At 41.5% G+C, this 144,179-nt stretch overlaps 1 protein-coding gene across 1 annotated transcript; it reads right to left on the minus strand.

Annotated features, from left to right (window-relative positions):
* Positions 1–114,428: 114,428 nt before the first annotated feature.
* On the minus strand, positions 114,429–115,829 carry LOC308592595 (tigger transposable element-derived protein 1-like). The gene is made up of 2 exons (XM_081204143.1): positions 115,169–115,829; positions 114,429–115,069 (listed from the first exon to the last, which is right to left on the minus strand). The coding sequence occupies exons 1-2, from the start codon at positions 115,790–115,792 to the stop codon at positions 114,656–114,658; spliced, it is 1,038 nt and encodes a 345-aa protein (XP_081060269.1). The 5' UTR covers positions 115,793–115,829; the 3' UTR covers positions 114,429–114,655.
* Between the last annotated feature and the right edge of the window lie 28,350 nt (positions 115,830–144,179).

Consider the following 144,179-nt stretch of genomic DNA (forward strand, 5'->3'; position numbering starts at 1 on the left):
AGGCAAATATTATAGTGTTACAACTGAAAATGACTTGTTCAGGATGCATTTTACGCATTGCTTCTGTAACTATCATCTTGCCGTACATTAACTTTTCAACCTTGTTACTGCAAAACATTTAAGTGTGTTCTTAAAAACAGGAATTATGAGCAGTAATGTTGGCTTCGGTGAGATTTGGTTATTTAAATACTTTGTGCAGCATTTACTGCCTTACTTTGCACAGTTGAAGGTGGCTAAGATAAGAATTGGAAAAAGGAACACCAACCACCCAAAAACCTACCAACAAAAGAAAACCGGCTAGTAAGTAAAAACAATTAAGATCAGCAAGAATAGGTATAGGTATAGCTATAGGTATATTTTAGAGATTCATGAGAGAGATTCACATTTCCAGAAGTACTATATGCTAAGGCCAAGCTGTACAGTCAAACATTTAAAAGTCAAAAAAATGTCCTGAAAAGGAAGGTCTTGATGTTCCAGCCAGAGAACAACAGAAAGAGGCTGTTCCTAAGCAGGAATTCTGCAATGGTTTGTTGCTCCTGCTTGCATTATAAGGGGGAGAGGGCAGGGAAGCAAAGAAGCAGCCATCTTTTGTACATGGCTATTAACTGTGGTTTTACTATGGTGTGCAAACAGAGCCAGTGTCTAGCACAAATCAGTTCTGTCTCATGGAGTGTCTGAGAGGAACCTGGGTTAAGGACAACAGATACACAGCCCAAAGTGAAAACCTGAAGTGAATGATAGTGGGTTTATTTATTTACTTATTTAAAAATCCTATGACCCTTCGCTTCAGTGTCCAATGCCTAAATTTTTTATTTATTTATTTAGGAGATTTAGAAACCACTTTTCAGCTTAGGCTCACAAAGCAGTGACTTTGGGGCTCTTCTTTTGCCTGCCTGCCTGCCAGCATCCCCCACATAGCATCACTTGATACCATGATGGAGTTAAGAAATAAATTATATTCCTGAATCACACAGTAAGTCTGCCACTTATGCTATACGTTTCTTAGCCGGCTTTGAGAAGACACAGGTCTGATCCCTTTGAGAATAGTAGTCAACTTCAATTCGCATTAGCAAGAAAGATTTACTTGTGGTTACAGCTAAAATGAAAACAAACAAACCTTTTGTGGCGTATTTCCCGCTCCCCCAATCTAGAGACCACACATGGTCCCATCAGGGATGTCTTTGCCTTGAGGTGGGTAACAAACAAAGGAGCAACCGATAATGTTCCCTGACAGCCTTATGATGGGAAAGCAGTTCCCTGCAGATAGTGTAGATCTCTCATAGATATGTCAGAGCTTGACAGCCTTTTTAGAAAGTATCCAGTCTCCTCGGGGAACAAATGCAGAGTGCACCATCATACCGTTAAAGTAAGCGTATCACAGTTATGAAATTAAGTTTCTGTTTCTCTTATAATTTAAATGAAAAAAAAATCCTATTCAGGAGCTCTATTTCCATGTTAAATCAACATAAAAAAGGAGACCATGCAAGATAGCCATGTTCAATGTCAGCCCATGTAGCATATGCAGAGTAGCCCCTGCCCTGATCTGATGTTGGCATGTACAGCATCCACATCTGCAAGGAGGGGTCTGTTGAGTGTACAGGTGTTTGTGTGAAGGCTTCCATGCACAAAGATCCTCTCCATGCAGAATTTGCACTGCTCACAAGAAGAAGGGACTTCTCGGCACAGCCACTCTTTCCTCTCACCTGTTGATTTAGCACACAAGAAGAATGTGTGAAAAATGGTGCTAAGAAATCCTTGTTGGTTTAAATATAGCCAGAATTGTGCCCACAGCTTATGCAGTTGTTTTAATGTAAAGATCACCAACCTTTTTTGGGTCGGGGTGGGGGGCATTTGTAATTTTGAGAAAAGGCCAGCCACAAAATGGCTGCTGCATCTGCTGCACGTTGTCTGGCATATCACAAAATGGCTGCTGCCACATTTAAAAGAGCAGAAGAAGAGACAGCACCACGGCATAGTGTGGGAATGCTTCCCCCGTGAATGAGGGGGAGGCACAGCTATCTCAGCCTCTGCCATGCTTGCTTCCAGAGAATAGCACAGAGGTTCTCAAACTGTGGTCTGCAGACCACCCATGGTCTATAAGATCCATTCAGGTGGTCTGCTGAAAGGTTGTGGAAAAGTCAACTGTAATAATGTGTTTACTTGACTCTGCACTTGATTGTTTTTTTCTGATAAGATAGATTTAGACCACTGTGATAACGGCAAGGTTTATTGAATAGGCTAACAAGCATTTAATAATAACAATTTCCTCATTTTTAGTGGATATCCCATGTTATATATTTGAATATCTCTAAGATTTGTAAGTTATGTGCCTTTTAGTTGCAGAGGAATTTGCCATTCTATCTGTTACGAAGCTCCTTTTTTTTTTTTGGGTGGACCACAGATTTTGCATTGTCAAAACTAGTACTGAATTATGACAATTGTGGGCACCAGGCAAGGCCATTCAGATGTCCTTTTGAGTAGTAATGAGTAGACTGCACCAAGGCTGTATTATGAAAACTGTTCTCCATTTTAGATTTTGTGTGTGTGCAGACACACTTGTGCCCAATCCCACCTAAAGTAGATAGTTTATTTCTCCATTGATGCAGTTCCTCTACTGTCCCTGTAGATATTTTAAAAATAGCTTCACAGTGGAAACCTGAAAATGACTAGTTACATGGTTCTTTCTGCTCTTTAGATATATCTAAGGTTCGTTTTTTGCCGTCCTGTATCACTGCTACTCCATTCTATTCCCCTCTCCCACCTATTTGCTGGTTTTTCTTCTCTGACTCTTACACTAAACATTCTGTGACATTGAGTTGCTCCTTTCAAGGTAATTAATAGAACATTGCATGGGGCTGTTTTGGGGGGTCCCATCCTTTGGTTTCTCTCCCTACAGGCACACAAAGAAGGGCCTCAGATGATGATTGCAGGGCCCAGGTCAGTTTATATACCATTTAATAAAGATAAATCTCTAGATAGTTTATGTAAAACAATATAAATTATCCATAATAAAATACCAATACATTCAAACTTTAAAAACAAGTAGGTATAAATTTTATCAAAATACTGCAGTTTTAAAACACATATGCATAATAAAGTTACATGTCTGGGTAGGCTTACATGAAGTTTTTAGCAGGCACTGAAAACAGTGCAATGAAGATGTGTGTGCAAAATTAATGGACAATGTTATGTCCACATAACAAACAAAATAGGAGACCAGCTCTGTCATCTGATTCGAAACACCTGTTTCTTCCTACTGAGAAGTTGCCAGGAAGACCGGTAGTGCTAATGATCTTCTAGCACATTTTGGAGTTTAATTTCTGCGTAATTATCACCAATTCAATCTATTTTAATTTCAATAACAGAAGATGTTTGACTTGCGGCACGGTTTGTGGTAGTTCCTAAAGACAACAAAAGCACTAGAGACGCCTAGGAAAAACTGAAAGATTGACAATCTAATCACAGCATACAGAAGTGTCAGTCTAACACTAAGGGCAGTTGACAGCACAGCCAGGGTCATGCTGTCTCAAAACAACTGCAGAATATCTTTGCTCTGCAGATCAAGAGTTCCATGAATCACTGGGGGATTTTAACTAGGAGGTTTTCTTATGATGGGCTTGGCTCCTGTTACTTTTGGAAATTATTTATGACAATGAGCGATGGACTCGGTGGCTGAGTCATGATGGGGAATCAATAGACATGCTTGTAAAAACTCAGGCCACAATCAATTTGTTGGCGACACCGAATGTGCATAAAATCTGAATAAAACCAAAGGTGTAAAGAAAAACTGCAGGCCAGTTACAAAGGCAACCAGGATGGCGACTGAAATAGAATGGCTGCACGTTCCTGTTAATACTGAATTAACCAATTTGCTTAATTGCAAGTCCCTTACTCTCATATAACATTCAGTGGTCCAAGTTGTGCTGGGTCATAATTATACACTTTACCCTGGAAAACTGTTTGCGCAGTGCTTACTCACTGGCAAGGAAAATGCAATGTTTAGCCCCCTTCATGGGTTAGAGCCATTAAGGAGGTGCCATGTGTTGATGCAGCAATGTATAGATGGGGAGTACATTGCTGACCCCATTTTCTATGTAAGCTGGATCCCTGCATAATTAAAGTTCAATCTCATACAGAAAGTTGACAGGCATGTAGGCATGAAAGTTGATATGCTGAAAGGGACTGCAGAAATACAGACCAGGAATGTAAAAACCAGGCAGCAAAGTTTCTTAAAGAAAAAGTTTTTTATTTGGATTTTGTCAGACAAAAAGCAAATAGAATAGAATAGAATAGAATAGAATAGATTCTTTATTGTCATTACACAAGTGCAACATTGTACAAAGTGCAACGAAATTGGATGCCATCCCTTAAAACATCAAAAGCAAAACAACAACAACCAAACAAACCGCATTCCAGCCACACCCACACCACACCCATCAAACTCCCAGGTCACACTATCGAGTTACAGCATTCAAAAAGGCCTGTTTTTTTTTTTACAGCTGATAGAGCGTTGGGAGCACTGTTTTAAGTTCAACATGGTTGAAGTCTCCCGCAATGATGTGCACAGCTTCAGGATACTTGTCTTGCTGGCTGCTGATAAGGTCCTGCAGGCATCCCAAAGCCAAGTTGGCATTGGCATCTGGTGGCACGTACACACCAGTTAACATAACAGCTGTGAACTCCCTAGGGAGATAGGCTGGTCTACATTTAACAGCCACATATTCCAAATCCGGTGAACAGTGACTGCCCACAGTCTTCGAATTATTGGACCAGCATTTGTTCACATATACACACAGCCCCCCTCCTTTGGTTTTTCCGAAGTCCATGCCTCGGTCATGACGATGTACCGCACAGCCTTCCAACTGAATAGCTGTGTCTGGTATGGACGGTTGAAGCCATGTCTCAATGACAAATAAAACGCAGCAATCTTTTACAAGGCTGTTCTTTGCTGCCTGCAGCCTCAATTCATCCATCTAAATGTGGGTGCATTTAGGAAAATGAGAAATGCCCACCCCTCCTTAGGGGCAGCTAACTTATATACCTTTTTGCAAAGCACAGTTCAGCCCCTTGGCATCCCTTTAGCCAATGATTGACAATTTCCTATGGTCTTTGATGCATATTCATTAAAGCTCAACCAATCAGATTGGTGGCTGCCATGTTTGGCTCCAAGCTTGCCCTATCCACTAGATGGCGCCAGAAGCTTATAAACTACTCAACCTCTTTACTAGTTCCAGGAAATACCCCTGAACCCCCTGCTTCCTAGAAATGTACCGAAGCGAGTCGTGTGGTTTAGCACCTTCTCACTTAAGAGTTATATCTGGAGCCCGGTGGTCAGCAAACATCCTGCTACTTGCCTTTGTCAGGGGTCGTTTCTCAGAAATGGCTTAACCTCAACTGGCAAACTTCCTGCAGGTGCAAGCTACCCTTAACCACATCCTTGCAAGCTAGCTGCACCTGCAAAATATCCTAACCACACTTGCTCTTTGCAAACAGTTGCAAACAGGAGAGAGGCTTTGCTCTCAGAAAATGACTTCAGGCTTTTAGCTTCTAGTTTGCTCTCTAAAATGGTGTCAGAGGTTCTTAAATGGCTTTAGAGGTCCTTAGCCTGGCTCTCCATTGGTCATCCTGACCTTCACCCCTTCAATGCATGTAGGCTTGCTTGCTCAGACATCCATGATCCCCATGTAGATGATGAGTGAAGGGCAGTGAGCTGTATGACATCAGGTAAAAAGGTAAAGGGACCCCTGACCATTAGGTCCAGTCGTGGACGACTCTGGGGTTGTGGCGCTCATCTCGGTTTGTTGGCTGAGGGAGCCAGCGTACAGCTTCCGGGTCATGTTGCCAGCATGACTAAGCCACTTCTGGCGAACCAGAGCAGTGCACGGAAACACTGTTTACCTTCCCGCCAGAGCGGTACCTATTTATCTACTTGCACTTCGATATGCTTTCGAACTGCTAGGTTGACATCACGGCAGGACCTCAAACACAGCCCCACTGGACTGTCTGGGCATGGAGCTCCCTTTACATGTATAACGCATGGAAGGGGTTTTGTTACATGAACTTACATATTCCACAAGTGGAATGGCTGTTGCAGGTTGGGAACAATGAAGGTGCCCAATCCAAGGCTCAAATTATGGAGGAAAGGTAGCAGGTTATAATGAAATGCGCAGTCCCCCTTATAGCTAAACCAGCTGAGAATAACTAATGTTCTGGGATTTGACTAGGAAACAACTGGATGACACTAGGATTAGCTGGTTGGAGTTTGCTACTTAATTTAGACTGCAGTACTTGTTTCAAGTAATCTGCATGTTGATTCGACTCTCAGGTGTTCAGTGTTCAAAGAGGCACTTGATGACCCACCTGTGAAAGTGTGATTAGGTTATGTTGAAAAGCACAGAACTTGAGATAATTCAAAAGTTCTACAGGCAGGTGTCGGATGGATGATGATATTTGCATATGCAAATGATCAGGGCATACATGTTTGCAAACTTGCCCTAAGTTTAAATGTTACAGTGTGTCTCTGGAGATAATATGATGTGGGGCTTATTTGCCAGAACACAATGAAATAAAAACAGAATGATAGAATGTGGATTAAAATCGCTAGAGCGTTACTGTTTGCAATACTAAAAAAAGGCAATATAAAGCACAGGATGGAATCAGAAATACTTAAAAGCTATGCTTTATTCTAACAAGGATGATGCCCTTCATCACAAGACAGCATATAAAAATTTGTGCACCTTTTGCTTTTTTAAACCAAGTTTATTTATAACCTGACCTCACTAGATAAAAGGAGATACCTACCTCTTTACTGGAAAGTCATGGATGGTTATGATATTTTGGAGGTGAGAGTAGACAGTTGGGAAACTTTTTTCGCTTTCTTTCTTTCTTTCTTTCTTTCTTTCTTTCTTTCTTTCTTTCTTTCTTTCCAACCTGTTTAGGTTACTGCATCAGTGAAACAGTATAATTCTTTATGCATGATGGTGCCTAGAGATGTTTTGACAGACAGTGTTTCATAAATTATTTTCACAGTGCCTTCAAAGGAATAACAATAAATATTATTCTCTTCACTGGCAAATGTAAGCATGGAAATAATAAGTGGGCCTTGTGATTGGTTAATGAAGAAATTGCATAACATTGTTTTCTTATAAAAGGAAGGTTCATTTGCCAGTGACATTACATTTTTGGATCCCTGCCAAGCTGCTGCTAATGAGATGCGTCTAATTACCTTCTGCCATCTTCAACATTTAAGAGTTTTTCTGCACAACCAGTTTTTGTATGTGCCATAAAAATGCACACTTGTTGAATAGCTTTTCTAGAGAGTTGCATGTATTTTGCAGAAATCTCCAACTGAAGTACAAGACTTTGTACCTACAGGAAAACAGTCTTTCCCACAGATGATACACACAGGTATTGCAAAGAGCAGTAATGTTTAGATTTTGCCCTCCCCAAATTTTGTGAATCATTTTTTTAGTTTTTTATCTCATCAGGCCTGCCTAAGTAGTGACAAATCACAGTGAGCATAGCTGACCAGCTACAGACTGTGGTCAGCATTCTGCCTGTTCCTTGAGATCTGGGAAGGTGGAAAATAAAACTAGTTTGCTTAGCTTCCGGTGGGCTGTGTTCAGCTTTGTGGATCACAAGGAGGTCTTTCTTATTTATTTATTTATTTATTTATTTATTTATTTATTTATTTATTTATTTAGAGACTGCGCACTTCTGTCTACATGTGCTTATTCACATTTTTTAAAAAATAAAAAATAAGATCTCACAGCTCCATGCATCTCATCCATTATGTGGCATGGAGATATTCATATATTTTCAATGGGTCAGAGGATTATGGAACTAAGAACGCAGCATGACATGGAGTTGGGGTAATATTCTTGTGAGAAAATGAGATGCAAATCATCTGACTAGTCTAGTGTGATTTTGTGAAATAACCAATAATAAATAAAATCCAGGAAATGTTTACAGTAGACCTGTCTGTACATATCTGCAGTGGGCCAAATGCCAGGAAGTTGGAACTCTGAGCAATTAGGGCTACATCTCAGAGCTGACCCATTAAAATGAATGAACATGGTCCATTAAGACAAATGTAAAACGTAGTTGAATGCTACCCACTGGGACAGCTTATGTGCAATTGACACCCTTCTCTGTAGCAGAGATGCTCTGAACACTCAGAGAGCATTTGGAGGGGCTGGTATGGAGAACGGATGCAGAGCAAATGGACATGCCCCCACTCCATTAGGAATACTGTGTTCCCTGGCATTCATATGCTAGTTCGGCTTTCCCCAACCTGCTGAGACTCCCATCAGCCCCAGCCAGAATGGCCAATGACCAGGGCTGATGGCAGTTGTAGTCCAAAATATCTGGAGGGTACCATGTTCAGAAAGGCTGTCCTAAGTATTATTGCAGCATGACAGAGTCTTGTGAAACTAAAGAAATGGAAGGGAAGTTATGTAAGAGTTGATTTGGTATAATGGAAAGCTAGAAAGCCAGGAACAATTAAACACCGAAAACTGAAGAATAACTTTGAAAGGTCAAACGTGTGTACATTCAATCCCTTTGCTTGATTTCCAATATGACATTTGTGAAACAAAAATTAAAGCACATTTGGGAAACATTCTGCATTAATCAAAAATGGATAAGGAGCTATTAAGATACCTAAATTAGTTACTTGTCCTACAGCATTCTGCCATTCTGTACATGTTTGCACCTATGTCCAGAATAATGAACTGAGAAATGTTTCATTGGGTTAAGTAAGGGCACTTCTTCATTTAACTTCTGGCATAGCAAGAACTGGAAAAAAAAATATAATGATACAGTTATACAGGATACTGCTAATAATGTAGGAGCTGCCTTGTGACTATTCCTGTTTGAGTTACAGTGAGCCTGAGCCAATTGTGAGTTGAGACAGGATGACACTGGCTGTGCTGTCAATTGTCCTTAGTGTTAGGCAGCCTGAGCCCATACAACTCTACAGTGCTCTGTTTCTATGACCTGTGGCCTATTTACATCTCCTGACTGCACCACCAGCTACAAAGCAGAGACAGGGCCAGTGCAGTGTGGGTCCAGGAACCAAGGGACAAGGACAATGAGGCAAGGAGGTGAACAGAGGAGAGGGTAAGATCAGTGGCGTAGCGTGGGTTGTCAGCATCCGGGGCAAGGGAAGTAATTTGCGCCCCCTAACCCATGGATTTGCGCCCCCTAACCCGTGGATTTGCGCCCCCTAACCCGTGGATTTGCACCCCCTAACCCTAACCCCCAGATGTTGCGCCCGGTGCGGCCGGCCCCCCCCTGCACCCCCACGCTACGCCACTGGGTAAGATGAGAGACCTCAGTCCTCTCACCTTCTGCAACTGCCCCCTCCCTCCTGCTCGTCTTGCATCAGCCCCAGCATCCCACAAGCCCCAGCCGAGAAGAGTGCTCCCTGCTTGAGGAATAATCTCCCCAGGGATGCTCGTCTGGCACCCACATCACATATCTTTAGTTGCCAGTCCAAAACACTCTCCTCCTCCCAGAATTAAACATGGAATTAAACAACCGATGCCCTTTTAAACAGGGGGTATTGTTTTTCTACGTATTTTTGTGTTTTTCTATATTGTCAGCCGCCATCCAATTTAATGTCTATCTCATCATCTTGCACAGTAGCAAATTCCACATTTTATTGATGCATTGTGTGAAGAAGTACTTCCTTTTGTCTGTCCGGAATCTTCCAACATTCAGCTTCGTTATATGCAGGGCCGTCTTTAGCAGATGAGGCGCAGAGGTCAAATATCCGCCCAGCGCCCCCAAATTACCACGGATAGTGTTGGGGTGGCCAAAGCTGCGCACTGCCAGCCATGGGGGGGGGGGGGCGCAACTCTCTCCCATTCCACTGTGGGAGAGCGATCCCCACAGAGGCTTGGGAGTGAAGTTGTGTCCCTCCCAAACTTCCGTGGGAGAAGAGCGCAGCTTCCCTCCCAAGCCTCCTTGGAAGGAGAGCAATCCCCGCAGAAGCTTGGCAGGGAAGCTGCAAGTCCGCCAGCCTTATGGTTGGCAGGCCGCAGCTGGAAGGCGTGCAGGGAAAAAGGAGGCCACCGGCAAAGCTGCGCAGCTCCTCCACTTGCGGGGGCGCCCCTAAAGGCCCAGCGCCCTGGTGCAATGTACCACTAAGCCCTATGGGAAAGACGGCTCTGGCTATATGATACTGAGGTGCAGCATTGCACAGGAGAGGGAGAAATATCTGTCTAGCCTCTTTCTCTGCTCTGGCAGTAATCCTGCACCAGTGTTACTCATATGGCACAAGTCATATTAAGTTAGCACCATCAGATGGCAGGGGTGCACCTTAACCATGTGTTCTAGTGCTCTGTTTCAATTCTTATAATCTCTCCTGTTGTCACAATATTTCCTCCTTCATCTCTGTCTCCATCTTTCTTTCCTGTTCCTAGTGTTTGGCTTTTTAAAATGCTGTTTTATATTTATTGCTGCTTTCTAGATACAGAAGCCTGTATCTTATCAATATATGTGAGATAAAAGGTTTGATAAGGCATCTCAACGATCACAAAAAAACAGTCATAATAGGCCATTTATATTTCTTCCCTTTTGAAATTGCAGATTTAGGTATAGAATCCTAGAAGTGCAGAGTTGGGAGGGACCCCGAGGGTCATGTAGTCCAACCCCTGCAATCTTGCTTTGAGATTAGTCAACTCACCAATGCAAACAATGAAATAGTGCTAACAGATTTCTTGGATCCAAGCAACACTATCACTGTACACAGTGTATGTCTTAGAATCACATCCATGGACTTTTTCCTGAAAAATCAGATTGAAGAATAATCACTCTTGAAGAAATTCACATCTGGTACCGTAATTCAGTCTTACTGGCAAATATTGTTGATAAAATTAATATCATGTTTTATACATGTTTTATTCCAAGGGATTTCAGAAGCCTTTCCTCTTGGTTTCTTTGATGCACTTTTAATTACCTTTCAAAGTTATGTAATAACAGGTAAGCTCTTTGTAGGAACTATGCTGTCCTATCTATCTAGAGCAAGCTCAGACATTTTGTCTGGCACGTAGCCCATGTAACTGCCAGCCTGCCTACCTACCTGGACAACGGATCATTCTTAATGTATCAGTGTGACAGAGCTATTAGGCTCAACAAGAGTTCCAACACCTGAAGAGCACTTGGTAATTATAGGAGAAGGCTGGTTCTTTCGCCTTTCTCAAAATAATGGTTTCAGTCTGTTTTTTCTTACAAGAAAAGAGTTCTGCTCAAATGTGAATGCTTCTCAGTTCTCCTTCCTTGCACCCTAACCTGTCCCCCCACCAGGGAATGGTTCTGCCTGTTTTAGTAATTATTCTTACTCTGGGTGACATCTATGAGATCCAGGAATCCACTGAGTACTAGGAATTCTAAGACTGAGGATGTTATTCTGCTCTTTATCTAAATACATGTGCATCACACTTCTGCCATTTATCATTTTCCTTCCCAGATGCCAAACATATCAAAAGGGTATTTAAAGATACCATGTGATGGCACTGTCTGATTAGCTCATATGCAGACTTCTTCAGGTACCCCTGCTCTTACAGATATGGGAGTTTTTAGTGGTGACACTCCAATTAAGGAACGGCTTTCCTAAGGAGTCTCACCTGATGCCTGCTTAGATAATCAAGGGGTGGAGTGAGAGTCCCCTATGAAGAAAGCTAGAAGCATTTGGGACATTACAAGCTTAGCGAAAAGGCAAGTAAGTGATGACATGATAGATGCTGAATGTTGGAAGACTTCTTCATGCAGCACATAGTCAGGGCCAGCCCAACCATGAGGCAAGGTGAAGCAACCACCTCAGGCAGCAGAATCCACAAGGGCAGCAGATCCAGCCTCCAAAGAAGTTGCTGTGACAGCTGCTGAGTGAAAATCTCTCTCCCTACTCCGGTGGGCATTTCAGCTGTCTGGTTTTTGTTTTTTTTTATGTTGCTTTTTATTGTCTTTCTGATGTCACTGTTGCTGCCACTTTATTTTATTTTGGGTTGTTTTTGGTGTACTATGATGTGTTTACATTTTATTTTACTATAAGCTGTCCCATGAACAAATAAGATGGGGTACACAAAAATAAATAAACCAAATGTCTGCATTAAACTCAGACATCTCAGCCTGTCCTGTGCACTGATCAGGGGTGAGCCACAGGTCGCAGTCTGTGGTGAGCTGGGAACCAGGAGGCAAGGAAAAGGCAGTTGTCAGGATCAAAGAGCGAGTCAGGACTGATGGAAGAAACCAGGAAGCAGGATCAAGGAGAATCCCAGGAGCTTGCAAGGTCATGTTCTGTATGTTCCTGTTCTCTTTATTTATTTAAAAGTAATCTAACACATTCTGATCCGGATAGATTTTGCGCCAATATATCTCACCTCATGTTGTTGCCTTGGACTCCTCAGGAGAGGCATGTGTTAACCCTTAAAGAGAGTTGGGTGGGCAGAGAAGGGGAATTGGTAGGTTGGTGACTCAATACCCCAGTCAGATCTCTCTTACCCCTCCCTCCTACAAAATATGTATGAGCCCTACTGTTAATTCTGTAGGTGGAACTGTTCAATAGGTATTTATCTGAGGGACTAATTCTGCCCATACCAACTTGCCCATGACTTTAGATATACTGGAGAGGCCCTGCTGGTGAGCCTAGCTTTAAGGTAGGTCCAGAGTGTCTATGACCTGTCAGGGGGCTATTTCTTTATTTAATTTCTATGCCTTGTTTCTGCCAAGTTACCCAAGGTGGTTTACAATTTTAAAACAAATACAGTATATAAAATGAAGAGTGACGGAGTGCTCTCAGGACAGCTGGGAGCTGATGGATTGTGTGCTCCCTGGCTTGGGCTCCCTCACTTTTGTCTTTCTTCAGGGCATACAGGTCTTTATACTTGGGTTATAGATCACATTCCCTGAGGGGTTTTGATAGTGCCAAAGCTGTACCTGCTGAAGAGCTGCCTACATGTCAGGAAACAAATCGTGTATTTCATTGTATTGTGGATATTGTAGTTTTGTTTTAATGTTTATTGTTTTTTTAATTTATTGCTGGGGTCTTAGGACTAAGGACAGGACAGAAGAAGAAGAAGAAGAAGAAGAAGAAGAAGAAGAAGAAGAAGAAGAAGAAGTTGTTTGCAGGGTATGTGACCAAATCTTGTCCTCAACTTTTGAATTGGCTCAGGGAAGAAAATACTGAGGGAATCCAGCTTGCCAACTTCATTAGTCAGAACCTTGCACATTTCCACCCATGCTAGTTGCACTCTGTTTCATTTGTTAGTGTTTTTCCTAGCAATAACTTGCACCATATGGTCTTCCAAAATGTTACTGTGTCTTCTGAAAAGGCCAATTAAAATCATGAAGAGAAAGGAAATTCTGTTGTTAACTGCAGGGTGATAAAAATCATTAATAAGTTATTCTTGATGTATCCTTAATCCTGAGTGGTAGTTACTCTGATTCATTGATGCTGAGAAAATAGGGAATTGCAATGTAATTATAGCTGAACATTGGCCTGCAATTTAAAACTGATTCACAAATGGATATTATGCTTACATCACCTTCCCTTTGTCACCTTTCCCACATGCTCCTTGCCACTAGAGTTTGCTGTGGCGCAAGCAAATAGAATCTCTTCTGTAATATAGAGGATAAACACTGAAGAGTGTCTATTTTCTTTCTATCCTAGGCATGAATAAGCAGGCACAGGAGAACCACACAGATAGGTCAAGGTGTATTGCAAGGAGCACATCAATCTTCTCCCACAGCTATGCAATACATAAGGGAAACAAGATTGGTCAGAAGGAGAAATGGTGAGTACACAAAAGGGAGACAAGTGAGAGTGGTAACTAGGGAATACAGTGCACCACGCACAAAGACTCTGAAGTAGCCCATGGAAGCTTACACCATAATAACGCACTTGACTTTGACGTGCAACAAAACTTTTCAAGGATAGCCACGCCAAACTCATTAGGAAACGCTCACAGAAATGACGGAACACACTTTCCTCAGGGATAGCAGACTTAAACCAGCTCAAATAAACTTTTTCTTTTTTTCCGTAAAATTAACATGAGCAGTTCTAGCCTACCCTGGATTTATGCTGCCGTAGAGTAATGTAATATGTGGGTTACTAGATTGTCTAGGGATAGGAATACCTATTATTGCCTTTAGGAATGCATATACAGGGACAGTTGCATACAAAAATCCATATATTTGGAGAAATTCACGCAGGAAGAAGTCAGACATTGTCAAGTGCTCTCCAGGTCTTTTCCCAGTGGAAATGATGCACATAGTGTCAGCCCCCCCCCCCCCCGGTTTCTGAGACCACAGTCCCAGTTTCATCTCAAGTGGGAAAAGATGCTCCCTTAGGGCCTGGGAAGCACCCACCGCTGCCTTCCTGCCTCCTTCTTGTGCCCCAAGGTAAGTAACTAAGCTTTGGGTGAGGAGAGATGGGAACTTCATTTCCCCTTCCCCTTCCTCTGTCCCACCATGGGAGAGGAGACATTAGCTCTTTGCATCCCCAGTTTAGTTACACAGAACAGGGAACTTGTTCCTATTCAACTTGTAGTTGCTATAATAAACTTAGTTTTCTTATTTTTCATACTCAGTCTCAGTGTGATTGCTTCCAAGGGTAAAAGAGTCCTCCTGAGGGATTTCAGTACATAGTTCAAGCTTCTGCTGATGTATACAGATTCCATGTGCTATCGAGAATGGTATCTGACATCTAGCTCTGACCACACTGATGACCTGTGTTTGTTTTGTGGGTCATAAGATACTGCAATCCGAGCTCTACACATTCTCCAACTCCATCTCAGCCTGGCATCTAAGAGAAAAGAATACTAACTAGTCTGCTGAGAGCTGATCACACCAGTAACTTTTGTTTGTGTTTTATTGTATTAGTAGTCCAAAAGCCCCGGTATAAGTAAGCCTACAAAAGTCACTAGCCTGCAAATAAATATATAAATTACTAGCCTGGTGTGAACTGGCAAAGCAAAGACACAGAGTTCTTTCCCTCTCACAGCAGCCCTCAGTGTATATTTGCCTGGCCTAGAGGACACAGTGTGCTGTCCTTCCTGTGCCAACCTGCTCACTTGCCTGCACTGAGTTCCTTGCCACCTATTGCTCTAAGACATAGGCGCCGACTCCATGGGGCCTGAGGGGGCCCGAGCCCCCTCAAAAATTCGTTTGGGGGGGCTCTGCCCCCCCAATAATCTCGGGCGCCCCTCCAGCAGAGCGCCACCGCCGCCCCTCCCCCAGCCCAAAATGCACAGGGTCGGGCTGCATGCCTCCTGCCCTCCCTCCCGAGCAAAAGCTCCACCCAATTTCCTTCGGAGCTGATTAATAGGCGCAGCACGCTCTCCCCTATTCGCTCACGAGGAGGCGGCGCCACTTTATCTGCATATTCATGAGCTTATTTATTATTCATGAGCTTTCGCGGGCTCCCCCAATATTTTTTATAAGTCGGCGCCCCTGCTCTAAGACTAGTGCTTAAATACAAGACTGATTTAGAACACTAGACTAGAGTATCACAGCAGCCCTGATGGATCAGGTCAAAGGCGCATCTGGTCCAGCACCCTTTTCTTACAGTTGGATCTGCCTAGATATATTATGGGAAGGGATTTAGAGTTAGAGGCCAGTTGTCACAGAGGCTGTATACACTTACCTATTCGGAGCACAAAAATGTAGTTTTTTGCAATACATAATTGTAATGAGTGTGGGGTTGCTCGTGCGTAAGTTACCGCCACTCCTGGCTGTGATGCCTTGTTAAACCTTTCTGTCTGGACAGCCCTTCACTTCGTGGCTGCCTCAGTCGCTAGCAGAATCCGTCAGTGGGCGTTTCTTAAACCTTTTCCAACATAAAAGTTGTTTGACGCCAAGTCTCCTCCTACTCTCCCTGCGCAGAAGTCTTCTGCGCAGGGAGGGCGTGGGTAGCGGAGGACCCGTGCTCTCCCCGCTGGTGTCCGGTGAAGAGTCCTGGAGCCCTCTCTCCGATTCCCCCATCTGCCCCCCTTTCTCCCTGGTGTTGCGCTGATTTGCTTCCCCATTGGCTGAGCTGTTTCTCTCCCTGCTGCTGGGTCCTTCTCCAGCATCATTTGAGAGCCTTCCCTCCGCCTCTAGCTCCGATGTCAGTTCCCTGACAATAATCTTTCGCCCTCATTCTCAACAAGCTGCTTTCCATCTAGATTGATTGTAGGCCTTGCTGTCTATATCAGAGTGTGCGGTTACTTGATAGGTATTTAAAAACATCATTGGGTAGGCGTGGATGCCCCTCCCCCAATTGCTGGGACAAACCTACATCTGTTTTAAAGTGTACACACAGTGGCGTAATGCAGAATCAATCTGCAATGAGCTTTTATTTTCAGAATGAAACTAGATTGCCAAGAAGTGCTTTTCAGGACCGGAAATATATTCAATCTGTGGACTAGGTTAAAAAACCAAGAAATTGGTTTTCATGTATTCTACCGTGCATAGTCTCAGTGGCAAATGGAACTTGCAGGCTATGTCTCCACCTATTCTGTGTGGAGGAGAGGAAAGGGAGCAGCTCTCATCTGGTTGTGTGTGCTACCAAAACAAACTACAGGTGAGAATGCTGAAAGGTTTGCTGACCAAAACCTTTTCCACAACCTCGGGATTCTAGTTTGTGGCAGTGTAGAAAGCAAGTCCGTCCCATGTGTGAAAGTGAGCCTTTTCTAATTATGGCTATGGAAGAGAAAAGATCCCTTGTGATTTGCAGGGCTCTATGTTTCATGGATGGCAATGGAAGAGCCCTTTGATAAACCTTCTGTCCCTTCACTTCACATATCCAGGCATATCCTTTCTAGAATGCAACAAGTTAAATGAAGTTGTGTTGATGCACAAACAGGAGGACCACGCTGACACATTTTCCTCACAATTTAAACATCACATGCTACCCATGCTATTTTTGACTTACCAAGGATATACAGAAAAAGATGCCAATGGGACTTGTAAATTAATGTACATACCATTTTACTTAAAATAATTTGTTACCTTTTTTTGCTTTATTTATGCACATGACAAGTTTATAAAAGGAAACAAAGGCTAGAGGACAGGATGTGTTAGTGAAACACGTGGCTTTCCTTATGCATGTCATGTGGTGATGACAATGTGTTTACTCTCTGTTTTTAGAGTGCACACCCAACTGTTCACACAACCAATGCCATGATTTATCTGCTATACTCTGAGGGGTACCTAAAGGAGTTAATGTTCTAGAGCTTCAAAATATTGAATGCTCCTCCATGCCCCCCAACACAGAAAACTAGATGACAAAGAGAAGGCTTCTAATCTAGCTTTCTCCATGATATGCTGGTGCTCTGTATGCAGGATTTTAATTTTGTTTTTTTACAGAGGAGCATTCCATAATCTGATTCATCCCTTTCAGTCTGATTTGGCACAGGGTTGTCTCCTCGTCTGCCATTTGTGAGAGCAGGGCCTCAGGCAGATAGTAGCTGCATTCCCCACTGTGCATTTTTATCTTCTTGAGGTTATGCTAGCATGAACCTGGATGAGCAGGACCTCAGAGGGTCCCTTGAAACAATCCAGAGCAACTTGTTATGGCCTCAGACTCTGGTAGCTACACAGAGTTTCCTCCGCACAGGCGCAAGGCACCAACTCTGCTCAGTTTTGCCATTAGAAGGGAAGTAGGAGGAAAAGAAGGATATCCACAGCCTACTCAGCAAGCTACTTCGCCACCTTGACTGGGACCATCCTTGTGCTGGTATAGTGGTGTGCACCAAACAGGAAGGAAAGACAAATGAAAAACAAAACCCTGTTCTCAAAACTTCTGATGTGGAAGATGTATTAACAGCACAGCATGTCTGTTCAGGAAGTAGGCCCTATTGAATTCAGCGGGGTAATTTTAATTGGGGACACAGTTTACCCTTAATGCTTGAAAAGACTCATGCTTAGGGTGCAAGGGTTCTTGAATATCACCAATTTTAAATTAAAAGTTTCGTTTAATTAACATGTTTGGATTTGCTAAATTTGAGAGAGAGAGAGAGAGAGAGAGAGAGAGAGAGAGAGAGAGAGAGAGAGAGAGAGAGAAGCACCTTTCCACATATCTCAGGCCTGATTCAAAAACAGCTTGTATAATTCAAAGAAGGGAAGGAGACTCATCATTAAAACAATGACCAAAGCACCGTACAGTAGGTGAGAGTAGGCAGTTTAATTTTGATAGATCATTTAGTCACTCCTAATACATTCCTCCTACCCCCAAAATCACCTGCTGTCAGAGCAGTTTACAGGGTAGTTTACATAAGGCACATCAAGAGTCTCACTGAAGTGTCAAGTTACTTATTATATTTTTATGGTACATACATAACAACTCTTGCAAGTCCCGCTCGTGGGAGATAAACAAGCAGCTTTTCAACACTAGTCCCCATCAGAAACACTGCAAGTACTCTCCTCGTGAGTCTGGGCAGAAACTTCCATGGGGAGGCCTTCACTTCTCAGCTACAACTGGTGTACAAAGGAAAAGCACCTCACACAGGTACAGAATGATTCCTTCTCTCCTCTTTTTGTGCATCATCCTGCAAGGTAAACATGTTTTGGAATCCTCCGTAAAATATAAAGCTGATAAAGTAATGAGCAGTGTCGCTTCAGCTGAAAGGGTATGAGAGTTCTGCCATGGTGGGCCATGCATTTAAAGCACTATGATACTACTTTGAACAGTCATGACTTCCCCCAAAGTATTATGGGAGCTGTAGTTTGTTAAGGGTATTGAGAAGTGTTAGAAGATCCCTATTTCACCCAGAGTTAACCCTGGAAATAGTAGCTCTGGGAAGGTAATAGGGGTCTCTTAAGAACTCTCAGTATCCATAACAAACTATGATTCTCAGGATTCTTTGAGGGCAGCCATGCCTATTTACAGTGGTATCATGCTTTAAATATATGGTGTGAAAGTGGCCATATTCCACAGCCTGCCCATAACGAATCTGGTAAACCATTGAAACTAGGTTGATATCTCTTCTTATGCCACTGTACCTACAAACTTTGCTCAGCGAGGTGACAATTTTTAGAATACTGCATTCTTAAAAGGGTGTACATTTCTGCACCAGCTGAGCAATGTCAAATATTTAAGAAAGAAATAGCCTTACCTAGTTTATATTCCAGAAGATCATCTTTCAGCATGAACAGCTGATCTCAACTCACACTTTATCTTCCTTCTGCTTCGGCAAGCACTGAAGATGCTGCCAGGGCCAATTATCGCTATGAACTTAAGGCCTAGGTCTCAGTTTCTGCCACCCAGAGGGAATTTTTGCCTTTAAGCATGTGCTACCCGTGGGCCTAAAATAACCTGATGAATACTTCATAAAATATAACATCAGAATTTCGTGTTTCAGTTTCCTCTGACATATGCAAGTGGCACTTCGAATAGTTCTGCTTTTCATATCTCCTTCACATTTATCGGCAGTGACTGTAAAAAAATCCATCCTCCTCTTCACAGTGAAATCATTAACACACATACCCTCCAAGTTTCCCGATTTCCCATGGACAGTCCCAGCTTCTGATTTGATTCCAGAATGTCCCTATTTCACCTGCCAGTGCTGCCACGACTGAAGGAGAAGGATAAGCTGGCGCTTTTCCCGAGCAGTGGTAGCAGTGAGGGAGTGTTCCATTGCGTCTCCATGGCCGCTGCTGCCAATCTCTTTCCTTGGGCTACCGCTGAAGCCCAGCCCTGTGTGACATGTTGGCTCTGAGGGGCAGGCAGAGGGCAGGGCTGCCCTGGGTGGGAATAAAAGAGGAGCAGAGCACAAGGAGTCTTGACTAAAAAATAAATAAAATACTTTGTGCCCCCACATCTAATCTTGCCCCTTTCTAAAATTTATTTATTGGTGTGTGTTTGTGTTATTCTTTGGTAGATTTACAAAAACATCAGAATTAAAGGGTTTTCTCAGGACAGTGGAGGGCAGATGTGCTGTGTCCCATTGGTGAAGTGGTGGTGGCACTTGCCCTTCTTCTGATAGGAAATGCCTGGGAGAGAATGGGGAAAAAGGAGGGTTGAGAAGGGCCAGTTGAGGGGAGTGAGAAATGTCTCCTTTTTCATCTGAAGAATGTTGGAGGGTATGCACACATGCCTCTTTAACATTTTTAAAGGAATTTTAAAAAAACAACTTTGCATAAGACAGCTGCAATGTCAGAAGTTGTTGCTGTAACTATGTATCAGGTATAATTCAAAGAAGCATGTGGTAGTCCAGAAAACAGAATGTAGAATTTCTTACAGAAATGAAAATCTGTAAAACCTGTACAAAATGCTGCAGAGTGATGGAAAATAAAAGAATAGGTCTAAAGATGTACGCTAGCAGGGCATGGTTTCAGTGCCTCCCTTATCTGTTGTAACATGAGCCCCTTGATTCAGAGCCACTTTGACCCAACATAGGATGATCTGAGGCCAAACTTGTCCTGGATCCAGAACCCAGAACTGATTTTGGAACTTTGCACAATCATGCAGTAAGAAGGGGAATGGAGAGGCATGTTCAGTCGGGGTTTTAAAACCTATTCAAGCATGCAGTCAGGAAGGGGAGGGACATGGAGGCATGTATCTCCTACCCTGCATATTTAATGGGGGGGAGAAAGAGGCACATGCAGCTGCTTGCATGTTTTTGGCACCCTGTTTTTGACACCCTCGATAGCTGATCTGGGCTGATACAGGGCTGCATCAACCCAATCCAGCCCAATCTTGAGTTGGCCCAGTTTGGTTTGTGATCTGGGATTTGGCCAGATCCAGCACACAGCCAGACCATACTTAGTTGGGAAAGGACACCATTCCTGAAAAATAACAGTTAGAACCTGAGGCAAATGTAAGAACCTAGGAAGAACCCTGCTGGATTGAACTAACGTTCTTTATAGCTTAGGATTCTGTTCTCCACAGAGGCCTTGGGAAGCCCACAGGGTCACAGGCAGGAAATCAGGGAAACAGAAAAAAACCCTGCAGCTTAATATGTTGTCTTAAGGACCTTCTTTAGTGATATGATATAGTATCCCATCCTGTGATTATTATCAGTTTGGAGTTGGAGGGATATCAGTGGCAGAGTGGTGGACTAAAGTCCCAGATTTGTCACTAGAAAAGACAGATGGAATCTATACAGCTAAAGCTATCATGCAGTGGAAGCTACCATTCCACATTGCAAGTACCCAAATGGCAACCAACACCACACACAGTGAACCATTTTTACTGAACCATTTGCCCAAAGAATCATTTTCTAAAGTATCAGTGGTAGAACCTATCCTCTCTGTTTTTGGCAGCATGAAATTCAGCCAACTCACCCTGAACCTACAGCCCCATTGTGGCCATATAATTCAGTCATGTGACCTCTGACCTTGGATAAAGTATAGTCATTCTGACTAGTTGCCACCAATAGCCTTATCCTCTTTGAATTTGTCTAATCTCCTTTTAAAGCAAAGTTAACAGCCATCTAATGGTAGCAAATTCCAGGTGGTTTGTTTTGTTCTTCAGAAAGACGAAAATAATTTTTAATTATCACCCTTCCTTAGAAGCTATTTTTAATGAGCTGTTTATGATTAATTCTTTTGTTTCCTTTCAGAATAGCCCATAGTTCTATCTCCCATTTCTCTTAGGAGAGGAGATGGTTTTTAATTATCTATGTTTAGGGTTCCTCATACCTAAGTTGTGGCTATTTTTCCCCATCTTGAGAGGAATTCCTCCAAATTAAACCTGACACTGAAGCCATTTGTCATGACAAAAAGTAAAGTCTGTCGTCTTTTAAAATAAAGGATTGGCCCAGAGAACATTTGCCATTTAGATTTTATAGGCGAGCTGCAACATATGTGCCATTAATTGGCTGCTTTTTGTAAAGAGAAGAATACTTAATTATAAAGGTAAAAGGCTTTTGTTCTCTGTAGGGAACAAGTGTGATTAAATGAATCTACCCACTCTATTACCACCATACATCAGTGTATGATGTGACCTTCCTTATTATCAGATCGGTAATTAATGTTGCTCTGAGATTAATGTTATTCACAATTGGAAAAAAGCTGCTCTTATATACCTTCAATTTCGCCATCACGCATCAAGGCTCTTTGCTTTTGCTTCCATCTACATGGTTTGCCTATTGTTCACTTTAGCAAAGCAATGTTTTTGCAGCTCTTGTTGCAGTTTTCTCTTGGGTTTCATCTCTTCCCCAGGCACAGCAATGAGAACCTGTGGCTTTCCAGAAGCTGTTGGGCTCCCATCAGCCCCGGCCAACTCCTACTGAGAGTTGTAGTCCAGTAACATCTGGAGGGCCACAGGTGCCCCATCCTTGCTGTGGTAGAAGTTTTCCATAATTCTTAATTCCCCTATAGAGTATATGGTTGGCATGCAGAAACCTCCAGATTCTGAGTTTCTTAAGGGAAGATTTTGTGGAATTTTATGGGAGGACCAACTTCACACCTGTAAAAACTCAGAATTCATTTTCTAGAGTGAGGGGCCTGAAAACTGATGTTCATAGAATCACAGAAGAGTAGAGTTGGAATGGACCCCAAGGGCCATCTAGTCCAACCCCTTGCAATGCTGGAATTTCAACTAGATTATTCATGACAGATTACTACCCAAAACCTCTTTAGAAACCTCCAAGGAAGTAGAGTCCATTACCTCTCATGGGAGTCCTCTCCACAAGAATATCCTGGGAGAGTTTGTCTAAAGCCTTACTGAAATCAAGATACAGCACATCCACAGCATTCCCTTGATCCACCAAGTCTGTAACTTTCTCTATATATAAAAGAAATGATGTTCATCTGGCATGACTTGTTTTTGAGGAAACTATACTGGGTCTTAGTAATCACAACATCCTTTTCTAAGTGCTCACAGATGAACCATTTAATTATCTGTTCTTGGTCCTTTAGTAACCTTGGGTGTAGTTCATCAGGCCCTGGAGATTCAAATTCATTTAAAGTAGCTAGGTATTTCCTTACCACCTCTTTTCTTATCTTTTGCTTCAGTTCCCTCCTTGCATCCTTTATACTTTAATCACCAGGTTGGGCAGTGCTTTCCTTTTGGTTGAAGGTAGACGCAAAGTAGCACCATCTTCTGTCTGTCACCCAATTGCATTTCTCCATCTTCTCCACCCAAAGGACCTACTTGCTTGTTCTTCCCCTTGTTTCAAACATAGCCAGAGAAACCTTTTAGTTATTATTTTTAATCTCTCTTACAAAAGTTCATGACTTTTTTTACAAGCTATTTTTATTAAAACTGAAAGACAAACAAATAAAAAATAATATGCAGAAGTCAACATCAAATACTAAGCATTTTTAACATGAAAACTAAAAGAGAGAAAATAAAGAAGAAGAAGAAGAAGAAGAAGAAGAAGAAGAAGAAGAAGGAGAAGGAAAAGACTTCTGATTCTCCATCTATCAGGTTTAAAAACTTACACAAAACTCTTACTGCATAATAACATTCAACTCTTCTGTTTTCCATAAACCAACATTTTTCCTTTTGGATCAATGTGGAATATAAATATCACCAAACAACTTTTCATCTTCTTCTTCCTTTTCCTCCCATAGAGCTACCTCATTTTGACCTCCCATTAGCAGTAGCAGAAGCAACAACAACAATTTTTATTATACAGTCACATACCCAGTAAAAACAAATTAAAACACGGAAAACATACAATTTCTAACATATACCAAACTGCAATATTAAATCCCACCAGAGTTAAGAGATTGTGGCATGCAAGATAAAAAAGCATTTCCTCATTCTAGCCCTTAATGAAAAATAAATCCAAATAAACGGAACAATAAATCTGAGCAAGGCTAACACCCACAGCCTCCCAGGCCAATCTGTCATTATCCTATGCTTGCGGTTCCTGCCAAGATGTCAAACTAAACCTCACAGCTGTTTTTCAGGAAGCTGAATAAAGATTTGTACAGGTAAAGCCATTTCTTCCTTCCTCTTTTCATTAATTTCAAAGTAAAGATCAATATTTTTCTTTCCCGTGACGGAGGCCTATGCATCACACGGAGAGAAATTAAAATGCCATGAACAGTTTTCTAAGTTACCGATCAAAACAGACAACAAATATGGAACAGTATCACAAACTTAGTCAAATGTTCACCATTTTTCTATCGCTACCAGATTAGCCATCATCCCACCAAGAAAAGACGGCAGGTGCCTCTCTGGAAAGAGTTATAGAATACTAGCATTTCTTGGGTATAGTTCTGAAATGGTTGGAAGTAAGATAAATAATTATAATTAATGCAGCACGTGGGTGGCGCTGTGGGTTAAATCACAGAGCCTAGCACTTGCCGATCAGAAGGTCGGCGGTTCGAATCCCCACGACGGGGTGAGCTCCCGTTGCTCGGTCCCTGCTCCTGCCAACCTAGCAGTTCAAAAGCACATAAAAGTGCAAGTAGATAAATAGGTACTGCTCTGGTGGGAAGGTAAACGGCATTTCCGTGCGCTGCTCTGCTTCGCCAGAAGTGGCTTGTCATGCTGGCCACATGACCAGGAAGCTGTACGCCGGCTCCCTCGGCCAAAAAAGCGAGATGAGCGCTGCAAACCCAGAGTCGGTCATGACTGGACTTAATGGTCAGGGTCCTTTAAATTACACTACAATTCATCTTATCCAAAATGCTGAGCTGCGATAGCCAGCTATGAAAATAACCAGTCGGGTCCAGAGGATAGGACCTGAAGTTGGGCCCCTGCCCATTTCCAGTTTTGATGAGGAACTCAGGTCTCATTCAGATAGTTCACTTTTAGTTTGCCAGTTGCTTCCTCACAGTTATACTTCTCTTTCCCAGACAATTCTCAGGTGCAAAGAAGACGCATGCAGCGAATGCTAATAAAGGTCTCTGCTTCCCTTTAGGTCTTTAACTTTTGCATCCCCACCTCCCTTCCAACAAGCTCAGAGTAACTTTCTGAAGCTGTTTGCTACAAATAAAATAATGCTTAAAAGTACAGGTGATTTGCAAATTGTGGATTTGGAAAAAAATTATAGCTCCATAAATGTCCATAGATTCTTTTGGCTGACATTTTGACTGCAGTCATACCTTGGTTTTTGAACAGAATGCGTTCCGGAAGTCCGTCCGACTTCCGAAACGTTTGGAAACCAAAGTGCAGCTTCCGATTGGCTGCAGGAGTGTTCTGCAGCAAATTGGAAGCTGCAGAAGATGCGCTGGATGCAAGGCAAAGTTCACAAACCGGAACCCCTACTTGCGGGTTTGCGGCATTCGAGTTCCAAGTTGTTTGTGAACTAAGCTGTTCGAAAACCAAGGTATGACTGTATATGCATTTGTGCCCAGTGTGACACTTTCCCTCTCTCCTATTGGAATTACATCACATCCACATCATATACTTAAAGCATAGGTAAAGGTAAAGGGTAAAGGGACCCCTGATCATTAGGTCCAGTCGTGACCGACTCTGGGGTTGCGTCGCTCATCTCGCTTTATTGGCAGACGGAGCTGGCGTACAACTTCTGGGTCATGTGGCCAGCATGACTAAGCCGCTTCTGGCAAACCAGAGCAGCGCGCGGAAACACCATTTACCTTGCCGCCAACTATTTTTCTACTTGCACTTGGATGTGCTTTCAAACTGCTAGGTTGCCAGGAACTGGGACCAAACAACGGGAGCTCACCCCATCGCGAGGATTCAAACCACTGACCTTCTGATCGCAAGTCCTAGGCTCTGAGGCCCCCACAAATCCTGGGAAATAGAGTTTAAGGGTGCTTGGTATTGTAGTTTTGTGAGGTGTAAACTACCATAGGATTCTTCAGGGCAAGCCACAGGCTTTAAATGTATGGTGTGTATGTGTATGACCTAGGCTTCAACAGTAACTCTCACATTACAGTGGTACCTCGGGTTACATACACTTCAGGTTACATACGCTTCAGGTTACAGACTCCACTAACCCAGAAATAGTACCTCGGGTTAAGAACTTGGCTTCAGGATGAGAACAGAAATCGTGTTCCAGCAGCATGGCGGCAGCAGGATGCCCAATTAGATAAAGTGGTGCTTCAGGTTAAGAACAGTTTCAGGTTAAGAACGGACCTCCGGAACGAATTAAGTACTTAACCCGAGGTACCACTGTATATACATTTGAAAGCTTGTGCAAACTTGTCCAAGATTTGATAATATGGAAACTCGATAACATTTTTATTAAATGGAGTCTCAGATGCCCTTGTATAATTCCGTGGGGGAGTTAATGGCACTAATTTTGTCCTGCCTTTCAACATCTGTATTTCAAAGCTCTCTGAGCTCTGCTTACTTGACTTTCCCTCACCATCTATTAATGCCACTCCGAGATAATGAGCACACCGAATGTCTGGTTTTTGGTTTTTTTTAAATGCTAACAAAACCGAAGAGGAACTAAAGTTATAAGAACATTTTGGACTGATTACAGGTTTGAGGATGCTCTTGCCATACAGCTCTCTGCTAGACCATCTCCCATGTTGATAACAACAGGGGGTGGGTTTTGGTTGGTTCCACAATCTGGAGCAAACCTGCCTGGCATCCAATGGATCAAGCTTGGTTTGGAACATAGACTTGCAGATTAGATTTCATGTCTATTAATTTTTCCAAGTTTTTTGCTTTAAAACAGGGGTCAACAACCTAAGGCCCATGGGCTTGTGCGCGGCGCTAAACCAGTGCAGCGCGGCTCAGGGACTCACTTCCGTGGCGCTGAAAATCGTGGGCGCAGGCGCAATCTGGCCCATGGAGAGATCTCTGTGGGACTGATCCAGCCCAGGCAAGATAAACCTTGCTGACCCCTGCTTTAAAATGAAGTGGTCCACAGACTTCTTTTTTATTTTTTAAAAATTCTGACTGTTTTGAGCAGCAAGAAAACAACAACGCTTGCCATGTTCATTGAAAACTTTAAAGAAAAGTTTATATATTATGACAGGGCATTCCTTCCTGGATAGCAGTATAGGCTACTAGGTACATTGTATGGGGAGGGGGGAGAGAAAAGATGGCTGTCTCCACTTGCCATTCATTTAAATTTGGGTTGGAGTCTGTCACCTCATTGGCTTGTAGCTATAACCCAATACGGTCCGCTGACTAGCCAATTAGGAGTTATCAACTTCTCTTTGCTCTTGTATGTAAAGAGATAAACCTTTTCTCACTTAAGCATTTCTTGTTGTAAACAGTGACAGGACCTTTTTTCTGAGCCGCCATCTGTGTTATACTACATTTAAAGTTGTATCATACAGTCCAAGAATCCTGAGAACTATTGTTTGTTAAGGGTGCTGAAATGTGTTAGGACACCCATATTTCCTGCACAGAGCTACTATTTGCAGAGTTCCCTGGGAAGAATGATTGATTGTTAAACCACTCTGGGAATTGTAGTTTTGCAAAGGAAATTTTGTTGCACTGATACTTTATGCCACCCTGAAATCCATTTTTGAATGGAGAGCAATTTAGAAATTGTAACATATATATGTATAAAGAAAGAAATAATATCTCTTGCAAATACAGGTCTCATCTGACTAACACAGATCTCCCAGCATATTGTGAGCACTGACTCTTAAGACAAATTTGAAAATTCCTGAAGTAGAGAACAACACATTAGGAAAAGGCAGAACAGGCACCCTGACAAAATAGAATGAGATTTTTCATTTATTCAGAAAACCTTAGAAGAGCGTGTTTTGCTTCTTTGACAAGAAAGAAAGATGAGTTTTGTCCAATGAATTATAAAGTGAAGGGACATAAACAGAACTGGTTCTTTAGCAACAGAACAATAAGAACATAGGGAAGCATAGAGAGCAAGCAAGCATGAAATAGTACATCCAGTATTAGTCATGAACAGAAAATCAAAGAACACAGGAAACCGTGGAAAGAATAGTCACATCTCTACAAAATGCAACAATGTTTTAAAGAATGTCTGTAAAGTAATACATGGTGTATCACAAAACTCATTTTCAGCAAAAGATGGTAGAACTTGGCTTGGAGAAATGGCAGCAGGCCGCGGTTGTGTCCTGGAATGGCCACAAACAGGCCTGGGTCCCTCCTTCCTGCCTCCGTGGCCATTGGAGGATGTCACCCTCCTTCCCTGGTCATGTGGGCTGCTGGGTACCCAGCCGTTTGAATGAACCATCTGTGGCTGGGCAAGCAGGCATGGTCTATGCAGCGAACCTGGGTGAAGAGCTGACCCTTTGGACTTCACTGTGTCCAGCCAACTCTGATATGTTAGGGTTGCAGCACAAAGACCAATGAACAAGCCTATGCTGCACATGGTGGTGCAGCTGTGTGTGTGTGTGTGTGTGTGTGTGTGTGTGTGTGTGTGTGTGTGGTGATTCACCATCCTGGCATTCTATATACCAATGGGACCCTGCTCAGGCCAGATGGAGTGCACCTGTCTATTGCCAGAAGGCAATGAGGTTTGGATGCTGGATGTTTCCATGGGCCTTCGTGATAGGTTGCAGACGAGAATGGTTTGGTGGTGAGTTGATGGGGAGGGCTTGGCTCAAGTGGCGGATAAGGCATTGGGTTGGATCCTTAGTCTTGGTGGGTTGGAGATGGGAGCCCACTCCCTTCCATAACAGGAAACGGGGGTACTCTTGTCCAGGACTCTTGTTCCTTTTCTGAGCCCCTGCTAGCTGCAGGCTCCCTGCACCTGGGCACACAACTCAGCTTTTTTTCACTAGCCAGATGTTCAGGTGGCCCTGGTGGTCACCATAAACTCAAGCTGTTGCAGCCAACCAATGGCTACATTTCCTTCCCCAACTGGCTGGCAGAGAAGGAGAGCATAGCTGCTGATCTGCTGCAGCAGCTTGAGCTTATGGTGACTTTCAGGGCCATCTTGAGTGTGAGGTTGGTGCTTGTGTCTGCTACCGGTGTTGACTGGTAATTAATCAGGAGTGAGGTTGTGTAGTACCATAAAAGTGATTCTAAATCCCCCAGGGTGACAGCGTTCTCTGGTATAGAACTGGGCCCTCCCATGTGATGGATAGGAGAGGGTTATTAGATAGTCCAGTGGGTGTGGAACACCAACCATTTAGTGCTTCAGAAATGGGGAGAGTATCTTACATTTGTACGCTTGGCAGCTATCATTTGTGGGTGGGCTGCAATATTGTTGCATAAGGTTGGTTTGTGTCTGAGTGACTGGTTGATTGAGATCAGCGGCGGAGCTCATGCCTGGGCTGTCTGGGGTGGGTGTGTGGGGCGTGCCCCCAAGGGGTGCAGAGGGTGCTCTCCTGGGCACCACAGTCCAGGTGAGAAGAGGGGTGGTGAAGCTGCCACCCACTTTCCCCCTGCTCTCCGCCGCCGGGTCAGGCCTGACTTGGCAGCAGAGCTGCAGTGGCTGGCCATGAGGCATGTCACAGCTGAGGAGGGTGGGCAGCAGCATTGCCACCCATTCTCCTGCTCTCCTTTCCTGGGTCAGATCTGACCTGGGGGCGGAGCTTCAGCCAGGCACGAGCGCCGCAGCCAAGGCGCAGCTCCTTCTGTCTCGGAGCCAGGCTCTGATGAAGGAGTCTGCTGTGGGGGCACCTGTTTTTGCCCCCTTACAAAAGATTGGGGGAGTTGTATGAATAACACATCTTATAGTGGTTGAAATCTTACATTATAGTGCCTCTTAATGCTCTCCAGCTTTATTTATATTGCTATTGCATTTATGTGCATGGATGTTGTTTATGTATTTGTTTTTAATGTAAATTATTTTACATTGTTTTATTGTACTTGTGTTTATATGCATTTATGTGTTTTTATCTATTACAAACTTGCTTTGAGGTCTTTAGATATTAAGCAGTTCATAGAGGGGAATAGGAAATAATTAATACAAGGAATGCTCAATCCCAGCCTACTTGTGTTCATTAGAACATCTGTAGGGAACCCCTGTGGATACATGTGTACACAAATGTTTTCTGTTCTGATGAATGCATTAGATGTTCTAATGAATGCACAGTGGTCGCAGGCGGAGCCAATGCACATGTTCATTATAGTCCTCTTGAACATCTGTAAGGGACTCAGGTTTTGTTTTTAAGAGTGGTTCCCAGGAACCAAAGATAATGCTCTTATCTCTGGTGAAGTTATGTGATTGAGCTTGTCTGTTTCTCATCCAGAATCTCTTGCCAAGTTACATGTTGATTTTCCCTCCAATTCCTCTCCTCTTTCTTCCTTACTGAGGGGCCCAATATGCACACATAGATGGTACCTTTCCTTCTACTCCCAGTTGGTAATCTCTAGACACATCCAGAACTGTCCCCTCCCCTTGCATGAGATTGAAAGTGGTGATTTTATATTTTTACCACTCTTTTAAAAAGTCTCTAGCATAATAGCTTCGGAGTGTCCCTTGGCACTTGATTGCTACATAGATTGTCTAAAATCTGGACAGTCATTACAATCTCTTTTGAGCCTGCTAATTATTTGCACTGCTTATGACAAGTGTGCTCTATTGGGTGCAATTATGAATGTTTATTGAATAATTGCTGTCCTTGTCAAATGTTTGATTGAATATTTGCCCACTCTCAGTAATGCTTTTACTGAGTAATTGTCTGCAGTGGATAATATATTCACTCAGTAATTGCCTACTCTGAATAATATTTTCATTGAATCATTTCCCATTTAATTCAATATTTTGCACTGAATGGCTGTTTGTTGTGACTCATTGTACGTTTGCTGCAATGTGGTTGCTATACTGCATTTGTTTAAATCTGTCTAAACACCAAATCCATACTTGAGTAAAAAAAAAATTGGGTGGTGGTTGTTTTGTTTTGCTAATTCTTCTTTAAATGCATAATGATGTTTCAGCTTTCTCTGCTGATTAGAATAGGATATTAGTTGGAAATAACAGTTGGGAATGTGACTTGTTGATGGAAATGAATATTGATTAAAGAGTACTAAATGGGACCAGTATTGCTCTGGAAAGGAAAATACTGTACAAAAGCAGCTGAAGGAAAGGAAACTGGGGGTGTGAAGTAAAATTGTAATGGCTGTGTCCTGGCTCCCACTCTCAGACACTATACTTGGACTCTCTGCTCAACAAAATCTGGAGTTTGCACACAGTCTATAAGGATTGGCCCAGAGTACAGGAATCACAATTCATAAGTCTATGACAGAATTCTAAGATACATAACTAAGAAGTAGCTAAGATGTCGTCCTAACATCTACTTTGGTCATTTGTGTGGTTCTCATGCCAAGCAAGAAGATTGTGTTTCAAAATCTCTTACAGGGTGGCAGCAGCAGGGTCTGCTCACATCGGACAGTCACCAGCACATTTGTGGCCTGAGCCCAACTCTCCAATTCTCCCTCTGCCTCCGATTCGGCTGGCCCTGCTGGCTTGTCAGCCACCTCCGTGGTTACCATGGAAACCTCGCTCTCAGGGGGCAGAGTGGAGACTGACTCAGGTGGCTCCCCCCCCTTCTGCGTTGTCCATCAACAACATGACAGACCCTCTCCCAAGTCACTGCTTGAGCTCTCCCCAGACCCAGTTTCTGGTTTCTCCTCCACTTCTGAGAAACCAAGCCATTTCTGTCCCATCCCAGTATACGCCACTGGACCTTTGACAAACTGGGACCCAATGAACAATTGAACAAGTTTGCATGCAAAGTCCATGATTTCTGGCACAAGCACTGATGCCTGTACAAGACTTCCTTAGAGATAATCATTTGGAAAGTGCATCAAGTGTTTAAACTATGTATACTACATATATCATGAGTGGGAATCTATTTTGAGTCAAGGGCCACATTGTGCTGCCAGGACTGCATTCCAATTTTTCACCCAAGGCAAAGACACCATTAGGTATAACTGTACAGTGGTACCTCAGGTTACATACGCTTCAGGTTACAGACTCCGCTAACCCATAAATAGTGCTTCAGGTTAAGAACTTCGCTTCAGGATGAGAACAGAAATCGTGCTCCGGCGGTGCAGCAGCAGCGGGAGGCCCCATTAGCTAAAGTGGTGCTTCAGGTTAAGAACAGTTTCAGGTTAAGTACGGACCTCCGGAATGAATTAAGTACTTAACCAGAGGTACCACTGTATATCCTTAAAATCCTTTGATCACACTACTTTCAATTCGCTTTTTGCTCTGTGGCTTTAAAAAAATGGATATAGGGTGATTCATAAGCATTTGCACAGTGCTGATCTAACACCACAAACTAGGCCTTTTGTGCTAGTAGTCCATCATGCCAGTTAGTCAGGTTGTGAATGAAACACTGGTTTCATCCTAAGAGGCAAGAACACCTTGGGATACAAAAGGAGAGGCTCAATTACAACTCAAGCAAAAAAACAACAACAAGAGAAACCTGTGTCGTCGTCATCATCATCATCATTAATTTATACTCCACCTTTTCCCCTGATGGAATTCAAGGCAGCTTACAGATAAAAGCAAGACCAGCTAAAAACACAGACAAGTTACTCCCTTTTTACCCATCTCCCCTCCATGCTGCAACCTCCAGCCATTATTCTGTTGTCAGTCTCTCAACCCTCAGGAGCCACTTTTTGGAGGGGGCAGAGGCTGAACTGGATAGTGGAGATGGGCAAAAATCAGGTATCTCATCAATGGATACAACCCATATTCTGTCAGAATACAATGATGAAGTTCAGAATTTGAATTGCCTCATTTCTAAGTTTAGCAGTGAGTGAGTCACAAAAGAATGTTTGCTGCTCAGGCAGGGTGTGCTTTTCCACAATGAGACAGATGAGTGAAAAGTGCCTGGTGTTCTTTATTTTTATTTTCTGCCATTGTGGGCTTTTTGTTGTTGTTCAAGAGGTTCTCAGAATGTCAGCATACCTGAATATTTCGTAAGGAGAAACATTCATTGTGTGGTGGCAATGAGGAGATATCTATATTGCTTATTAAAACTGTTCAGGCATAGAGAAACCTTGAAGCCAGGATAAGCTTTTCAAACTTGATTTTGATTTAAGCTATAAGGGGGTGGCAAACTCGCTCCAAGGCTGGATGTAGATACATAAAAAAAAAAAAGTGTTTCAGGAAAACACATTGTAAACTTCATTATGGGAAATCACGTTGGCGAAAGATGGGACTCCACAGTGCCACCTGGTGTCACAGTGTTATAACACATATAAAACACTTTTTCTGTTTATATAATATAGCTGAGTCCCAAGTGTGTTGGCCACAACAGTGAAACATTATATTAAAGGGGAATGTGGTGGTACTGCTATGACAAGTTTGGGCAATTTTTCCAGGCTGTGCCTGGAAACCCATAGTGAACCCTCCTGAGGACTGTAGGCCAGTAGTGGGTGGGGCCAAACCAAAGTGTGTGGGTTAAACTGGAGTCGGCAGGACCAGTGATAGTAGCAAGTGAGGTCACGTCACATACTCTCTTACACATGTGCAAATGCTGGCTGAAGTCCTACTGCGTAGCTAATTTCAAATTAGCTGGACAGTGTATTCATATCAGAAGCTCCTCATGAAAATGAGTGAAGATGAAAAATCATGCATGGAGATTCTCTCCCCAAAAAACATTTCGCATACTCGGAGTTTAGACAGAATGCATATTAATGACCCTTGTGGAAACCAGTGATAAATGTAGTTGCAATCAATGAAGTTCATCGGCTGAGTCCTTCCATGTGAGAGGCTTCACAGAGGGAGTTAAGTGTGCTCATTTTTCAATAATAATAAATAGCAAAATTTTATTTATATCCCACCCTCCCCGGCCAAACTGGGCTCAGGGCAGCTAACATCAAAGTATATAATACATTAAAACATAAAATCCAGCAATTGACTGAAATACAGCTTAAAAGCAGATTAAAATCAGAATAAATCAGATCATAGAATCTTAGAATCATAGAGTTGTAGAGTTGGAAGGGACCCTAAGGATCAACTAGTCCAACCCCCTGAAATAGAGGAATATGCAGCTCTCCCATAAGGGGATTGAACCTGCAACCTTGGTGCTATCAGCACCATGCATGCCCTCTGTTTGTAATAATTCAGGAAAATTGAGACAGTCACTGTATGGAAGAAGTAAAGTGTGTGGAGAAATAAAACCTTTTAATCTAATTCTTTTCAATTTCTGTATCTGTTTGAAGAAGTAGACAAGACAAGACAGGGATGCAATAGCATACAGGTATGGTCCATGAAAACAGTCAGGAATGTTGCTTTACTGTTGGATCCTTTAAGGAGATATAGGTCTGTGCAACAACTGACTCGCCCGAATCATCTCTGCAATGGGCCCTTGTTACTGAACCAGTTTCATGTGATACATGTGAAAATATCCCAAGTATGAACCTGCACATCATTTTCACTGCTTGCATGCATCAGTAGAATTCATGCTTCACCTAGACATACAGTCCTTTTCAATGGAGTAATTTATCAGTTTCATTTGTCACTTTTATTTAGCATATAGTAATCAAAGTGGAAGAAAGCAAGCCATTACGGTGAAAATATATTTTATTGAAATGGCTCACAAGTGCTCACACTAATACTTAAAGCCCTAAACAACTTAGGCTGTAAATATCTGAGACACCCCCTCCTTCCCTGGTGGCAGTCCAGGAGAGTACATTCTCTGTAGTAGCCCCTACATTGTGGGATTCTCCCACAATGCATCTGGCACCTTCACTGTACAGCTTTTGGAGATTGCTGAAAATCCCCCCCTCTCTACCCTGGCTTTTGGTACCTGAGATATGTGTTTTCAGGACCCATCCTATGCTTCTGGCTGTAATTTGTTTTAATTGTTTTTAATAATGAAGTTTAAATTGTTGTAACCTGTTCTGGGAACTACTGGTGAAGGGTGGGTAACAAATTTACTATTAAAAATAAAATACTATTATTGTCAACAATATTAATGATGCCGTCATTCTGACTTTTCCTCTTGAATCTCAGTGGAAGCAATATTTAGTTCTGCAAGTTGATGTCTTTCCCACTAATTCCTGCTCCCAGTACTTTCAGGTCCAAAGGGCATCACTATTGGTATAATGATTCCGACACCTTACCCAATCCAGCAGGCTTTCAGAAGAAAACGATCTATTTTAATTTGCACAGACTCGTCTTAAGAAGGGGGAACAACTCCTTTAGCAAGTTTGAGATAAAATATCTCATTTACAATCATATCAGGTGTCTGCCTAATGAATTCTTTTAGGGAAATTCTTTCTAAGTCACCTATGTACACACCAGAAATTGGACATGCTTGAAATTAGCTGCATGCCAGCTGCTATCTGCAGGGGTTGCAATCCTTGTTATGAGTACTGGGGTTACAAACAAATAATAAGCCCCCCAATATTCATTCCAATTCATAGCAAAATTAATTTTAAGTATTGAGATGGTTCACAGGTTCCAAATCTTGTTGCCTATATTATGTTAGAATCAGACCTGACTAAACAACTAAACAAATACAGTGGTACCTCGGGTTACATACGCTTCAGGTTACAGACGCTTCAGGTTACAGACGCTTCAGGTTACAGACTCCACTAACCCAGAAATAGTACCTCAGGTTAAGAACTTTGCTTCAGGATGAGAACAGAAATCGTGCTCCTGCGGCGCGACAGCAGTGGGAGGCCTCATTAGCTAAAGTGGTGCTTCAGGTTAAGAACAGTTTCAGGTTAAGTACGGACCTCCGGAACGAATTAAGTACTTAACCTGAGGTACCACTATATTATGATATGAACTGCTGCAAGTATTACAAAAGGCAATTGCATATTTATCCTTTTTTTTTTAACTTCAGAGCAAAAGAGGGTGGAGAGAACTGTTTGTTCTTGAAGATGGTTGTAAACATTCTAATTTATAATCGTGTCTGAAGTGAAAATAGTTTTTTAACACTTCCTGTTACTGATTATTTTGATTTGGGTTTGGATTTTTTTTGGAGGGTGTATGTGTAAACAGTGGCAGAGATCCAAGTAATCAGACATGGAGCTTCCATACATGAGCTGGTGCTTTTTGTACATATTCCAAGGCTCCTCACAGCACCTCAATGCATCATGTTTCTCCAAAGGTAACCTGAAAGTTGGAACCCCTTGGAAACAATCTCTGATGTAGCAGTTCAAATGAAGAATACTCCTGTTCACAGATGCATTGCACACGTATACTGTGTGAGCAGAAGAGCAGTTTAGGACTGAATTTAGGAAGTAAAGAAAATTGCCCTTAAAATCAATCCATAAAACTTCAGGAGCCTTTTTCATCATCATCATCATCACCATCATCATCATCACCATCATCATCATCATCATCATCATCATCATCATCATGAACTTAGGTGAATTTAAAAACAGAACTCAAAATTATGAAATTTTCCTGAATTTTGAAGGTATGGAATGTGATTCAAAGTCTCATACAAAAATTTCAAGAATGATGTGTAGTGCTTGGGAAAATTTGAATAATAAAATTCGATTTCCATTCAAGTGCCTGAAAATTCAGGGCAACTCCAAATCCTGCCAATCATTTGCTGCCAATCAAGTTTTACAGAGCTTAATCAAAACAATGAATATATTTGTACAATGAATTTGTACAATGAATACTTCCTTTGCCCCCTCCTTTCCTTTTTATGTTCTGCTACTAATGATCAAAAGGAAATAACTTGAAACTGCCAGAAAGGTACTTTGCAACTACTTTTCATACAGTGAGTCTAGCATGAAATGCAGTCACGTATTGTTTTCAGATTATTATGCCTCATCTTAACTCATCCCCTCTGGATGCTCACATTGCTCCTCCTTTTGCAAGCAAGCAAACCAGACAATATGTCTTACTAAACTATAACAATGAGCCTTGTTGGGCCTTTAAAAAAAGTAACAGATTTATTATAAAACAAGCTTTCATGGGCTACAGTCCACTTTGTCAGGGGTGTGAAGTACTGTGTTTAGTAAACTCAGAAGGACTTTGAACAACCAAGTTGTAAAAAATGGAAATGCAGAAAGTACAGGCAGTGAAAACTACATTATCAAACAGTTGTTGGTGATAACACACATGTCTGGCATTAACTTACTTAATACATATAGTGTGATTTTATTTAAACTTGATCCCAATTCAAGCTGCAGCTGATAGGCTTGAACTTCTTGCATTGATGAATTTTCATTCAAAGTTTCACATTGCAGTCTCTTGAAGATTCCTTTATTCAGGAATTACCATTTTAATGTCAGTTACAGATAGGAATGGAGTAGGAATATGTTGAAAATGGACTATCGAGTGTATTTCCTTTCATTCACCCATTTTGATGCCCATATCACAGCACAAACTCTTGCTATGAGTGCCTTTTGCCTTGGTTCTTTACAATGAATGTTTTTGGGTTTTTAAAAAATGCACACATTATGCACGAATAGATATATAAATTGTTTTGCAACTTATGTCATTTGTCTATTTATTGAAGTATAATTGCTGCTTACCTATGACAGGGGCCTCATTGCTAGGCTTTTTTCTGAAGTGTTGTTTGTTGACTTTGTGTGTTTATACACGTTTGTTGCTAGAGGCAGCCTATAGGCACTTGTGTTGAAATCTTAACCATGTCTGCTCAGAAGTAAGACCCATTGACTTCAATAAGACTTACTTCCAGGTAAGTGTATAGTTATGACTGCAGCCTTGAATGCGCTTTCTGTTGTGAATTTTAAAAACATGTTTACTTTATCTGTGCTCCTCAGTTAAAGTCTCAGGATTTAAAACACAATATTAGGTTTATTGTAAACATTTAAAACATAAATGAGCATTATGTTTTAAAAATGCACACCCATGGCCATTTTCTGTATAAAACAGGCATTTATGGAATAAAAACACATGTTGTATTGCAAAAGGGACTTATATAAGTGGTGTTAGAGTGCTATAAAATGTTAAAGATGCCTCTGTGAATTAATACAATCCAGGGCACACAAACAACAAAATGTCAACAAGGTGTTAAACTACCCTTCTCTGATGTCTGAGTGAGGGAAATGAGATAGGACTGGATTCATACTGAACTGTAAAATCATATGACAGTTCTACCAGATGATGGCATGTGCCACCTTGGAAGATGAACGGATGAAATCCTGATGTTGTGGCTGGCATTATTAGGTCTACAGCAGTGTTCCCAGATTAGGTGATCATCTTGCTCTTTGCTTTTCTGGATGATATGCAAAACAAAAGCAGCACCTACCCACCCCAATTATCAGGCCATTTTTCTTTCTCTGGGAGTTTGGCAGTGCTACCTTCCACTGAAGGATGATGCCTTCTGAACTTTGCAATAAGTGTGCAGGTTAATCTGTCGAGGTCATTCAAATCAACAACAGACCACTTAATCATACCCCTAGAGTAAGTCGGAATTGTGGCTGTTAATTACTCTATAATCATTCCCTACTGCTTATATATCCGAAATGGCACAACACACATACACACCGGGTGGGGCAGATCCATAGCTGTCAACTTCCCCCCCTTTTTAAGGGAAATTCCCTTATTCCGAATAGGATTCCTCACAAGAAAAGGGAAAAGTTGACGACAGCTATGGGCAGATCTGCAGTCTCAGGAAAACCCCAAGGTTTACAGAAGTACCAAAATAAAAAAATCTGGAAGGGGAAGTTGTACATGGAGAAACCCTCAAACCATAGAAGACTTGGCATGCTTAGTGGTCACTGAACTCTGACTTTTTGGGGGAAAACAAATGGTATTGGAAATAGATTGAAATATGCTGGAAGAGGGTACTGTTTGCTAAAATCCTGTTGCGGGTCCAACTTATGAATAACTGTCCTTTGAGAACAATCTATTTTGGAGGGGATGCCATCCTGGCCATTTACATCAACTGAAGTATTGCATGGACATTGCCATATATGTTGATGAACAACCGAAAGACGCCTTTGCCTATTGCAACCTACACTTTAAATGATATCTGAAGATATAATATTGCTGGTGGTTAAAGGAAATGGAAAGGAGCTGGTTTACAGTAATTGTGCTGATAGGAAAAACCTTGGAAAACGAGCTGAGTCGGGAACAAAGAACAGGAGCACTCTACAGTACAGCGTTTTGCAGCAAGTTGCTATTATTATTATAAACCTGCCTGGACCCTAAGATCATCCTCTGGGGCCCTTTCCCCATGGGCCTCCTCCACAGAAGATCCAGAGGGTGGCAACAGAAGAACAGGCCTTTTCTCCAGTGGCTCCCCATTTGTAGAATGCATTCCTCAGGGAGGCCTGTATGGCGCCTTCATCACATATCTTTAGGCGATGGGCAAAAATGTTTCTCTTTAATCAAGCCATTGGCTGATTAACATTCCAAAGCTTTTTAATTGTGTCTGTGGGTGGGTGGGGGGTATTGGTTTGTTTTGTTTTACTATGTATTTTGTGATGTGAACCAAACTAAATCCGTCTCTGATTGCAGTGAAGAAAAAGGGGTGTGGGAGGGAGAGACAATAACACGGGATTGATCAAATCTGTATATAGTTGAAATCAGCCTTACATAAACTTTGTTCCACTGAGCAGAGCATAGCCATATATAATGCACCACCAGGAATCTAATGCCCCCCTTTTTTCTGCCTGTCTGGCGCAATAAAACGGGGCTGGGGGGGGGAATGAGGAATGGTTCACAGTTCATGGCCAGGCTGCTGCATATAGCTTGGCTGGTAGCAATTTTTAAACAGTTTGAAACAGTTCACTTCCTTTGTGTGATTACCAAATCTCAGAAGACTGGTCATGAACAAATGTGCACAAACACATGTTTCCCATGAACACCATGATGACGTCCTATGAGCTGATAAGTAAATATTTTTTAAAAAAGAAAATTCTGCCTGGATTATGGAATTAATTCAGGTGCAACTCTATTGAACTGAAAGGTCAGTGATGTTGCAAGCCTAATGAAAACTGTGTGGTAATAAATAAAGCTTATGTAAGAACTGTCATGCTGGTAGCAGTCCTATGTCTGCAATTTACACAGAGGACACATCCACATGGGACTTGCCTGGAAGATTGGACGTGATTAATCAGTACATCCAATCTCTGCAAGCCATGCATCTATTTGACCAAGTTCTTTTCTTTGGACCTATGACACCAATATTCATCCCTCCCAACCATCCATTTGATTCTGTAGAATAAAAGCTTCTGAAAATCCATGATTGTGTTAACGGAGTGATCGCTCTAGCAAGGCAATCAGAAATGACCCTACCTTAAAAATATTGATAAAGTCACAAGGCTTATGTTTTAAGTTCTTCTGATAATATGGCCCTATTATTTTTAATGATGTCTTTATGCTATGTCTCTTCCCAGTTTCTTCTTTCCACAAAGTGTAATAATGTTGTGCAAGTGGGGGGGGGGAATCAACATAGGACAAAAATTGCCCTATAATTTCAAAATATATTTTATAGACAAGTGCTCCTCTTTCCTTGCTTGAGTTCAGAAAAGAAATGTCAATGGCATTCTAAGGAGGCTGTGAATTTCAAGGGGAAATCCCAAACATATGGTAAATGAATTGCTGGATCAGATCAGGGGTATAACTCCCTGAATATTTGGTGAGTTAATGCTTTGGTGCTAATTTCTAGTCAAGATATGGCAGTAGCTCTGTTTTCAAACTTTCCATTTTCAAATCTTGATGGATATGGTGGGGACTTAGGAGTGGTGCTGGGCAAAGGTCATTGTGCTAAGGGCAGATGTGAACCACTTTGTCATGATCCCACAAATTGACTGCATGTTGAAGCTATTGATGTGGATGAGGGAGGAGAGGGGGGAAGGAGATATAGGAGAGGAAGGGCTGCAACTCAATGGCAGAGCACCTGTTTTGCCGTTAGAAGTCTCAGGTTGAGTCCCTGGCATCTCCAGGTAGAGCTGGGAGAGAACTTTGTCTGAAATCCTGGACAGTTGCTGCCAATCGGTGTGGACAGTACTGAGCTAAATGGATCAGTGACAGCCACCTATTTTCCAAAGTCCTTGTGGGCTCCTCTTGGCAGTACGCATGAACTACTTCAGAACAGATGGCCAGCCACCTCAAGCTTGGTAGTGTGAATCAGATGTTGGGGGGAACCGAGTCTGACATTCCATGCTCCCCAGCTCCCCTCTACCCCCCCCCCCACAAAATATGAGGACTGCATCAGAGCTAACAGTGCTGGTGGTCCCTTTGGCAGAACTCCATGACATCTTCTGGATTTGAGATGTGGTTTGCTGCAGTGTTTGAAGGACCAAGGCTACTGAGCTGGGATCAGCACCATTATTGAGATGTGCATTTACTGTTTTCAGTAGAAGTATTGAGGAATACCGTTTCTCCACAAGGTGGTAGAAGTGAGCAATTAATTATAATATACCATCTACAAAGCTCACAGAGTTTTTATTGGAATTTAAATGCCATCATTAGGTCTTACCTAAATTCTGGAATATGAAAAGAAGTTCTAGCATGCTTTGTATGAAATAGAAATATTTCTATTTCTGTTTGAAATAGAAATAGAAATTGAAATACCTATCTTCCATGTGTAGTGGTCCACCACAGAGCAGTGATTACTTTTTTGTTTATTCAGAGATAAAAGCAAAATGGAAGCATCTTTCCCCACTCTCTGCCTATACTGGGCCTATACCAGCCCTACAGATGTTGTTGGACTTCAACCCCCATAAGCCTCAGCCAGCCTGGCCAATGGGCAGGTATTATGGGAGTTGCAGTTCAGCAACCCCAGAGTCGTTCGCGACTAGACTGAACTGTCAGGGGTCCTTTACCTTTACCTTTAACATCTCTGGGACACGGGTGGTGCTGTGGTCTAAACCACTGAGCCTCTTGGGCTTGCTGATCAGAAGGTTGGCGGTTCGAATCCCCGCGATGGGGTGAGCTCCCATTGCTCGGTCCCAGGTCCTGCCAACCTAGCAGTTTGAAAGCACACCAAAAAAGTGCAAGTAGATAAATAGGTACCACTCCGACGGGAAGGTAAACGCCGTTTCCATGCGCTGCTCTGGTTTCGCCAGAAGCCGCTTAGTTATGCCGGCCACATGACTCAGAAAAACTGTCTGCGGACAAATGTCGGCTCCCTCAGCCAGTAAAGCGAAATGAGCGTCACAACCCCAGAGTCATTCACGACAGGACTTAACTGTCAGGGGTCCTTTACCTTTAACATCTCTATTCCTGGTATGTGGGCACATGTATATATAGAGAGAGAATTTTAAAGCACCAGATAGCACTTCAGACAAGCTTGCTCTGGATTATGGAAATATGCAGTTAATCACTAGAATCACTTATTTATTACTTTGTCCAACAAAAACTAGAAACTGAAGAAAGCAGAAACTATAAGATTTTTTGCTATAAGAATTTAATATTTGTGTTTTGTTTGTCACTGTAACACATAATGATATATGTGTATCTGTATTGGGGGGGGGCTCAATATGTCCATAAATGTTTTGGAAAAGATCAAAAACTCTGCGTGTGAAGACCCCCCAAACCACCCCCAAAATAAAGACACAATAGACACAGAATTTAGTTTAAGTTTTTTGGCATTAGTTTTGGCCACAACTTTATTGATTACAGCATGTGAGTGGTTGCTTAGGTTCCAGACTTCCTGAACCTGCACAGTGGCAGGAACAGGACTGACACTGGGCACCACCATATGTCAGTAAGGGAAAGCATCCTGGGGGAGCGAGAAGCTGGCTTTGATCTCACAGCTCACCCCAGATGCTCCCAGGGGCTCTGGCGTGGCCCTGGCCCCTTGACAGGGTTTGGACGAGCCCCTGGATTCCTTTAACGGAATTCTCTAGCAGCAGTGATGGAGGGGCAGGCACAGCCAACCACTTCCCCTCCACAAAACATTGAACCAATGCCTAACCACCAACCTTACAAAGTTGTGATGATTTGCTTCACAGTAGGCAAAAACCAAATGGCAACAGCCAATCGGCCAAATGGCAAAATTCCTACTGGGCCCCTGCTCCAAAACAGACGACCACTAGACAGGCATAGCAAGGCCAAAGAACAGCCCTAAATATATGGTGGGAGGGTGGGAGATCCGATGCATGTCGCAGGAAAGAGAAAGCTCCCAGCAACGTGCAGCAGCTTAAATAGCCCCTTGGTAGCCAATAGACGACCCAACTTGCCAAATTTCTACCCCAGCAACCGAGGGGCAACCGATGGGGTGTTGTGGCTATCCAAACGGTCCTGCCCCACAACAGGGAGGCAGTTCAGGTGATCTCACCATAACACGTGCCCTCCATGATGGAGGACACGATTATTGAAAAATCAGAATATAAATGTGCAGTGTTTTTTTCTTAAAAAATTTAAATGTTTAGGAGTACTCTCATTTTCCTACTCATATTGAAATACTGTCCCTCAATGAGGCCAAGCTTAGATTTACAAAATGTTTAAGGGTATGCGTGCCCCCGCATACCCCCAGAAAAAAGCTCTGTAAATGTGTTTGTGTTCTACATTTCATTTAGTATACCACATGCTTCTTCACAATCTTTGCCAGAGACTGCCATCTGCAACTCAGTTGTGCAGGTGAGCCAGAAACCATACCCTCTCATCCAGATGCTGTCATCTTACAGCAAATTAAACTATTTTTCCTTTTCCTTTTTTTATAAGCAAAGGGATTATTGTACAGTGAAGTTCCGAGAGTCAATGGGGACAAAAAAACTTTCCATAAGGATGACTCATCTGCTTCATAAGCATTGCCCATAATGTTCCAGAAAAGTGCTTTTGGTTGCTTCCTCCACATTGCTTGGGTATTTAAAGAGCTGTTGAATTTAACTGTGGGGAAAGCTCTCTGTCAGTCCACTTCCTGCTTTTATAGTTAAGTACCTTCCAAATTATTTTCTTCCTTATTTCCTTAGTTTCAGCTCCAGACTTCCAGTATGCACCTTTGCATTTCCTATCTCCTAAAGAAAAAGAAGAAACTAGCAAGAATTATGCTTCCACCCCCTAAAATGACATTCTTTAGCCCCACATCGCCTTGTCAGCATTTGGTGGCACCTACATATTTAAGCCTTCAATCCTAATAATCCTAACCTGGATGCAAGTTCCATTGACATTGGTTCCTCTTATTCCTGATAAAGCATATTTAGGATTGGGTGCTAATTATGAATACTACATTTTTTGGCAGACCAGATATTTGAGAGTTGTAAGTTAATGGTCGTGTAACCTTCTCTAATGTCTTTAGTAGCTTTATTTGTTTGATAGTGTATTTTTATTTCCTGTTTTGCACCCTGTCCTGGTATCTGTATTGATAAAGAACAGGTTATAAATATTTTAATAAAATAATAATAACTATACTATTTACATAACTTCCATGTTTGCTAAAAGGAATTCTTTGTTTCTGATTAAAATAGGAAGTGACTGGCAGATTCAAAAACTCAGTCAAGAAATATATTACAGTTTCACAATTTCCCCCAGCTGGATTTCCTCTGTTCCCTCAGGCCTTTTTCAAACCAGGGTACCTGAATCTAGAGTGGCACAGAATATTTTTAACTTCAGTAATGAAAGAAATGTATGAGAAATCTAAATAAAGTTGCCACTCATTTTCACAATAGACTTTTCTTTGTCATTCACTTGTCCAATACTGCCTTGTGTGACTAGCAATAAACTATAACATAGAAAAAAAGTTGTCAAGCGTGGTTCAACAAAATGAACCCTGGAAATGCAAGAACCTAAAGAAATAGGCTGTTCTTTAAAATGTCACACAGCTAGGCCTCTCAGGGGCTCTCTTGCCTCAGTTTCCCATCAATCAATCTCTTGTTGAAGAGGAGATCTATCAGTCAAAGCTGTTGTCTCATCACAGAAGGCAATTAAGGTTAATGTGCCCAGAACAGAGACTGAGGCTCTTATTACATGTTAGAGACCTCGCGTGGAAATGAAACCCTCCGTCACACCAAAAGACATATCTTGCAATTTTACTTCAGCCTGCAGGAGATATGCACACACATATGCATAAGTTGAATGGACAGTTTCCAAATAAGCTAGCTGGGGATGTTGGGAGTAAAGCAACACCACTTGTAATAAGTTAGCTGAATCAGTGTGGAGCAATAGACAACCCAGTCTTCCCTGGCTGATTCCTTCTTGAGATTGTTGTCATTTAGAGCGTTTCCGCTGGCCCTGCTTCCTTCCTCCTTTCCTTCCTTCTGTTAGTATTAGTGCTGGACCTTTTTTGTTACTTTCATGATTATAATGGCCATATTTGAGCTTGTACTCAGAATGGCTTTGTTCTGTCATGAGTAATAAACCTTAAATTTATTTATTCTATCAATCAGCAGACTTACCAGATTATTTCTGCACTCTGGTGCTATATATACCCACAAGTTATGTGTGGGTTATGTTCCAGAGATCATGCCTAAAGCCAAAGTCGCATATAGATAAAACACATGTGGTGCTGCCCCCTTTCTGCCCCATCAGGAAAAACATCTGCACATCTTTGTGTTTCTATAGAAATAATTTAGAAACTTTTTATCACTTTTTGAAATCAAGTTGTACTGCCTGTATTTTCTTGCTGCTGTATGGAAAACCACATGAATCTGACCTTTGAAGGGTTTGTAAGTAAACCATTTTAATTTTCCAGATATGTGGTCTCTTTCTATGCTAAAGTTTCTATGCTTTGCAAGAAACTTAGAAGGGGATATTTTAAAGGTCTAAGAGCCTCTATTGCTATGCATTACCGGTTGCATGTTTTGTGATTTTAAATCCCTGCTGTGGATCGCTCATCAAAGAATATTTGCTCCAAATCTGGAGCTAGGCCTCCAGAGAAACCTCCTTTTATTCTTAACCAAATTACTAAAATACCAACACAATACACCCTGGGGTTTTACATGTTGGCCAAGACCTTGCCACATGAGCAAGTGCTGATTGTGGAATCTCACTTTTATTCTAAATGCTGCTGAATATGCCATCATTCTACGTAAGTGCCTCGTGCCAAAGCAAAAATGGAATTATTAGTTACACTGAATAAAAATAGCACTGTGGGGAACTCATTAGTATTCCTTACCTTGAAGGCCTGCTTCCAAAGGAGTCTTGGGTTAATGAGAACAGCCCATTCTACCCCACAGCTCCTATTATCAATGATAAATGTGTTTGAAAGGAAAGTGTTAGCAATCTTTTAAGCAGCAACCTTTACTAAGGTAAAAAAAAAAGTTTGTCTCCTCCTGCTCCTTTAAGTACTGGTGTGCTTGGTAAAACTTGGACTCTGTGTCTACAAGGAGCAGCATTCATTCATTCTAAATATTTGTATCCTAGCCCTGAGGTGGTCCCAAAGCAGCTTGAAAAGATTCTTGAAATAAAATCATACATCTAACACAGGAACAAAAATTATGCAGTGAGACTGAAATAGCCATGTTATTGGTTGTTGGCATCTGTCTGTCTCAGGAGACAATGGAAGAGTGTGCATTTGGGGGTAAGGTCAAACCATTGGTGTGTTACAGTGCCTGCTGTGGCCGTAGAGACCAATATAGGAGAGAGATATTTTATTGCAGGTGGGGTGTTACAGTGCCTGCTGTGGCTGTGGAGACCAATATAGGAGAGAGATGTTTTATTGCAGGTGGGGTGGATGAAGGTATCCGGTTGTGCTGCTGCAGATGCACCATGGTGTTTCTTCTCTCTGCACTCCTCCCTGTGGTCATTCATCCTCTGGTCACTGTGTGGATACATGACCGGACCATCTCTAAGGGCTGCAGTCATATGCAAGGGATTTTCACAGGGCAGGGTTACTGTCGTCAGCCTTCATGTCATGTCTGTAGAAATCTTTGTAACAGAGTTAGTCTGCCAACAGGCCTTATACCCGAAGCCAGTTCCTAGCAGAGCATGTCCTTGGGATCCTGCAATCTTCCATTCTGTGGACATGACCAAGCCAGCATAGACGTCACTGAGACAGAAGTGTGGACATGCTGGAAAGGTGGGCTTGGGAGAGCACCTCTTTGTTTGAGACTCTGTCCTGCCATAGGATGCCCAAAATCTTCCTGACGCAGTGCAAATGGAAGGCATTGAGACAGCACCCCTGGTGGGTGCAAGTTCCCCACGACTCATAACATAACAGCCACCTGGTTTAGCAGGACCATACAAATTTATAACGACAGCTGAAGAATCAAGTGCTAATTCGACAACATTAATAGAAAGTTCCACAGACATCTCTGGCAGTGCTAATCACATAACATTGCACACTGATGACTTCACCTCAGTATCCAGGCATGTGTTCCCTGGCGTGTACAGTGTTCCCTGCATGACTACATGATTTCACCTAGCCTGGTAACACCCCCTCAACACACACACACACACACACACACACACACACAATCCACATACAGTATACAGTTCAACCAGAAAGAGATAACAGTGCCCATTGTTCCAGGCAGACCACTATGATGCAATGAGGAGGAGCACAGCAACCAGCACCTGTATCTAAACTGACTCCTTCCATCATGGGCTAACTGAGAACCAGCAACTTAGTCCTAGTCCCTTGCCGCCCTCAGATGATATCAGAGGGAGCTGCTGCCTCCCAGCAGACGCTTTCCATCATGAGCTGAGTGAGATCCAGCTTCTCACCTCCACTCCTGAACACACTGCCTGGCATTGCTATCATGGGAAGACTACTTCCATCACAATTCTGTAAACTTTGCCTATTGGTTGGGAGATCCAAGCTATGGTGATCTACGCTTGAACAAATGAATAGCATGTCTTACACTATAAACTACACTCTGAATTGATTTCAAAGAAAGGTCACACTGTGAAGATTTCAGCCTTAGTTGAAATATCACACTCAGCTCCCACCCAGAGAAAAGTCTGCTTAAATTCTAGAATGTTTAATAAGACTTAAGCATATTTAATTTGGGCTGGGTGGAGGCCTTTGTCTGTGTTTGTTATGTGTTGTGGTTATGATGGTAACATCTCACATAGTAATGCCTGGAATGCAGACAACAAAATACTGCAAATAAATTGAGAGTTTTGATTCCTCTTCCTGGATGAGGTTGTCTATATTTAGACGGAGAAAACTTTCAAAGATCCTTTTGAATGTAGGAGTGAGTTGTTGGCTGCTGGTGGTAAAGTGGCAGAGGCATTATTATCTTGCCTGCCAGTGTGCCCTCGCATGGCACCACTAAACTCATGATTGTAGGAGCAGAAAAATGAGAAAACTATTAACAGAAGAGCATGAACCTGTCACTCAAGAACCCAGAAGAATTTAATTTTGTCAAGGGGAAAATGGAATCTTGAAAAGTCTATAGGTACCATACACTTCTTTTGCTTCAATTAGATATCATGTTAGTTTCCTTTTACTTCAGTTATAGTATATCACGTTATTCTAACACATTAAATAAGATAGTACATTGCTTAACAACTATTATTGTAGCTTTGTTCTTTATTTTTTGAAACACTCAAGGCAGGAAAATATGAACAGAAAGTACAGTGTGGAAATATAATCCACCATTATATCCTTTGAGGACCACTAACATTCTTTAACAATCAAAGGCTTCAAACAATTTCTATTAACTTCACGGGAGTGGAGAATTCCAAGCAGCCTTCACAAAATAAAAAACAATGAATGAACCTGTCTCCCAGCTGGATGAAATGCTGGTAGAGAGAAGGACTGTGAATGCCAACATTCTCATTCTCTGCTGGAGCAATGTTCTCCAGAATATGAAACATCAGGCTTTGAGAATTAGGGTTCTTGAATGAATGAGTTTTCTTCTTTCACTCCTTCATTGATCAAGATGCAGCTGAGATGACTCAGATGTCAGGCTTGGTGGTGGTGGTGGAGGAGGAGGTGATGATGATGAATGGGGCTGTTGCTGCTCATTATTCCTGAAAGGCAGCACCTGAAAACTTTGTTGTTGTTTTTTTTAAATTTTTATTGGTTTTACAAAATTTTAAAAAAACAAACAAACACTTAAATAGACAAACATACACGTATAATTTCATAACATATTTTCATAAACCTCTTTTCTGGGACTTCCCCATACCCCCCCTTTCTGCATCCCAATGTCCATAATTTTATAGCAACTCCCAATTGTTACTTTCCAGCCTCTGTCATCTTAGTCATCTCTATATTCTGACCTTATCTCACTGTATCCCTTTGTTCCTGAAAACCACAACACTCTAACATTCATTAAGTTTATAATAGTCCTTAAGATAACTTTTAAATTTTCTCCATTCTTCATCCGCCGTCTCTTTTCCTTGGTCACGGATTCTGCCTGTCATCTCGGCCAGTATCATATAGTCCATCACTTTCATCTGCCATTCTTCCAGAGTGGGTAGATCTTGTGTCTTCCAATATTTTGCGATGAGTATTCTTGCTGCTGTTGTAGCGTACATAAAGAAAATTCTGTCCCTCTTTGGCACCAATTGGCCGACAATGCTCAAGAGAAAGGCCTCTGGTTTTTTAGGAAAAGTACATTTAAGTACCTTTTTCATTTCATTATAGATCATTTCCCAGAAAGCCTTAATCTTCGGGCATGTCCACCAAAGGTGATAGAAGGTACCTTCAGTCTCTTTACATTTCCAACATTTGTTGTCGGGCAGATGATAAATTTTTGCCAGCTTGACTGGGGTCATGTACCACCTGTATACCATTTTCATAATATTTTCCTTTAAGGCATTACATGCCGTAAATTTGATACCGGTGTTCCATAACCATTCCCAGTCATCTGACATGATGTTGTGACCGACATCCTGTGCCCACTTAATCATAGCTGATTTGACTGTTTCATCCTGTGTATTCCATTTCAGCAACAAGTTATACATTCTAGATAAATTCTTAGTACTGGGTTCTAACAATTCAGTTTCTAGTTTTGATTTTTCCATCTGGAAGCCAATTTTCCTGTCCTGTTTGAAAAATTCCATTATTTGATGGTATTGAAACCAATTTTGTACCTTATGCTTCAGTTTCTCATAACTTTGCAATTTGAAATTATCTCCATCTTGTTCCAAGATTTCCCAATACTTCGGCCATCCGACCTCCATATTGAGTTTCTTCACTGCCTTGGCCTCCACTGGTGAGACCCATCTAGGGGTTTTGTTTTCCAACAGATCTTTGTATCTTATCCAAACATTAAACAATGCTTTTCTAACAATGTGATTCTTAAAGGCACTATTGACTTTATCATACCATAGATATGCATGCCAACCAAAAGCATTATTGAAACCTTCCAGATCTAAGATGTCTGTATTTTCGAGGAGCATCCATTCTTTCAGCCAGCAAAATGCTGCTGCCTCATAGTACAATTTCAAGTCCGGCAGGGCAAAACCCCCTCTTTCTTTAGCATCTGTCAATATTTTAAATTTGATTCTGGGCTTTTTGCCCTGCCAGACAAATTTCGAAATATCTTTCTGCCACCTCTTAAAACATTCCATCTTATCCAGAATCTGCAGGGTCTGGAACAAAAATAACATTCTAGGCAATACATTCATTTTAATCACAGCAATTCGGCCTAACATTGACAATTTCAAATTTGACCATATTTCTAGATCTTTTTTGATTTCTGACCAACATTTTTCGTAATTGTCTTTATACAAATTCACATTTTTAGATGTCAAATAGACCCCTAGGTATTTCACCTTCTTAACCAGTGTCAACCCTGTCTCCTCTTGAAACTTCTCCTTTTCTGTATCTGTTAAATTTTTTCCTAAGACTTTGGTTTTTTGTTTATTCAACTTAAATCCAGCTACCTGGCCAAACTGTTGTATTATTTCTAAAACCTTTTTCGTACTAGTGTTTGGCTCTTGCAAAGTCAATACTAGGTCATCTGCAAACGCTCTTAACTTGTAATGTTTAGCTCCGACCTGCACTCCTTTAACCTGCTGGTCTTCCCTTATCATGTTCAGCAACACCTCCAGAACTGAAATAAAAAGTAATGGGGAAATTGGGCACCCCTGTCGTGTTCCTTTTTCTATCTTAAGTTCCTCCGTCACTACATTATTTACAATCAATTTAGCTTTTTGTTCAGAGTATATTGCAGCCATACCATTCTCAAAACCTTGACCTACCCCCATCCCATGAAGATTCTTTATCATAAAACTCCAAGAAATATTGTCAAAGGCTTTCTCCGCGTCCACAAAGATCAATACTGCTTTAGTGTTTATGTTCACCTCTAGCTTTTCCAAAATGTCTATCACATTCCTTACATTGTCTGCTAGGTGTCTTTTAGGGAGAAAGCCTGCTTGGTCCCTATGAATCTTCTCCATCAACACTTTTTTAAATCTTTTTGCCAAAATGTCTGCAAAAATTTTGTAATCCACATTAAGTAGTGATATTGGGCGGTAGTTCTTCAGTTGAGTCTTTTCAGTCTCTGTCTTTGGTATGAGTGAAATATATGCTTCTTTCCACGATTCAGGTGTCTTTTTTCCCTCAAGGATCTCATTGCAGACTTCTTTTAGTGGTTGAATCAGCCATTCCTTCAGCGATTTGTAGTATCTTGAAGTCAATCCATCTGGTCCTGGAGATTTGCCCAGTTGCATATTCTGAATGGCAGCCTCTATCTCTTGTTCTGTTATTCTCTGGTTCAGATCCATCTTACTTTGATGAGAGATTTTTTGTAATCCATATTTATCAAGGAATTTATCTATATCTTCTTCATTTTGCGGGCCTTGAGTATAAAGTTTTTTAAAATAACTCAGGAAGCAATTTCTAATTTCATTAGGTTTAGATATATTCTTTCCATCCACTTCTAGGCTTGTAACTGTATTTAGTTTCTGCCTTTTCTTCAGTTGCCATGCCAGAAGTTTGCCACATTTATTTGCTGATTCAAATGTCTTTTGCTTCATCTGCTTTATCTTCCATTCAATCTCTAGGTTCATCAATTCCATATATTGTGTTTGATATAACTTGATCTCTCTTAAAATCTCCTGGGACTTTGGTTTTACTCTTAATTTTTTCTCTCCTTAGGCAGCACCTGAAAACTTTGCTAATCAAGTCATTGATAGCCTTATACAACCATTTCCTTCTGAAGTTTGTAAGTGCTTTAAAATCTGGCTACGTAGCTTTGTCTATTTGTTCAAATAAACCTTACAGGAATCATCCTGGGAGTATACATTAGACATACTACCATTTTTATTTTTAATTGAAATTTACTTTGCAGCCTAATAATGCATACTTCCCTGCATAATGTAGATCTCTGTTCTGGAATATACCGTATTTTTCGCCCTATAGGACGTACTTTTTCCCCTCCAAAAATGAAGGGGAAATGTGTGTGCGTCCTATGAGGCGAATACAGGCTTTCGCTGAAGCCTGGAGAGTGAGAGGGGTCGGTGCGCATCGACCCCTCTTTCTCTCCAGGCTTCGCGCAGCTCTCCACAAGGCGCGGGAGCCTGGCGCCGGGCTCCCGCGGCTTGCAAAGAGTTGCCTGCATGCCAAAGCCTGGGTGCGCTGAGCTCAGCACGCCCGGCGTTGGGCTCTCACGGCTTGCGGAGAGTTGCCTGTTCTGGGGGCTGGGGTCGGGGGAAGCTCGGGCTTCCCCCGCCACAGCCCCGTGCCTGGGGAAGAAATAATTTTCCCCCTTTATTTCCCCCCCAAAAAACTAGGTGTGCCTTATGGGGCGGTTCATCCTATAGGGTGAAAAATACGGTACTATGTGTCTCTTTGTTTCCTATTATTTAGAATCTTAGAATTTGGAGTTTTGGTTTGAAACTCTAGTTCCCATACTATTCACTCCAGTCAAATAAACTTTTTATTAGAGCAAGAGACATTGGACTTTAAAAGTAGTTTACCAAATATTAATGGTTGACAGTAAAGGCAGTGGCTGGAGGACACAGTATATGAAATAGTCAAGGGCGCTGCTGGGGTGTGGCCCAGGGGTCTTATGCCCCATGTCTTTTGGCCAGGAGTCAGATCTCCTGCCCTCTTCCTGCCCTGGCTACTGCACTCAAATGAAAGACTCAGACTTTCAGCAAAATGGCAAAAAAGTAATTCATACTGCCTTGAGATTCACTCAAAATACCAGTCTCCAAATCAGGCAGATCCTGCTAGATATCCTGGTACCAAGCTGTTTAGGACTTTGTAAGACGTAAGAAGATTCCACCTAAACATTAGGAAGAACTTCCTGACAGTAAGAGCTGTTCGACAGTGGAATTTGCTGCCAAGGAGTGTGGTGGAGTCTCCTTCTTTGGAGGTCTTTAAGCAGAGGCTTGACAACCATATGTCAGGAGTGCTCTGATGGTGTTTCCTGCTTGGCAGGGGGTTGGACTCGATGGCCCTTGTGGTCTCTTCCAACTCTATGATTCTATGATTCTATGACACCAGGACAACCTTCAACTAGGCCCAGAAGCATATCTCTTTATATAATACAATTGTAAGGATGCCATCACACTGCAGTTTGTGTGGAAGTGTGGCAACAGAATTACAGGCAGCTGACTCAGGCAGGCAGATGATAAAAGGAACAGCCAGTTTCAGCCTCAGCAGCATTGCAGGAGGGAAACAGCAGCAGAACAGGGTTGTTGCTGGGCCTTTCCCAGCCATTCCTCTGTGGCAGGAGTCCCCAAACTAAGGCCCACGGGCCGGATAAGGCCTGAGGGATTCGTTTGTCTGGCCCATGGCAACCCCTCTGCCCACTGCTGCACCCTGCTCTTACTGGTACTGCGCTGCACGGCTGCCCACTTCCGGGTCGGAGGAGCACCGGAAATAGCTTGTGCGGGTGTGCAGGTGTTATTTGCGCATGTGCAAGTGTTATTTCCGGTGCACATCCGGGTCGGAGGAGGCACATGCACACAAGCTATTTTCAGTGCTCCTCCGACCTGGAAGTGCGCTGGAAATAGCATGTGTGCACGCGTATGGGCATGAGCTCCCTCGCCCTCTGGCCCGCCGCGCGATCGGTGCTGGAGACACTGGCCCAAGGCATGGTAAGTTTGCTGACCCCTGCTCTGCAGTTTGTGTGGAGTGCAGTTCGGATGACAGAGGTGGGGTGCAGTTTTTAAGCAAGCTGTAAAGTAAGGGTGCGTGGTTTATGTGAGCTGCAAGGTGGTGTGTTTGGTTTGAGCAAGTTTTAAGGTGAAGGAAGTGCATTGGGGTGAGATGAAAGGCACGGAGGTGCTTTTGGAGTGAGCTGTAAGGATGCGTTTAGCAAAGCTGAAAGGAGAGGGAGTTGACAAGGGGTTGGTCTAAAGTTATGGGGGGAGGGGGTTGGCAAGGCGTAAAAGGCGGTGGGAAGCAGGGCTACAGCCCCTAGTAGAATAGTAGAAGAGCCTGCTGAACAACCAGCCCAGCATCCTATTCTTTGCATCCAGTGGCCTTTGCAAAGTCAACAGCACTGTCCTTCCTTGTGTTTCCCAGCAACTGCTTTACTGCCTCTGACAGTGGAGGCAGAACATTGCCATCTTGACAGGTTGCCATTGACAGGCCGCCAGTGCAGATCCTTAAGCAATGATATCATATGTGCATGGCTGGATGTACCCCTCAGCACTCTAGCTGCAGCATTCTGCACTAGCTGATGCTTCTAAACCAAGCCCTCATAGAGCCCATTGCAGTAATCTAGATAGTCAGATTATCTCTGTTGCTGTGCTCCTGTACGGATTCTTTTCTTTTTCTTTTAAAACAAGAACTGATGTTAATCAAATGTGGTAAATTGAACAGATGCTGCTTTCGCCTCATTTTATTTTCAAAAAAAGAATATGAAAGTGGGTATGGCAAAGCAGCACCTGAATGCTTGTGAGACCTAAGAGGGTCCTACAAAAAGAAAACATTGTTTTAATATTGACAGTTCAGCTCTCATCTTCCAACGCTCCTTTACAGGTCCTGCCAATTTTTCACGATTAAAATTTGCTTCTCCTTTTGGTCATTTAAAACCCAAATAAACACACACACCCTCCTCGTCTGCAACTGTCATACATGAATCCCCAGTGAAGGGCTGGGCACTCAGTACATTTGCTCGCAAACAAGGCTTGCTGTGGCATTGACATAACACCTGCTGTGCCATGTGCTTGAGGGCATATTGAATTAAGCAGTGGAAAATTCAAATTGTAAAAAGTATGCAGAATCCAAAGCAAGAGGGTATTCAGCACTGAGATTAAATTTTTAGAGAAGGAAATGATGGTTGCCAAATATATAAGAAGTACAGAATTCTAATGGGTGGATAGTTAGAACATGCCAAAGTAGCAAAATGTTTTTGGGTTGACAGATGCATTCAACTTGCATTGGTCAAGTAGCAGTATAAGCATCAAAAGGATATATTTTTTAATGTTCTCAAGCAATTCATTCTGAAATACAAGGGGAAATTCAGGTTAGCATTGGGGTCAGCTTTGGCTAACTCTTGAGTCTTCAAAGACATGTTCATACGTAGCAGAATGGAGAACTTAGTATTTGCTTCAAAGTAATTACAATGCCTTGTTTATTAAATTCATAAAATCCAAGTTGGGTGGGTGTTCCAAATGCGTGAGCCAAAAGAGGAAGCTCTGGGTTACGTGCATGGGTATAAATAGGTCCCTCGATCAGTTTAGACTGTGTCCCATTGGCCAGATTGAACCCAGCATCGAGGGACCTACCAATCAGGTGTTGTGGCTAACCAATCCAACCCACCCACAATACAGGAGGTCACTCTCCAGGTCTCACTGCAACACGTGCTCTCTTTTAGGGAGGACACAATAAACTGGAAAATAATAATAATAATAATAATAATAATAATAATAATAATAATAATATATTTATTTATTTATTTATACCCCACCCTCCCCGGCCAGAGCCAGGCTCAGGGCGGCTAACACCAATAAAATTTCAGTAAAAACATCATAATAAAAAAGGAAAAGAATTTTTTTAAAAAAATACAGGTTAAAATGCAATTTTAAAGATCTGTGTTTAACACTGAGATTTTCAGAAAATCTATCATATATATAGCTGCATGCTACCTAATAAACAAACATTGGATTGGGCCCTATATAAATGAGAGAGATCAGGATACATTCCTTAAAATATATTCTACTTTAAACTCTTTTATTGCTGATCTTTCCAGTGTCTATCAATCGTTTAGACTCTGAGAAAGAGAATTTCATGAAAAGTGACATCTTAATGAACAAAAGCTTTGCTGTAAGATTTTGCTGCCCATGATGCAAACGCAGCAGCTAATTAGAGTCTAGTCTACTCTAAATTAACTTGGGAGTACCTATAGTGATGGAAATTACATCCTTAACAGTACAATTGACTGACAAAGTAGGTGATGACCTGCTTGTATCTTCAGAACCAGTTCATTAGTTTGTTCTAATGGTGATTGCAGGTAAACAATTATATTTCATTATCCTCCTGCCAGCCGAATGCTGAGGTGGGGGGGGGGGCTTGTTAACTAGAGTCTTGTAGGGTCAGTATGACTCATTCTTCCTCAATAGATATACATCTGACAGCTCTCATTAATAACCATTAGAGCTCTGTTCAGCCCCAGGATCAAACATCTGTATCCTTCAAGTTCAAAAATAAGAGCCTTTCAAGCTACAAGATGATCTTCTGCACAGTGCTAAATGTTCTGTGCTGTCATGTCACCTTTTTATTACTTGCTATCCTGACAGAGAAATGGCGCTATCAGGACTAATATTTCTATATAATGTATTGAGCAGGTAGCTCTGAAAATGAGCATCTTTTACAGATCCTCTCCAGAGGTCAAACATAAATCTTAAGTAAACAAACCCATAAATGTGTCTCCTGGTGGAAATTTCTCCTGCAGGAAAAGAAAGAGTTTCGATTCCTCTATCAAGAAGGAGTAAACGAACAAAATTGAGTGTTTGGAAGGCCAAAGTTGTCAGGAATTTTCTTTGTCATGGATGAATACAACGGTTTAAGTAATGCCATTTTGAAAGCACACATTTAAACTAAGGGGGAGATCCTATGGCAAGATCTGCTGGGATGAGTAGCCTAGGACGCAGCAGATCTCTGACTCTGCCAGCATTAAATCCTCAACCCTAAGCGCAGCTGGTGTAACTTGTTCATCTTGCCTCAGCTGGGGTTTAGCTGCCCTGAAGGGGGCAGTCCAGCTGCAAAACGAAAGACGCAGGGCATGGGGGGCTTAGGCTGGATCCTAAGCCCATCCAGTTCTGTCAGCAACCTGGCATAGAACATTATTTTAAAGGTTCATTTCCCCCTCTGCTGTGTGTAGGCAGAACAGCAGCAGCCCTGCTGTTTCATGGGATTTACGGTAGATCTCTATGCCAGCTTAATTTACATCAATTTACTTTACACCAGCTTCTTGTGCATAGGATAGCTCCCTTAGACTGCAAGCCTACAACAGTGGGACTTACTTCTGAGTAGATATGCAGAGGATTGCACTTCAACAGTGAACACATTTGTACTTTTTTTTTTTTAGTGCGGAGAAGATTTGAAAGGTCTGATAACACTAAGGTTACAGAGTTAGTAGCTATATAAGTTCTATTTATTATACTCTTACTAGTATAAAATCAAATGAAACAAAATTTAAAAGCAATTAGGCAGTGATGGGGGGGTTTCACCTGATCATTTTTTACTGAAGGCATAAAAGCAGTGATGGCAGTGGGAGGGGGGAGGCAAATGAGGGGAATCATTACTGGGGACCTTGTAACATAAGCCAGAATTTGTTCAGGGGTTGAGGGAGATGCCAGAGATGCACCATAATGCTCTAGCAGGAGTGAGTGTGCTTGATTTAATCCAAGCAGGCGAGGCATCAAAAAATACTAAATAAATAAATAGATATTTATTATAGAAAGTGGCACTGTATCCACTCTTTCTTTCTTTCTTTCTTTCTTTCTTTCTTTCTTTCTTTCTTTCTTTCTTTCCCTCCCTCTCTCCCTCTTTCAAACACATGGTCACAAAAAACTAAACAAAAGGATAAAACCCCTCAAAGTATGAAACACTCAACACACTCTCTGTGTTTACCAGAAGGTGCTAAGAGCTATAAGGAGGTGTGGCCTTCAAGGAAACATCTCTGAGCATGCTCAGAACAAATATCTATGGTTCATATTGTTTTTATCAGGCAGACCTGCTAATGCTGTACTATGGCTGTGTGTGCTTGTCATGGCTGTATGCAAATTTTTTGTGTTCTAACTGACTGCATTGACCAGTTGACAACAGGAGGGGGTGAGAACTTGTGGAACTGCTAGGGCTAATGCTAGTAAAATGCTGGCTATAACAATAGTTTTAGATTAGGATTGGATGAGCAGTGCAGAGAGCTGATAGGCCAGAAAATTGGAGATAGACAAAAATACCTAACAAGGTCTCTCTAAATTGAAATGGAAGGATATGATGAGGCAGGGGCATAAAGAGTATGGGGGAAACTTTTTAATATTTTTTTTACTTCTACCCATTTATTGAGGCAAAGCTCAGACCCTCCAAGTGTCCCTATTTTCCAGGGACATCCCTGATTCAGAGAAGCTGTCCCTGTTTCTGATTTGATCCCGGAACGTCCCACTTTTCCTTATGATGTCCCTATTTTCATTGGAGAAATGTTGGAGTTATCTAACCCCCAATCCGTCTGAAGGCAATCCTGTACAGGAAAGTTTTTTAAAAAATGTTTAATGTTTTATTATGTTTTTATATATGTTGGAAGCTGCCCAGAGTGGCTGGGGCAACCCAGTAAGATGTGTGGGGTATAAATAGTAACATTATCATTATGGAATAGGAGTTCCTTATTTTCATCAGAGAAATGTTGGAGGGTATGAAAGCCTAATACACAAGCCTCCACTGACTTGGAGGGCATGTTTTGGCACAGCACTATTGAATGCTGGATTTGCACTTACTTTGCCCAGGTCAGTATTTTAGCCATTTTGAGGCATTTGTTTTCCAGGCAGCAATTCAAATGTGTGCTCAGAACCTCTTCCACCACAGTTAGAAGGTACATCTGGCTTCACATTTTATTGCTTTAGAACCACCTGGAATATAAGCAGCCGTGAGGGGCTAAGTAATGCCTAGTACTGCCTCATCTCTAACACAGCAGCTGATAGAATTAGAGAACATAATGTTCTTCTGTAAAATGAACAGCACATCAAAACACATTTACCTTAATTTGGTTGGTCTTAAACTTTTGAGAATAGTATGTCAAAATAACAGAAGGGGTAAGGGCAGATCCACCTTCTGTGCTTCTAGGTTGGCACAGAATCCTTCTGGGTAGGTGAACTGAGTAACAGGTACAAATATGATTTTCTTCAAATTGACGGGCAACCATCTGCAAGGAAGGTGGCCAACTTAGCCTATGGTGGGAGTGCAAAAAGCAGACAAGTAAGTTTACTTTTGCCAAGAGGTGATATTAATGATAGCCATGACTGAATGTTCATCCCACTGTTGGAAACTTTGCTGCAAGTTTGTGACTGTCTGTTTCAGAGTCTTATAGCTACAGCTATAAGGAACATGCATTCTCCATAATGGACGATATTGGGACAAAGTATCAACATATGCTCTACGTTGATGCATTAAAGATAGAGCATCAGTACACATTAAATGCTGACATGTCTTGCAGTGACTTCCAGGACTATGTAATGATATATATTTTTTTAAATCTGGATTATTTAAAGGAAGTTAATATAATTTAAAGAATGTTATATCAGTGGCAGAAAAAAGAAAGGAAAAGGAAAAAAGAAACCTAAACCTCGATCCAAAGGCATCTTCATGAACAGAAAGGCAATTTCACTTACACAAGGAAGACCTACCACAGCTTTCCTATTTCTTTGTGCGCTGCAGGTGTGCATGACTCATCTCTTACAAGCCTGGGTTTATTCTGAGCTTTGGCCCACCTGACCTTCTCCCTGCAACTGCTGGCTACTTGCATAGACTCTTCCTTCATGATATCTCCTTTCTTCCATTTCTTATACATGCCATTCTTACATGTCAGCTTACCTGTAAGTTCTTTACACAGCCACAATGATTTCTTTTAGAGGCCTCCCACTTTTCTTTCTTGTTGGAGTTGTCTACATTTGTGCCTTCAACATTTCACCTTTTTTTTAAGGTCTCACTCCAGAGACCTGAAAGAACTCAGATGAACTCTCCTGTATCTATGGGAACTGAGGCTGATTAACACTGGCCGTGTTAAAAATTAACTGCTTGGGGGGGGGAGGAATTTAATGGTCAGATTATATAAGATTATATGCACATTGCCTCAGAAGTAAGTCCCATTGTGCTCAATACAATAGGACTAACTCCCTGGTAACTTTACACAGAATTGCCACATCCAATGGATGCTTTGAGAGCCACACATCACAAAGGAAAGGGGTGTGGGGGAGAGATACAAATAAAACTGCTTACCCTATTTGTCAAGATGCATCATAATTACGATTGGGCCTTGGGAGTAGATGAACCGTGAATATAATTTCTGAATGACTAAATGCATCGTGCCGATGAAATGTTTGCATAATACTCCGGCATTCAAAAACGCTGCTTCTTCTTTTCTTAAAGACACAATGAGCCAGAGCCTAAAATAAAGCAATAACATGTCTTGGTAGAAATCATCCTACATCTTATTTTACTTGACTCTTTTGATATCTTAACTTGAATAAAGATAGCCCTCTTTTCATCATGCCATCTACCATTTGGAAGTATAACGTGAAAGTGGCTTGAAATGATGCAGCAAGAACTCATGAAAGCTGGCAGCACGGCTGCTATTTTTCTTTACAGCTTGACAGAGCATCTTCACAGTTGGGAGACTCTTTCTGTGACATCTCTACTTATTGCAAAAGAAAATAAGGGAAGCAGCACACACGTTCCATGACATTTTCATTTGATTGTAGGGTAGCCTATTATTTGCAGATGGGCACAGTTGGGGCATATTTTTACAAACCCAGTATCTGAAAGCACTTGAGGTGTTTCTCACCCGTTGCTTTTGTTTTGCTTTTGTTTTATAAGGCAAAGGTTATCTGCAGTCCTGATGCAAGGCAGTGGTTGTGTCCAGATTATTATTTTCTTAATTGTTGTAAAGCCACAGTATTGATACTTTGTACTTCAGACACTATAAAACTCCAAGCATGTATAGGTCAGAAAAATCTTAGCAGCCTCAGACCTTTTGTCAGTTGAATTCTAGGAAAATAAAATACTGTTACACATCACCCTATCTCCAAGTGATGTCAGATTCCAGGTGTTTACCCAAGGTTTGTGTTTCCTTCAGAAATTAGGAACAGTAGAGACTTTGGTATCTTTGTTATTTTTTGTTTTATTTACACACATATATACAACCTGCACAGTCTTTTGAGGGAGGGATTAAACTGCATTCCAGAAATTTAGGGTTGGCAATTCAAGTGGATTCAAATGCTCTGTTGCAAAAACCAACCAATCAATCAATCAATCAATCAATCAATCAATCAATCCACTTGTAAAAACAATGAACTTCTGCAGATGGGGGAAGTGATTGGGAAATGCACCAAAACAAGTGGAATAAATGATTGATTAATGGGAAATCAAATAACCTCTGTGCCAGCAAATCACCATGAAATCAGGATGAATGTTCATTGTCATATAAGCAAATGCACCATTAAGACTGGATGCCTTGTTCAGTAGCTTCAGCTTTCGTAGCTGGAGTCAATGGGGACCCCGCCCTCCCAGGCCAGGTTGGAAAAGCCTAGGGAGGCAGGGGGGAAATCTTTCAAAACTCACAGCCAGTATGGTCTCTGGCCTCTTCAGCAGCTTCAGCTTTCGTAACTGGATCAGAAGGCAATCCTATAATGTCTAGACATAAATAAATCCCATTAAGTTCAATGGGACTTACTTCTAGCATGTGGTTTGCAACCTTATAAGAACAGAAATATGCATATATATCCACAATGAGGATCCAGATAACACAATGCAATTCATCCTCAGGGTTTTGTTTTTTTAATTTTAGTATGAAGTTAAATAAATGTAGCTTGCTATTAACACATACCGAGAAATGAATGACTGGGAAACATCACACTGTGATCTGATAACTGTATATTTATCTGGGGGGAAATATATTTGTGTATAAGGAAACCCTTGTGCCCTTCCCACTTAAAGAGCTCCCTCGGAGGAGAGCAATAATATCAATGCAACTGCTGGGGGAAAAGCACGACCATAAAAAAGCACAATGTCTTTCAGCATACAATCTGATGAGAGCATGAAAGAGAGACATCACTGCTTTGCTATCTCACTGTTATTTGTTTAACAATAAATAATGGGCACATAGTTGTTTCATGCACTACAGGGAAGTATTCATTCTGAGACACAATCCCCTATCAAGAACTGAGCTTGCATTAGAGAGATGTCTTTCAACATCCTTTCTGTCAGGAGCACAAAGCTAGCCAGCTATGCGGATGAAACAGCTACCATTTGAATGTATCCAAAAGCAATAAGATAAAGACCAAGACTCTAGCCATGGTTTTCTATTACACAGCAAACCACTGTGGCTATTACAGTGGGAAAGTATTTCTGCTTCAAACAATTCATTCTTGTTAAACTTGGTCCAAAGATTCTCAGAGAAATTGAGCTACTTTCCTGCCCTGATTACATGAAGTTCATCTCATTGAGTTATAGTGTTTCCTATACAAATGTCTATGCAATAAGGAGATGGGCAAGGGAGGCCTATTTTCAGACTGTACCACTCAAATCCCACCGGAACTATTCCGACATCCCTAAAGCACATTGCAAAGGATCAGTCTTTCCTTTTCTTTTGCCGTGACCAAGCAGTTCTGAAACCAAGCTTAATAGACTGGCTTGTCCTATATATCCAACTGAACTTTGGCAAGAAGCCATCTCTCTTAACAACATTGGGGCACATGGATGTCTTTCCCTCTGAGAGTTTTGGATAGTTGACCTGAAAACTAACAACCCAACCAGATACCCACAAGCATCATCCCTGTACTACGTTCTCATTATGATAATTTTGGAAATTGATTTCACTGTCAAAGCTTCCATGGGACCATAAATCCCATTTGGGGAGGTTCTGCTGGTTGCTATTTTGGATAATTCACATCAGACAATATGCTTCCTGAAAAAGACACATAAGAGGCCAGAGGATTATTTTCATCTGCCAACCATTAGAAATTCCCAATTTTAGTTGGTTTTGAGGAAGGAATAATACAAGCTATAACTCTGCAATCTCAGAAATACTTTATTAGATTCACCTTCATAAAGAACTTTGTATTTTTAGTATATTTGGCGGTGGTAGGGTTGGACACAATATGAGTCTATTTTGCATAACTCTATTTCACATGTGTTTTTATGTACTATTGCTGCAATGTGTTGTTACTTCTGATAGTTATATTGCTTATGCCTGATGCTGTTTACAGGTCCCATTTTCTTGATGGTTGTAATAGCCATCTTCTTTGGAATTAGACAATGAATGTGCAACACAAACAATATCCTAATGTGTTGTGTGAGTACGTGAGAAAAAGGTTGGGTGCTGGTATGATTGTGTGTGTGCATGAAAATGTGTGAAGAGGGTTTGTATGGCAGGAAATGTTCAGTGGTAAAAGTTTTATTGATGCTTAATTTCTTGACCACCTGAGAGCCTGCCCTAGAGGCTGCTCAATGTACTTTTCCTAATGAGAAAGAAGGTGAGCCTCAGCCTGTCTGAGTCCAATAGGTCCCTAAAACAGAAGTCTCATTTATAAACACTTCATTTGGAACAGAAATCTGAAACCTAAAATCTAAAATCCACAATGAAACATCAGGGAAGACAAGTTCCGAGACTCTATAGCTTGGGGAAATACTTTCCCCACTCAGTGCCACCTGCCATGCATTAGTAATGCAGACACCTGATTTACCAAGTGGTAAACATGGGTTTGATAAAGCCCTCCAAACTTTTTCATAGATTAGAATGCATGACAGAAAAACAAACACACCACACTATTAATGAATGCAGATAACATAACCTTGGTTTTGTTTTATTTTTTTTTATAAAAAAGCCTTACCTTACAGAAGAGCTCAGTACACATTACCACTTTACCAAGAGGTAAATCTTACTATTTGGTAAATTGGTCATCTGTATAAAGCCACACTGTCTCTTCCTTGTGGGGCCTTTCCTACTACACCCAACTCTCACACTATATAAGGCATCTTGTAACTTGAGCTGTGGGCAGGATTCACCTCACTAGCCCTGTCAGTGGAAACCCTGTGAAATGGCTTCCACTTGTGCCTGAGGCTTTCCCTATGCATCTTCCACACCCATGAAATCGGGGGGGGGGGTATTGGGAGAACCCCCAGAACAGCACATGGGGCAGGAGAGCAGGGGAAGTTTCCCAACCTAGCAGATAGTTATGGCTTGCTGAGATGGGGAGGGGTGAAGACAAAGAGTTCTGTGCAGTGTGGTTCATGGCAGCAGAGCCTGCTGCCATGCCAAGTTCCCTCACTCTTCTTCCTCTTGATAAGTGGCAAAAACCTGTTGTGTTGGGAAACTGGGAGAACAATGGAGTATTCCCTGCACTGCCTCACTGGTTGCTGCTGCAGTTAGCTTTGCCCAGAGGCCCTTCCCAAGTACAAGCGTTTTCTCTTTTAAGAGTTGGCAACTTGGGAAGAAGGCATCATTCTGTGTCTCCTAAAGGCCAGCAATCTAGCCTTGAGGTTGTAAAGTGTGCTCTAGATCAGCAACCATTAAGAAAAGTCTGTGGTGTCTTCATTGAATGAAATAAGAAAATCCCTTCTAGCCAGCAAGGCATACGTTAGCTGGAGGAGGAGCATTCTCCCCCCCCCCGCCCGAGTGATTTACTAATAAATCTCAGCTGGCAAAATATTGTCATGGGGGGGCGGTTTGAGTGCGGGTGTGTGTCAGTCTAGATCTGCCTTTCCCAATCTTAGGTTCCCAGATGTTGTTGGACTACCATTCACATCATCCTTGACTGCTGCCCTTGTTAGCTATGGATGATGAGAGTTTTAGTTCTACAACATCTAGGGACCCAAGCTTGGGAAAGAGTGGTCTACATTATATCCATGTGTCCTTCTGAAGCTTCTTATCCTGTATCTGTGAGGTTGAAATTTATAAGAAGAACCTTCCGGTCTAGTCAAACCAGTTCCTTTGTTAAGCCTTGGCTCCTCAGCTAAGTTCCTGTCATCAGCATCTTGAAGAATGAATTCTATTCCCATAGAAACAAATGTGGAGCTTTCCCCCACCTCAGCTGGCTGGATGCTACATTATCCTATGATGGAGAACAATAGGTCAAGTAGGGGGCTGTTTGTGTGTGGTTTTTTTGACTGATACTAGACGTTGGAGACACAGGGTTGTCTTGCTCTGTGCTAGACCCAAAGCTGTGGATTGGGGCTTTCCTGGAAACCAAAGGGGAAGCCAGATCTGTTGCAGTGTTAATGCTGAGAGCCCTTCCATCCTATTTTCAGGTAGTATGGTATGTATGTGTAAATAAAACCAAATATTCCATTAACCCTCATTTCAAGGAAACCAAACCCTCAGTAAGCACAGGCACCCCTGGCAGTCTCTCATCACTCAGCGATTGGGGTGTGCACAGAAATATTTTAGATACAATATTTTTCTGACTGGCTTTCATCAGATTTGCTGTTACTGAAGGATCTTCGCCATGCTTTGTGAAAGGGTTACAACATCCAGCAGGAAGCCATTTCAAAGGCAATGTGCTGTTGTGAGCGTCTTGTTTTGCAGAGCAATTTTAATTCAGAAGATTGATCACTCATCTGTACTCAGTGTTTAGGAATAAATCAAGACAGCAGCCACAATTAACAGCGGAAATAACTAATGCAGCTTTAGCATAGACATTTGCATTCTTGAGGAGCCATAAATATTTTCAAATCACCCACATATATCATGGTCACCAGGCCCTGCCTGTGAGAATCAAATGGGTGATTCTGTTGCATGTTTATTCATTAGTTCTTCAGAAAGAAAGATTCCTTAGAACAGTTAAGCAAATAATTCATGCCATGGACTGAGAGTTTCAAAGCAACATTGCAGGTAATGAACGGGTTATAAAATCTAGTTACTTCGATTTCAAACAATGTAGGACAATATTTATTTATTTATTTATTTATTTTATTTTTATATTTTAAAAAATTAACTAGCCCATGAACTGTTCATGGAGTTAGACTTTGGGAGATCCTGGTTAGGCACATACATTTTTTTTCTTTTTACCTCTCCTCAACATCTACATTTAAATATATAAAGATAAAGGTACCCCTGCCCGTTACGGGCCAGTCTTGCCAGACTCTAGGGTTGTGCGCCTATCTCACTCTATAGGCCGGGAGCCAGCGCTGTCCACAGACACTTCCGGGTCACGTGGCCAGCGTGACAAGCTGCATCTGGCAAGCCAGCGCAGCACACGGAACGCTGTTTACCTTCCCGCTGGTAAGCAGTCCCTATTTATCTACTTGCACCCGGGGGTGCTTTCGAACTGCAAGGTTGGCAGGCGCTGGGACCGAACGACGGGAGCACACCCCGCCGCGGGGATTCGAACCGCCGACCATGCAATCGGCAAGTCCTAGGTGCTGAGGTTTTACCCACAGCGCCACCCGCGTCCCTTTAAATATATACTTAAAGGTAATTTCTGCCTCCTGAATGACTGAAAGGAAAACATTCCAGTGGGTGCCACCACCAAGATGTTCTACAGTCCTTTGGCTGTGGAATGACCAGCAAGGTTTCCTTGGAAAATCTTAAATATCATCTTGGTCAGTACTGGTCTGCTAGGTCAGCTAAATATCCTGTTCCCTACTTGCTTCCTTTTGTAGAAAGCTGGGATATAAAATTCATAAAGTATCAATGATAAACAAATAATACTGTTTCTTCAATATATAGTGCAAGCACATACACAGAAACACACACATATATAACTTTCCTGACACTTAATATCAAGCATTTGACTTTTAGTAACAAAGGTATTCTCAAACTTCTATTCATCTTCATCTTCATCTTTTAAGAAGTCTAAAGAAGATCTTTGGGAAAAGCCAATAAAATCAAAACTCACCTTCTTCTTACTTCTAATCTCCATGATGTATTTAACAGTTCAGCATCTTAAAGATTGGAAGCAGCCACCATGTTCTTGGCATCCGTCTGTCTTGGGAGACGATGGAAGAGTGAGCCTTTAGGAGTGAAGTGAAACCATTGGAGAGTTGCAGCATCTGCTGTGGCTGGAGAGATATGGGAGAGATGTGTTTTGTTGCAGCTGGGGTAGATGAAGGTGTCTGGTTGGGCTGGTGCAGGTGTACCATGGCATTTCCTCTTTCTGTTCTCCACCTAAGTAAGTAAAGGTAAAGGACCCCTGACAGTTAAGTCCAGTTGTGAATGACTCTGGGGTTGTGGTGCTCATCTCACTTTACAGGCCAAGGTAGCCTGCAGTTGTCTGCTCCGCAGACAGTTTTTCTGGGTCATATGGCCAGCATGACTAAGCCGCTTCTGGTGAAACCAGAGCAGCGCACAGAAACTCTATTTACCTTCCCGCCGGAGCGGTACCTATTAATCTACTTGCACTTTTTTGGCGTGCTTTCGAACTGCTAGGTTGGCAGGAGCTGGGACCGAGCAACGGGAGCTCACCCCGTCACAGGGATTCAAACCGCCGACCTTTTGATCGGCAAGCCCAAGGCTTAGTGGTTTAGACCAGTGTTTCCCAACCGGTGTTCCGCGGCACACTAGTGTGCCGTGAGACATCGGCTGGTGTGCCGTGGGAGGAAGGCGGGCGAGTCGGGCGGTGAGAGGCGGCGGCGGCGGCGAGGATCCGCGTCGAGCCGGGGGCGGCTCCGCGGTGGTGGTGCCGAGCGGCGGGGCAGCGCGCGCAAAAGGGAGGATCGCGAGACAGCGGAGGAGGAGGAGGCCGGCATGTCCGGGCAGCAGCAGCAACAACAGCAGCAGCAACTCCCGCCGCCGCCCCCTCCTCCGCCCGCTATCGCCGCCACCACCACAACAGCCGCCGCCGCCTCAGCTGCCCTCGCTCTGCTGCCTCCTCCCACCCCGGCAAGGGGGAGGGAAAAAACTTTCGCTTTTGTGCGTCCCTCCCGGCGTGACGCTGCGCGCTGACGTCACGGGGCGGGGCTTAAATGGTGGTGTGCCGCGAGATTTTTTTCCGGCTCACAGGTGTGCCGTTGCCCAAAAACGTTTGGGAAACACTGGTTTAGACCACGGCGCCACCCACGTCCCTCTCCACCTAACTAGCTGTAATTAAACATTCAGTATTTAGAAGTCAATTCATAACATTATCAGCAAAATTTATATTTCAAAATAGAGGTAGATATCTAAAGTTTTCAGTGAGTGCTGCAAGTCTGAAAGCCATGATATAACAGAGGACTGAAAGAAAATAGCACAGAAGGGTGGCATTTTGTAATTTACAGATGGTCTTACTCTAGTTGTCTGAAACCATGGTGACTAGGTAATAGAAGTGGAATTCCAAATGCCTGAAACCACCCCAGATGGTGCTGCAAACACTCCAGAGAATACAATTTAATAATCATTATACAGCATGTGTGACACTTGTGAAATTTGTCATTCAGCACCATCCCTGTACATCATTCCCCTGTGTGTAATTTAAGGACATATACTGTATCAGAGCTATGAACTGAAAGATATTCTAATTGGATTCTCATTTCACATCAGGTAAGAGGGTTGCAAAGTTAATCAACTCAAAAAGATAATTTTAGCATATTTGGATCCTCTAATGACACTCCTGATTGGAATAAGGCCATAATTTGGGACACATAGCAAAGTTGCTAATTATTGTTGAGGTGGGGGAGGAATGTTCCAGTGTGCTGCAATCAAAAAGCTAAAGCAAATCTAAAGTGCGAGTTTTTATTAAAACCCAATTCTCTAGTGTGTGTGGCTTTATTTAAAGAGCATCAACCAAAACAGTTTTTACATGGATTCTCAGTGACACCCAGTTCTAAGATCAGTGATTCAATAAAAAGACAGCAATTTGTTTAGAACACAATATACAAAAATCTCCATAAATGCATGCAGCAGAAGGTTAAATTAAAAAAATATGTCTTTCATGGATTACTAGGAAGAATTTAACTATGGACACTGGGTTCTGCTGTCCTAATGATGAGAAACTACTTGTTACTGTTTAATATTTTGAGTATTAATTGCATACAATTCTGTTCACTTTAAGCTACAGATACTTTCATTATCATACTTCACATATTCCTATCATTCTTCAAACTAATTCTCTGTACATTTCTTTCTTGATATACCATCACTGTCGTCTTCTCAGCTGATTTGCTACCCAAATCAGAGAAGGAAGATACAAATAGGGTTTTTAAAACCACATAGAATATAGTCTGATAAACACAAAATTGCCCAGGCAATAATTAAGGCAGCACAATGCAGTGCTGCTCTTGGCATAAAACTCTTGGCATAAAAGCACAAGTGTGATCTCATAAGGTATTCAGTTGACAGATTTAAAAAGTCAGTACTAAATTAAGAATATAATAACATAACAGAGTAAGCCAACAGGTGTGGGGGAGAACGCAAGACAGAGGAACCAACAAATATAAATGTTTGTTTGAGTCTCCTTCCACCCTACCCCCATTTGTTAGCACTATCTTTGTGTGAGCTGTTTGTGGGAGTTCTAAGGCTGGTGTATTTTCCCTGTCCATTTGGGGGCCATTAGAGAAACATTTGGATGAGACATTTGGATCTGGCAATCTTACCCTGATTTGACCCCTAAGCCCCTCCAAAACACCCCTCTTTGCTCTCTTGACCATCAGAGCACCAAAGATGGGGAGGAATGCCTGTTGGCCAGGTGGAGGCTTCTGAGGATGAACCTCTCTAAGGGCAGATTTGCTTCTGCATAATTCTCACAAAAATCTAGAAGGAAGTCATAATTCTTCAGAGCAGGCTATCATCTTTTGTTTATTGATAAAGTACAGTACTGCAATACTCCCTCTGGTTTAAAAACAGTCAGTTGTCCCACGGAGGACCTTATGGTTTTCAAACAAAAACATCTTGGAGGTCCACAGGGAGGTTAGGCTGGCCTCAACCAGAGCCAGGGCTTTTTTGGCTGTGGTTCCAATCTGGTGGAACGTTCTATCACAAGAGACTAGGGCCCTGTGGGACTTGACATCTTTCTGCACGGCCTGCAAGACAGAGCTGTTCCACCAGGCCTTTGGCCAAGGCACAACCTGACCCTCTCCTTCGGTATTCTTCACAGAACTCTAGCCCAATGGTTGCCATTAATTTGATTTTAGAATGAATTGATTTTAGAATGCTGTATTACTTTTACTGTTGTTAGACGCACTGAGCCCGGCCTCGGCTGGGGAGGGCGGGATATAAATAAATTATTATTATTATTATTATTATTATTATTATTATTATTATTATTATTATTATTTACATGAGAATAAAAGAAGAGCTCGGCTGGATCAGATAAAAGGCCCATCTATTCCATCATCCAGTTTTCACAGCAACCAACCAGATGCTTATGGGAAGCTCTCAAGGAGGACAGGAGAACAATAGGTTTCTCCCACTCATGATCAGTACTAAATTACTTATTGTGATTTGGTAATTTGGTACTGAAAGAAGTATACCTTGTACTTTTTAAGAGTAATGATATCCTAGTAATAATTACTGGGCCAAATTCTACAGTATTGGTGAAAGTGCCCTGATTTGCCAAAACAGAGAGGCTGCAGTAATGTATAGACAAGTTGCTCTTGTGCAATTACTACGAGACATGTCATTATTAGGAGTAATTGTAAAGAAAAAGAGCCTCAGAAATTCAAAGCTAACCTTATTTGCACATTGAAATATGTAGAAGGTGAGATCATTGTTACTGTACTGTTAAATATTTATGGTCATCATCAAAGGCTTAGAATCTTACTCAGGGCAGATATGACTCACTTCTTTGCATAAACCCATCCTGCATGTTTCCCTTTTCAGGGTCTCTTTTGGGTAAAGACAAAGTCATCTGAAGTTTTCAGTTCCCTTAAGAATTAATGACAAGTCTGCCTACAACTGTGAGTAAATAGGTAGACAATAAACAATCCACAGTTTCCTCTTCCTGCTTCTATGGAATTTACTTTAAGTTGTCCTGCTTTTCCTTAAGATATAGCCATATACATTTCAATACAGCTTACAAAGTCCTGTCCCTTCCTGACAGGAAATATGAGAATCATAGAATCATAGAATCATAGAATCATAGAGTTGGAAGAGACCACAAGGGCCATCGACGAGTCCAACCCCCTGCCAAGCAGGAAACACCATCAGAGCACTCCTGACATATGGTTGTCAAGCGTCTGCTTAAAGACCTCCAAAGAAGGAGACTCCACCACACTCCTTGGCAGCAAATTCCACTGTCAAACAGCTCTTACTGTCAGGAAGTTCTTCCTAATGTTTAGGTGGAATCTTCTTTCTTGTAGTTTGGATCCATTGCTCCGTGTCCGCTTCTCTGGAGCAGCAGAAAACAACCTTTCTCCCTCCTCTATGTGACATCCTTCTATATATTTGAACATGGCTATCATATCACCCCTTAACCTCCTCTTCTCCAGGCTAAATATGCCCAGCTCCCTTAGCCGTTCCTCATAAGGCATCATTTCCAGGCCTTTGACCATTTTGGTTGCCCTCCTCTGGACACGTTCCAGTTTGTCAGTGTCCTTCTTGAATTGTGGTGCCCAGAACTGGACACAGTACTCCAGGTGAGGTCTGACCAGAGCAGAATGCAGTGGCACTATTACTTCCCTTGATCTAGATGCTATACTCCTATTGATGCAGCCCAGAAGACTCACCATAGAACCAAAAGGACAGGGAAGAGAATAAAGGAGTCAAGGGAGGATATATGTGAACCACGAAACATAGTATAGGGCACCTGGAAAAATATAGGATCACAAAAATGGGATTGTGAAGAGCTTCAAATGGACCTTTCCAAACTAAGTGAATGGGTGGTAAAATGGCAACTGTGACTCAATGTAAACAAGTGTAAAGTGACATTGGGGCATTTATTTTTATTTTTTTAAAAAAATCATATATACAACCTGAACTGGCATTGACTGACCAGGAACAAAATCTTGGGGTCATAGTGGATATCTCAATGAAGATGTTGACCCAGTTCACACCAACTGTGAAAAAGGCAAGTGTGGCATGCTTCCGAATACCAGTTGCTAGAAACCGCAAGTAGGGAGAGTTATGTTGAGTTGTTGTTGCTGATTATGATATTCATACCCTGCCTTCCCACTTGTAGGCTCTCCATAGACATCTGATTGGCCACTGTGAGGCCAGGATGCTGCAGTAGATGGACCACTGTCCTCATTCCACAGGCACGTTTTGGTTCATGAAGAAAAGAAGGTGCACCTCTGAGGGCAGTGTTCATTTCCAAGTTGTCACTGGTCAGATAGATTCTACTTCTACTTCTTATTAGTATTGATTAAGTGCTGGAACTTGGTGAAACACATTTACATTTTTTTCAACTCCCACCAATAGTAGTAATGACAGAGTGTGTGCCAGACATCATGTGTTACACTGCGGGCACACAGCCAATGAGGAACTGCAAAAGTACCATTAAATCAGGCTTTCTGTCCTCATTAATCTTCCCAGACTTTTTCATATGCCACCTCAAAATATGTCTCAAGTTTCTAAAATGGAAACAAAAGCTTTTGACATCCTTTCATTTCATGTAATCGTTACGGATGTTTACATATACATTTCAGAGGCTGCTCAAATTGGCTCTGAACAGGTGCTCTTGCCATTCCACCATCAGTTATGCTACTCTGGGAACTTCAACAAGGTGAGGATCTGGCAGGTTGTATCTTGGAGGTAGCCCAGGTGGGGTAGCTTAAGGAAGTTATTCCAAACAGGTGGGGGTTTAAAATAAGTTTGCTGCAAGTTTTGGAATATCTGAAAAGATTGTTGAAAACCCTTGTGTGAAAGCTTTAGCCAACTAATTTCTTTACTGGTTTTTTTTATCTATAGATAACATATTCACTCTGAGTCACCTGTTCAGGTGTGCATGACTTAAATGTTTCTCTATATAGAAAGCAAAGTATGTACAAAGTTATTTGGCTTACTTGATAATTTTTCAGCAGAGTATGCAGTTTGCCAATTCATAGTTTTTTGTTGGCTTGAAAAGTCTTCTTTTTTCCTCCTCCACATACCTAGGAAATCAGGAAGCAAAACTATGAATGCTGTAATGGCAACTTAGAGCTTCTTAAATGCTGATTTTATTGATCTCTGTTCTCCCATTTCAGCCCCCATTTAAATTAGTTGTCAATTTGCACATGAAATTCACCACAACACTGCAGCTTCTAAAAACAGTAGGAGCACCTAAAACATCACCAGAGCTTTTATAACCTATTATGTAGAAGGTCCAGAAAGCATTTAATTTTTTGTCTGACTTCATGCTATCATGTTAAATGGAACTCATTTGCTTGGAGTATACAAAAGTATGAAAAAAGTTAGGAACAAGTAGTTTTCAACAGGAAGAAAATGATTCTTTTTACACAAATACCCCAAAGGTTTCAATAAACCTATTGAAACCTTTGGGGTATTTGTGTAAAAAGAATCATTTTCTTCCTGTTGAAAACTACTTGTTCCTAACTTTTTTCATTGGGTCTATAATTATAGATCCATTGGGTCTATAATGTACAAAATATGTGGCTACATTATCCTCAGCATAGGCTGCCACCGATAATGGTGCCACACTGTTGCTTTATATTCATTTTTTTGGACAAAGTGAATATTCAGAATGAACTTTATAACCACACTTTATTCATATTCAAATGATGCACTTATTTATATCACTCTAAAGTTAGGAGAAATGATCAGATTTTTCAAATTGTTAGTGCCCAAACTGATATATTTGTCCACTATGATTACGGTACCTTGTAAGGTAATCTTCATATCATGGTAGCATATAGCCCAATTATGTGGAAACTTGGGACAATCAAAATAATCGTTCCACTGGCTTAGGTGGTATTTGATGATGACTCATTCAACTATTTCATGCTGAATTCAACCTACCTCTGGCAGTACAATTTAAACATACCATGGCTGTTTCCCATTTTATACAATGGTAAGATACTGCAATTTCTTTTAACTGGTTCTTGTACATCCTTGTGTTTCCTTCGGCTATATTACCATTCTTAATATTTACGGATATTTAGATACAATGTGTGCTTGTGTCTCACCATATTTAACATACACATGTCACATTATATTACCATATGTTTCATTTTTACGAGTATGCAGATGCTGTCTTTCAGGCAATTATAGTACAGTATTCATTCTTTTATTCCTCCCTTTAAAATCCCAGTGCTTTTGGATTATTTGATGTATATTCTTGCCCATAGGTTAGCTAGCAATGTTATGTATTAAAGGAAACAAACAGCATAATTCCCATGCTACAAACTACCAGGGTCATAGCTAGGAGTGGCGAGGTGGGCCCCCACCAGGGGTGCAGGCGGGGGGCACAAAATCGGCTAAAAATGTGTCCATAAATATGTATATAAATAAAAATATATACATATTATTGCCTCATAAGAAAAGGTTTTAAATAGAGGGTGAATTGAAGGGGGGGCGTTGGAGGGGAGGCGGAAATAAGAGCTAATATGTCCATGGCTAGGGGGCGCAATCTGAATGGTTCTGCCAGGGGTGCAAGATCACCTAGCTACGGCTCTGCAAACTACACATTTCTATGTCACTACCCAACAGATGTCCATGGGGGAAATCCAACACTACGTGAGTATACTTCTGCTTACGCAATAGGATTTCCCTTTCCTCTCCTTCCTTGCTTCAGAGGTTCTCCCAATCTTCCCGAGAAGATTTGTGGGGGGAGCATAAGGAACTGCAGTGGGGATAAGAAGATGGGGGAAGCCACGCTGCGTGAACAGAACACTAACCCATTCATGCACAAACCCAATAACTGTAAACCAGGGGTCAGCAAACTTTTTCAGCTGTCCCTCAGACCTTGTGGGGGGCTGGGCTAAATATTTTTTTTGGGGGGGGAATGAACGAATTCCTTTGCCCCACAAATAACCCAGAGATGCATTTTAAATAAAAGCACATATTCTACTCATGTAAAAACACCAGGCAGGCCCCACAAATAACCCAGAGATGCATTTTAAATAAAAGGGCACATTCTACTCATGTACAAACACACTGATTCCCGGACCGTCCGTGGGCCGGATTTAGAAGGCGATTGGGCCAGATCCGGCCCCTGGGCCTTAGTTTGCCTTCCCATACTGTAACCAGTGAGGTTTGGCATTCTCTTCATTTCACAGTACATTGTGGGCTGCTTTCTTTTTCCACTAAGAGTGTCTGCTATCTTGGTCTTTATTTTATATTCCCTGAGAGTAACAGGGCTACTAAAATGCAAATCTGAAGGATTGTACCTTCCCTTGAAAAACTTCATTAGATTTTGAAATTTTGCACTGCTGGGATGTGTTTGCAAGGCTATAAACTGATGCTAGACATGACCTTTATGTGAGCAACTAAAACAAAGTATAGTTATTTTTATCCTTAATTATTGTAGCCCAGAATTCCCTAACCTGGTGCCCTCCAGATGTTTTGGACTACAGCTTCTATCAGTTCCAGTCAGCATTGCCAATTTTGAGAGAATATGGGAGGTTGAAAAAGGTTGCAAATAGTCAATCAGGCAGTAGTCATACAACAATGTGAAATAGGAAACAGCAAATGGAGTCCATGGGGGATAGCTCAGTTAGTAGAGCCTGAGACTCTTGATCTCAAGCTTGTGGGTTCAAGCCCCATGTTGGGTGAAAGATTCCTGTGCTGTTAGGGGTCGGCCTAGATGGTCCTCGTGGTCCCTTTCAACTTTATAGTTATATGATTCTAAGTGTCTCAGTATTGAAATTTACTGTTTTCTTTCCTAGTCATATTTTGGATGATTGTAAAGGGACAGACTATTAGACAGGGATATATTTTTCAAGTGTTGTGAAGCCATGTTGGCTACACTTCCGTGTTATTTATATGAAATGTTCATATCTCACCTCTAAACTTCAATTTGCTATGCATCTCACAACAAAAATTGACACAAGCATTAAATCCAATTAAGCTATGCAAAAATAAAACACGACTGCAATAAAAATGATAAAAAGTGCAAAAGCAGCAGCATGAAAATACCATTTACAGTGGTACCTTGGGTTAAGACCATAACTCATTCTGGAGGTCTGTTCTTAAGCTGAAACTGTTCTTAACCTGAGGTACCACTTTAGCTAATGGGGCCTTCCGCTGCTGCCGCCGCGCTGCCAACAACTGATTTCTGTTCTCATCCTGAAGCAAAGTTCTTAACCCAAGGTACTATTTATGGGATAGCGGAGTCTGTTACCTGAAGTGTCTGTAACCTGAAGCGTCTGTAACCTGAAGCGTCTGTAACCCGAGGTACCACTGTAATTTTTTAAAAAGCAGCACCGTACATCAGAAGCTAAAAAAAGCAGTATGCTCAGAAAGAAAACAATGAAATTGTGAATAAAAAGCCATTCTAGCTGCACCTAAAACTAACAAGGCACATAGCAAATTTATTTTTTATTTTTTATATGTTTCATAACATTTATATACTGCTTGATTGTAATAACATCTCAAAGTGGTTTTTAAAAAACAAGAACAACTAAGTAGAAAACAGCTAAAATCCACTATTTAAAGCATTCAAAACTCCCTTCAGATTCCTCTCCCTAGGTGTGGTCCCCTCCATAGCTGAGTGGTAACTAGTTGGAACCTTTATTGTGAGAGGGGATGGTCCCTGCTGCCTTGAAAGAAGCAGTGGTACAACCACTTCTAAAGAAACTGACTGTGGACTCCTTGGCCTGGATATTAGATACACTGGTGGAGCCAATCTTGATGCGTCTGCAGGAATGACAGATTGGCTCCATCAGTGCATCTGCGCAGCACTGGCCTTCTGTCACCCTACCCCACCCCAGCCCAGCCCCATTCACATAAGCTGTAGTGATGCTGGTGCCTAGATAGTGGCTCCACAGCTCTGCCTCCCCACACTGGCTGCTACTGATTCTTATACTTAAAGCCAGCATAGTGTCTAGCTAGTTAAGACAACAAGAAGTCTTGTAATACCTTCAAGAATAATAAAGACGGCACCCTATTTATTATGGAATAAGCTATAGAGAGAGTAAATCATGAGGTCAGATGGAATGAAACGCCCAAAAAAATACACTCAGAGACAATTACATTAAAGCTTACATGTATGTAGAATAAGCAATGCGACCATGCACGTAAATGTTTAATTACTTTATTTATTTACAGATGGTGGGTTTTTTGAATTTCATACCATCTAGCCTCACTGTTTCCTTTTCCTTTCCCCCCTTTTTTTACACCCATGTGAATATAATATACCTGCCAACTGAAGTTACTGCTTGCCTCTCTGATGAGGTGGACTCTAGCCTGTGAAAGCTTACGCCATAATATATGTGTTAGCCTTTAAGGTGCCAGAAGACTGTACTTTTAGCAGCAATGGCCTAAAGCAGGCACGCCCAAAGTCCGTTTTGGGGGCCTAATCCAGCCCGCTGGTCGATTTAATCTGGCCCCCATGGTAGTATATGTCCTGGGTTATATCCTAAAAAAAAAAGCTCAGCAACTTCAATCCTAAAAGCTCAGCAACTTTGGTCGGCCCTCACGCATGTTCACTATCAAATCTGGCCCTCTTTGAAAAGCTTTTACCAGCTGTACAACAAACAGAAATTTGACTGTCAAACTTTTCCTCTGACACACAAGTTTTCAATGTACAGGCACAGTTTTGAAATGGGTGGTCCACACAGACCCATTCCAAGTTGTTGCAGACCTATGAGAGGAGTGCATGTCTGAGTCACCTCTTTGTGAAGAAGCCACCCATAAGAGAACAAATAATTTTCTGACTCCTTAGCTGACAAATTCCATTAATCTTGTCAGATGGAAGCTCCATCTCTTCCCACCCACAATTCATCCTCAAGAGGATGTTAAAAAAGAAAAAGCTTTTCACACATGGACAGCCTAATTAACAATTTGTTTACCTAGATTCAGAGACTTAGTTTAGCAGATGGGTGAAATGAAAAACACCTGCAATGTTTCCTAGCTATCCAAATGTAGCACTATTTTTCATTCTCAGAACTCTTCTCGATATCAAGAAATCCCAGGATACTGTCATGAAGAACAGACAAGCCACCTAGACATTAATGCTTAACATCCACAAACAGTAAATACTGAACCAGCAAATAAGTTTATGGAACAGTAGTCTTTGTTCATAATGTTATGGAATGACAAATGCCAAGAAAATATTCAAACCATACAGTGCTTTTGCTTTATTGTAAACACCTGACAAATCTGTATGGAACACAAAGAGAGGTCATGCCATTTTTTTATATGCAACCCAGGGGATGCTATGGATATTGAAAGAATAAAATAATTTAATTTGAAAATTTCACGTTAATTTGTAATTAGAAGATTCCTAATCCATCATCATTGCTGGATGCTTATTTTTCTAACCAGTGCAATCCCACAGATATTTACTCAAAAGCAAGTCCCATTTTCAGTGGGGTTTATTGCTGTTTAAGTGCACATACGATTGCAGCTGAAAATCTATTTAGCAGTCTTCAGAATAAAACATCATGAAAACAGTAGCAGCGATACAAATAATCATAGTTTTATTATTGATATGTATTACTGTAATTCTTATCATTTTGACAGCACAATGACCAACTATACTGCTTTGCTTTTATCACACATGAACAGATGGTACCTTTATACTCCAAGGATGAGATATAAAACTAAAACTTACAACTTTGTCTTGAAGTCAATTAAAATGTTATGATGAAATATCCTTGAACAACATCTAACCTTCCACCGTAGTTAAATGCTGTGAACTTGGTTAGGTGGTAAACAAAATCACTCTCCTTGACTCTAAAGAGATAGGTGAGACAATGGCCCCATAAAGTTGATCAGAGCTTAAAGTTGTATTTGAAAACACTGAATTATTAGTCTATTTTCTGCAGCAAAACTTTTTTATTGTAGTGACCAGAAACTATAGGAGAGCAACATTTTTTAAAACCTTTAGTGGATTTGATGGTTTTTTTAACCAAGTGAAAATCAATTATGAGTAGTGTTGAATAGGAAAAAACAGGGGAAGATTTATTACCTATGTCTTTGACTACTGGCATAATCACATCAATGAAGATACCCACTGAATTCCTATTGGAAAGACTGTTCCGTAATGTAGGGGCCAGCTCACAGAACATCCTTTTCCTTGTTGACACCAGAGGTCTTTGTTCTCCATCACAGGGTTTTTTTTAATCATGGCTTTAATGATGAATCAATTGTTGACCTGCTTCTTGGTTGTTTTGGCTTGTCTCAGTCTGGCTTTGTGGGGGTTTTAAGCCCTCTTTCTCTGCCATCATATTCTCAGGTGGCTCACTTCCAGGGACTCAAGTTTCTAGGCAGAGCATGGACAACGAGCATGTGTGGCACAAGAAAGCAGCCCTTGCAACAGGCAACATGCCTTTGCTGGTAGGACATATTTCAATGGAGACTAGAGGCTAATATGCCCAGACCTCCATTCCCAATCTGAGAAATGTCCTGCTGGCAAGTTTATTTGGGCACTGAGGACTTCCGGGTTGGCGCGATCGGGAAATGGCGGATTCCCTCCGAGCTCCGGAGGGAATCGGCTCAGCGGTGGATGGGTCTTTGCCGTGCCGGCGACACGGGGACCCTTAAAAACCGCAGGCGCGGAAGCCTGCGGACTGAAGACTCGGCGGGTGCCTTAAGCGCCCCCCCTGATTCGCAATGAGCCTTTTTAAAGGCTACGGAGGGGATACAGGGGACGGCGTGGCACTGAGAGTCGACCGCTACCGCCGCTGAGCGAAGCCGCGAGCCATAACTGGAGAGCGCTGACTTCCTTCCTTGAAATTCGGACTGAAAAAAGAACTCGTGAGTAATTTGGAACTGAACTTTAAAACTTTTACCTTTTGAATTTGAGACGACCGGGGGGTGTGCTAAAAGGAAGTCCCCACACCCCCCCTTGCAGACGATCCAGAGCAACGAAATAAGAACTAAGCTGGAGTGCCTACCCTGTAAAGGGTGAGTTTTAAAAAGACAGTAACTTCCAAGATTTAGAAAGGTAAATTTGAGCAGGAGAGTGGAGTGTTGGAAGAGTCTTTGTTTTGTGGTAAACAACCCTCCCTCCCGGGCCCGGGAGCGACCTGCTTTGGAGCCTGTATAGAGGAGCAGAATTTGACAGCTGTCAAAAGCTGTCAAATGGACTATTAATAGTGAAAAAAATTGCTGTTTAAGACCTCTCCGGATTAAAAGGAGTTACAACTGAACTAAAATTTTGGGAAACAAAGAAACAATAATAGGACAGAGGATTGTTGGAGAAAAGGTTACTCAGTAACCAGATTCCCTCTAGGGGGAATTCTGTGGAATTACAATGGCTGTGGGTGGAAAGATACTGAGAGAAATCGAAAGGATGTTCTCACTGGTGGGAACCCTACAGGAGCAGACTACAGCTATGAGTAATCAATTGACGACCTTGGATTTGGAAACAAGTAGTTCTGCTGAAAGTAATGAGGGCCTGAGTGAGAAAGAACCCACAGCTGAATTTGAAACAATAAACAAAGAAGAGGAGAAGACAAAACAAGAAAGAGAACAAGTTATCTGGGAAAGTACTAACCAGAAGCCGACATCTGGAGAACACAAGCAAGGAGACTATTGGATTAAATCCACTCTAAGCCTACGAAAGATACAGAAGATGAAAGTGGAGGCCCTGGGACTTTATGGAATTCAGGAGCTCGAAATAAAGAAGTACAATTGGGGCCTCCACATAGACTTTGATTTTGACTATCAGCAAGACTTAGGCCTTGTGGAAATTCCTCAGCAGTTGTCTTTAAATATGGGAAGAGACTATGGACTGATTGGATTGATTGTTAAGGAAATCTTTCGAGACTCGATGATAGACAAAAAGGACTACCAACAAAACCGGCGGAGAGGGACTAAAAGAGAATTGAGAGCCTCGGATATCCGGAATCCAGGCTAAAAACTGTTATTTTGGACATGTCTCGGGAAAGGACGCAAAGCGGGGAGGGGAGGGAGGGAAGTATCAAATTTAAACAACACTCAAGACCAGGGGGTTTAGTAATAAGAAAATTATGTAAGAAAAAATGAGAAATCGAGGGAAGAGAATTGGGGTCCAACTTAGGGAAAATTTATTTTTGTTTTTTATAAAAGGACTAATATTAAGATGGAAGAAATGCCAACTTGCTGACATAAGTTTGGGAATAGGGATGCAGGGGAGGGGGTGGGGGGAAGTCAAGGACTAGGGTTAGAAAATAAGATTTTCGGGAACTATTCATGTTCGTTGTTTTTTATGTTTGTTTCGGTGTGTTGTTTGTGTTTATATAAAATGTGAAAACCCAATAAAAATATTTTAAAAAAAAAAAATTATTTGGGCACTGAACACAGCTAAATTTTACACAGCAGATTAAAAACCCGGTGAGGGGTATGATTTTCAAACTTTGGAAGTTCATTTGGGCTCAGTGGTTGGACTCTTTCAGTTACCACAAAAAAATGCATGTTCTTTTTTGTGAGGCTTGATCTTCCAGGAAGGCCCTCTTTAGCTTCCAGTTGCTGGGAAGTATATGCTTGGTGGGATGCGGGTGGTGCTGTGGGGTAAACCACAGAGCCTAGGGCTTGCCAATCAGAAGGTTGGTGGTTCGAATCCCCGTGACAGGGTGAGCTCCCGTTGTTCAGTCCCTGCTCTTGCCAACCTAGCAGTTCGAAAGCACGTCAAAGTGCAAGTAGATAAATAGGTACCACTCTGGCAGGAAGGTAAATGGCGTTTCCATGCGCTGCTCTGGTTTGCCAGAAGCGGCTTAGTCATGCTGGCCACATGACCCAGAAGCTGTACGCCGGCTCCCTCGGCCAATAAAGCGAGATGAGCGCTGCAACCTTTATATGCTTGGTCAGGACTTTCCTGGGTTGGCACCCCATCTCTTTTCTGGGCTGGCACCTGCACCAGATGAAAACCTGATAGTTTATCAAGGCATTAGGGCATTAACAACAATTACTGCATTTTGAGGATGTAAAGTGAGACTCGTTTTATTGATTTTATTGTGACCTACCCCTAGATCTTAGGTTTTAAGGTGGGGTAAATATAGTCCAATTAAATAAGTGAATACTTTCAGACTATGAGAATGAACTTGGTGAGAGCAGAGCAGTGTGGGATTTTCCTCATTTTCTGAAAACTTGACTTCTGTAGGTAATGTCAGCAGCTATGGCCAGTCTAGGTCAATATTGTGCAGACTGAAAGCTCCCATCGTTCACAGATCTGGAGCTGCTACTTTATTGAATCTTGGCAAGTTGAATCAGAAACAAAGGAAGAAATGCCTAATGTGATTCAGATGTGCCATCAAGAGGCACCTATTGACATGATCACCCTTTTAAGGTTCAGAATTCTGATCCAGTTTGGGCATTAATATTTTACAGAGGTTTACTATCCATCATGAATATATGAAAGGGGTATAATGCCAAGGAGACAGGCGGGCTCTGTGTGGGAAATGCTAATTTATTTGACTGGAGAGAAGGAATGCATATTTGCATGATTTGAATATCTATCTTAAAGGCTGTTTCTGCTCTGAAGAAATAAGCTTGCTGCATACATATTTTTTAGGGAGTGGATGTGAAAAAATATTGCTTGAATAAAAAGTCACTGTAATGTAGCCTTTGACGTTCCTGATAACAATGCGATGAACGTGCAATACTTGTTGCCATGGGATACAGATATTCTATTGACCACAGATATAAAGGTGACCTGGAGACATGTGTTTTACATGCTCTTTGGTTTTCAAAACGATTTAATGCCTTTGCTTCCCACAACTGCTTGAAATACGCATCACCAGGAGAATACCAATTCACATGGTAATTGAACTATGCATGGAATTCAGGGTTAAGGCTGAGGAGCTTTAGTCCACCAAGATGAATTGAGTAATGCATCCTTGGCCTTCAGCACTGTCACTGTCAGACAATGGATCTTGGCAAGCATGCTGAAGTGTAGGCCTACCCCAAAGGCACATCACATCCAGCTTAAGCATATGCTTAGGAAGTGGGAGCACCACGTCACTGGCATTTAATTTTGTGTTATTTTTGTTTTTAAATAGTGTTGTGTGGACTTTTCCTGCTGTAGGTCTTGAGGTGTTCCCTTCTGATTTGGACATCTTCAGGCATTATTAAATTTTCTGTGGAGGGGATGCAGAATTGTGCGTACCATCTAATAATAGATAAATAGATAGATAATAGATAAATCCCATATAGGGATAGATAAATCTCAGTTTATCCAGACTCAAGTTCAAATTGCCACATGCCCACATTAGTGTGTGACTAGCCAAACCATGTCCCCAATGTCATTTAGCAGGAGGGGAGTTAAAAAAAAAGTTGCTTTTCTGTTCTCTGGCATTATATGGGGGGGGGGGATTGGCTTTGTTTGTTACTATGTTATGTATTTTTGTATTGTAAACCACCCTGCAATTCTCAGGTGAAGGGTGATATATAAATGTTGTTGTTGCTGTTGCCAGGACTACCATGTACTATTTCTCTTCGAATGCCACAATCCGCAGATATTTCTGCACACCGGCCGTCTATTGCATGCAGCTACATACAATGATCTCTTTGAGGAACAGGTGAGGACTGGGTGGAGGATGAGAAAATAGTGTAAATTTAAACAAGGGGAATAATTTAGTAAGATATACTCATTTCTATAAGATTGATTTCAGATTTGAAATAAAGGCAAGGCATTTGTGAATATTAATTTTAGTAGAATAAGACATATGTTCAGACAAACAAGGCAGGTGACCCCTTGCTTTATGTTTTATCTCCAAACCTTGGAAAAGAGTAAATTTATAAAATAATAATAATAATAATAATAATAATAATAATAATAATGGTCATTTCATACAACGAGGCTTTTTGGGTTTTTTGGGTGGGAACCTTCCACACATGCTCACATTAGGTGGATTTGCATGTGTTATGAAGCATAAGAACAGATGCTACATTTTTTTGGGGAAGCGTAGAGATACCAAGACAGGTTGGTACAATATCTGGACACTGTACTACATGGAACTTTTCAGTCCATGAGGGAGGTGGAGAATGAGGAAGAGCCACTGAACCATCTTGGATAGCTTTTGAAAGGCAAGGGGTCAGAACCCTGCACTGTCCACCACTTTTGGCTGCACAAATTTCTGCTGGCACTGCAGCAACTGAAGGAGCAAGAGGTTACCTATTTCAGAAGCAGAGGCTGACACTGTGTGTGTGAGAGAGTGTGAGTGTCTGATGATGATGAACTGACCAAGCCTACTTAGTAGTAAGTCTCACTGACATAAGAAATTATTTCCTATTAACAGACAGCAGTGTCTGCCGTTAAGTGGCTGCTAACCAGCATGTTTTCATTTACTCGGAGAGAAAGAAAGGAAAATGTAGAAATGGGGAGTTACCAACTTGGAAATACAGTCTTAAGGTTGGTGTGTTGTAACTCCAGGCACCAAGATTCTCAAGAAATCCAATGGCTTCCACAAGAGCCCAATGCATCTTTCAGTAGACAGAATTCTATTGTTGTATGATTCAAAGACAGGGGGAATGAAAAGACCAGCAGGAAAGGAGCTGAGAATATATTTTTTAAAAGTGGATTCTGTATCAGGTTCCTCTGCATTGATGAGGTATTCCTAGTTTAATGATGTTGCTAATCGGCACCTCATATTCAGTGACTAACTGTGGAGTAGTTAGCTATTCATGATAATAAGCAGAATAATTTTCTATTTCCACATCTCTGATAAGGTTTGCAAATGAGCTCTTTAACAGTGACTCAGAATTCAGTGACCAGAGGAAATTTATCAAGTGAGCTGAGGCAGGGAGAATGTGGTAAGTTTCCTACACAGCTCATAAATCATCAGGCTTATTTGGCGCCAGCATTCTCTGAACTTTTATACTTTCAAGCCATTTGATTCATCTCAGCACCCCTATAGCTATTTCTTCAGACAAAAGTAGAAGAACTTGTTGGGTTTCTTTCTGTCTGTCTACTGCGCCTGAGAAAAGAATGTCACAGACATGCAACATCTTAGTCAGAAAATAAAAATGATTATATATAACTATACTCAATGAAGGGAAAACAATGCCCATTAAAGACCTGAGTTAAGGCCCGTTTGTTGGCTCAAGGCCCACATAATCAGGAAATTAGAAGCTAAGGTAGATATCTTAACAGACATGCCCCAATGATCAGAAATGTTATTGTGTAAAGCCACAGATTGTGCACATTTACAACTTACCTTTCATACACCCACACTTTTTCTTGGTCTTTCAGTCCCAAATACAGACCGGAGAGGGTGGGGTGAAGATGCCTGCATTGCGGGGGGGGGGGGGTTGAACTAGATGACCCTTGTGCTCTTCTTCAGCTCTACAATTCTATGGTTCTATGAACACCTGGAGGGCATTGCATTGGGTTCCCCTGCCATAGATGCAAAGCCTATTACATGTTGGCATAATAACAAAAAGTGCTATTTCCTTAGACATTCTTATTGTGAATGGCTTTCTTTTTTCACTTGGAAAATTTCGCAGAATAACTTGTTTAATTTTCTTCCTCCTGAAACCAGTGCTATCCTTGTTTAAAGAAAAATATATATATACCCTCCCTTCCTTCTTCAGACTTCTGATTAATTATCAACTGTTAGAACTATATTAGATAGACAAGGAAGATAATTTAGAGAACAATCAACTGTGAGTTAAAGTGTCAGAATTCAAAATGGAACTAATTAGATCTAGGATATATCTCTAGACTTTTGCCATCAATAACAAAGACACAAAGTGGAGGGGGGAGGAAAGGGCTCCTATCCTATTCTGTGACATAGAATAAATCCTGTTATGTAAGCAACTCCTGGACCCGGTTCATTACTCTTCCAGGGAAATAAAACACTAATTGAATATGATCTTGATCAATGTTAGGCAATGACAGGTGATTTCCCATTTCTAAACATTTCTACAATATCAATTCATACATTTCTAGAATACTGTAATGTTACACAAACAGGAGCAAGGCAAAATGCACCTAAGGTAATGAAATAAGATAATAAAACTATTTCAATAGTAAGATAATAGGAAGACAAAGCCTAAGTTGTGTCACATTAACAAAAGAAAAAATCTCTCTCTCTCTCTCTCTCTCTCTCTCTCTCTCTCTCTCTCTCTCTCTCTCTTTCTCCCCCCCTCCATCTCTCATTCCCTCCCTCTTACACACACTTCACCAACCAATATAACCTGTCCAATTCAACTACTAATTCTCCATACTACAGAATACCAGGGCATCAATTACATTCTATGCTGGGGTCAGAATAGGTTGCCCAGTCATGTAGTTGAGCTGAACAGGCTTGTGATCCAGCCTAAGGCTTCACTCTTTGGTCCCACCTCCACCACAACCCCAGAATACTCCCTCTTGGGACATTCACTGGCCTCAGCTCAGCCAGCTTCAGTTCAGCAGGCTGAATCCCAGCTCAGCCAGGATGAACAAGTTACACCAGCATATCTTGGGCTGAGCCAGGGTTGGGGACTGCCAATGGAGAACTGCTGCATCCTACATTGCTCATTCCAGAAAAACCTTGGCATGAGATTGCCTGCAAAGCCTATTACATGTACCAGACCACCAATGTTAAATACCATCTACCATCTACATTGTACCATCAACTTACAAAAAGAGATAGGTGTCTGCCCTCAAGAAGGTTATATTCTCCCATCCAAGTACAGTACTAACCAGGCCTGACCCTGCTTAATTTCCAAGATCGGATGTGATCGATTGCTTTCGGGGTGGTTTAGGCCATAGAACAAAAGAACAATACCTGCATCTTTCCCTCCATTGCTCCTCCCTCTCTTTTTGGCACATGAAAAACAGGCAACATTCCAAGGAACTTCATAGGCTGCCCAATTTGGTTTGAGATCCATCTAATTCTGCTTAGTTTCCCTCCCCACCTCCATCTCTTCACAATTAGCAAAGAAGAAAAAAATGACTATATCGTTTTTCCTCTTGAAAGAAGTGGATGAAATTTGCAGGCATAGTAACTCTTCCAGAGTGGATAAAGCCTACCAAATTATAGCAAAAGGGTTGAGGGGCTTTTGTCCTGGGCACCACTAAACATACGTAACTTTTGGGAGGAATTCAATGGAATTTGCTGTCAAAGATATCCCTTCTGAAATAATTAATCCTGCAGAATTTCAGGAGGATAGCTGTAATTATGTTACCTCATGGGTAACTACTGCAGTTTGGAGGTTGATTCAGGATTTACCCAAATCTGTTGCACACCACAATAAAAATTAAATGTTGTTATGTTCTACCAGCGTTTTGTGACAATGTACTCTAATTTGCATGCATAGAATGACATTTCTACATTCCTTTTCATAATGTTTGCATTGTAAAAATTAGCACAATTACTTTTCAAGGGAATTCCAATTTGTTTTAAAAGCAAGAAACCTGCATTGATCTTTATTATAATGAGGAGTGAATTATATTTCAAAATGACAAACTGGGGCTTTGTCTTTCCCTGCTTCTTTCAATAAAGTTAGATTTTTTTGCATTCTAGTATTTATCTCAGTTATAAGAAAATCCAGGAGAAGACAATTAAATGAAAGTTCACTAAGTTTACCAGGGCTCTGAGGCTGGAACAAGTTAATTAGAGTCAATCATGGGTGAGAAAGCACTTAGCACCACAGCTCTCTACATTTGTGAGACATGTGAATGTGGGAAAGGTTAATTAGAATCAACCACGGGCAAAGTAAACATTAAAAGTATTTTCTGGGGTTCATTAAATTTGAATAAATCAAAATAGGCAAAACTCAATTTTACAGATATGACCTATATTTCTGCTTCCACTTCCTTACTCATCCTCTGTCTGTCCCGCATAATTATACGTAGGGAGAAAATTTGTCACTTTGGGGGCAAGGAGAATAAGAACTGAGTATAGAGAAAAATTCCTATAGAGGTGGAATGGTTATCCTTCCAGATGTTGTTGGACTCCAACTCTCATCAACCATGGCCAATGGTTGAAGAAGATGGGAGCTGGAGTCCAGCAAGTTCTGAAGGGTTACGAGTTACATGTTAAAGTTAAGCCACCTCTTCTACAGAGAAATGTTGCTCTGGTTATGCAAAAGTGAATAACTGTTTAATCAATCATCATGGAAAGCTAGAGAGTAGATGCTGGAGAATCTTCTTCATACATAGAACAGAATATTATAATGCTGAAAGAAAATAAGAAACCCCATTTAGTCAGTGTTTCATTTGGGAACAATGTAAAAATTTGAGTTATCTGTTATTTTGTTGATCTTTGCATTGCCTTGGGATGAGAGACAAGGGCTTTTCAAAGAAATTGAACTACTCTCCTGTAAGCTCTCATTTACTGACAATGCAACTGTATGCACACTTACCTACAAGTGAGTGATGTTGGGTGATTTCCAACCTTAGTCATACTAAGAATAGACCCATTGACATCAGTGATAGCCAAGCATTTGTCATATAGTCTGCTCTGAGTATGGCTAACGTTGGATATAATCTAATGTGGTTTATAAAATGTATTTTTCTGGAATACTTAAAACTTTTAAATAAAAATTTTCTACAAAAGAAAATGTAAGCAATTCTCAGACATATTTATTTCCGCTTTGAAGGAGTCAGATGGAAAAGATACTGAAAAAGATAAGAACATAAACTGAGTCCTGCAGTGTCAGAGCAAAGGCTCCCTAGTCCAGCATTCTATAATCACAGCTTGGGCAGGAACACCAGGCAGAAAGCAGCCCCACACACCCACACCCGGGGGGGGGGGGAGAGAGAGAGACTTAATTCAGGATGTACATCAAAAAGAGAGTTTGAATAAGAACAAGGAAATGTTGGGATTCTGTATGGAAAGATATTATCACCAAGAGAAACTCAATGGCACGATAATCAATTGGAGATATGTAATACTGTATATTCTTAGCAATATGCATGTCTTTCCATAACAAATGACATCCTGAGACAAGGGAGAAGGTGTGAGCAGAAATGACATTCTGATTAGTTGACAGTTCTGGTTTGCCCATATTAATTCATTGTACAATGTAAGTTGTATTTTTATACCCCATTTATAATTTTATATTTGTATCCATTTCATTCACTCCTGGTTTTTTTCTTTTTCTTTTGACTTTATTATCAAATGCTCCTTGGTGTTTTGTTTGCTTTTCTCTTTGTATGTATTGTCTGTTCTTGTTATTCCTTTTAAAAAAAGAAAAGGATCTCATTTCCTAAAAATAAAAATTCATATTCCTATACATATCCCCTCCCCTCCTCCCCAAAAAAAGGAAGAGGAGAAAAAAATGGAGCAAAGGTGAATCACTTTGGAGTATGTTCAAGGAAAACTTAAAGCATATGAGGATTATGGGAGCAGGAGATAAATAAAAGGGATCATGATAGAAATTTATGAAATTATGCATGTTGTGGAGAAAGTGCATAGAGCGAAGTTCTCTTGTAATTCTAGAACTTGGAGTCATCCAGAGAAACACGTGGTTCTGTGCCAAGGATTGCTTTGAGAACCAAGCAGGACTCACTCAGAGCTGTCCAGGGTACTGATTCCTGCCCTGAATTGCCATGCCTCTGCCTTAGTATGTGTATATGTATGTATTTTAGGCTGTATATTGGCCACATTCCCTCTAGATATGCTTTATGACAATCTTGATACAATGATCAATAAAAACATTAAAATTCATCATCTTAAACCAAACATGAAATTACAAAAACAGGCTAAAATACCTATACACGCCTATACTTTCTGAATTCTACCATTCAATAGAAGAACTTGTGCATGAAACACAGCAGAATTCAATGCATATATACTGAGAAGTAAGTCCAACTGTGCTCCAGTGGGACTTTGCCTTCTCCCTAGGAAGTGTGTATAGAATTGCAGCCTTGATCAATATTATGATATTTATCTGTAAGTCATTCACCCTCCAACCTCTATAGATAAAATTATGTGATTATATTGTCTTACCCCACCCTTAAAGAAATAAAAATAAATCTGTATTTTCCAAAGCTGAAGATTATTGTTTCTTTTCCCCAGCTGCTGTTAAAGGTTACCTTGTAGGTTGCCAGGATATACTCCCTCATTCCTCTTAAACGAAACATCAAGAAATGTGCTTGTCAGCCTAGGTAAATAGCAAAAGGGGTTTACTCAAGAACAGCTGCTTTTCTTGTCAAAAGTGCCAAACTAACATGAAAGTGAGTGATGTCATTACCCAACAGCACATTACAGACTTTAGGTGCTCCTCCACATCACAATACAGAAGGCAAAGGCTTATTTGAAGGCAAAATACATAACAATCTTTTTTATAACTTCCACATGAATTGAAATAAAAAGGAACCATGAAGGGGAATAATTTTCTTTTTAGATGGATTGCATTAGTATTGTGAAGAGGAAGCAAATGGCACTCAGTCCACAGGAATCAAAGAAATCACAAAATATATACAGTCATATTAGTCATGTTAGACTTTTTAGGTGATATAAACAAGTGTGCTTCACCTCCCTCTCCTCCCTCCTCCTGCTCCCAAACTCCCAATGCCCTGGAGCAGATTTTGGGGGCACACAGGGGGGCTGAAGAGGGAAGGGGAGGAAGAGGAGGTCCTGCTGTGTAAGCAGAAGTGCATTCTTCTGCTGGTCTGATACCTTTAGATGTGAGTCATTAGAGGCAAATCTAGCTTCCTAGTCATTTCTCAGGCACAGGGCAAGCAAACCATGGAAAAGTCCTGTGATGGAGACATAGCTAGTCAGGCCTAGCAAATGGCCAAAGTTCAGTGGTAAAGAATGTGCAAAAGGTCCTAGTTTCAATCCCAGGTATCTTCAGACAGGGATGGGAAAGACTCCTGTCTGAAACCCTGGAGAGCTGCTTCCATTGTCAATGTAGTAAACAATTGAGATCTGTGTAGACAATATAACTTATTTTACTGCAGTTTCATACATTCCTGTGATAGAACTAGGAATAGTGCAGTGGAGTCTGTGTTGCTGTTAGGATATAGGGCTTTATTTTATTATATGCAACCAGATCATAGAATGGACCTCAACAGGTCATGTTTCCCCATTAAGATTTTCCCCAAGTCACTTTGGTTCCAGCACAAAGCAGACATGCCTCTGTGTCTCTAGCTTCCAGCATCAACCAAAACTCACACAGAGAACTCTGGCTATTGTTATGCATCCTAGGATCCAGCCAGGTGAGAGGGGAAAAGCCCCACCTATTTGTCTCTATGGCAGCCTCTTTGGACTTATAAATGGCAGTTCTTAACTGGCCAGCCAAGGCAATTACCTCAACAAAGAGTCTAGTCTGACTTGTTCAGCAGGTTCCTCCTTGTAAAGTCTAACCTCACAGTTGGGGGATCACAGGTTTGAAAGGGACCCAAGGATGTCATCAAGAATATCCCCCCCCCCCGCAAACTACTACTACTAATAGATACCATAGGAGTAATACTTCTGGATAAAATGTTACAGCGGGCTCTCTCTCATTACTTACTCTCTCCAGCTTTCCCTGTCTATCCCAGAAAATGAGGAATTGGAACATGGATTATATAGTAGCTTTCCATATATTTATGGGAAGTTTGCTTAGCCCAAGACAAAATGAAGGAGATTTTCTAATTACACTAGCATTCCAAGCCTAAATCCATCTGATATTTATTATCTTAGTTGATGGTAATATGTAATAATGCTGACAAAAAAATAGTTAATCAGCAGAGCTGTTTTAACAGTTCATCATGCACAACATATTTAATTTCTGTAATGATTTACTGGTTAATTTCAAGGCAGGGGAGGGAGAAATCAAGTAAAGCAACATGTTGTAAATGTGCTCTAAAGGGTAAACCTACTGTGGGTGAGTATATTAACTATTGATAAATTATTCTCCAGTTAAAAATGGGTGGTGGTAGGGGAGGAGATAGAATAGTTAATTGAGGAAGTGAGGAATTGATTCAGCTCTGGTTCTTCCTTCCAGCAAAGTCAGTTATATAAAGCAGCAGGCTATATATAAAAGGAAGACAGCGAAACCCATGAACCAAATAAGACAGGAAGGAAGCTAAACTTGTAACTGAAGCTCTGCTCAATGCACACTTCAAATTTCTCCAAATCTGGATAGGTTAAAAAAATAACATATTGTGAATAACTTAGCAAGAATTTGGATCAATTATTCCTTCACACACCCTTATTTATCCCTTTCCTCCCAGTACTGTAATCTACTCAGCAGCAGGATAAAGGAAAGCCCCATTCCATGACCTCTGAAATCCCCAGTGTTTTCTTTTCTCCCCAACAACACCAGGGAAGATCATTCTTTGGTTAACCGCCCTGGGATCTTCAGATGAAGGGCGGTATGCAAATTTAATAAATAGATAAATAAAATAAAATAAAGACCAGGGATGAAAACAGGAAAACCTACCTGAATATACCTGGTGCCATATGGATGCCATGTTGTTTCTGTCCCTGACACTGCATTTGGAGTGGAGTTGTACTGTGTAATATTTTGGAACATAAAGAGCTGCTTTATGCCAAATCAGACAATATTTCCATCTAGCTGAGAACTGTTACACTGACTAGCAATGGTTCTCGGAGGTTTCAGGCTGCACAAGGGACTGAACCTTGAACCTTCTGCATGCAAAGCAGATGCTCTACTATGAAGTTGTATCCTAAGCTGCTTTGAAAGCCTCTTGGGGCAAGAATGGAGTACAGGCAACCCCTGATTTGCACAGGGGTTGTGTTCCGGGTCATCACACACTTCCATGAAATCACGTATAATTGAAAAAACCTGCAAACATCCTTTTCAACCTCTGCTCCAGCCTGTTGCACCCCTGCTATGCCCCACCCTGCCCATGCTCCACCCCTCACCCCATTCCATCCTTTTAGTGACATCTTTTATAACATTTTATGGTCACTTTCAGGTTTGGCGCAATGCATGTATACATGGTTGTACACATACTGAATGTGTGCAAATGGGGGTGTGCCTAAACAGATAAATATTGTTAAATACGTAATGTCATTGGATGACATATATAAGTAGGATTGTTGCTGTAAATTCTCCCTCATTGATTTTCAGCTTAAAATTTACCATTTTGGAGGGGTGAACAGCAAAAAACACAATACGTACAATAAAAGCATATTTTTTAAAAAACCGTAAAACCAGTACTTAAATACCTTGTGTAATTTCTGCCTGCCATCAAACTGTTAAAGTCATAAGGCATCATTCACTTTGTTTCTGTAATCTGCTTCTGTTGGAAGAGTGCAAATCTATTCAGTAGAAAACATACCAGAAATGCCTCACAATCCTTCTTTCTTATGATTAGCAACAGTGCTTAAGCGACTAGGTAACCTTAGCAACAGCAGTGCCTCAGAAACTGCCTAATAAGACTTAGAACATTGCTGGCATGTTTTGCTTTCTAATTTTCTTTATGGATGTGTGACTGACTTATTTTTTTTGAAAGAAGAAAGAAAGAAAGAAAGAAAGAAAGAAAGAAAGAAAGAAAGGAAGGAAGGAAGGAAGGAAGGAAGGAAGGAAGGAAGGAAGGTAAGAGTCCAGGCACACTGTAGGGTTTGGGTGGAAGATGAACATGAAGATGAACTAGAAATTATTTAAAGTTATACTTCCAAATGAACTTAATCTACTTAATTCCAAGCACTGGAATGTACCATGTAGAATCTTAGGAGAGCCAGCTATGCTAGATACCCTACACCCCTAAAATATGACGGCATCAATAGAATATTAACTGACTGGTCGCTTGGCTTCCTGCCCTGCCAGTAGCGGTTAAGAGCAGTAGACTCGTAATCTGGTGAACTGGGTTCGATTTCCCGCTCCTCCACATGCAGCTGCTGGGTGACCTTGGGCCAGTCACACTTCTCTGAAGTCTCTCAGCCCCACTCACCTCACAGAGTGTTTGTTGTGGGGGAGGAAGGGAAAGGAGAATGTTAGCTGCTTTGAGACTCCTTAGGGTAGTGATAAAGCAGGGTATCAAATCCAAACTCTTCTTCTTCTTGAGGATAACTCCATATACCAGCCACTGATATGTGATACTAGTATAAGGTTAGAAAGGTAGTTTTCTTCAGAAAAGAAGCAGGGCTAGGAAAGCATCATTCAGAGCTCAGCCCAGCTATAACACTGCCCTAAAATATTACAGCTGAAGCTGCAATTCTAAACCCATGTACCTGCGAGAAAACCTCATTGAGCCCAATGTATATAAGCTTACACTGTGAATCTAATTTGTTCTCAACTTCTTGCTTTCTCCCAAGATTACTGTATTTCATTATCAGAATACTCAGGGGGACAAAGTTTCTTAAACGCTTTATCATTTGACCACTGAGGTCAGGGCTTGAGTTTCTGCCACCATGACAACCAGATGAAACTATTCTGGCTATGATCACATTGGTTATTAATCTTCTGGTGAGGTCACACTTCCACAGTTTTCAGGGCAAAGTTTGGAATATAGTGAAGCTTTATGAGCTTAAAGAGTTAGGATTATTATGTTTTTTAGAAGCACACCACCATAAAAAATTCTTCATATATTGGGTTATTTCTTTATTCTACCCGCATAGAATATATAGACATAATAGGAAAACACATGATCAGGCAGGGTTACTAGGCCACATTTTCAAAGTTGCCTCATCTTTTCCTTTGTTTTTGAATCTGGGGAATTTGATTGTGTAGAAATAAAAAAATGTTAGTATGTGACAGGCATTTTGGCCGTAGGATGAGTTAGTGCCTGGTGCAAAGGTTGCAGACCTCATGAGTCACGGATGCAGGCTTTTAGTTTGTTTCCCAGTGTCGCTCCCATGCACAGAGCTGTAACAATCCTGGAATCCACATTCATATTGGAAGCTCAAGATGTCCAAAAAATGCTCCCCCAAAATGCTCTCTAACATATTCCATAGGGTTGTTGGGAAAATAAAACGGGGAATGGGAGAATCATGAATGCCACCTTGAGCTCATGGGGGGGACGGGCTATAATATAAACCTACAACAACAGCAACAATAGCACTAAAACAGCTTGATATATCTCTCATATTCTGAGGCACTAAGATTTGCTGTTTCAAGTACAAGTCCCTAATGTGTTGAGTATAGCTTAGCAGCAATAGTATTGCAGATCATTTGCAAAGGACTAAAAAACTCCAGTATAACACTCTTTCTCCTCCTGTGCTTGTATTTTAATAAGACTAATGCTAATGCTATTCGTATGTACTCACATTACGAATTTATCAGCATATAAGCTTCATTATGATATTTGATCAGGCTAGAGTTAATCTCCTGTTTTGTGTACTCAGATGTTTTAAAAGCCATATTCCAACCTTGGGAGCAATTAACAAACATGGCAAGTAAAAGACAGAAGTGACAAAATTACATTGAATATTAATGATTCCAAAGAGCAGCCTTTTCTGCCTTCCCCAATTTTGAACTGCTTTTCAAAAGCTAAAGGCATTACCATTTTAAACTGGATTTTCTGCTGTTGCCTTAATTTAATTTAATTTAAATTTAATTTAATCTTTTTGAGCTTGTTTTCCTTTCCTTTATTATCTGTCACTTCTATATTGCTTATCTGTAAATTTGTGTTGTGAGTCACCACACAAATCATGCTTCAGAGGTGAGATGTAAATATGATAAATAAATTAAACAGTCAATAACTAAAATACTCTCCTATTTCTTTTATAATATTTTTTTTTTTTACTCTGTTTCACTCCCTGGCTCCAAAATTGTTTTTGCTTCTTATTCTGCCTGTATCTTGACTAAAGATGGATGAAGCTATTAATTCTGGTTTCTCCTTTTTCCATTTGTGAGTTTTCTTTGGAGTGGAAAGAATGCATAAGAATTCATGCATATTTTCATGTATGTTTCTCCTATTATATGCTTTTTTTTGTAAGCACAATTTCCTAGGATATGCATTTTTGTAAGTATTTCATCCGAAATGCATATCTGTATATTATTTTCACAAATATATACTTGTTTATGTTCACTTTTCACTAATATATGCATTTTCATATACATTCTTTAGTTGGAAGACTGCTTCACAAAATCCAGAGAAGTGTAATTTCAAAGGAAAGCTGTCTTTCTGTTTGACTCTTACAGGGGTAGCAAAGTCCTGGCCTGAGGGCCACTTTCTGTGGAAAACACACACACACACCATAATCAGATCAAGAGGGTTGGAGGATCCTCAAAACAGATTATGGGGGTGCATGGGAAGAGGAAACAGAAGTTCCATTGCACCAGCAGAACCCTGCTAGTTCAGTGATAGATACAGCCTGCAACCTGCATTTATTATTTTTTAAAGACAGTATTATGGTTTGATCCATTTGTTTCATGTACTATATGTTGGTATATCTTGAAACATATAACTGAGCATATGTAGTTTATGTATATGTAGCATACGTAGTTTATGTAGCATATGTAGTTTACCCACCTACTAATTACCTCAGAAAAGTACCATTCCTATATAACGTTACTAGACTGTTCCCTGGATTTTGAACTCAAATTATCTAGGGGGTCCTACAAATTCGTATGATTTCTGTAAGTCCTTGATATCGCATCTGAAGTTTTAAGTCAGTTAAAACATTAACTAGCTCTGACTTAGTGAGACAGTTCAAAACCATACTGTGAGGCAGAGCTTTATGTAACAAAGACTGTTTAATTGAGCTTTTGTAAATCTTCTAGCTGTTTCTAATATCCAGCTGTCATGTCTCACACTTTGAAGTCTCCATGCAGATTTGAGAGGACCCCTAGCAGTCTTAAAATCTATAAGCTAATGAATGGATTTTGAAAGCCAAAGAGAGAACTAGTGTAGTCATTTGAGATTCTAGAATAGCAGTCCACTGTGGGAACAGGATTGTACCAGGGCTTTCATGTAACTATGACAATATTGTTACGCCTGTCCCTCTCTCTTACCAAGCTGTGGAAAGAGCGCATGGGATCTCAGGAACTCACACAGGACCTGTGTGCCTTTGGAGAACAGAAGACACGGCAGAAAACACGGTGCTTTAAGAAATAGGGTAAATTCGCCTAATTACACCTTCCATCTGCATGGAGGGAGTCCAGATCTAACAGCATAAATAATATGTTTCTGTTACAGCTGTGAATGCCTTCTGCAACCATGGGCATTATCCACTGAAGAGTTGATTTAATTCTTTGAATAAAGCTCATTGGAATGAAGGGGTTCTGTCTAAGCACGTTTCCATGATGAACATAGTAGTGCCCCCATCGCTCCAACTCATTTAAATTGAACCCGGCACATGAGAACTTTGCCCCTATTTTTCTCATTTCCGCTCCTCCTTGTTTAGTTCTTATATATAGTATATTTCATTCTGGAGAACTGGTGGTATTAATCATGTTTAATATTTGTCAGTCCATGCCAAAAATGGTTGTGGCAAATGTCTGTTATGCAGATGAGGTTCCTATTGCTTCAAGCACCATCCTGTAATTACTCAGCTATTTCTCAAGTGTGATTTATTGAATCAGCAATTTACTGAGATGGAGTGGCATAACCTAATTTACCCATGTACATTCATTAAAAACGGAGACATGGATATATGCTTCCTGTCACTTTCACACTAGCATTTGTTAGCATGGCAACTTGATATGGGTCATTTAATTTGTCTATGCAGATTCATTCACTGCGGGTTTCAGGATCAATGACTGCTTGGCAAGTATGTCTTTGATATGCTTCCTGTGGTATTCCCACTCCTTGGTTTGTGGGGGGGGGGAGGCGTTAAGCTTTAAGGGGAAATCATTGGAAAAACAAGAACAGCTGGGGCCAGTCAAAAAAAGAAGAAGAAATAAAAATGGTGAGATAAATTGTCTAGTACAAACTTTTGATAATTACACAGGAAATGATTGCCTCCATAGCTATTGTTCCACAGTTGTAAACAATGCTAAATGGAAAGGAAGAGCTTAGATGCTCTTAAGCAGTGCCTACGAAGTGATAAAAACATCTGTAGCTCTAAGGTTCTCATTGATCTATGGAAGGTTCTGTGCTTAAGCAACCATTGATGCATTTTAACATGATATACACCTCTTTAATTTTAAACAACCGTAAACTTAATAGTGGGTGATTTTGCTGCTGAAACTGCAAATGCTGAATAAAGAGCAATTGTCTAATACACATCCTGTACTAAAAGTACAGATTTTTGTTTGTATGTATTTATAATATTTAATCTTATTATTTATATAAAGGTTTGTTGTGATTACTTATGTAGGAAAAAAATCTGATGCAGTCTGTTGAAAATGAAGGTCTTAATTTCCGGGGGGGGGGGGGGGATTTGTCTACAAACATGAGAATTCTTAAAATGTAGAAAGCACAAGGCTGTGCTTCAAGATGATGATGATGATTTATTGAATTTATATTCCACCCTATACTTGGAGGTCTCAGGGCAGTTCACAGAACAAAATCAAAATATAACACCACAAAATATATAATCAAAATAAAAACAACAACCCACTAACCCCCGCAGCCACACACACCCCAATTTTAAAAGGGCATAGGATGTCATTAAAATCAACTAAAGGCCTGGTTTAAAAGGAACATTTTGCCTAATGAAGGCACCAGGCGAACTTCCCTGGGGAAAGCATTCCACAGACGGGGAGCCACTGCAGAGAAGGCCCATTCTGGTAATGATGTAACCACACAGTAGGTGGAGTCTAATTGGCATTCCAGAGTGGGAAATGGCTGGCACAGTGGTCTGCCTGCTCCCCACCTTCTGCCCCCTAGCTAGCATGCTTGCAAGGGCTGCGGCAGGAACCCCACCACTCTGTTCCACCACTTGGTTATGCCCTCCCAGGTGGCGGCCAAGGATAACAGTGCACTTCTACTTCAGCCCAATAATTTCACTGGGACTATTCTGACTAAAACTGAGTTGGCTATATGGTCTGCATGGACCAAATGAAATGCACTTGTGTATCACAATCTTCATCTGATGCAGATGATCCCCATCAGAACTCTACAGTGTGGACAAGGATGTTCCTTTTAAGCTATCTTTACAATCTCTGTCTGCAGACATGCAATAAATGCATCTATATGTCAAGCTGTATGCAACTCTCTATTGTTTTAGTTCAGTATTTCATTCAGACAACCAGGCCTCTTGCATTGAACCACCTGATCTTGTTTGTAAGGCAGATCCCATTTCCAAATTTTGTATAAAGCACTGCCTATGCACATTTATTTGTGTTTCCCATTCTATATTGCCAACCTGCAAGTCTCTATAGATAAAACTGTGCAGTGCAATTTTGTGCACAGGATTTTCATCGCGATTCCTTTTGTGTCATGTTTCACTAAAGCAGAAGAAAAGAGGAAGAAGCACCATGGAAGCCAAAAGTGAGAGATGACGCTTCAAAAAGTAGTAGAATTTGGGAGATGTAATGTTCCCAGTGCATTTAAGTGATCACCTTCTTCAGGGGAAGTTTATTTTTCCTGTTCAATTGATTCTGACCATTCATTTGAAACATTTTATATCAAAATTACATTACTAAAGTGAAGGAGCAGATGAGTCAGGCAAGCATTGCACAGAAAGAAACATATGATCACATTGGGATTCCTTTTTTAATCTTTATGTGGAGGAAGAAGTCCTTTATGCTGTTCTCATATATATCACTAATGCAGAGGGGACCTACACAAGCAAACTCAGTGAATGAATGAAAGCTGTGCAAGCTTCAATTCTGGGATTTGTTTACAAGGTTCTCCTGGTTAAACTGGAGGAGAAGTGAGGAGAACCCAGGCTGTCAAACCTACCAAATAATAAAGGAACAGAATGGGAAAAATGCTCCCATCCCTAATTTTGTATGCATGCCATTTTGCTATGCAGGAATTTATTGACATAACAAGCCCTCCTCCAAAAGGATAATGTTTGTTCTCTTATGTATGTCTATGAAGAAATCATATGGCCTTTGAGAATTTTAGCTTTTGGAAATACCGTGTTTTGCTTTTCATATGAAACCCAAGTAATAAAAGAAGCCAGTACTTATTTTGATGCTCAATTAAGCAAGCATTGAGGGTGGAAGCTTCTATTGAGTTGAGAAACATTACGCTTAATTAAATGTGACTGCACTACATGGGTTCTTTCCTCTGTTAATCTGCAGCTTAAATAGATACTTTACAGCTAAATTAAACTGGACAATATGAAGATTACCTTGTAAAGCCAGCAAGCAATTCTCTTTTATTGTCATAGAAAACAAAACTTTTGAAACTGGTAATAGCTAAGAACATATTTTATGCACTGAGTTATAGCCAAGCATTGGGTTTTATCCAACATTAGTCATACTCAGACTCATGACTAACGTAAGTCCATTACCTTTAGTGGGCCTACTCTGAGTAGAACCAACCCATTAACTCTTGTGATATATCCTCTATAAGGGGGCACCAATTTGACACCAATGAGCAGAGAGTTACCACCAGTACCAATTATGGCACCCACAAAATATCTCAGTAAATATCCCCTCAAAAATTCATAATCTCAGTGATGGAATCCATGATATTAGTGATGGAATAGGGTCATTAAATTTTAGCGCACTTGACAAAAACCTTGCTGTCAACTGTTATCCAAAGGTCATGTGTAGTTTCTCCCACGTCCTATTAAAAATATGAGGAATTTGGTTAGTTAGAAAATATATAACCTACCAAACAGCTTAGATTGCTAAAGTAATTTCATTTACAGTGGTACCTCATGTTAAGTACTTAATTCGCTCTGGGGGTCTGTACTTAACCTGAAACTGTTCTTAACCTGAAGCACCACTTTAGCTAATGGGGCCTCCTGCTGCCTCCGCGCCGCCGGAGCACGATTTCTGTTCTTATCCTGAAGCACTATTTCTGGGTTAGCAGAGTCTGTAACCTGAAGCGTCTGTAACCCGAGGTACCACTGTACTCCTCACAGCTTGATCCAAAACATGTTTCCTTGGAAGTAAGGCTCATTCATTTCTGTATACAATATACAATATACAATAGGGATATAAATTGCTCTATGGCAGGCACTTTAGCATTACTGAGGAGTGAACTGAATGGTAAGTGTTCTTCTAAAATGACACAAGGATGTCCAGGACAGATCCTTGATCTCTGGTGGCTGATTATTTTCTTAAATTTAATGAACACTGTTACTTATTTTTTTAAAAGGAAAATACTTGAGAGCAAGGGAGGGGAATGGGTTTCCTCCTGTGAGTGAATTATTGCCACAGTTCAACCTATTTTCTTGTCACAGACTGCATTTCCTATCATACAGAGGAGACACACTTTGCTGCTTTGAAATATTGTGACAATATCCTGAACCAGAAAACCAAGCCTGAGCTCCACATTAAATCACTGTATATTTGGGGCTGGTTAGCAAGCCCTATACTTCCTGACAAATACAGATGAAACTGAAAACATCTAATTCATCACTTGAGTGCTTATAATAAGTATGCTTTTAATCTTCAGCCATTTGTTGTAAAAACGTTGTGACAAACCACATCGAAAACTTGTTACTCATGGCTGGATGGCAGATTTCTGACAGTTTTGAAGAACGAGAGGATTTCTGAAATTTATGTATAGCAAAACCCACCAATGAAATACAAGCTGGAACAAGCTGTTGGTGTTACTGAAGTCTTTGAGATCAGTGAAGCTGAAATTTTTGTGAGGCTCAATTTCAACATGAAAAGTGTGCTTTCGAGAAGTGTGCTTAGTAGTCATTACTGCTACATCGTCATTTGTGGGTTTCTATTTTTTCCTGGTTACAGTCTCAGTATGCTGCTGCTTTGGCACTTTTTTGCATGATTTTTTCCCCTTCTTCACCATGTGACCCCCTGGCAATCAGGGATCATATACTGAACATAACGGCATTTCAGCAATACAGCCAATCAGTTTTGACAAACTGACAGTGAATCCCTCTCATTCTCCTCATTCTGAAGGACAGGGAGAGAGTGAGCAGGTCTTTATTGCTTAGGGAACCAGGCAGTGTTCGCTGTCAATTTCACTGTCGACCAGCTCTTGACTCATAATACAGCTGGAGAAATTTGTATTAGCATCTGAACAAAAATAATTTTCGGTGACATCTCTGGAAACGTTCTTGCTTTTATGAGGAAAAAGTTGAACATCCTTGAAAGAGGGTGTGTCTAGAATAGGGATGGGGTAGAAATTTGGTTTGGTTCACATCTAGTTCATGTTTCCTGAAAGAATATGCAACTCAAAATGCAGCTTCCCTTCCGTAGTTTCACTTCCCTGAATTTTGCAGTGCTGTTCTCCAACCAAACGTTATGTACAAAAATGCATATATCAGCGGAAAGTGCAGTTAAAATAAACATATTAGGGAATGTAACATACCAAAAAAGCGTAATATTAAGGGAAATTGCTTGTGTATATTATGAGGAACGTGTACTAAAGTGCTGACAAATCTTCATGAGAACTTTTAAATGAAATGTGGGCATGTGATGAACCGAATTCAAGACTGAAAAATGGGAAAGTGAGAAAAATGGGAATGAACAGATTTGTCCATCCCTAATCTAGAACACTAGTAAGATTTCTAGAATAAGGAACACACTGCCCTATTCTCTGGTTTCCACAAACCATTCAGTTTTATCCCTAGATAGAGGCAAGGGGAAGTGACCAGTTCGCTTGGACAGTTTAATTCAGTGCAATGGGCCTATGGAAGTGACACATAGTTTTGCTACCGCATACAAATATCTATTTGAATGTGAAATAGCTGGAAGGTCTGGCATAGTTCTGATTCCTCCTCCACTGCTTCCTGCACTTACTCCTCCAAGGGGGAATTTCTGGCAACAGTAAAAACAGCATTAACCATCTGTAGCCACTGATACATGTGTGAAGGAAATACAGTTTAAAAATAAAACTGAGGACGGAGGAGAATGACAGGGAACTGTAGGTAGACAACTGAAATGCAAAGCATGGAAGAGAACCAGAGAAGTCCTTGGGTTGGTTGCAACATAGGTGCTGCTCATGGACACAAGTTGCTTCCTACTTCCATATCTATACATTATCATTGTCACCAAAATGCCAGCCTACACTTTTTATACATGTTTTGCCTTACTGTAGAAAATCCCTTAGCCCATTAAAACCTGCATTAACGGTATGGATAGTGCATAGTTTTCTGGTCATGGAATGCCATAGTTGTGCCCTTGCTGAAGTTGAATGTAAAGGATCTCCCTTTCTAACCCTGCCATGGCAAGCACCCAGTTTTGCGGAACAAGAATGTAAATAATGATAGAGCACTCGATGCATAGAGAAAGCTAGGCTTGCTCTTACTTTCAAGCTAGGTTATTGTGCATTTAGCATCCGCATGAATGATGAATATTCCCCACCACATCAAGTGATAGCACAGCTTACCTCTTTAGTTTCTTGTAGTGTGGCAGCTGTAAAAGGCACATTGCTCAAAGGAACAATGACAAATACTGTAACAGGGACTTCCCTTGAAGGCATGGCAGTGATGCATAGATATTTGCATTTGGAGGCTTCCATGCTGCAATTTTTTTTACCTAGCAGAGGCTAGAAGGAAAGTATAGAGAATTAATTATGAAGCTCAGTAAGGGAAACAACATAAACAACAAAGCTCTTTATTAATCTCCATAAAGTCTTCATGAAATCACAAGCCCTCTTACAGCATTCCAGCTGTGCAATCATGTGGAGTGAAACTACAGGTCCTTTCCCCGCTTGTCGCCACCAGCTGGTTCCCCACCACCCACACATTGGGGTGGAATAACTCTACCCATAAGGAGGATGCACCCTCTATAGATGTTCCTCCAGGTGTGGAAAACAGGGGCAGGCTGATAGGGATATAGTGGCATGTCTATAGCCAGCCCAATACTCCCATTCCATGAAACTGTTCCATGAACTGAACATCCAAATAGGCCAATAGATGTGCCCCCATGTGTGGGGTGTGGTGGAAAAGACAGGCACTTTAACGCTAAGATGTCAAGGTGGTCTGTGCTTGAAATAAAGAAGGTTAAGAGCAAGTGGGGGAAATAGATTGGAAGATCATCAGAAGAGGCTGGAACTGGGGGAACAAATGAAAAATTTGGTGAGGTGGAAAACTTCCAAATGTCATGTTGGCATGTTGAAGGAAATTGTGTTTATAATTTTCAAGGAGAATGTGTGACTGGAAGAGAAAAGGAGGCCATCTAGAGAAGGCTAGGGATAAATATAGAGTTGTCCTGGGGCAGCAAAGAACATCACTGATGGCTGTACCTCTGGGAGAAGAACCAACCAGCAAAATGTAAAAAGGCATTTGAAATGCATTAGGAGTCTGAATTATGTATTATGAGCCTGCACTAAGGGCCTGACCCAAAGCCTACTGACGTCAATAGAAAAACCTCCCACTCACTCAGTATGGCTTTGGATCAGGCCAGATAAGTGACTGGCTTTTTCAAAAGAATCCTAATAAATGCAAAGGCAGAATAAATGACCGCTAGGGCTAGGAAATGTAAACATTTCTTTTCCTTTTTAATAAAGCTTAGCCAAGTGCTAGAACTAGAGTTAATGCTTTTTAAAGAATGAAGACAGTCCGTGACATTAATGGGCTATAAATGCATGCACTCATCCAGACAAAAAATGTTTTAAAGTATTTTCCCAAACCAGCATGGTAATGAAGCAGTTGTGTGAGGGTGTGTGTTTTGGGAGAGGCACAGAATACTATTAGACATTCAAATTGCAGATTTGCATTGATAGGGCAACCCCAGCTTCTTGTCTGTGGCGTTTGGCTTTTATTTTAAAATTGCTTTTCATATGTATTCTCTGTCTTATGGCATAACCAGGACACCGGAGGTACTTTACAGTAAAATCCATAAAAGCATAATGAAAAGCAAAATGCAAATAATGGTAGCAGAAGGCAATACGCCAGTACAACCATGGCAAAATATTGACAATGAGAAGAGTAAAAGATAGGAAAATCAAGCCGCTATTCCTGCCCTTGTCAGTCTACAATGCAGACAACCACAAAGGGGTTGGTGTTAAGTAATTAATAGGTCAAGTATTTTTTAAAAAAATAAACTAGGGCTGAGCTGAATTTTATTGGAAACCTATTGTCTGATGAATTTGTCGTGTCCCCAAACCTCATTTTTTTCCTGCTCCTCTGGAAGATTTGGATATTATATTCTCCTCCTGGAGAATATTAGCCCTGGGTCTAATTGTAGAGCCAGTTTTAATATTGTTTAATATTAATTTACTATTATTAAAAGGAATCCATAGCGTGATCCTCAGAACGTAACCCCCATGTAAGTTGTAGGCTTACTGCAATTCCTTTATGTTAGTGTCGTGTTGCTAATATATGCATTTTATGCTCAATGCCCCCTAATATATGCATTTTGGTACACATTGGTTGGAGAACTCCATTGCAACATTTGGAGAAGTGTGAATTTTGAAAGATAGCTGTATTTCATTTACCGTATTGGTGTGAAAATTGCAAAACAGGTAGTTTCTCGTTAAAATCCATATATTCAAATTGCTCACCCATCCTTAGTACAAGCCCCACCTGCCACCTTTGGGTAGCAACGGAGTTGGATCCAGAAAATATATTTGAATTTTATGACACCACCTGCCTTCTTAGCCATTTTCTTGGTATGGGTTTATAATGGCTGTTTTAATTGTTACCTTTCTTTTATCTGCTCCCGCTTTATTGTATTGTTATGCTATACTGTGTGTTTGTAACATCCCTTGGAATAAGCACTGATGAAAGGTGGGGTTGATTTCTCTTTCTCAAATAAATAAATATAAAAATAACTTAAAATATATGAAAAGGAGCACCAGCCATAGAAGTAAATCAATGCTGCTTCTGTAGATTGTTGAGGCACACTACATGCATGAAAAAATGAGCTTTTGGAGAGGTGTGATGTGAGGTTAATGAGTTGCCTCAATTACAGTTGCCACCTGTCCTGTACTTTCTATATCCCTGTATTTCCCATCTCAGCTCCAATTAAATCTATAAAAAGAGTACAACTGTTCCCTCCTGTGCAAACTTTCTGAGGTTTTTGGCCAACAATCCCAATGTCAGCAAGTGTATCGGTTCTTATTCTGCTTTCATGTGAAGTCTCTGGCCAAGGCTCCTCTGAAAAAGCATTCAGCCTATTAAATGGCACTGCGCTGAACATTTAGGAACCTTTGATGATCTAGAGCCATTTTTAATGGAAACAAGTGAAAGGTTAAGTTTACCCTGAGCTAACTGTTCTTATCTATTGTGAACTAATTAAAAGCACTTACTTTATACCTGAAAAAGTTTTTGCTTCCCTCACCTGTTTCTATAAGCCTACACTGGTGTTTTGTTTTGTTTCCCCCCCCCAAAATCTATGCCTATATTGATGATGCTAGCATGCTTTGACTCTTTATTAGTCATAATATGAGAATCGATATATTTAAAGGCAGAAACAACACAGAGTGCAATCCCATGGCAAGTTCCACCAGGACGAGTAGCTTAGGATGCAGCGGATCTCTGGCACAGCTGGCTGATTTCCTGCTTTTTGTTGTTTAGTCATTTAGTCTGACTCTTCGTGACCCCATGGGCCAGAGCACGCCAGGCACTCCTGTCTTCCACTGCCTCCCACAGTGTGGTCAAACTCATGTTAATAGATTTGAGAGCACTGTCCAACCATCTCGTCCTCTGTCGCCCCCTTCTCCTTGTGCCCTCCATCTTTCCCAACATCAGGGTCTTTTCCAGGGAGTCTTCTCTTCTCATGAGGTGGCCAAAGTATTGGAGCCTCTGGCATTAAGTTCTCAACATCAGCTCAGGCAAAGATATGCTGGTATAAATTGCTCATCCTGGCTCACGTGGCTGAGCCGAAATAGCCTGAGCTGTGGCTAATAAGTAGGTTTGACATATTTCAAAAAGTAAAAACCGTGACACCTCGAAGGACCCCAAGACCCCAAAGATGCTGTTTTTGGATCTGCTTAATATGCACCAGCTTCTTTTATACCAGGTCTTGTGCTTAGCATTGGCGCCTTAGTTTTTCACTGAAGTCAATTGGGCTATCACCCAAGAAATGAGTTCCATCATGTTTGGGGCTAATGTGGGGACTTGTGGGGTAGTGGCAAATTCTGAAGCTCATCGTGATAATTCCCATAGCAGTGCCCCTGAAGGAGAATGTTGTGTTCTGGTATGAAGCAGAATCCCACAGAGAAAGTGACAGGGCTGGAGGTGAAGCTGGAGGCAAATTGAAGGCTATTGGACCATGGACTGAGCAACTTGCTCCAACAGAGGCTGAGACCTTTAATGTGTCTCCAGATTATCTCCTCCAGGCTCCACCCCCTTGAGGAGAACTTCAGAGACAGCCCATCCTCCTTCATTCTATAGCCTGCTTCCTGTGCTACCATACTTGTCATGTGAGGTAGAAGGCATCTGGTTCTTCAGGCTCAAGGGAGGGTGTGGAATCTGGCCCTATAGGTCCTGGTGGTCTGGACCACCTGATTCCTCTGGGGACACATGTCCAGCATCCTTAGGTGGGATGGTCTCCCTATGTTCAGCATTTCATCTCTGAGCCCTGAAACTGTCCTGGCCCCCTTCTGGTGCCCCGGCAGCCTCTGACTCAGTGTCCAGATCATTGCAAGACTTAGAGGTGATGGCAAATAGTTCATAGCCAGGGCAGATGGTTGCAGGACACAAAAACAAAGTTGATTCTGTGGACAAAAATACTGAATTATGCTCAGTGTGGTAGAAGCCCACCAGTGCTTCAAGAAAGTGACTTGTTCAGGAAGAAGACAGCATCAAGATCATGACACAGTATTTCAAATATTTCTTTTGCAGAATGATCTCTGCTTGAGCATGTAACATAGAAGGGGACAGATGGTCTGCTGAGCGCACCACAGCATGCCATTATTGTCCCAAAGTACATTGCAATTGTTCTACATCCAGTATTCATTGACTCAGTCTGTGAAGCCCATTTGCATGCAAAGTTGAAAGGTCTCAGGTATCCTTAGCATATGCCATTGTATTGCCATATGTCTTAGCTGCCTAGATATTGAGCACAGCTGCCACTCAAATACCCATTTGGTAATCAGTGAATGATTGGATTCTAAACAACTTTATCAAATGGAAATATGCTGATTTCAAAAGTACAGCAAATACTTAACAAGGTTTTATTTTTTAAAAAACACCCCACATATGCTTTGTTGGTTTACAGCTTGTTTTTATTTAAACACTGTTAACAATGGGAGGAAATGGAAAAGACTCGTCACTGGAGCACATGGATCATGTGTATACAAAGCTTTAAGCTTCACTACTCAAACTATCTGTCTCCTTTATTTTTGGGCATTTTAGATATTCCACTGAGACTCCCTTATCAAAGGGGATTTGGAGGCAAATGTCATTTAAAGTTGTTAAGACTCAGCATACAAGAACAGCCTGGCAGAAATGGAAAACACATTTCTGTAGAATTTACAAAAATAGAGCCCCCTCTGGTGACCCACCAGAATCAAATGTCAGTCGCAATGATATTTTCATTCATTTCCTTTGCACCTTCTCTCTTCCTTGGGTTTCTTTGTCTGGTTCCTAGGCAACCATGCTAACATTTCTGCATAAGGAAAGGAAATATTCTCGACTCCAAACTGAGTCTTCCGGATAGACTGGAAATGGTTAGGAATTTCAAATGCCTGCAACATGTTTTCATCAGAAACTTGCAGCAGTATGAACAAAAAGTGCAGCACCTGTGGCACAAAGGCTTTGTGTGTTGAGCCCCCCCCCCAACACCCTCAAATAAAGACACAATTCACACAGAATTTGTTTTTTGGCATAATTTTGGCCACAACTTTATTGATTACAGCATGTGAGTGGTTGCTTAGGCATTGGTTAGCGACTATCTGTTCCCACTTAGAGATAGGAACAGAAGTGACATCCGCAAGCCTGTGAAAGTCAGTAAGGGAAAACATTTCAGGGGAGAGCACAGAGCTGGGCACCAGGCTCTCACCTCTCCCCAAGTGCTCCCAGGGGCTCTTGCATGGCCCTAGCCCCTTGCCAGGGGTTCGGACAAGAGCATGGTGAACCCCTGGATTCCTTTAACAGAATACCCTTGCAGCAGCAGCATTGGAGGGGCCGGCACAGCCAACCATACCCCCTCTACCAACCAAAACTAGCCAGTGCCTAACCGCAACCTTACAGGTTGTGACGATTTGCTACGCAGTAGGTAAAAAACCAAATGGCACCAGCCAATCAGCCAAATGGTAAAATTCCTACCAGGCCCTGGCTCCAAAGCAGATGACCCCATGACAGGGATAGCAAGGTCAATGTGAACAGCCCTAAATATAGGGCCGGGGTAGGTGATCCAATGTGCACAGCGAAAAGAAGAAACCCAGCGCTGCACGCAGGGAATAAATAACCCCTCATCAGTCACTCAAACATTGCTACATAAAATTCTCCCCAGTGACTAATGAGGTGCCCAATCAGATTCGTGGCCATCCATACTAACCCACCCAGCAACAGAGGGATGCCTTGGTTGCCCCCACCGCAACCCATGCTCTCCATGAAGGAGAACACGCTTTCTATAAAGTCTGATCATGAATTATTAGGTGAACAGAGAAGTTTGGAGGAGTAACTGGGTTATAAGAATCAGGCGCATGGTGGGGCAGATAAGAACAACACTGGTCAGTTTCAGAATTATGGAAGGAGAAGGGACAGATGTTTATTTTGAGGCTATGACTCCTCCAGCAACACCATCTTCATTTAGCACCTACCATGAAGATGCTCAGCAGCGCATGGTGCTCACTTAGATGCAACCACTGAGTTTGCATAGGGGGGCTGAAAGAAAAGTTATTCCATGTTGTTTTTAATGAAGCATTGAATGAAATTCTCTTGGTAAAGAGATTTCCTTAAAACTCATTAAGAAACTGGGCAGAAGCCTTTTCTATCTTGTATTTGGTGGGGTGGTAGTGGTGGTGGTTGTGTGCTGTTTTTGATTCTTTCTTTCTTTCTTTCTTTCTTTCTTTCTTTCTTTCTTTCTTTCTTTCTTTCTTATTTACGTACTTAACCAAACCCACCCAATACATGGCTGTTTCAGAAGTGATCTTGGTCCACTATTCACTAACCAAATAAGGGAGAAGTGTGTCAGCTGATACTAGATAAAGGGTTTCCTAAACCCTTCCACAACCCAAGCAGTTTGGTGAAATCAAATGGCTTTGCCACATAGTTAATTGATGCACATTAAATTAGATAAGCAGTGCAGTAGAATCATAAGTAAATGCAAGCATGATTCTGGCTATTTGAATGTTCATTTAAGCAACCATAATGCAATCTTAACCATGTCTAAGCAGAACTAAGTCCCATTGAATTCAGTGGTGCTTACTCCCAGGTAAAGGGATTACAATTGGAGCCGTTTGGCTTTTACATTCACAGAGGCCTTATTATTCAACAAATGTGCATAATGGCAAATATGTTTTTGTCATTTGTTTAACAAATATGTACTAGTAGTCTAACACTTTGCATATAATATCCTTATTTCTTCTGATAATTAAGTTTCCATTTGACAGCTTGATAAAACAAAACCAGTGTGTTCCTGTATTTTTAGGTGAATTACCACAAATGAGCTTCCAGGTGTGCTTTGATACATATGGGAAATGCTCTGGAAATATGGGTGCTAATAATGGTCAGCGTACATCTCAAGCTGCCATAAGTGATGCAGATTAGTGGTGTGCATTCATTTTTAATGCAAGTGAAAAAGAATGAGCCCTATTCATTTAGTGGTAGAAAAAAGGAAATTCAGACTATGAAGTATGATTTTTTTAAAAAAAAATGTTTCTCTTTGTCTGATACATTTTTCACCTGTTAGTATTAGGATGAACAACTGAAGCCCCCTGGAACAGCCTGTTCAGTCTATAACATTGTTGCAGGGAGTAAGAGAGAGGAGTGAGACTGACCAATATAAAATGAAGACCCTTTGTTTTATATGAAATTTGGCAGCTGGAAGGGTAATAGAGGGCCTGAAATTTCACACCAGTTTGATGAAAAACACAGAAGTTACATACAGGACAAGATCAGCTGGGTGTTCTATTGAAATAAGTGGGACGTTGACAGAACGTGCCCCTTATTTTCCCACCATGTGTCAGAAATTTGGCAGATTTCTCTCTCTCTCTCCTTTTTTTCTTTTATTTGATAGAAGTATATTTTAGGACTTTTGAGTCAAGGTGATCATATAGCATGAGCAGCAGCGATGTTGGGGCTATATGGATACACCAGTGAGGTTGCCCACCAAAGTTCCCACCCAGCTCCAACTGCACCTCTGCCCTGCACCATCCTGGCAAGAGACAATGCTGCCACTGTCAGGAGAGTGGTGCTGCTGCCCCACACCGGTCACTCTGGACTCTTTGATTCTAGCCACCTGGGCCCTTTGTGGTTGTTTCCCCTTTAAAGAAGAGGCCCCTTGCACTGGCAACAGTGCAAAGAAAAATTGGCCACTATCTCCCTTCCGGTTCACCAAGTAAAGTCCCAAACAGCATTACCCCGGCATGACCTGTTGATTCCCTTCTCAGTCTGTTGTCACCTTGCGTGGCAGGGCCTCGGGCCCCACAGTTCCCTAGATAATAAACACACGGACACCAATATTTTGGGTTAATGGGATAAATTAGGTCACAACTTTATTGGTTACAGGTGTGAGCAGTTTGGCTTTGGCCAGGCTTCCTCAATCTCGGCCCTCCAGATGTTTTTGGCCTACAACTCCCATGATCCCTAGCTAGCAGGACCAGTGGTCAGGGAATGATGGGAATTGTAGTCTCAAAATATCTGGAGGGCTGAGGTTGAGGAAGCCTGGCTTAGGCATTGGGTGAAACCAGACTATATCCTGACTCCTGCACAGGTAGGGGGAGCCCTATGATATGCATCAATTAAGAGCACCCCCAGGGTTCTCAGTGGGGACGTGCCATGGCCCTAGCCCATGCCCAGGCTTCGGACAGAATCCACACCCCTGGATCCCTTTTGCGGAATACCCTGAACAAGGAGGGGCAGACGGAGGCAACAACCTCCTCTCCCATGAGCAAGGCTTACCCAATGCCCAGAGGCCCTCCTGTAACTCTGCCCTCCCCGGGGAAGGGGAGTGATCTTGCTACAACTTGTTTTTGTAAACTGCTTTGAGGGGTGTGTTTTTGTTTGTTTTTTGTTTTTGTTTTTTAAAATCCAGCCATATATGAATTTTATGAAATAAATAAACAAACATATTTTTTTTTAACCATTTGAAAATCTTGAGCTGCTGGCTGGTTATTATGGAGCATGACTGAAAATGTCTATGTTTAAAAATGAGCTTTAGCAGCCCCTTCTGTTCAATGAGTGTTGCTTGCTTATTTCTTTATGATAGTTTGACTTTCTCCCAGTATTTATACCTGGAAAAATACCTGAGAGCTGCTGTGTTTCCTGAAGCTAAAAATAAATAAAAAAATAGCTTGATAGATTTCAGAAAATCAGGATGCATGCTGATTTAGCCCCTGAGAAATACACAGCCAAACATAGACTTTGCCTAATGTGGAGCATTTGGGGTTTGTCATGCTCCAAACCACACTGAACTTAGCTGGGAATGGTCAATACATGGATACCAATTAAAGTCGTGCACTTCTAGAGATGGTGACTTTTCTTTGCAAGTTGGCTTGTTTGAGAGTTAATTAAAAATAATAATCTCAATGCAGTGTGCCAATAAACCTAGCATGCCTAGAAGTGGCTTCCATTGAAAGAGACATGGGACAAAATAAGTGAAACCAATCAGCGTTAAATACAACGACTTTGAAACTGCAGTGGGGGGTAATATTAGCAATTGGAATATCGCAAGAGTAGACTGTTCTAATATAATATAGAGAGTCACACCAAAAACACTATGAGAGCAATGTCTGCTGTTATATTGCATGTACTTTATATGCCAGTAGCAGAAGTTGCATAAAGCATCCCAAATTTGATTTAAACAGAGCCATAATGGTTTCTTCTTATTTATTTAATTTTAATGCAAAGTCATTAAAGAAAAACAATGATCTGATGGTTTCTGAGCAACTTTAACATTCTATTGAAAGACATAAAATAATCTGAAGGTGACATCCTGAAAATACATTTCCCCTTTTTTATGAAGTTATCATCAAATAACTGAATTATCAATTTATATAGATTAACTAAACTTAGCACATTATCAGTAGTATGAAGCTGGCGAGGAGTTATGTTACGAAGAGGATCAGGAATTAAAAAAAGAATAGGAGGGGTTTTAATTAAATTTAAAATATTTATTTGCAAGATGAAATGTTTAAATTTGTGTTTCATATTCTTTTGCATACTTCCGGCACTTGTTTAGGAAGAAAATCTGATCTCCCAGATTTTCATTGATATGGCATCTTCCCTTAACCTGGTAGATGTACTGGCTATGGAATAAAGTCTGCTTTGTACAGTATTCCACAGGCTCAATAAAGGTATATGTATTCGGAATGTGCATTGAACACAAGATGACAAATGAGTAGTATTACTTGAAGACCATTCTTTTCACCCATGAGAATTATCTATTTATATGTGAACAGCAAAACATGTGGCCTGGGGTTGGTCCTCAGTGGTTCCAGATGTGGTAACTACTAGGGTTGCCATATGGTTTAAATGTACTGTTGAGCTTTTCTGGCAAAATTGCTAAAGAAAGTTGATGTTTCTGAACTATTTTTAAGGAAATTCAGAAAAACAACACTGCTGATGTCTGGATTTTCCCGGACATTTTTGCTGATTTCCGCCCAGACACTGCTTCCAACTGCAGTATTCCAGGTACGTCCAGGAAATTCCACACATATGGCAACCCTAAACTTTGTAGTCTTCAAAGCTTTGAGCAGAGGCTTGACAACCATATGTCAGGAGTGCTCTGATGGTGTTTCCTGCTTGGCAGGGGGTTGGACTCGATGGCCCTTGTGGTCTCTTCCAACTCTATGATTCTATGAAATGTCCCTTTGAGATTGTGGGAGTTGAAACTTTCATGTCTCATCCAGTGGCTATGGTATTTAATTCTATGCAGACAGTAGCAGGGGGGAATTAGGGCAAGATGGCCTACAGGCCACCACTGAACACCATTCTACAATCATTCACTGAATTCTCCTATGCAGTTGCAGCCATAATTAAAATCTTAAAGCCAGATTACAGCTCCATCCTGAACTATGATCCTGTGTTTTCATTTACTGCCTTTGCCCATCATTATTCTAATGTGTTATTTAATTCTCTTCTAAATCCATCATATTTGATTAAGTGATTACCACATCATGGTGTTCAGTGTGCACTTTTCAAAACCTACATGTGGCATCTCTATTAGCATATTACACTGTGCAATTATTCAAATGAGAATGACTACGAGACAAAATCAACAAAACCTGTACAAACAAAAGGCTGAGCAAAAGACCCACTTTCCTCTAAATATGGACTAGATATGTAGAAAAAGAACATGCTTATTGAACAAAATCATATTTTTGTTTACTAGAATGAAGCAAAACATATATGTGTATATGTTTTACATCTGTTCTGCTCCACTGAGAGTTTGTGCTTCTTCAGATTTACTTGAGTGAATTTGAAAGAATATTCACTATTCTGCGCTACATGCTTTTTTCCCTTAAAAAATACAAGTGCTATTGGTATTTATACATAAATTAAATATGCAACATATTACAAAAGGGAGGAAAAATATAATATGTATTTCTACACTTTAGACCATTCAATCATGAGAAAAGAGGAATAAAATAAACGAACACTCCTTCATGCAGGACTCTCCATAGACTAGTTATAAAAATACTAGTTAAAGAGAAACACATATAACATATATTATAAGGTTCTTACATTAATAAGAAAAGGAAACTGGGTCAAAGAATAGTAAGGGAAGAGAAGGCAGAATACCAAAAGACCCTGGCCGTTAGGCGTTGGCTAAGGGGAGGCCATGGTGGATGAGACAGTGCACCAGTCAGCTCAGTGGACCAAATTCCCCTGTCTGTTGAAAAATACATTTACAGTGCTGCCTCGCAAGACAAAATTAATTCGTTACGCGAGTTTTTTCATCTAGCGAATTTTTCGTCTTGCGAAGCATGAAATCCCATAGGAATGCATTGAAACTCAATTAATGTGTTCCTATGGTCAAAAAAAGTCCAAACAAAGCCAAATTTGGTACAACAAGAGTTTATTAAGTGCTCTTTAAAGTCACACATACTGTAAAGAGCATTTCAAAAATTGAAGGAACAATAAATTAAGTTTCTTAACATGACAGAAAAACATTTAAAAATCAACAAAGTGTACAGTACATTTTCTAAGACTCTGGGGGACAACTCGAAGAAGGTTCCTCTTCCACTCTTTGCTTCTTGCTGAAGAACCTGTCCATGGTCTGCTGCTTCATCCGCCTTTTCAGCACCTCCCCGAAAGGCGACATGACCCTCGTATCAAAAGTGTTCAAAAGGTCATGTGCCACATGCTTGTCAGGGTGGTGCCGCTGTGCAAAAGCCTGCACATCCTTCCACTTCAGGCAAATGTCCCTCAGTTCTTTGGAGGACAGCCGTTCTTCAGTTGCTTCCTCCTCTTCCAGCGAGGCCTGCTCCTGCGCAGCCTCTGCCTGCAGTTCGACCAGCTCCTGGGTGGTCAGCTCGTGGTCGTGCTCCTCCACCAGCTCGCTGATGTCCTCCTCTGTGACCTCCAGGCCCATGGTCCTCCCCAAGGCAACAATGTCCTGCACCACTGTTTTTTATATATATATATATATAAATTTTTATTAAGTTTTCCTTTTGCAAATACTTCTTACAACCATGATTACAAATTAACAATGCACCACTGTTGACTCTGGTGCATCAGAGTCACTTGGTGCCACACAGTCCGGCCACAGGCTGCGCCAAGCGCAATTCAAATTTCTCTGGCTGATCCCGTTCCAGGCCGTGGTGATCATCTTCAGGCAGGTGACGATGTCAAAGTGGTCCTTCCAGAATTCCCGCAGGGTGATGGTGGTGCAATCAGTCACCTCGAAGCATCGCCTGAAAAGCTCCTTGGTGTAGAGTTTTTTGAAATTGGCGATGACCTGCTGATCCATCGGCTGGAGCAGTGGCATGGTGTTAGGCGGCAGGAACATGATGCTGATGAAACTGAACTCCTCCAACAAGTCCTCCTCAAGGCCTTTAGGATGAGCAGGAGCATTGTCCATCAGAAGCAAAGCCTTCAGCGGCAGGTCGTTGTCCAGCAGGTACTGTTTGACAGCAGGGCCAAAAGCAAGATTGACCCAGTCCACAAACAGCACACAAACAGCCTTACTGTTGGATCGCCACATGACACTCAGCTGCTCCTTGTCGACCTTGTGTTTCTTGAAGGCCCGTGGGTTCTCCGAGTGGTACACCAGCAGGGGCTTGATCTTCAGGTCGCCGCTTGTGTTGGCACAGAAGAGCAGGGTCAGACGGTCCTTCATGGGCTTGTGGCCAGGCAACTTGGCCTCCTCCTGTGTGATGAAAGTCCTTCTGGGCATCCTCTTCCAAAACAGCCCTGTCTCGTCACAGTTGAAGACCTGCTGTGGAACATAGCCCTCCGTCCTCACAACCTCCAGGAACTCCGCTGCAAAGTCTTCAGCCGCAGAAACATCAGAACTGGCAGCCTCTCCATGCCTGACCATGCTGTGGATTCCAGATCTTGTCTGGTCAAACCAGCCTCTGCTTGCCTTGAAGACTTCTGGCTCGCCTGAGGTTCCTGGCTGTTCCCGGATGAGGTCTGCGTTGGCTTTCTCACAAATGATGGCCTCAGTCACTGTGTCCCCTGCACGCTGCTTCTCTTCTATCCAGATGAGGAGCAACTTCTCAACCTCCTCCAGAACAGCTGGGCGGTTCTTCACGATCCTGGTGACTCCCTTGGCTGCATCAGTCGCAAGGATCTTCTCCCTCATCTTCAGGATGGTCCCGATGGTCGATGGATTCCTCCCGTACTCCCTGGCGAGATCTGTCACACGCATTCCACCGTCGTGCTTCCGGATGATCTCCTTCTTCATTTCCAGCGTAACCTTCGCCTTCTTCCCCTCGCCGGCCTCTGCAGCAGCAATCTTCTTGGGTCCCATGGCAGCACAGCTCCTACCTTCGCAACCCCCCCAAAAAAATCAGTGCTTCACATCCAAAAAATTCAAAAGCACCCAGCCACCCACCACACAGAAATTCAAACCCAGAACCAAGTCCTTGAATTCCAAACACCCCAACCCAAAATCCAAAACCCCCCAAAAAAGTTTTAAAAGTTTAACTTACCAAATGGCTGCAAAAGAAGTTTTGGAAAAGCTTCAAAAATCACCAAAGTCTTCAAAAACCTAAACTATTCCCCCAGCCACCCACCACACAGAAATCGCAAACCCCTCCCCAACTGTTCCCCCAGCCCCTCCCCAACTGTTGCAAACCCCTCCCCAGCCACCCACCACACAGAAATTGGAAACCCCTCCCCAACTGTTCCCCCAGCCCCTCCCCAACTGTTGCAAACCCCTCCCCAACTGTTCTCCCAGCCACCCACCACACAAAAATTGCAAACCCCTCCCCAACTGTTCCCCAGCCCCTCCCCAACTGTTGCAAACCCCTCCCCAACTGTTCCCCCAGCCACCCACCACACAGAAATTCAAATCCAGATTTTTTTTTAAAAAAACAGCAGAGTGGCCCAATGGTCACAGAAAATCATAAAAATGCAGAAAAAACCACACAAGCTTCCAGATTCTTCTAAACCCCTCCCCAACTGTTCCCCCAGCCACCCACCACACAGAAATTCAAATCCAGAATTTTTTTAAAAAAACAGCAGAGTGGCCCAATGGTCACAAAAAATCATAAAAATGCAGAAAAAACCACACAAGCTTCCAGATTCTTGCAAACCCCTCCCCAACACCAAGTCCTTGAATTCCAAACACCCCAACCCAAAATCCAACCCCCCCAAAAAAAGTTTTAAAAGTTTAACTTACCAAATGGCTGCAAAAGAAGTTTTGGAAAAGCTTCAAAAATCACCAAAGTCTTCAAAAAGCTCAAAAAAGGCTACCACACCGCGTGCTATGAGTTGCTTCTCGAAGTCAAGTCGCAACTGCACCTCTTCAAGCAATGCACCCTGGGTATTAACGGTTTTAAGAAAAAGGAAACAAACTTGCAAGACGTTTTCGTCTTGCGAAGCAAGCCCATAGGGAAATTCATCTTGCGAAGCAGCTCAAAAAACGCAAAACCCTTTCGTCCAGCGAGTTTTTCGTCTTGCGAGGCATTCGTCTTGCGGGGCACCACTGTATTTATCCAGCTTGCCTCTTCCCCCACTCATTGTTCTGCCAGACCCTACATATCCAGAGGAGATGGTGACACTATTCACGTGTAACAATAGCAACATAACAGGCTCCTCTTCATGATAAAATCCCATTTATTTCCCTTAAGACCTGTAGGGGCTATGAGAAGGGCTACACGTCCCAGGCATGGTGGCATGTCGGCATGGCAGCAGGGCTTAGTGGGGACTGTCAAAGGCTGCCCACACTCTCTCCAGCTCAGTCAGAGTTTTCTCTGGGCTCATCATCCCACCCTGGATCTGTATGTAGCACCTACATAGTTTCTTAGGGACCTGCTTGAATGTCTCTACACATGTCCCAGTATTGAAACTCATATCACAGCAGGAATGAAATTTGCTATGGAAATGTGGGGAAGGGAATGTCTGCCATGCTGCTAAAGCTATGTATGAATGACACCTGAGATTAGTCCCGTCATATATTTAAGACCTTTTCTCATCCTCATAGACTTGCCCAAACCTAAGCCCAGGATTTATATGATCTTGGCAGAATGGTTGCTGACGTAAAATCATTCCCTTTTGACTGGTTCCCTTGTAACCAAGATAATCTCTTTTATTACATTAATTAAAAAAAATTAGACATCATGTGTAGTGCAGTTTTTAAATCTATTCATAAATTATCTGGAGTGAGCAGTGAAGTGGCCAAATTTGCTGATGAAACCAAATTATTATTCAAGGTGATAAAAACAAAGAGGGATTGCAAAGAACTCCCAAAGAATCTTTCCAGAATGGGTGAATGGGCAACTAAACGGGAAATGTGGTTCAATGTATTAGGCAAAGTGATACAAAATTATGCATATCAGTGCAAAAAGTCCTAAATTTGCCCCTGGGGTCTGAACTATTGGCAACTGGCAGCGATAGAGATCTTTGGGTTGTGGTACATAATTTAGCTAAAATGTCAACCCGGCAGCTGTGAAAAAGGCATTGTCTTTTTCTGTGTACATTATTCTGTGGAATGCTGTGTACACTTCTGATTGCTACATCTCTAAAATAAAATAAAATGTTAGAACTGGAATTGGTGCAACTTAAAAGATCAGGGAGCTGGCATAATTTCCCCACAATAAAGTTTGCATTGTTTGGGGGTTTTTGGTTTAGGATAAAAAGGCAAGTAAGGAGGATTATGCCATCTGAATAGTGCGGAGAAATTGGAGAGAACAAGAGCTTTTATCCCCCTCTCCGAATGCTAGAACTGGTGGCAGATTCAGGACAGGCAAAAGGATGAACTTCCTTACACAATGAGTATTAAGCCATGGCATTTGCTGCCACTAGATGTAGTGTTGATCATCAGCATGAATATAGCTAAAAGGAGATTAGACACATATATGGAGGAAACTAGTAGTGACTATAGTCATGATGACTGTGCTACCTCGGGCAGGTCCACACTGTGTGATAATGTGCATTCCATGCTGGATGTACGCATCACATTTATCATCCCTATTGCACACTATTTGTCAATCTAAAGTACATTCTGCTGGAATGGTTATAATCCGGTTTTGTGCTGAGAATGCACTTCTCAAGCACTAGCTGCATACATGTGTACACAGAGAAAGCTTTCTCAGGTCACCTCCTGTTGGACAGACCTTAGTGACTCTGCAGGACTGCGCTGTTGTTGTTGTTTAGTTGTTTAGTCGTGTCCGACTCTTCGTGACCCCATGGACCAGAGCACACCAGGCACTCCTGTCTTCCACTGCCTCCCGCTGTTTGGTCAAACTCATGTTCATAGCTTCGAGAACACTGTCCAGCCATCTTGTCCTCTGTCGTCCCCTTCTCCTTGTGCCCTCAATCTTTCCCAACATCAGGGTCTTTTCTCTTCTCATGAGGTGGCCAAAGTATGGAGCCTCAGCTTCAGGATCTGTCCTTCCAGTGAACACTCAGGGCTGATTTCCTTCAGAATGGATAGGTTTGATCTTCTTGCAGTCCACGGGACTCTCAAGAGTCTCCTGCAGCACCATAATTCAAAAGCATCAATTCTTTGGTGATCAGCCTACTTTATGGTCCAGCTCTCACTTCCATACATCACTACTGGGAAAACCATAGCTTTAACTATACGGCAGGACTGTGCTACTCCTCATCAACCATGTTTAACTTGTCTATAAATTAAATAGGCAAAACATGATGCAGTATAGAAACTTCACCGCCTCTGTATACTGCTATATACATATTCTCCGTATATCAGTACATCAACACACCAGTTTCCAGGCCGTCTCTTTTGGAAGACTGTTCTTGTTTTTTTGTTTTTTTGAGGTCTGTGGAATTACTAGTGGAGAGGAAGGAATCAAGAACACAGTTGAACAATAGTTTGAAAACATGCCCAACCCCCGTGTTTACAGGCAACACAAATAGCTGCTGCTTGCAGTGACATTGTTGCACCAACTGGAAACCAGTATGTACAAAAGTGCACTGTGGAAAACTGACCTCAGTGTATTTCAAAGGCTACATGTGTACATAGCCCTAGAGGACTAGAGGAAGGGTGTCCCTGAATACCAGTCTCCGGGGAACAGCCCTGGGAGAGGTCTGTTGCCCTGATTCCCTGCTTGTGAGTTTCCCAAAAGCACCTGGCTGATCAGTGTGGCAAACAAGTTGCAGTAATGGACTTAGTAGGCCTTTGTTATGATTCAGCAGGACCCTTCTTCTTATGTTCATATCTGCACTGTGCAAAAAACACTAAACATAAATAAAGTGATATAAGAAGAGAAGGAGCCATCTTGTCTGTGGGCACTGAGCTAATGAGATATCTGAAGAAAGGTCTTTTGAAGGAAGAAAAACACTCCGAAACAATTTATTAAGATAACTTCTATTGTTAGCAAACCTATTTATCTTGGCAACTGACTGAAGAGGGGGGTGTCAATAGGTATGGAAGCACTTCTTGATACACTGAGATTTTTCTATTTTTAACGTGTTTTGATTACAGGAAAATGGTTAAATATATCACCCGAGCCTCATTAAAGTTTGGGTTCAACACTGAACAAAAGTACTAGAGATCAGCTCCCAAACTGGGCATGTTGTTTTGAAGTAAAACGACAGTTGCCAAGGTAACTATGGACAGGAGGAGGGATATTGGGGGAGAAATAGATGCTTCAGAATTGATTTGTCTTTTTAAAAAGACTTGCATATTCATGAAAAATAGGACAATGTAATCACACAGAAATACAAGAAAGAAAAGAGAATATTGCATTTTAAAAATCCACTAGTAGATTCAAATCAAAACCTAGAAACAAAAGACTGAAGTAGAAGTATCAGAAAAATAATTATACTTACCAATATAGCTTGCTGTTTTGAACTCTTTTGAGAAACTATTCTCCTCTTTGAACTCTTTTGAGAAACTATTCTCCTCCCTCTACCATCTTCCTGTAAATTTGTAGCATAGGCTGGCGTTTGCAGAAGAACTAATAATACAATGTAGTTATTCCTAATGGGAAAAAGTCACTATTTGCTTCACTTGCTTGAGGTTGATGCAAAATAAATGAAGATCAATACTGTATATCAGAACATGACCTAATGGAATAAGGTATGCATAGATATTTTTGTCCCGCTATTATGGTAATATAATGCTAAAATCAACATTAATGGAAACTTTGCAAAGGCTTGGCAACATAATTGTACATCAACTCTACAGGTGTTCAGAAAATTAAAAAGGAGACTTGATCATAAGGTCACTCAGTAGGAAATTCTAAATATCCCCATCATTCTGAAACTTAAATGTTAATAACAGTTAAGACTTCATTTTAGTTTTGGTTTGCTTAAGAGTATAAAGCCAAACTTTGTGTGTGTGTGTGCTTGTGTGTTTAAGTGTTTTGTGTTGGGAATTGAATTAGAAATTTTCCAGCTCATCAGAGATAATTTCCCCCTGGATTCACTATGGACCCAGTAAGCAGAGCAGCACTGGGGGACCAACTGAGCGCTGGAGAGATGCTTTAACACCACATCCACCCCAACTCTATCCCAGAATTTCTCTTATCTGTCCCACTGGTGAGAAGTGAGCTAGGATCACTTGTTCCATCTAGCCTTGTCCCCTCGAAGCCCTCCCCCTAGAGACAGTTACATCCAGTTACATTAAGTGTAAACAAAAGAGGGACAATATAAATGTAATCAATAATGATTTTTAACAATAATAACAAATAACAACAATAACAGTGCATTCCATTTTGAACCCAGAATAGAAGCAATGAACTGAAGTAGTTGTAGGAGATCCTTGAGCAGCTGGCTGGTTCTGATGCATATTGCAGTCCAACAACATTGGGAGAGCCACAGATTCATTCACAGAAATCCAGTGTCAATGGCAGGGGGTCTAGATTGAGTTGGATTGAGCTGAGCTGACACTATTCTTGGAGTAAAGTATTGTTTCTCCATCCTCTGGAAGAAACTCTGGAATTCACTTCCATAGTAAGTAGTGATGGCCACCAACTTAGATGGCTTTGAAAGAGGATTAGATAAATACATGGCAGATAAGGCTATTCAATGGTTACTAGGCACAATGGGAATCACAAGTGGGGAGAGGGCTGCTGTGATCAGGTCTTGCTTTTGGATTTCTCATAGGTATCTGGTGGGCCACTGTGAGAACAGGGTGCTGGATTAGATAGGCCACTGGCCTGATCCAGCGGGGTCTTCAGTATAAAATTATATTTTTGTAAATTAGGGAAGAATGAAAGAAAAGAATTGGATTTGGGGCAGAATATCTGAAAAAATCAAGATACCCCATATGAGCCTGCTCATGGTTTTTAAGATCTGCTTAGAAGGCCCTGCTGAATGCCCCACCGCCAAGAGAGGCTAGGTTGGCCACTACATGAGGCAGAGCCTTTTCTGTGGTGACATCTCAACCATGAAATTCCCTTCCAAATGTTGTTACCTGATGAACTTCATCTTTGTTTAGTTCTAGGTGGGCCTTGGCAGTGCCGTAGCTAGGGGGTGGTGAGGTGGGCCCCCGCCAGGGGCGCAGGCAAGGGGAGGGGTGCAAAATTGGCTAAAAGATATGCTCATAAATATAAATATTGATTATTGGCTCACAAGAAATGGTTTTTAATAGAGGGTGAATTGAATGGGTGAGGGGGTGGGGTTGGATGAGAGGCAGAAAGGAGAGCTAATTTGTCTGTGGCTAGGGGACGCAATCTGGACGGTTCTGCCAGGGGAGCAAGATCACCTAGCTGCGGCTCTGTGCCTTGAAAACCTTTTTGTTCCACACAACTTTCATATCATTATATAAATGCAACTGTAATTTAGGGGAAAGGTCATAGCTCGGTGGTGGAGCATCTGCTTTCCATGCAGAATGTTCCAAGTACAAACCTCAGCATTTCTAAGTAGGGCTTGGAATGTCCTTTGTCTGAAACTCTAAAGAGCCAGTGTTGACAGTACTGAGCTGGATAGACCAATAATCCGGTTCAGTATAAGACAGCTTCCTGTGTTCCCATGTAATTAATTCTGCTGTTTGTTTATTAAAGTGTTTTTCACTTGTCCTTAATTTGTTCACTGTGATATTGCTTGAGAGGTTGTTTTTTAAAAATAATAATAATAAAAATGATAAGTTACCTCAGGGTCCCTTCATGTACTGAAAGAAAGCTCATAAATAATTTTATAAATAAATCCATAAGATGGAGATCAGAGCAGAGAGAGGAGATCTGTTCAGGATCACCAGATGTTAGAGTGTGTGAATACAGAATGAGGCATTCGTGGGCTGCATGAGAAACTAAACACATGACTTGTTACCTGAATGAAACATCTTATATTTTTATGCCACACACAGGAAGGAGAGCAGTTCAACAATTATCACTACAGCTAAGCATTCTATTACCCCATGCCTGTAATGAATATGACTCTGTGTGTGAACGTGGAGCGTTCAATCAATAAAGACCTTTATGTTCAGAAGCCCTTTTTCTCCCTGCAGGAAACCAAGTGGTCTATTGTAAAAGACATGAGCTTTTATGACCTTGCTTATATCTTTTTGTACCTCTCAGATCCCAGCTGGGAAATGAAGGCTAGATTCTTTCTGAATCTTGTGTGCTCAGTCTGCCTTATTTAAACTCATATCAGATGCCATCTGCGTCCCTTTCATTGTCACCTGCCATCTGTCTCAAAAAAAAAAAAAACGACTCTAGTATTCTCAGTTATATACTGGAAGTATTGCCCTTTAGTATTTGATGGCCAAAACGTGCAATGTATTAAAAAGCTAATGAGCTGTGTTCCGAGGAAACATACCTTCTTTATCAGTTAACTCAAAAGCATTCTCTCTTGGCTGTTATGCTTCCCTCCCTCTCTAACACTATTAGAGGAAAGACAGATTTGCTGGATTTGAGGGGGAGGGGGAGTTGAGGTACATATGAAAGAACATATCCTGGACATGACTCTTGCAGAAGCAGGGATTGGTAATAAATTTATCCTACTCATTCCACACTTTCTGAATCAATATGTGAACTGAAGCACACCTAATCCCTCAAAATTCACACTTCTAATTTTGCAATGCAGTTCTCTAGCAAAAAGAAAAGAAAAAGATGCATACCAAAAAAGTGTACATTAAGGAAAAGCTTATAAAAAAATACTTATATTAGTGAAAGACATGTAGAAAGAGGCATTATATCGCGGGGAAATGCTTGCAAAATGCAGATATTTGGAGAAATTGCATACAAAAATATGTATGCATGGATGTTCTATGTGAATTCTTTTTCCTTTTAAAGAAAAGCAATTTAGAAACGGGGAGAACTGAGTTTAAGATTGGAAAAATGACAAACTGAAAGAAAAAAAATTGACAGAATCTTCCATCCCTGTGTAGAAGTTAACAACCTGAATTGCTTCTTGGCCATGTCTTCTGTTCATATTTGCCTAGCCTGCCTTATTCCCAAGTGGTGGTTTTCTGTTGGTGAGAGTTGTCTGTCATGTTTATTGGTGGTCAAGAAGCAGGGTAGTTTTCAAATCCAATCTTTGTGAATTCCTTGATTTGGAAGAGCAGTTCTCTCTATCTATAAACCTATGGGGCTCAAAAAGTTCTAAATGACATATTTTGAACTTTTGGAATTACTTTCTTTGTTTAGCTGTGCAATCATAGTACTATCACTGATGGTATACACTGGTGGTTCGTATTGTTATGAGTTGGGGGGACAGCTCTCCCTAAATTCTTAAATTTAGTACATGTTACAATTTTGCTAATATTTGGAGTATTAAGGGATGATGCCAGGCTCAGTGTAAAAATACAGGCTATTCCAGTTTTCCTGTTCAGGAGATTGACTGATAGAGATGCCATGAAGAAGCAAAGGGAGGCCAGAGGATTGGGCCATCAAGAACTTTTGACATTGCAAATACTGTCCTTCCCCAGCTGTGAGTAGTGGACAGAGCAAGAGAATTGTTAGGAAGAGCAGGCCAGGATTACAGGGGGCATGATTACAGGCGGCAGGTGCCATTACAGGGGGAAAGTGTCATTTTGCAGGCGAGCAAGAAGGAAGTGTGCAGAACTTTAAGAAGGTTTGCTGGGAGAGGCTTCACTCAGAGACCAGGGAGCATGGCTGGCTTCCGCTCTGGACCCAAGCTGGCTGAAGCTAAGGTAGAAGCAACAAGAGATGCTCTTGAGGTATAATGTTCTGCAATCCTTCCATCAAGTCTCAGGTATAAATATTTGTAAATAAACCATATTTCATACACTACAGACTCTGCTGCGCCTCATTTTCCTAAAGGAAACACAAAGCCTGGTTAAGTCCCAAGACCCATGGAATCTTGCACCATTCGGAAGGTACTGGAGTAGTCTGTAACACTATATATCGGTATATATAGTTCGACCCAACTATTCAGTGGAACTTGTCTGTAGTGCAAGGAACAGAAATGTAGCAAAATCTATGAATGGAGTCCATTAAAGAATTTCGCAGTGTCATTCATGAACTGTGGCACATTATCGTAATAAACAAGTCGTCTCTCTCCTCAATATTTAGGGCACAATAACTACGCAATGAATCTATAGCAGATTATGCTCCAAATCATATATATGATTTAACTTATACTGATGGTAATTCCTTAACCCTTCATTTCCAAGGCATTGTCCATGCACACACAAATATACATACCCTCTTACTGCTGCTGAATGTATCCATCTACTATGGGAATTTCTTCTGGTATGAATGAAGTTACGGATAAATGTGATAGGAATGAAATGATGATCCGACCATCACTTCTCCTGCTTCACAAGTGCTTATGTATTTATTACAAACCATGATTTCTTCCACATAGTTGCATTGCCAAAGCACTACTCAAATCTCAGAAGCTCAGGTTAATGTAACCTAAAATGTCAATAGCCCCCAGTGCCATAGCTTCACGCTGCGTACTCATAATCTGTTTGCCATCCACTACAGTCACTAATTAAAAAATGTCTGGAGTTGTTATGGGACACAAAAAAACCCTCAAATTTTTCTGTGCCTATAATTGGATTTATCTAGTTTCTGGGACAATAACATCTCTCCGACCCACACGAGGTAATTTGGAGGCTATGATGGGGGTAATTAGCCTCCTTAACCCCCCCAGGATTGTAGGGGGGATGACCCTTGCCTGCTGTGCCCTATAACACCCCCGAATTTGTGGGGGTGGGGGCACTAGGCACAAAGCCCTCCTGTGGGATTTTGGCACTCCTGAACGCCGTCCCTGATTCGCGCCACTAGATGCAGAACTTCAAAGGAAACAATTTGGATGAAAGGAATGCACATATTTCAAGAAAGAATGGGGAGTAAAGACTGCTAACAGAAGAGATCTCTGATAAAACAAGATAAGAAGAAAACATGAGAAGATATGCCAAGACAAGGTATGGCAAATGACTGAGGGGGGAGGGGGGAAAAACTTCCTTCTTTCCCTATGTGATTAAACAAGAATCCCCTCCCCTTATGGGTCAGAAATGTCGCTTTAAGGACTTAAGCTGTGGATTTAAGGCTGTGTGGAGATAAACTTTCGAACCAAAGCATGTTTTAAGAAGAGCGTGGAATGTGTAAGAGCTTGGGAATGACGCAGTTAAAAATGCCATCGCCATATTGGGAAGTTCTGTCGGAGGTCTTGAGTCTGGGAGGAGAAAGAGAGAAATAGAGCTGTTTATATATTGTGGGTTAAACTCCTCAGTCAGTGGCGTAGCGTGGGTTGTCAGCACCCGGGGCAAGGCAAGTAATTTGCGCCCCCTAACCCGTGGATTTGCGCCCCCTAACCCGTGGATTTGCCCTAACCCCAGATGTTGCGCCCGGTGCGGCCGGCCCCCCCTGCACCCCCCACGCTACGCCACTGTCCTCAGTGGGCCTTAAGAGCGACAGTTTTACGAGACTATGATGGAAAGAGTGATGTTATCTATGAAGGAGATGATATATGGAAACCATCTCGATTTGAGGATTGGAAGAACGGAAAATTCACACAGGACTATTATTACTATTGGTGTTTATCGGCTTAAGGAGACTATCAGAAGAGATCATAAAGAAAAAAGAGAAAATATATGAACAAGATGTGATGTGGAAACAGCAAGATAAGATGGGATAGAACTATGAACTTTGTTTGGACTGATTTGGACTGATTGGGACATTAACACAGCAGCAAGAAGATGATTAGAATCCCCCTTCGGATCTTGAAATATGGGTCCCCCCAACAAAATTTAAAATTCGGCTTTGTAATTCGGAATTTATGTGATATGATTTAATTTGATGTGATTGGCCAGTTAATAAAAATTATTTAAAGAAAAACACCACACGAATTGCTAGGTTGGCAGCGGGAGCTCACCCCGTCATGGGGATTCGAATCGCCAACCTTCTGATCGGCAAGTCCTAGGCTCTGTGGTTTAACCCACAGTGCCACCCATGTCCCTCAATTGTGTAGGGCTCCCCAAAAAGATATTGAAAGCAATAGCAAATACAGTGGTACCTCGGGTTAAGAACTTAATTTGTTCTGGAGGTCCGTTCTTAACTTGAAACTGTTCTTAATCCGAGGTACCACTTTGGCTAATGGAGCCTCTCGCTGTCATTGCACCGCCGCGGCAGTTGCGTGATTTCTGTTCTTATCCTGAAGCAAAGTTCTTAACCTGAGGTACTATTTCTGGGTTAGCTGAGTCTGTAACCTGAAGCATCTGTAACTTGAAGCGTCTGTAACCCGAGGTACCACTGTAAGGTGATATGCTCCTAGAGAGCTGTTACTGTTCTTGTTGCTTTTTATTACACAATTATTTAATGCAAATAATATGGTTTCTACAAGCCCGCCTCGAGGTTTTATTTTCTCTATTTTGAGAAACAGGGTGAAATGAAAAGGCAAGTGTGCCTTTCATTATAATGGATAATCTGAAATGCAGGTCACAATGTGCTTTAGCTCTTCGGAGGTAGAGTGTCCACTGGGAACTTTCCAAAGTCCACTTATAACACAAGTAGTGAAGGATAAATGCTAAAGATGGCTTGAGTGGTTCTTGTAGCTGGAGATGAACTTGATAGCATGTTGTTGTTGAGATGATCACAATGATGATTTTCCTTCCATTTTTTTAGCCAAAGGCTTAGGATGAAAGAAAAAAATCCATCAATGTCCACCAAAGCAAGCATAGATTCAGCAGCTACTTGAAGTACATCCCAACCCACCCAATTTATTTTGATACTGTGGTCAGGAGTGACCAAGAGACAGCCTTCTAAACCCAATGCCCCCCAGATGCTTTTAAATACAACTCAGAGCAGCCCAAGCCAGCAGAGACTGGGGCTCATGGGAATTGTAGCCAGAAACTTCTGGAGGACCCCCAATTGGTGTAGCCTGTAGTAATGACTTCCCAATTGCATCTGCATTCCTATGGCTGCATTTCTAGCAGCCATTACACTATGGTTTGCTTGTATAAAGCAGACCTTTAAAATGCACTTGATATTTCTATGGAAGGTATATTTCAAAAATTCCCATAGCTTTACTACTGTGTTTTTCAAACATATTTTAAACTTGATCCTGAAATATTTGCTGTCTGGGAAATGTATTACCTCTTTCTTACATTAGATGCTTTGTCTCCCTCTTGAATCTCATTTATCTTCCTCTTGGTCATTCCATTCTTTGCTGAGCCCACAGGAGTGATCTTGACTCTTGCTATTATTATTGCTAAGTTCAGGACTGTAGTGGTGTAATGGACTGAAATCATGCGCTCGTGGAAAAGAGACAGAATTATTAAAGAATACATAAAAAGACAATATGTTTCTGTAAAGTATTTTAAAAAATAATAATATTGCATTTTCATAAGTTTTATTTTTTAAGCTTACCTCATGAACATATTTTTATTACCTGTGCTCACAGTCTCACAAACTACTTACAGATTCACATATTTATGCAGGATGCCATCGTCCTGCATGATATATGGTTGGCACACTGAACAATTGAGCAATCGAATATTTGACTGCAATTAAATATTGTCAAAATAGTCTAGGAAGACAAGAATGCTATTTATGGTATTAGGAAGGGCAAAAATGAGGGCACCTTTCACCCTAGTCCTGCCTCAAGAAATTCACTTGTTTTTAAATTGGTGTTATGCCAGCTTATTTCTGTTTTTCTTTCTTTCTTTTATGTAACTTGGGCTGAACTTAATGTTTCACATGAAAACCAAGAGAAGTCTTCTTAAGTGAATAATTCACATCCGCTGAACATTGTTAGAAGCAATAAAACTACAGTACTATTTTCACAAAGGGATTTCATGGTTCCATAATAACATTTTACACAATTGTTTTAATAATCAGCATAAATATGACACCTGTTGGTGACTAAAGTATTTTTCCAATTAAAATAAATGCAGTAGTTTAAAAATACTTGATAGTTATAAGTCCTTGCCCTAATTTCATGTTGAGGGTGGAAGTCCTGAGGCAAAGTATGAGGCTGGGGTGTGTATGGGGAAAGAGATGAAATAGTTGGAAGGAAGAGAAAATCCCTCTGCAAACAATAAGTTCAGCCCTCTGGCAAGAGTGAACCATCTCTCCCAGAGCAGCTAACTTGACAGGGAGGAAGGGCTGGGAAGGCTGGCAGAAAGAAAGAAAGAAAGAAAGGAAGGAAGGAAGGAAGGAAGGAAGGAAGGAAGGAAGGAAGGAAGGAAGGAAGGAAGGAAAGGGGTAGAAGAGAGACAGAGAGACAGACAGTCACACATTCACACACACACAGAGAGAGAGAGTTGCAGATAGGTAGCCGTGTTGGTCTGCCATAGTCAAAATAAAAAAATTCCTTCCAGTAGCACCTTAAAGACCAACTAAGTTAGTTCTTGGTATGAGCTTTCGTGTGCATGCACACTTCTTCAGATACATTGTGTATCTGAAGAAGTGTGCATGCACATGAAAGCTCATACCAAGAACTAACTTAGTTGGTCTTTAAGGTGCTACTGGAAGGAATTTTTTTATTTTGACACACACAGAGAGAGAGAGAGGGGGGGGAAATGGCATGCAGTATTTGCTGTACAACAAAACAGTTTTGTTGTGTGGTGTAGGTGAAAAAATGGGGGTGCAAAGCAGACTACAAAACAGCAAGGAGCAGTAGGCATGGGAGTGGAAGTGAAAACAAAAGCAGGGAAGTGAAAGGGTCTGAAGAATAGGAGAAGATAGTGGCTTCATAATGGGGCAGAATGTGAAAAGGTTCTTAGTATTTGCAGTGCGGGGGAGGCAGGAGGTTACCATAAGAGCTGTTTGTATGCATGGGTGGGGATTGCAGTAAAGGAGGGGGAGGCACGGAGAGAAGGTTAAAACAGGGGTGCAAAGCAGCACTGCACAACAAACGAGAGCAGTGGCTTCAGAAACAGGGTTGGGAAGGTGAGCTTAGCAGCTGCATGGGATAGGAAGGGAAGGCTCTAGTGGGTTAATGTTGAGGGAATGGTGGTGTGGGGGTTGTAATAGGGGCAAACAGGGGTGCAGCCCTAACAGAGCATAAAGATAAAAGGAGTACTCACCTGGGCACAGTGATTTGCCAACTGGTTGTTGTTAGGCAGAAAATACTTGGCTTCACTGGACTGCTTTAACTGGTTTATAGAAAGAGTAACAGAGAAATCAGATCAAAATGGTTTTCAACTGAGATCTCAAAAGTTTTAAAGCTGAAAATGACTGCAGGGAAAGAGAAGGGGGTGGTATTAGGGGTTGAGATGTAATTGTGAAGTTCAAACACTGGGTATCTTTTTTTATTAACATTCAGAAGGCAGAACCTGAACTTGTCTTGTACTTTTAAGAAGCTTTATTTTAACTCCAAGTAAAAAAACCAACTAACAACCTGTAATGTATGAGCAAACCAAACCAAAATAGCACCCAGACATTTCTTTTTTGTCTGAAGGCAGTTTATCACTTGTTAGGTCTTTGAAGTCATGTTTCTTGGCAGGAAGCACAGTTTTGATTCTTTATCCCCAGGAATAGAATAATCTTTCCCTCCAATAAATCCATTGAGCTTCTTTCTCCTAGATGGGTATTTCTGCACTTCTGTAGAACTGGTGAAGAAATGTTACTAGTACCTATTTAGAATATGTGGTGTATATGCAAATGGATTGCACTGCTAGAGGTTAGTTATGGTGCTCTCTAACCCTCTCATTCCACCCGCATAAGGGACATGTGCTAGCAAAACTTCCCCTCCTCTTACTGCAGTTTCCCCCATGTGCCTTCAAAATCTGATCCATGGGGTTGGGGAACCCTCCAGAGAAGATTTTAGGCATGCACAGGAGGAGGAGAGGAAATGGAAGTGTCACTGCAACAGTGAAACTCCACTGACACTGCTTTGGGTGCAACTCTAAAGGTTTATACCATGGGTAGGCAAACTAAGGCCCAATCACCTTCTAAATCCGGCCCATGGATGATCCAGGAATCAGCGTATTTTTACATGAGTAGAATGTATCCTTTTATTTAAAATGCATCTCTGGGTTATTTGTGGGGCATAGGAAATTGTTCATTTCCCCCCAAAAAAATATAGTCCGGCCCCCCACAAGGTTTGGGGGACAGTGGACCGGCCCTCTGCTGAAAAAGTTGGCTGAGCCCTGGTTTATACTCATTAGAGTAAATCTCTTCTACTGTTTGACCCCGGGCAAAGAAAGATGACACAAGGTGTTGAGGTGAATTTAGCAATGGTATTTAGACTGGACACAGAAAACAAGTACACTTCATTTTAACACAAAATTGAGAGAAGTGCAGATTCCGAATGATGACTGTGCTTCAGTCCATGTATTGTTTTGAAAAGATCAAATTCGGCACTTTGCCTTTGAACATGAGCTCAAATGAATTCTTCCCCGATGCCTTGTTGCAGGATCCTTGAAGCTACAGTATCTATAGAAACAATAGCAGGGTGTTGGAAGAGAAGACTTTGTTGCTTCCTGTTTAGTTTGGTTAGGTTGGGAGGCTACTTCTGCCCCTTCCCCTTTATGAGAATTCTGATCAAAAAGCATGAACTGCGAGGCTCTGAGACCAGGATTCCAAATGGGGAATTTGGAAACAGTGATAGATGGTTCAGGAGCAAGTCAATAAACCTGTCTGGTGTTTGGTAGCTGTTTAAAGTTTCAAGCCTTGGCATCTCTGTTTTCCTGAGGGTCTCAGTGTTCAGAGATGCAACGATGGTGATGGAAGTGACAAAGAACAAAAAAGGGGAGGGGAGCAAGAAAGCAAAACAAGAAAAACAGACACATTTTTGGTACTTTTTAACATCTCTCTGCAGTTCAGAAGCTTTGCCAAAGTGGTCACACCTCTGAGATTAGACACTACTTACCCTCTTCAGACACAAAATAGTCAGGAATGGGGACGTGATTGCTGCTCTCCCATCCTGTTCCCATCATCCTTCTACCTGTGGAGGCAAACTTCTGATGTGAGAAACTTCCTGGAAGATCATTTTAGGACGCTGTAAAATGCAGTGTAGGAGAAAGGTAGCTTGAGGAGGGATGTGGCCTAGGGAAGTCCCAAGGGCCAGATAGAGGGCTAGAGGGGCACATTTCCTTCCCCAAGCTGGCCAGAGCTTCCCCATCCTTGCATTAGCCACCCAAACTGGGTGGGTTCTTCCAATGGCTTCATGTAAATATGGCAAACCATGGGGGGAACAAGATGGAACTACGTGGAAACCCAAAGGTCAAACACCATGGGGATAGATCAAGAGTCACCCAGCAACACCTTCTGGGTTTGTTATTCAAAATCAGACAACCTAAATGTGTTTTTTTAATAAATAAAATAAAGAAGGGGGTGAATATAACCACTGCCTCTTTAACAGAAAGTATATCCACCCCCAATTTCCTACAAATACACTCTGCAGCCTAATATAGGTGACCTAATAAAATATGCTTTAACAGAGAACACTGTGGGATGCTTTTTTAAAAACAAGGATGCTTTGAAGGATGCTTTTTTAAAAACAAAAATTCTCCATTGGAAGATATCCAGTACAATTTAGCAAAGAAATATGAATGGGGAAAGCCTAAGACCTCTGTACACAGGTCATCCTTTTGTGTTCAAGTCCATTACATAATAAAAGATTTTTTTAAAACCCTGCATTTAGCACATCTGGAGTTGTGTGCATAATGCTATTTTCTGGACAATGCACATGCACACATAAACACTGTCAAAAAAATGATCTGCTCTGACATCATTGATTGCATAACTATCCAGCAGAATGACTGATAGCGGACATTTCTTTCTCTTTTGACAGGTGCATCAAAGCTGACAGCATCAAAAATCTTTTCAAAAGGGAGATCATCATGCACAGTCAAAACTATGGTAACAAATCCAGCGGGCAACACTATTCATACAGCTTATCAAAAGCACAGAATTATAGATTATTCCCAGTTTTACTTCTGAAATTTTGATGTGCTCCTTCTAGATCAGCATTCAGCACCTCGTCATTTCTGTGATCCATACACTGTCCAGTATGCAGCTTTTGAATAAATGAAGTTGGGGGCAGTTCAGTACGCAGCTGAGATTCCCAGTGTTTCTCCTAACAAATAGGACTTAATCATGGGCTGGAAATTTTCTGTGAGTGGGGAAAGTATGTTGGTTCCCTATTCACAAAGTTGGCTGTAGCTGTTGTAATTTGTTATTTATTCCCTGCTCTTCTACAATAAATACCCAGAGCAGCTTTTAAGAAAAGAACAAATAGAAATGTTAACATATAAATTCATGAATATAGTCATGATTTTTTTCCTTTTTTATGAAACATAAGACTAATAGATTATATCCAATTTTCAGTTTATTATCAAGTTTTAGAGTGATATACATCTGTTCTAAAATTCACAAATGTCCCATTTAGGCTGTCTACATCTTTCACCAAGTATTAATCAGGAGACATAGTTGACTACAGCTTGTTGCAGTCCACATTACATGACTACAACATCAGCTCAAAGTTATGTTTCCCAACAAAAATCATCTCTCATGGCAGCCTATGAAAGGTGTCTCCACTGCTCACCAAAAGCCAGAATACAAAGCTCATTTTCTGCTTAGTTGACTGCACTGCCCCCCCCAAAAAAATCTGTGAAGTAAGCTCCAGGTTCAGTTTCTGACTCCTCCAGTTAGAGCAAAGGGAAGACTTCCCTCCAAAACCCTGGATTGAGTTCAGTATAATACATATTCCTATGTAACCAATATTCCATTATTAATTATTTTCTGCACCTTTCATTTAAAGTGTGGGGTAACCTACCTCATATAACCAACATGCTTAAGTCTAATTGATGTATGAAGGGGTTAATGCCATAGAGTAAGCTGTTCTGCGAGGCTTAGCTAGGTCACTTCCCCTGCACTTGGGAGGAAGGTAATCAAGCTGATTGGTCCCCTTCAGTCTACCTAAGAAGCTCAACATGTAAAGAGGTCTGAGCTTGTTGCTCCAAGCTTAGACCTCATGGCTCTTACAAGCCATTCTTATGTTTCTATACCAGTAATTTAGGAACTTTCACCACCATAACTAAGTCAATTTTACTGCCTGTGCAATGTTTTTTGAAAGCACATGAATCTGACCTTTACAGAGTTTGTAAGTAAACCATTTTTAACTTATCAAACGTGTAGTCTTTTTCTATGCTGGGAAAAGAAGGGGCTGTTTTGGAATTCAAAAGGACACATTTTAAAAGTATCATGCTTTACTTTGCTGCATATTTTCTGATTTTAAATCTCTGCTGGGATTCCCTTATCAAAGGATACTTCCCCGAAACCTGGATCTTGGCATCCAGGGAAGTCTCCTTTTATATACCTTTTCTTTTCCTTGCCATCAACCTAAGGGACTTAAGGCAGTGCATATGTGATGCCCTGCTCACAGCTTCCCTATGAGGTGAACTGAAAGAGAGAGGCTAGGCAGGGAGTGTCATGGTTGAATGGAGATTTGAATCCAGGCATCTCCACACCACATTTGGCATTCCTTCTGCTACAAGGTGCTTCCACTGAGCAACCTGGATGCACAAACAAGTAGATGAGCATGCACTGTGTCACTTGGAGTTATAGCCATCCTTGTAGCAGCAGGGGGAAATGTGTCACCCAGACAGCTTGAGAAATGGTGCCACAATATGATGTCCTTTTTTGAGGATGAACAGAGTGCATTGTTTATTGTGGGTAATTGCTTGGCGTTGTCTTCCTTCTGAGTCCATTTTTCAAACATGCATTTACTTCCCTATCCTGTTTCATTTGTATGTTCTGCTCTCTCTCAGCTTTCTTCGCCGTCACAAAGCAGCTAAGGAGATATCTGCTGAGAAAACTAATGATCATGTAAACTCTGGGAGTGCTCTGTATGTGTTTTCATGAAGAAATATGCATTGCCTGGCACAGATCCTCCTTTCTCTAAGCTGGCCAAATGGCTGAACAGAAACATCATCAACTTTTATGCTCCTGCTTTGCTTTTGTCTTGGCCCACCGGGAATAAAAAATCCCTTCCTTCCTTGTTTAGTGTGCATTAAGCATTTAGATTTGGGAAACAAAAAGAACCAAATAAGCTTGAGGAAAGCTGTAATGGTCCCTTAACATGGCATTAATGTATGTTTAAGATTAGTGGCGCTGGTTATTCATGTTCGCCTGTTATGCTCGCTCAGTGATTCTTTATTCAAAACACTGATACAAAATAAATGAACCCTTGTGCAGCAGGAGCCGTCAATTTAGAAATGGTTACAAAGCAATAATCAGAGAAAATGGATCATGGTGTTCATGCCTTGGCAATGATTGTCCCTCTGTGGAGCCATTAACAAAATCTAGTCATTGGATCAGCATGCAATTTTAATGAAGCCACAAGTAAACAAACGGCAGCGTTATGTGGGCTTGATGTCAGTTGCTTTGTGAGAAAGCAGCTCTAACAGTTTTGCTTTCCTCTTGGAGGGTGTAGTTTTATTTTTTATTTTTAACATGATGGAAGGAGATTCATTTAGGAGTACTTCTTTTAGCACTTAAATATTTGAACCAATTGGCTGTCTACCTCCCCATATGGTGCAAACGACCAGTCTTCCCTTCATTTATGTTGGGTTACAACTCCCATCATCCCTGACCACTGCTCATGCTGGCAGAGGCTGATGGGAGTTTGAGTCTAGCAACACCTGAAGAGCACTGGGCTGAGAAAGACAGTTGTATCTGAATCCTGGTTTTCACACCTTCCTTTTCTTCAAAGCAGGTGCCATCTATCCTTCGATATAATGAATTATTTTGGAGGGGGAATCATACACCCCTCTGGGATTTCTGAACATTTTGATTTCAGAAAGGATATATAAGATGGATATTCACTTTTGAAATTACATTGCAACTAAGGAAAAATTGTCTCAAAATGCTCTTTTTAAAACGTTCCTTTCGCTAGCCTAGAAATATTTGAGTTCAGTAGCTCAGCTTGATAGCAAAGTTTGTCCCACCAGATAGCAAAGTGGCACAGTGGGGAATAGCTGCTGGGAAAGTCTGTTTGAGGGTGACTGCTGGGTGCACATTATATGGGTGAAAGCACCTTATAAATAGTCAGAGTTGACCTGCTTTTAGCAGGGTAGCAGCTAATGCTTCCAGGAGGCAATGGTTGTGACATTCATCCTTCCTCCCAAATATCCAACATGCCCACCTGGTGACCCTCCATCAGCCACAATGAGAGTAGCTAATGGTCAGGGATGGTGGGAGTTGTAGTCCAAAAGGTCTGTAACATTAGTAACAAGGAATAAATTCTTACTAGTCCAGTGAAACATCCTCACATTTCAATAGATTCTCAACAAAATTCTTAATAGGATCTGACACCCACATATTTGGAATGTAAGTAGTAGTGCTTAGTTGAGCATGACCCACTTCAACTAAATTGTTATGAATTTTTCAAGGAAATGTGGCACAAGAAGCAAGGGGTGCCAGATGTCGCACAGGGCGCTGCAGAAATTTGAAAGCCCAAAGTCCACCACTGTGGAGGGAGTGAAGCTAACAAGCACATTCTCTGCTCTTTCCCTTTGTGAAGTGGAATTCTGGAGAACTTGATATGTTTAAACAAGGCTCAACCCTTCCTTCCAGTATAAGTTCTAGAAAGGTACATCTTGGTCCTGAATACACTTTCTTCTAAGTAAGTTTAGCTTTAAAGTCCTGTGTAAATGAGCCTCAGTTTATACTATTTAATTATTATTTTTTCAATGAAAACTGTCTCCTCCGCTCTCTCTGGACACAAACTATGCACCACAAACCTTAATTAAAAATAAATAAATACTGCAAGTTAAATAACAGTATGTTCTCTCAATTTTTCCTACAACCATCAAGGAATGTTAAAACATCAGTGAAAACAGAATTCTTCTGACCATGGTTTGCTTTTACCTTTTGTGTAGTCTATGTATCCTCAATCACTGCCCCCCCAAAAACCTACAATATTCAACAACAAAGCTGCATTCAATAAAAAGCTTTTAAAGAGCTGTCAGAGTTTTCTCATCAACTACTTTTACTTTCAGAACTTGTGCTGCTGCTAATTGCTAGAAGGTGAGATTAATGAATCGTCTTTTTTAAAACGGGGGTACAAACAATGCAATAGTATGATATATTTCCTCTGCTCTGCCTGTGGTGAAATCAGATGCCAAAGCCCCTTGATTGTCCAGCTATTCCTTGGATAACTTTTCCTTTTTGTGTTTCCTCTTCTCCTTTGTGCTTCCACTAGTATTACATGCCAGTGTTCTGCTGGAAAGTCAGAAGACAAGCAGAGCCTTGGAATAAAATAATCCCTCACTCAGACTTGTTCTTGTTGCTCTCTAGTGGCCACTGTCTGTGTTTGTTTGTTTGTTTGTTTGTTTGTTTTGGATTCACTTTTATGTGAGTAAAAAGAAACTTTTCTCAAGGCTACAGTCTGGGCTCTGTGTGTCTCCAAAAATGCATCCTGATAGCTGAAGCAAACCATTATGAATCATAGATATCTCCATCATGCTGGTACATCAGCCGGAAGGAGGCAAGTCAAATTTTACATGCTAGCATTTTCAAGCAATTGAAAGGTGTCTAGATGATATTTTATGTTCCCTATAGTGGTGACTTAAAATTGTGTATCATATCCAAGCCCAGCATGCTTGTTTTTCTTTTTCACTCCTGACAGAACCCAACAGAGCACTGGGTGACACTCAATTCCTATTAATCTGCAGCACATTTTCCACTAATTGTAATAGACCAAGATTGCACCTTTTGCTTATATTGGAATGTATGTTGAAATTGAAGGCAGAGCAGCTCATTTTCACATAAAGGTCCCAGGTCCAACCCCTACCATCTCCAGACAAGGGTGGGAGTGTCTTCTGCCTGAAACCTTGGAAAGCCATTGCTGGTCAGCATAGACAATACTTTGCTAGACAGATCAATGGTCTGACAGTAGAAGGCAGCTTCCGATGTCCCTAATATGCTACAGTTGAAGTTCACATTGACAAGGTGTAAAATGAGGTTGGAAAGTTCTATTAGTTGTTTCCACATAGCAAGTGGACTTTAAAGCATCCAATTGTAGAGGGAAATCATAGCCATCATGACTAGTAGCCACTGATAGCCTTTCCCTCCATGATTCCCCCCCCCCCAAATGGTCTTTTTCAAAGCCATCCAAGTCGGTGGCCATCGCTGCCTCATGTGGAAATGAATTCCATAGTTTAATTCTGTGCTGTGTGAATAAGTACATTCTTTTGTCTGTCTGTCTACTGGAAGTGGTTCAGTTTTGGACTCTAATGAGAACACTTTTGTTCTGGAAATGCACCTCATTCTGTGGAAAGAAGAACACTTCCTTTAGGAGAAAGATGCCTGTAATTGCATCAGATTCAGGGACAATAATTGTATCTGATTCAAGGATGCACTGTGAGGCCATAGCCTGTGTTAGCTGTATATATACTTCCTGGAAAAAAACATTGAATGTGCCACGTCTGTAGAGTTATGATTGGGGAGCTACAAGCAAGGATGACTTTTCTTTTCTGACAGGCAGAGGAAAAAGCCAGCAGAATAGCAACAACTTGTATTTCTTAACCTGAAATAAAATAAAAACTGACCGAGAATGTTGATGCACAGATTGTTTTTTTGATACCTCAGTCACAGAGGGGAATGGAGTGTGGGAAAGAGTTGAGCGGTCAGAGTTTTCTTTGCCTACAGCAAGTAAAAAAAAAGTCTGCAGCTGCTAAGCTGGTTTTAAAATGAGAGCACTTATTTGTCCAGTTCACTTGTTTACTCACCAGCTAGAGGTGACCATGAGCCTCAGTCCCAGAGATATGATCAGGCAAGTTTTAATTAGGCATTTGTAAAGTAAGCAGGGAAGCCACCTTCTCCTAATGAAGGGACTTCGTGAACAAGTTACCAGATCTTTTGCACTAATGAAGTCATTTGACAGGCACTTAATAAGATGATGTTTAAAAAATGTTGAGGAAAGGAAGGTGAGTTCCATTTTGGAAATATATTAACAGGTCCAGATTTTGTTTTGAATCCAATAGAGATACAGTCTTGTGCTTTTTGAACTTGTTATCTGCATGTGAATCCTCAAACAACCACTAGTGCAATGGAGCTTCCCCTCCCCCTCCTCCACATCCCCTCCCATGCACCTCCACCAAATTCACTCTGGAGGATGGGGATCCCCAGAACAGCATATGGGAGGAGGAGAAGGGAAATGTTTAAGATTTTGACTGGCAAGCAAAAATGCTTGTGCTGATGTAAGGACTGTATTAGCACAACCTTGAATTCCACTGCAAGTTTCTGACTCCACAGCTTTCTGACCAACTACCTTATTTTCTGGTTTGACATAATATTTTCATGCCCTCCCCTTTAGCCAATCAGAAGGAAAGCAGATTCCTGGTTGTTTTGCAAAGGTTTTGTTTGCCAAAGGCAACAGTTGTTTTGGATTTGAGAGCAATAAGCATGCTTGTGATGGCCTGGGATTCCGAGTCTGAGAGTGAACCGGAGGAATCCCAGCTGGCACAGGAGTCCCCGCCTCCAGGGCCGGCTGAACTGGGGCAAGGCCTAGATGCTGAGGAGCCTGCACCTGTGCCAGATCCTCAGGGGCAGGCACCAGGTGAGACCATTCTGGCCCCAGAAGTGCTGGAGGACTCAGTGGCTACAGGTGAGCCTCCCCCGGGGCCCAGTAACCCTTCGGCCTCTCCTGAACTGCAGAGGCTTAGGGCAGAGAGGCGAAGGGAACTGGTCTCTCCCAGGAGGAGTGCTCGCCTTAAGGCCAGGAGAGGCGGGGCTCCTGGGGGCCGGGACCACCCCCGGCCTTAGAAGAAGATAAAGGTCAGGCAGCCCGGTCCCAGGTTGCGGGAGCAACGTCGTTGTGGAGTACCTGCTTTACCCAGACCTAGATCTGCACTCCCAGTGTGCCTGTTCCTCGCCCGGCTTCCTGCTCCTGACTCTCCGGTGTTCCTGTTCCTCGCCCGGCTTCCTGCTACTACTCTCCGGTGTTCCTGTTCCTCGCCCGGCTGCCCGCTGCGGACCTACCCGTGTTCCTGTTCCCCGCCTGGCTTCCTGCTGCTGCCCTTCCAGCGTTCCTGTTCCCCTGCCTGGCTCCCTGTTTCGGACCTCGCGTCTCATCCAGTGTTCGTCTACCCTGCTAGTGACTCTGGACTGAACTTCGGCTACGGTATTAGTACCTCCCCCCCCCCGGGGCCAGCACAATGCTTATGTGTGAAGGCTATGGATTTTATTGGTTACGCGGGAAGCATTTGACATAAGCAGTGCTTTTTTTCTATTAAAAAAATGTTTGGAAGTACTCTCATTTTCCTACTCATATTGAAATACTGCCCCTCACTCAGGCCAAACTTAGATTCACAAAATGTTTAGGGGTATGTGTACCCCCAAGTCCCCCCAGAAAAAAAGCACTGGACATAAGCATGCAGGAAAACACACACAGTCCTTGCTTAGACTAGACAAGGAAAACTCATAATTTCTTATGCATGGCTAGAATAAGCCCATCCCAGACTGCTTTTGTTCTTATATTCCATCTGCTATCAAAGAATCCTTAGACATGACAGCGAATGAACCCCCTAGCAGTTATTGTCAGGAGCTCATCCTACACTCGAGTAGGACCCTGGTAGAGACACATTCCCGACTGGCATGTTCTCTCCCTCCTGGTTGTTCGTTCGGGAGATTCAAAAGCTTTCTTCAGCCCGAACATCACAGCAGCCGATGCCAACAGACACCAGCACACTTAGGGATCTGCAGAGTATTCGCAGTTGGCATAACAGACCTCAGCAACTCAGCATTTTGGCTAATCTACTTTATTTACATATAAACACACACGGAGCACTGCAACATAGCTCCTCTCTCTCTAGCATCAGACAGCAAAAAGAAAGAAAGAAAGAAAGAAAGAAAGAAAGAAAGAAAGAAAGAAAGAAAGAACAAAGGACAATAGTTCCACTTCACAGAACACAGTAACATAAACATCCTGTCTCCGTCACTTCCCACTCTGTGGAGTCAAAACATACACCATCATGTGATAGACAACAATCCCATGACTGGTTTATGCTAAGCCCTCACTGACAGTGTTCCCAGCTCTCGTATTTATTGGCTGTATCCTGCTGAGTAAGTTGACTGATGCATTACATGTGCCCACGTGGATCACATGTCAGAGGTCCTAAGACCCTCCCATAAGGATCAAAGGCATGGAGTCATGAAACTGCAGTCGCAGCTATCTCATGCCACTGCCTCTCAAGCTCACAGCATGTGACTCCACCCAGCTGGTGTCTAGGAGATAGCCACCTGTCAATCATAGGTTGGGGACTGCAGCAGCAGTACTAACAGTAGCAGGATATGAATAACCCCTTCGGAACTCCAGTCTACAACTTTACAGTATTATATCTGCAGAGCAAATGCTCAATCCAGGGATGTGCCTGTGCACCTTTGAAGGCATCAAAAGCGATGCATGTGGAGCATCATTGCTAATCTCGTTATGTTCACAACAGTCTTCTGGGTATGTCCCATAACAGTGGTTAAGTTTCTATTTCCCCTTAAGTGCCAGGTTCTTAGGCTGAACTTTTGACTTGCCTATGCAAAGCTTCCTGAGCAAAAGCACCCCCTTGTATTTTCTGTGAGCTCTTGACTCTTCTGTGCAAAATACAAGCATATTTACAAACCAAGTTTCACAACCAAAAACCAAACACAAGCTGGATGCAAGTCCTATTCCTTCACAGGTGGTATACAAATATTTTAGTTCATTAAGATAAATAATTGCACCACAGAACATGGGATTTACATTGTCAGTAACAGAGATGAAGTACATTTATGAAAACCTTATAGTTTATGAATTAGAGTGACATAAATATTTATGTGATTTCCACAATCTGTAACTGCAGCGCTCAGACTTGGTTCCACGATTCATATCAGTAGCACAAACCAGTAACATTTATATCAGTCAGATCCCCAAAAATCTCCTATAAACATGAAATTTGTCAAAGTGCATGGATAACATCAACACAGAAGATTAAAAACAAGTTTCAAAGGGACTCAGGCAGTCGAGGGTGTTTAAAGAGTAAAGGTTGAGCATTATGTTTAAATGCCTAAATTCACATTGGGGAGTGATGATAAAATATGCATCTGCTAAGGTTTGTTTGATGTGAGAGTGCCCTGCATGGATATGGAGATAAAAGGGATCAAGATCAACTGGGAAGAAATTATGTGAAAAATGGATGAAGATTCCACTTAAATTAATGACATGCACCAAAGGGGAGAATCAGCAAAAGCAGCACTTATAAAGCACCACAGATATCAGTAGGAGGCAGGGACATACTTGAATCAATGGCATCTGTGACAAAGCAAGAATGACTTTAGTCTTCACTTTGCCAACATGAGTTCTTTCAATAAGCTGAACTTGTAAAGGGTATTGGCATTGGGTCTTATCAAAGGAACTGAGGACACCACCAGAGCGGTACCTATTTGTCTACTTGCACTTTGACGTGCTCTCAAACTGCTACATTGGCAGGAGCTGGGACCAAGCAACGGGAGCTCACCCTGCCACAGGAATTCAAACTGCCGACCTTCTGATTGGCAAGCCCTAGGCTCAGTGCTTTAGACCACAGTGCCACCCGCATCCCACTTGTGCATACAATTCGCCATCTAAGGAGGGAATGACCACAGAACCCTGCAGCCCCCTGCCCACTGCAGATGGTTTCTTGGCCAGATCCTTGGTCTCCTGTTTTTGAAAGTGTCATCTGAAGAGAATTAAAAGAGTGGCAATTAGCATATGCTATTCCTATCCATTTTCCTTGTTACTACATTCTTCCCCACACATTTGGTTGAAGGATACACAGCACATTGCAAACAGGCAGGGTGGAAAGTTGTTTGCACGAAAATAAAAATAAAAACTGTGAAACTGAGATTTCTGATGATTAGAGTTAAGCATATTTTTGGATGTCACAGAGAATTCATAATGAGTCTGATTTAAAAATAAAAAAGCAACAAGTCCCAATTCCCCCTCCTCCTGTGTTGTAACGATTTAATGTTTCCAGTATATGGTGAGAATCAAAATTATCCCTTCTCCACCTACTACTGACAATTTCTTGCCTTCTGATTTCAGCACCTTTTCCATGGTGCTAAAACCAATTAGTGAAACATCAAAGGGCTTTGCAAAAACAAAGTTCAGAACATAAGTGCATCACCTACTCATTACAGGCATGAATATATATGATCTTTGATCTGTGTGAGACAGGCGAAATTCGCAAATATATTTTCTTCAGCAACCTCGCTGGCTCCTAATGGAAGTCAAACATACACTACTAATTACTGGGCTGCAGATAATGGGATTGGACACAAAATCAAAACATTAAAGACAAAAGTCAACTTCATTTTTTTAAAAAAGGAAAAAATAAGCTACCTATTAGATTTCTAAAAGTAATTTAATAATAATGATAGTTTCATTAATATTCTGTTTAGATAAATTAATATGTGAATGCTATTTCTGTGTGTAGCTTTCACACTTTGGACAAGAAGTTATGCCTGAGGAATTATGGCTGGCAGGATCAAAATAAAACAATATAACTACCTAGCTTATTATCAGCATAATTCTTGCCCATTCTTGGGTCCCACAACCTGTAGTCCAGTAATATTGTACTGTACTGGGAGCCACCCAGCTGCACAGCATCCTTAAAGGTAAAGGGTAAAGGGACCCCTGACCATTAGGTCCAGTTGCGGACGACTCTGGGATTGCGGTGCTCATCTCACTTTATTGGCTGAAGGAGCCTGCATACAGCT

The sequence above is a fragment of the Podarcis bocagei genome (assembly GCF_964188305.1).
Source record: "Podarcis bocagei genome assembly, chromosome: 8".
In the NCBI taxonomy this organism is placed as follows: domain Eukaryota; kingdom Metazoa; phylum Chordata; class Lepidosauria; order Squamata; family Lacertidae; genus Podarcis; species Podarcis bocagei.

Bases quoted from the DNA above. Each gene is read 5' to 3' on its own strand.
- LOC308592595 (XM_081204143.1), bottom strand. From the start codon at position 115,792: ATGAAGGACCGTCTGACCCTGCTCTTCTGTGCCAACACAAGCGGCGAC. The intron at 115,070-115,168 runs GTGCATTGTTAA...ACAGTGGTGCAG, and splicing joins ATGCACCAGAGTCAACAGTG to GACATTGTTGCCTTGGGGAG.